The sequence below is a fragment of the Thalia democratica genome, chromosome 7 (genome assembly GCF_965202585.1).
Source record: "Thalia democratica chromosome 7, ktThaDemo2.hap1.1, whole genome shotgun sequence".
In the NCBI taxonomy this organism is placed as follows: Eukaryota; Metazoa; Chordata; class Thaliacea; order Salpida; family Salpidae; genus Thalia; species Thalia democratica.
The window spans coordinates 45,055,739-45,199,917 of NC_139171.1; the positions used below are offsets into that span (position 1 = coordinate 45,055,739).

General features: G+C 26.0%; 4 protein-coding genes across 7 annotated transcripts; 2 read left to right on the top strand and 2 right to left on the bottom strand.

Annotated features, from left to right (window-relative positions):
• Positions 1 to 3,355: 3,355 nt before the first annotated feature.
• Positions 3,356 to 17,434, top strand: LOC145840622 (uncharacterized protein F13E9.13, mitochondrial-like). Of its 2 annotated transcripts, XM_082947937.1 has the most exons (7): positions 3,356 to 3,466; positions 6,936 to 7,018; positions 8,799 to 8,985; positions 10,125 to 10,275; positions 10,895 to 11,022; positions 11,291 to 11,396; positions 17,226 to 17,279. In XM_082947937.1, exons 1-6 carry the CDS (start codon positions 3,388 to 3,390, stop codon positions 11,380 to 11,382), a joined length of 720 nt encoding a protein of 239 aa, XP_082804063.1. In that variant the 5' UTR covers positions 3,356 to 3,387; the 3' UTR covers positions 11,383 to 11,396; positions 17,226 to 17,279. The 2 variants fall into 2 exon arrangements, with proteins under 2 accessions (XP_082804063.1, XP_082804062.1); XM_082947936.1 differs by lacking the exon at positions 11,291 to 11,396 and having other exon boundaries at positions 17,226 to 17,434.
• A 16,007-nt stretch (positions 17,435 to 33,441) lies between these two features.
• On the top strand, positions 33,442 to 35,961 carry LOC145840845 (phosphatidylinositol-binding clathrin assembly protein LAP-like). The gene has a single exon (XM_082948187.1). The coding sequence runs from the start codon at positions 33,473 to 33,475 to the stop codon at positions 35,168 to 35,170; it is 1,698 nt and encodes a 565-aa protein (XP_082804313.1). The 5' UTR covers positions 33,442 to 33,472; the 3' UTR covers positions 35,171 to 35,961.
• A 6,855-nt stretch (positions 35,962 to 42,816) lies between these two features.
• Positions 42,817 to 89,906, bottom strand: LOC145841387 (uncharacterized). The gene is made up of 17 exons (XM_082948748.1): positions 89,774 to 89,906; positions 83,516 to 83,749; positions 83,174 to 83,328; positions 82,162 to 82,293; positions 80,016 to 80,141; positions 74,560 to 74,674; positions 74,040 to 74,120; positions 72,093 to 72,173; positions 64,732 to 64,819; positions 64,571 to 64,669; positions 63,802 to 63,991; positions 59,884 to 60,064; positions 59,213 to 59,309; positions 57,041 to 57,187; positions 56,869 to 56,938; positions 55,942 to 56,021; positions 42,817 to 42,959 (listed from the first exon to the last, which is right to left on the bottom strand). The coding sequence occupies exons 1-17, from the start codon at positions 89,783 to 89,785 to the stop codon at positions 42,817 to 42,819; spliced, it is 2,031 nt and encodes a 676-aa protein (XP_082804874.1). The 5' UTR covers positions 89,786 to 89,906.
• A 17,816-nt stretch (positions 89,907 to 107,722) lies between these two features.
• On the bottom strand, positions 107,723 to 133,342 carry LOC145840208 (SWI/SNF complex subunit SMARCC2-like). 3 transcript variants are annotated; one of them, XM_082947376.1, is made up of 18 exons: positions 133,278 to 133,342; positions 132,999 to 133,132; positions 128,098 to 128,191; positions 127,000 to 127,105; positions 123,952 to 124,116; positions 122,724 to 122,922; positions 122,304 to 122,492; positions 121,474 to 121,573; positions 118,373 to 118,584; positions 115,655 to 115,736; positions 114,283 to 114,392; positions 114,160 to 114,216; positions 113,847 to 114,037; positions 113,622 to 113,754; positions 113,054 to 113,188; positions 111,587 to 111,709; positions 111,378 to 111,447; positions 107,723 to 108,091 (listed from the first exon to the last, which is right to left on the bottom strand). In XM_082947376.1, exons 1-18 carry the CDS (start codon positions 133,297 to 133,299, stop codon positions 107,970 to 107,972), a joined length of 2,244 nt encoding a protein of 747 aa, XP_082803502.1. In that variant the 5' UTR covers positions 133,300 to 133,342; the 3' UTR covers positions 107,723 to 107,969. The 3 variants fall into 3 exon arrangements, with proteins under 3 accessions (XP_082803502.1, XP_082803503.1, XP_082803504.1); XM_082947377.1 differs by lacking the exon at positions 113,054 to 113,188; XM_082947378.1 differs by lacking the exon at positions 111,378 to 111,447 and having other exon boundaries at positions 107,927 to 108,091.
• Between the last annotated feature and the right edge of the window lie 10,837 nt (positions 133,343 to 144,179).

Sequence of the window (144,179 nt, forward strand, 5' to 3'; positions counted from 1 at the left end):
AAGAACCCTGCCCTTTAAACAACCAATGTCTAGTCTAAAACACAATATATAGAGCAACAATAACATCAAAAAAACAACAAAACAGTACTTGTATCCACAGGAAATACTTTCAAACAAAGATACAGAAACCCAAATCATCATTTAACAATATTAACAAAATACATTCAACACAACTGGCAAACTAAATTTGGAATTTAAAGATAGCAATACTGACTACAAAATTAAATATGAAATATTAAACAGGACAAAATCAAAATTAAATACTAAATTCGGCAGCAAACTTTGTAACTTAAAAAAAAAAGAAACTGATAAATCAGACAAGAATATAACACTAAACAAGAAAAGCGAAAGACAAAATTTATGCATTCATTATCAAAAATGATTTTTAGCAAAATTAAAACTAGCTAAATATTAAATCAAAGTAAAATTAAGCCGCAAACATGAACAGTTTAAAACATTTTCCGATGTAGTTAAAAACATTTTTCTAATACAGTTTAAAACGTTTTTCTAATACAACCTTTCCAAACTCATGCATAAGTTCTAAAATTAATAAGATCAGCGTATTTTTTCAAACTCATCTTACTGTATGATAAACTTTCTTATTGCTAGGTCATAATAATTATAAATTTTTCAAATTCTAAATTTCTATTTAACATTGTAAACAAACTTTAGCTTACTGATGAGTACATGAGGTTATATATCTCATATACGAAACGGTCGTATAAACTATTGTTTTTTATATTATCAAATAAACAAATATATATTAATAGTTTTTAAAAAAAGTTTTTGTCGATAGCGCTCGACAATTTGAATTGGAGCTAATTTTTTTTTGATTATATAAAAACAAAACTATTTATATATATTTATTTATTTGATTATATAAAAAACTATAGGTTTATACGACCTTTTGTATATGAGATATATTACCCCATGAACTTATTAGTAAAGCTAAAGTTTATTAAACAGTTTACTTTTGGTACTAGTTTAAAAAAAAATTAAACATAAGTCACTCATTTTGAAAAGGTTTATTAATTTAATTTAGCGCGTCATCAGAATAATCTTGTTAAAAACTGGTAATAATATAGTGTAAATTTTGTTTTATACAATGATCTTAAAATGTCTTGCTAAAAATAGTTACGTCACAAAGTATAAAAGTCTGTTTAAAGGGTTAAAATTACAGTTAAGTTATACTTTGTTATTTGAAGTTATTTATAATAAATAAATTGTTAAAACAAAAACATTTAAAATAGTAGAAATTTTACTTAAAACCTAATTAAATAAAAATTATATTACAAAATACGACAAAAAGCGACAAAAATAATACTATAAACAAACTATTTATTAAGTTTTAAGTTGTAAAAATCTCTTTATTTGCAAATTTTCGGTTCGCGAGTTCTTATAAACAAAGATTCTAGAACTTAGAGATGGTAAGAGTTTCTCGCTCTGGATAGACTTTTGGCTTACCGTCGTCATTAAAATTAAACTTTTTTAGCTTTTTTGTGACATGCTGCTCCCGCTTGACGTAGAAACGTTGAGATGTTTGACCTACGTAGTCATATCCGCAATGACATTGAAATATGTATACTACATTACTTAAATCATGGGTAGTTTTATTTCTAATGACGAAGTTAAGCCAAAAGGTGAACAATCATCTATCCATGAACACCTCCTCAAAGACCCTAGTTGTGCTGAGAACAACCTGGATAGTAGGTTCAAAATTCTATCCAGAGCGAGAAACTCTTACCATCTCTTAGTTCTACAATCTTTGTTTAATAGAACTCGCGAGTCGAGAATTTGCAAACAAATAGGTTTTTACAAATTAAAACTTTATAAATAGCTTGCTTTTAGTATTATTGTTGTAATTTTTTGTCGTATTTTGTAATGTACTTTTTATTTAATTTGGTTTCAAATAAAATTTCTACTACTTTAATGTTTTTGTTTTAACAATTTTGTCTTACAAATAACTTCAAGTCAGCAAAGTAAAACTTAACTCTAATTTAAACCGTTTTAAAAAACTTTTATACTTTATAACGTAACTATTTTTAGCTAGAAATTTCAAAATTATTGTATATAACTAACTTTACACTGTATTATTATCAGTTTTTAGCAAGATTATTCTGATGACGCGCTAAAATAAATTAATTAATAAACTTTTTTTAAATGAGCGACTTATGTTTAAATTTTTTAGTCAAAGTTTATTAACAATATTTAACAGAAATTTGGATTTTGAAAATTTTATAATTATTATGACGTAGTAATAATGAAGGTTTTTGTACAGTAAGTTAAGTTTTAAAAAACACGCTGATCTCTTTAGTTTAAGAATTTATTCATTTTGAAAAGTTTAGAAAGGCTGTTTTTAAAAAATATTTTAAAAGCGAAAGAACAAAAGACAAAATATATGCCTTCATTACCAAAATACTTTTCTAGCAAAATTAAAACTAACCAAATATTAAATCAAAGTAAAATAAGCCGCGAATATGAGCAGTTTAAAACACTTTTCTAATACAGTTTAAAACATTTTTCTAATACAACCTTTCCAAACCCCTTTTCAAAATGCATAAATTCTTACGAAACAGCGGAAATTAAAACTAACGAGAACAGCGTATTTTTTCAAACTCAGCTTACTGTACAAACACCTTCATTATTACAACGTCGTAATAATTATGAAATTTACAAATTTTAAATTTCTTTTAAACTTTGTTAATAAACTTTAGCTTTACTGATGAGTATATGAGGTAATATATAATCAAGTAAACAATTAAAGCTGCAGAAAAATAAACTTTGAACAACTGTGTCTGCGTTTAATACGCTTCCTCAGCCAATATTTTATTAGGTGAAAAGCAAACTTCTAAGTACAGTAACGAAATTTTAAAAATTGTATATTACTAAACAATAGAATAATTAATTAGTGTACTTTGAATAACATTAATAACACAGTTTTTATAAAAACTGTTTTTTGTAGTTTAAATACCAGTTTTCAATTCATTTCTTTTGTTTAGAGATTCTGATTTTTTAATTATCAAAATTTTATTTTTTCCACGTTGCATAATTTACATCCATTTTCTAAACTTTATTTGTTTTTCGTTCTATATATATATATATATTTATTTATTTATATAAACAACTTAAATAGATTAAAGTAAAAATTTTTATATTATATCCATATAAACTAATTTAAATTGAAATAATTGATCATAATTGATTATACGAAAATTAAACCTAAAATATAAAAAATTACTTCATCCATTATTTAAAGAACTTTGTTTGCAGTACTTTGCATTACAAGTACTCTTCATATCGTTAACTGAAAATGAAGTTTTTATTGCATGTAATAACAACTAGCCTTATTAATTTTTAGTTAAGCTGATTTTTCTTTTTACATATAAGATGAGTTCGAAATTCAAAGAAATATTTAAAACAAACAGAAATGTTGTTATTGCCATGTTGCATGTACCAGCATTACCAGGTAAAGCACCTTAGAACTTACTGACTTTTTTTTTACTAGACTTAAACTTTGTTTTAATGTTCTGAATTGACCGTACAATAAAAGTACTACCTAGTTATAACTTTTTTTCTAATGATTTGTTTTGTATTTTATAAATATAACTAATGAGCTTATATTTAATGTTTTGAACTGACCGTATAACAAAAGTACTACCTAAATATATATTTTTTCTGATAGTTTCTTTAGTTAGATATATTAAAAGTGCAACTAATAAGCTCAATTTAAGAAAGGCTACACTTGAGTTTTTAGCTAAAAATAATTTTACAGTCAGTACATAACACAAAAACACTCATTAATTTAAGATGATTTGAAGAAATTTTCATGGTAACAAATTTTGATATTTTAAAACAACACCAATGCAAAAAATGGAAACCAAAAATGATATCCTAAAGACTTCAGCTGGAAAGTTTTTTACATGTAGAAATTTCACAAAAAACACATTGTGCAGAATTTAAGGCGATTTAAAGAAAGTTTCACAGAAGAACTTACTGATTTTATTTAAGTTTATCAATTTTTTTTTAGAAAATAATATGTTGAGTACTAAGAAACAAACTATGCGTTTTCAGCTGTATCAGTATCAATATTATATATATTTGTTTGAACAAAACTCTCTTTTTTATACAACTGGTTCACAAATCTATTAAATTATACCTGCTATTCAAATCGCTTCAACAAATAAAATATAATTTAAAGTGAACGTATAATAAACTAAAGGTTTCAAACTATTAGATATCTTTCTGAGTTTTTTTTTTTTTTTAACTGCTATACAATTGAACCTGATTTACAATTCACAAACACAATACCATCATACTTTTAAGCAATTGTTCTGCTCAAATAAGTTTTTCTTCGTTTTTTATACAGTAAGACAGAGTTTCCACACATTCAGGGTATTTTAATAATTTGAAATTCAAAGGATAACTAAAGATAGCTCAAAAAAACTAAGAATACTTTAAATTTTGTTTTTAAACTCAGACTGACTCAGGATAACTTTTTTTAAATGAAAACTCAGGATTATTTTAGGTTTCTTAAATAACCTTAGGACAAATTTGTTCTAGGTTTTGAATTATATTTAGTCGATTTAGTTTCAATATTGTTATTATTTATTAAGCGACAACAAAGCAACCCAACTTGATCGCAAACTTCTGAATCATAAGAGTATATTTGCGATTAAAACTTATAAAACTCTAGTTTAAAATTGTGTTTGACTTTTTCGTCGATTTTAGAGTTTTGTTTACATTTTGTTGCTACTTGGTTTAAAAAAAGTTATATATAATTTTAGTTTTTATAACTTTTTTTAGATAATTTTTCATTAATTTTACAGTTTTGTTGATGTGTTGTTGATACTTGATTTAAATGATTTTGTTAATATGCAACATCATAGTTTTGTTTATACTTTTATGCATGATTAAATTTTAAGTTTTCTTACATAAAGAAAAATTGCTAAGTAAAACTTACTGTTTTATTATACTTGACAAGGTCGGAATTTTTACCCACTGAAACCGGGTAATAAAAAAAATTATTAGTTTGCACACTTTTTTTTATATTTAAGTATTCTCTTTACTTTACAGTATATTGAGCAAAAAAAAATTAGTTAACAGTAAGTTAAAATAAATAACTAAAATATTACAATATAAACTTTAAAACAATTTTTTTTATCTCAACAACAGAATATTAACCACTTCAACCCTTAAAATAACACGTTTTTTACATTAAATGACAACTAAAATAAGTGCTTTGCAAGCAACCTCACTTACAAAGCTTTAACTAAAACAGACAACACAACAAAAGTTTACGTATGCTCGACTAGTAAAAAAATTAAAAATAAGTACTGAAATCACAAAAAAAGATTTAACAACAAAAAAAAAGATACACCACAGAGTTACCAAACTATATTATAAGTTTAAAAGAAACTTAAAAAAACACTCTAGAACTAGATATAAGAACTAAAACTACATCAAAAATGTTTAGACTTGTAGATTATACAAGTTAAAGAATTTTAAGACAGTAAAAAATAGGAAGAGAAACATCAATAAAAATAATGAAAGAGAGAAAAAAATCGTACCTACACAACTAAAACATTTACTTTAAAAGAATTATTTTCAAATATATAACAAATATCATTACTTGTACATTTAGTTTTCGAAAAAAGTTAGTTTTGACTAATCAGTTTTTTTTTACTTTATCATTTTAAAGTGTTTATTTGTACAAAATGTTGTCAGAAACATAAAAAAGTAGTTGTATAAATATATAATTAGTACTGTTTTTTGTTTGATTATTGTCGCAGTGCTTCCATAACTGATGTTGCAGAAATAAATGTTTTATAATTAAAAGAATCCGATACTCCTAACAATTGTTTCAGTGCTTATTGCACTAATTGTCAAAGGAAAATAAAGTTCAGTTTATTTAGTGAAATGTTACAAAATTTACAAAAATTAACAGGTATTAGAAAAAATAATTTAGTTAGTAGATCTTTGAAAGAGCAAGTGTACAAATGTTTTATGCCAAAGACTTCTGTATTTCTTTTTTGAATTTTTACCTAAGTAAATTTTTTAGTTAAAAAACATTCAAAAACTGCTTTGCATCACGTTTATCATTGTTTCCAAAGTTGGTTTCTGTTAACAAACCATTAAATAAAGTGTTTCAATTCTTAAAACAAAACAGTTAGAAAAAGATCTTTTGTTTATTTAAAACACTTTCAACTCTGCTAAATTAAATAGAAATAATCATAATTAATTTAAAATTTTCTGACAACTGTTATGATGCTATTTGCACCATATATCAACAAAGCAAAGTAAAGTGAAGTTTATTAGGTGAAATCTTACAAATTTTACAAGTTATGACGTATTAAACAAAGTCAATGTAGCAAGTCAACTATTAAATTTTAATGTACAATCCTTGTACACTTTTTGCTTTGTTTGCTCAAATTTTAAATAATTGGTTTTGTATTTTCTGAAAAATGTAAGACTTCACCTAATACACTTCACTTAATTTACTTTTATAATTGGTGCTATTAGTACCGAAACAATAATCAGAAAATTCTAAAATAATTGTTTTTGTTTAAAATATGTTTAGCTCTGTAAAAGTAAATTGCATTGAAACACTCTGAAAATAGTCAACCTGAAAAAAACAAAATAGTATTTATAGATAAATAGACTTAAATTTAGCTGATCAAAGTTATTCCAAAATACTAAGTTTAAGTTTCAAAAATTGAATTTAAGATTTAAACTTACTTTTAGACTAATCAATACTTTATTAAGCAGACACTTTATAGTTATTTATAACAATTAATGTTCCTTTTTATACGGTCGTTTTGAAGTCAATCGACTTTTTTTTAAAAACAAATTCACGAAAATATATATTGCTGCAAGAATGACTATTTACTTTTTTTGGTTTACTTTTAATTTATTTTAATTTAGTTTTATGTTTTAAGGTTGTCCTAAAAACAAACTTCCATTCAATAAAATTAGGGATCATGTCCTGTATGAAGCTGATATACTTGCTAACTGTGGAGTCGTAAGTTTAAGTCTTGTTATACTTTGACAATATAACTTAGAGAACTGTATTTTTTAATTTTCTGTTAATAGTTAGAGTTTATAACTTGTAAAAAATGTCATTTGATTTTATTTAAAAATATTAAATTTTAAATTTGTTTTTTATTATTAATCATTACAGTATACTTTATGAATTCTTAATTGTTTCTGTTATCAATTAGTAATAATTTTTTTAATATATTCTGTTCTGATCATTAGTTGAAAAGTTTAAATCAAGTTTACTTGTAGGCTAAACTATTTTATCTTTTCTAATTCTGTTATTTCTTGCTACTATTCTCAAAACTTTTTTAGCAAACCATTAATGAACTTGTTAAACATGTGTTTATTTTTAATAACTTTAAGACTTCTTTTCTATAGATGCTGTTAATCGATGAAAATTTTCTAGCACAATCGTAAAATAAGTGATTTCTTTTTTAACAAAGTTTAAAACACGTCTGTATGTTTTTTTACATCTTTGTTAAACATTTTTGTTCCGTTTCTTGTTTTAATCTTCTTACTAACCTATTAACTTACAATTTATCTGTTTTATTTTAAAACATAACAAGACAACATGTTTAACTAGTATAATCTATTGTAAGTTTTTATGTAAAAGTATTGATGCATTACATAAAGAAACGTTTTAAAATAAACTGTTATAAAAACTAAACATATAAGAAGTTTCAAAAAGAAATTATTGAAGTTTTATGAAAGACCGACTTTTTTACTAATTTTAAAAACTCTATGCTTATCTTATAAACCTTCTAATTTCTATAAAACTAACTAACGAATTTCACTAAATATGTTTTTATTTAATAGTTTACAACAAGGGTGGTGGTATTAAATGTTTACATTAGCTTTAAAAAAAAATTACTTTTAGTTGCTGAAATTTTGGTAGATTAAACTAAAGTTTGCGCTAGTTATAATCATAGTTTTGAATTTATATGTTTTTCTGCAACAACTATTTCGAAAAGTTTTGTTGCGAATACACCGAGATCTAAACAAAATTAACAAAATTGATTATAAATACAGATCATAAAGAATATTTATACCAAGGATACTTGAAAACAAATCTAAGACGTTTAAATTAGAAGCGTGGGCAACTTTTTTAACGGTGGTCCTGATATAACACAAAAAAATATTTTGCGGGCTTTGTACTTTTAAGAAATTATTAAATGAAAATGTATAAGACTTTTTTTTTAATAAATTTATTGAAATATTCATTTATTAATTAATAATTAATTTTATAATTAAATAAAATTAAAATTCTTTTTTTTTTTAATCATCCCTATACTCACACATGATATATTAGTCAAACTAAGAACACATTTTAAAAGATTTGTTATTAAAAAGCTGAATTTTATTTCATTTGCACAAGATGTTTCAAGTTGAAAATATGTTGAGGGCAAAAGACTTCTAATCTTCTTTTTTAGATCGCTTTCTTTAGGCTGAGCGACTGCTACAATGCCCTCCACGCTTCATATTAAAATAAAGCTTTATAAAATTAATTAATTTTTAATTAAAAAATTAACATAGCTTTTTATGCTTTACATTTAATTATAAATTAAGAGTACATAACGTACTTCTTACTTATGTTAAAAACGTATTTTTATGCTTTGTTAATAATGTACCAAAAATCATTCTATTCAAAAAACGGTTTACAAAACAAATTTTGAAAACACTCAGTCTCCAAAACCCCAATTTAAACCGATTCACTAATCAGATAGCTTGATTTTATTGTTTTATCTACATTAAAGCCCTTTTAGAACTCAATGATGATTGAAAATATGCATGATATTCCATACATAAAAAGTCCAAACATCGGTCCAGAAATTGTTGCATCAATGGCATCGTTAGCTACAGCATTAAACAAAAACTATAGCGAAATACCGCTTGGGGTACAAATACTCACAGCTGGAAGTAAAGAAGCTATTGCAGTTGCAAAAGTTGCAGGTATACTTTATTTAAAATGTTCATTTTTTTATACATTTAAACTTTGTTACATACTTATGTATTTAAAAAAAATATTCCCTAAACTACTTACAAAGTGTTTTTTTTTTACTTTTATTTAGTTAGCTTTTAAAGATTAATTTACAGAACACATAAAAACTATCCAAAAATTCCTGAATAAGTTTACAAACTCAAAAAAAAGTTAATTTTAATTATTGCATTATATAAATGTAAAATCTTAGCAAATTGTATTTAATTTAAGAATATAATTACATTAGATATACTACTCTAAAAGTACTTTATTAAATTTAAACAAAATATTTAAGTATGAAACATAGTTTGAAAAATTTTAAAGGTCTTCAAATAAACAAAAAACTTATTTACCACTCTATAAAACACGATCAAACAAAAAGCTTTAGTTCTGTTTTGTACTTTTACTTCTGGATTGTAGTAATTTTAGTTTTTACTCTTTTACTTTTAAAAGCCAATAATTTCTATGCTTAAAATAGGTTTTCTGAATAAAGATAACATTACTTAAACTTTAGTAAAGTTTATTTGTATAATTTAATTTAAAAACACAATACACGACACAGTGTATAATTTTTCTTTAATAAAACTTTATTTAAAATAAAACATTCTTAAACTTGGTACTTTATTTTTTGTAATGCTATTCGCTAAAAAATACACTGAGTACTAAATAAAATATATTAAATATATAAAGTTATTAAGATATTAGAAAGAGTAGAAAAACGCTTATTAAAAACGGTGTTCTTAAAACACTTTTGAGTGCAAAATTCATAATGAAATGCTAATTTTTCATAAACCTACTCGCGGATTTACTTATAATAAGGTTACCTACAGAATCACAAGCTTAATCTCCTCTATTCTAAAATAAAAATTTTTGTGGTTACAATTCTTTATAGTATTTTGTGTTGTTTTTGTAACATACAAATTTAAAAATATTACATATAAAAACTGCTTGATGCCTAAGTTTAAACTAAAACTTAAAATAAGTGCATTTAAAACAAATTAAAATGTTAGTGTATTAATAATTAGTCTATCTATTCTAAAAGAAATTATTACACCACTAATGCGTTTTATATATTTTTTTTTTCAAAATGCTACCCTACACAAAAACACAGGATTACGCTATATAAGATGTGAAGGATATACATTTTCACATATTGGAGATGAAGGCTGGATTGACTCTTGTGCAGGAGAATTATTGAGATATAGAAAACAAATTGAGGCTGAAAATGTTTGTGTGTTTACAGACATTAAAAAAAAACATAGGTAGGTATCCAATATTGATATAATGTATATAGTACATTTTAGTTTAGTTAGTTTTAATTGAATGTATTGTATTTTATATATAGGAAAAAAATATTTTTACATTTATTATAGTTAGATTTGGTGGTTTTTTTTAAATATTTGTTTACATGGTTTATTAGTTATTTAAAAATTAACGTTGGACAATATAAGAATTAACACCTGATGAGCTGTTAATACTGTGAGATATTTGTAGTGAGTAATATTAGTAAACACAAGCTGTTTAACAATTTATTAAATTTTAATAATTTGTTTTTATTGAAAACTAGTGTACAACTTAACTTTTATTAGGATGAAAATGATCATAATAGATAAACTACTATAGCCGTCTTTTTCAAAGCACTTTTATATGTTACGTAAAACATTAGTCAAGTAACAAAAACTCGACATTTTTTTTTATGAAAACTTAATAATTTTAGTTGAATAGTATTTTAAAAAAAGTCTTACTTATTGTCTATTAGCGAACTTGTAAAAAAAAAGTATTCAAACTAATACTTGTTTACACTATTTTAACAAATTGCTGCACGATTAATAAAATCTTACCACTTAAGTCAAGGCTTATGTCCATGATTGTTTTTTACAGTTCTCATGCAATTACTTCTGATGTTAGTTTAGCTGAAACTGCGGAGTTAACATCATTTTTTATGTCCGATGGACTTATAATAACTGGAAACAAAACTGGAAGTCCTGCTAGTTTAAGAGATGTAAAAGGTAAGCATTTGACATATGCAGACAGGAGCGAATGTTGGTGTGGAATACTGACAAATCTCCTCCATGTACAAAAATAAAGACTTTTCAAGTTTAAATACGTATATTATATATTTAAAAATTTTTATACAAAACTAATGTTTGAAAACTTTTGTTTTACAATGAGGCACGAAGCAGATATTTTCTTCTCAAAAATTTATGTAAACTAGCATGTATGATATGTGTTACCTTTAGATAGTTATAAGCTATAATTAATTCACAAACATTTTAGTGAACCATAACAATGCTGAAAGTTTCCACAGTTCTTTAATTTTTTACATATCACATAAAAAACGTTTGGCTTCTAGTTTACGTACTGATTAGCATTGTTCATTTTGGTTAGTTTCTCTTAGTTTAAAAATCTATTTTAAACTTTTCTTTTACATTTAGCTAAGTTACTTATTATTTTATTTATCTCCAATCAAAAGCTAAATGTATCCTTTCTGACTTTAATCTAAAGTATTTTTTTAACCTAAAGGGATGTTTGTTTTCAAATGAGCAATTGCTCTTTTCTTTAAACATATTTACAGTACATGCAAGCAGTGAATAACTTTCATTTAGTATTTAACATTTTTAAACTAAACTTGTCATTATTATACTAAAGACTACATGAATAAAAAGAAATAGTACAGTTACCCAATAAAAAAGTACTAAAGATGTTTTACAATAAACACTAGTAAGTTCAAATAAACTTTAGACCTAAACAATTAATTGACGGCAAGCTCTACTATACCGTCTGAAAATGCACGTGCTTTTATTTTTCTTCAAATAGCGATCACCTGAAATATTTCGTAGTTTTAAAATCCTTTACACCACAAGATCTTTGTAGGCCTTAGTGAGATACTTTATCCGTTTCAACGAGCAAGCATTGGCAAGCAAATCGCTTTCTATGGTTACCTTCATAAATCTTTTCTGATTTATTCAAAAACCTTTTACCTGCAAGCGTCATTTTCTAGCCGATGGTGCTGAAGTTTAATACCCTGCTAAAATTCACAACATTCTTCATCAGAAAAAAAAATTAACCAAGTTTTTACCAGGCATTTTAGTTTACCAAGAGCAAAAATTAAAGTACTACTTTTTATGGAATTTATATAAACTCTTTGGGTTCATTAATAGTATTGTTTAATTTTTCAGTTCAATAAACTTAGTTTTTGGACTAAATAAAACGTGCAATAGTTTTAAGCAGATTAGCACAGTTTAGGACTTTTGATAACTTTTTACTTTAGAAATTACAATAAAAGTTCTCGACTTGATAATAGGGAGAAAATTACTTTAATTTTTTTTTATTTTGTTGTCAAAACAATGTTTCAATCGTTTGAAATAATTCAAACAAAATCCTCAGTTGAATAATAAAATCTGTATTATGTTATTTTTTTCAAATATAAACATGCAAAAAGACATTAGGCTAAACTTGAAATAAAACTGGCATTTATGTGTAATTACACGTAACTAAACCCTATAAAAAAGTAAATACTGAAATTAGGTACATTAACAACAATTCCAATCGTCCTAAAATTATCAAAAAAACCTACCAGCAATATTAGAAAATACACTGATTAAATCATCTAAAATCAAAAAAAAAATGACGACAATATATGCACATACCAAAACGCGTTAGACAAATCAAATTTTAAACACACTAACTTGTACGGAAGATTTTAACAAACAAAAAAAGAAAAGAAACAAATCAAGAAAAGTGTTTTTTTTTTAATCCGCAATTTTGCGAGTCAGTAAAGACAAATGTATGAAAAATATTTTATGAACTAATAAATAAGCATTTTAAAGATAACAGCAGTCTGAACAGTTAAATTAGTAAATACAATTGAAAATTGTCGTATAGTTGCATGAATAATATAAAGAATATAATACAGTATGGCACAATAAAAAAACTTTAAATAATATAGAAAAAACTGAAAATACTAATACAGAAACAAAAGAGATGATTTTGCAATTGCAGAAATTAAAACCAATGTCCACTTAAAAATAAATACCTCACCAAGAACGTAACTTATAAAGCTACGGTGACCACAAAAAAACATAAATAAAACAATACTTTGGAAGAACTGGGAAGCTTTTGAAACAAGAGGGTAGATATTTAAAAGTCCACAAGGAAAACGGCTCTGAACTGTCGAAACATATTTTGAAATTAAAAAAGAATAATACTAATTTAAACATTAACTGGAAAATTTTACATTGCATCAGAGAAATAAGGAATCCACAGAGAACCTGCATTAACTGTACCAATGAGAAGATAGAAATAGCGAACGCTGACGGGGGAACTTCATTAAATAAAAGGAACGTGTTGATATGTTTGTGTGTTCATTTAAAAAAGCTTTATTTTTAAACTGAAAAATTTGATAAATGCATTCCTATTTCAACTTGTATAAACAAATACTAAAAAAAAATATGATATTAACCAAAAACTTATAATACTATTACATTTTTTAAGCAAAACTTATAATTACGTCACCATATAATAATTGAATATTTTTAAGGCGTTAAAGTAGTGTAAATCATCCTAAAGTTTTAGTTACAAGAGTTTTGTTCTTTTTACCAATTTTACAAGCCTACTAATTGTAAGTATGTTATATAATTTAAACTTTTAACTTTATGATAATTTAGTGTAAATTTAGTTATATACAATGATTTTTAAATATCTAGTTTAAAATATTTACGTCATGAAGAGTTAATTGTAAAATTCTGTTTAAAAGTTTGTAATTAGAGTTAAGTTATACCTTGCTAATTTGAAGTTATTTTTAAGACAAAATTGTTAAAATGAAAACATTTAAAATAGTATAAATTTTACTTAAAACTATATTAAAAAGTACATTACAAAAAACGACAATAATAACACTAAAAACACGCTATTTATAAAGTTTTAAGTTGTAGAAATCTCGTTGTTTACAAATTTTCGGCTCGCGAGTTCTAATAAACAATGATTCTAGAACTGAGAGATGGTAAGAGTTTCTCGCTCTGGATAAAAGTTTCAATATTCTAACCAATTAGTTATGCTGAGAGCTTCTCAGCACAACTATTTTTATTCATGAGGTGTTCATGGAGGGATGATTGTTCACCTTTTGGCTTAACGTCGTCATTAAAAAAAAAACCTTCTTAGCTTTTTCCTGAATGCTGCTCACGCCTGACGTAGAAATGCTGAAATGTTCGACCTACGTAGTCATTTCCGCAATTACAGTTAAATATGTACAGTACAGCTCTTAATTCATGGGTAGGAGTGACTTTTTTTACAATTCCGTTGAACCGGTCAACCGAAATTATTACTTAAATATACGCGGACCTGGCAATTAACTGACTTAACGCGCTTATTATAACAATATCGATGACGGTTACTTAAGCTAAAGTCGATTTATCAAATGTATACTAAAGTTATACTACTATTTAAACTTAGCCTAGTTAAGTAGTAAGATTCTTAGAATGCTTAAACTACTAGTATAAAGAAATCGAGTCTCAAAACAAAAAGGTGAATTTACAATTGAATAAAAGTACGGCAAAAATACAACAACTGTACTAAAAACACAACACAAAATAAGCTACTTTGACTAAAAAGTCGAGATGAAAACAGTCGCATACATAACTCTATACATATCATAAATAAATCACGGCGGCTGTTAGCGCAACTAAAGCGTGAACGACTAAAATGCAAACAGCAACTAACCAGCTAAGGCTTATATCAGAATAGTCTTTCTAAAAACTGATAATAATATAGTGTATATTTAGTTATATACAATAGTTTTGAAATGTCTAGCTAAAAATAGTTACGTCATAAACTATAAAAGTCTGTTTAAATGGTATACTATCAAAATCGACCAACGATCAAAATCCACCCGATTTTTTTTCTTTATTTATTTATCTATTTTATGTATATTTTGCTTCTTTTTTCATTATCACTGTTACCCCTAACCTGACCCTCGATCGGTAAGCGGTTCTCTAATTTTACTGGGTGGATTTTGATCGGGTGGATTCTGAACGCAGGTGGATTTTAATCGCGTGTGGATTTTGAATGTGTCTCGTTTAAAAGGTTAAATTAGAGTTAAGTTATACTTTGCTGATTAGAAGTTATTTATAAGACAAAATTGTTAAAGCAAAAACATTTAAAATAGTAGAAATTTAACTTGAAATTATATTAAAAAGTACAGCACAAAAAACGACAACTAAAGTTGCTTGATGAACTCAAAAACTCTTGTCGAAAGATACAACACCAAACCATTCAAATGTTTTTATTTAAACAATTTTGTCTTAAAAATAACTTTAAACTAGCAAAGTATAGCGTAACTCTAATTTAAAACTTTTAAACAGATTTTTACCCTTAACTCTTTATGTCGCAACCTTATAATATTATAAAGTAGCTTATATTTTTCAAACCTTAGCATGAATTCACCTGTTAATAGTATGGTTTTGCTAAATTGAGTTTTAAACTATAAGTTTTATTGTGTTTGTTTTCAATCATACATGCCAGTTTTATTTCAAGTATAACCTAATGTCTTTTTGCATGTTTATATTTTAAAAAGTACAGACTGTGTTATTCAACTGAGGATTTCGTTTGAATTGTTTATAACAAGAAAAACATTGTTTTGACAATAAAATTTTTTAAAATAAAGCAATTTTAGACTTGATTTATCAGACCAAACCACATTAGTATATCCGTGGCAGGCTTTAGAGTTGAAAAACTGCAAATAAAGTTTAGGTATTTAGGCAGAGGCTTGTCAAAACTTCTAGATCCAGAAAAGTTAATTGACTTTTTATAAAACTTCGTTTTTTATGGTTTGAAATAATACTACCATTGTCAATTTATGTCAGAAAATGTATTGTTCGCCACAAGTGACTTTATATTTTGCAACTACTTTAGTTTTGGTACTTACACATTTCTTGTTTCTTTCAAAACTTTATAGAATAACAACAAAGCGACGATTTTAACTATCGCGAGATGGTACGGTACGTATAATTTATCAACTATTAGTTATATAACTTAATATATAAAATATCATTTTTTGATTTATTGTGAAATAATAAGTTATTTATTGTCTATAAAAAGCTAAGTTGTTTGTTTTTTATGCTTAGCTTATTCAAGTTTTAAATCAAGGAGTAGCATATAAAACTTGCTGTAAATTTCAGAAAGTTTAAGTTATACCATTTTTTTTCATTAAGTTAAAAAAAAAATAAGAATTGAGTTTAAGTATACATAGTAATTTTTTGTTACCACTTACCATTTTAAAGTTGTCATACTTTACTTGTAGTACATGATTCATATAAAGTAAAACATACTCAAAAGACATATTTAATACTAGTTTTTGCATTATTTTTTTTTCATTTTTCTTAAATTTGTTTTAGTACTTTCGTAGTAAGGCTCATCAGAAATTGTACATTACTATGTTAGAATGGATAGAAATTGAAATAAAATCGTACTGTAGTTTAAAGTTTTAGAATATAAAATGACGTAATAATCGAATATTAAAAATTAACTAAATCCTTATGTTGTATAGATTTGGTACACTAATAATTCTCGTTAGATTAAAAACATGCATACAGCATAAGCATTTAGTTAATTTTTAACATTCAATTATAACGTTATTTTATATTTTAAAACTTTAAACTACAGTATGATTTTATTTAAATTTCTATTCATTACAACATAGTAAGACACAAATTCTGTCAAGCCTTACTACGAAAGTACTAAAATAAATTTAAGAAAATTAAATGTCTTTTGTTATATTCTTTAAATAAGTTATGCACCGGAAAAAAGCTGTTCAAGCATTAATTTTTATAGTACACTATTTATGTATAAAAATTTTTGTATTGTTAGTTTAATTTTAACTTTTAAACTAATTCAATAAACTCATAACTAATAATGCTTTATATGTTTAATATAGAATTTTTAAGCTATACACGCTGATTTTTATATTTTAAAACTAACTATAAATACAAGTTTTTATGAGGTTTACTTCTTTCATACCATAAAACACATACTAAATAAACAAAGTTCATGATATCTTTTCTACAGAAAAAAATTATATATAATCATATAAACTGTATATCAAAGTTTTTCATTAAAAAAAAATAGTTTAGTTTTAATACAGACTAAATTATTTGGTCTTAAAATTACTTTTTTAGTTCTTTTTTTCATAGTTCTTCTTTTTAATAATATTTTTCAGAAGTATCAGAGTCTGTTGATTTACCAATTATAATAGGTAGTGGTGTAACTGATGACAACTTATCTGATTATAAAGACATGAAAACAGTTTCAGGATTTATCATCGGTTCTCACTTTAAAACAAATTCTGTTTGGTCAAACAATATAGAAAAAAAACAAGTTGATAAGTTTATGAAAAAAATAAGAGAACTTCAAAACTAAATTTTTCTAGAGAATCCAAAACTTAAATTAAAAAAGTTAAATTTATGATTTCTTTCAAATTATTAACTTCATTTAAACATAAAATTTTACTATTTAATTTAAAAATAATAACGATTCTAAAAAAATAATCACAGTTGACGTTTCAAATATTTTAATACAACTTTTTAAAACTTAGTTTGTTTAAAAAATGTAAACGTAGAAATAAATACTTTTATTAATAAATAAATAGTTCTTTTTTAATTTATTTATATTTTATTTGGTTTTTGCATCTCACGGCAAACAATAGTCCAGACTTTGATTCTGTCAAATATTAGCCGATATTTTCTTAGATACTATTTAGGTAATAAGGTTATATACGTCGAATTCTTAGTTAAATAGAAAAAATCTATTTTTAATGTTAGTAACATTCTTAAAGAAAATAATTGTAACTATTGTACAATGTAAACATTTAGTCGAATTAGGAGATTAATTGTTACTAAACATATGATTTTTTTAAATTTTTCATTTTTTCAGAAAAGGCATCAGCTTCTTTTATAAATCGACAGCCAATTTCTTCAGAAAAAGTTGCCTGCAGGCCGCGTTTTATGAAAGTATATTTTTTGGGCAGCTTTTCTTTTTAATTTTTGCAGTATTCAGTACAATTCTTTATAGTTTATTGAGACAAAAAGGACGCTCAAAATATTTGGTCCTAGACCTGGTGCACAAAGAACCTTTCGGTTATCGAGTCGCACACCACGAATACCTTTTTACGTCCTGCCCAGTACAATAGTACTATTTTAAAACAAAAAAGATATAAAAAAAACAATAACAAAGTATACTAATATTACTAGTTATCAAATTAAGAGCCTAATTTTAAGTTTTTACAGTAAAAACTTTTTTTTTGTTAAGTAAATAGTTGTAGCGTTATTGTAAATTTTACAGACCCCTATATCAAAATTAAAAAGAACCAATTTAGTTCACTTTACAATAGCGCTACATTTTCTTTTTGCATAGCTGGTCTCAATATTTAGGGTTAAAATGTTTTATTTGTTATATCAAATGCAAAATCTATAAACTTTAAGAAAGTAAAAAATAAACAACATGTAAAAAAAGTGTTTTTATTGAAAAAATATAACCGATAAGCAAATTTTTGAAACCTAGTAAAAAAAATAATTTTTATTTTTTGATTTAAAAATAGTTTTATTAACCATAGAAGAATAGACAAGTACATTTTATTAAAACATTTTAATGCTATTTTTACTTGGTGTTTTCAAAATAGTTCAAACACTAGCATTTTACAAACATCTACAAACTGTGTTCAGCCTTTTTAAAATCTTCTTATTACGGATAAAAACAGGTTGTGTAAAAGAAACATGAAGTTAGTTAAAAAACTGAACTACTCAAAAGAATAGTGAGATCGATTATAACTTTTACATAGATCTAATAACTTTAGATTTAATTAAAAATTAACATTATAAGTGCATAGTTTTATCAAGTCTGGATTAAACAAATCCGGTTTAAAATTAAATAAGAAATTAAAAACAAATAAGTAACTTCTACCCATTCAAGAGATGCTACTTTACGTACTAGAAATATTTAAAATCGAAAAGTTCTACAAAATATTTTTTTAGCTTTTAAATTTTTAAGATAAAACTTTAAATCACTAACGACATTAACTAGTGAAACTAATTTTAAAAACATACATAAATAAACACTTTAAATGGAAGGACTTTAAAAAAATGTTTTTAATAATACTCCTGGGCCCTAGTTTAAAATAACTTATTAAAAAGAACTATTTGCTAATTAAAAGATAACTTATTAAAAGAGTTCCAGTGGGTTTTTTATATACTTCTTTTCTATTGAAGTGTTTTTTTTTAGTTAAATATTAATGTATGCCCAAAACTCTTTTCTGAACGTTTTGCTTTTAAAACACTATTTTTTAATTTACTTAAAGCTCTTTTTTAGTATTTAAGCGCAAAAATTTATTAAAACTTTAAAAAAATTAGCAAATATTTATGTAAAACAATAAATTAAAAAGGTTCAAAGCTTGTTTTTGATCACAAATCATAAAAATCAATAAATTCTTTCAGGATATTTTAAGAAAAAATATTTTCTAAACTGTTTTAAAGACTGTAATAAGTTAACAAAGTTTTGTTTCTGTAGAAATTCATTGAAAATCTTAAGTATGATATAAAGGGACTGATTCTAAATTTCGATACAGCTTTTAGATTTATATTCATTGTTTTCTTTATAAGTAAATAGTAACTATTGTAATAGCCAATAAACTAAATGGAACCTATTTGTTTTGTTTGTTAACTAGTTTGCAATGTTTCAAACAAATCTATGATTTTGTGTTTTGATGTTATGATCGTAAACAATTTTATTTTCAATTTTTTGTTTTTACTCAATAACCTAAGACTTGGAAGTCTGTATACAATAATAAAAATCAAACATATGTTTTAATTTCGTTTAAAACTTTGTAAATAAGTTAAATAAGAAAAAAATTAGGTCTCATATAGTTTGTTTGGAAATGAAACAATAAACAAAAAAAAGAAAGTAGTTCAAAAGTTTTTAATTATTCCCTGATAAAAACTAAAATGAAGCTTATAATATGAAATGTAATGTTTTCATTAGGGAATATTTTTTAAATGAATTTCAAGTAAAGTTATTTAAATTGTTTCTTTAATTGTAATTTTCAAATTTTTAGAACATAACATGATGATGAATAAAGATGTTAATCCTTATTGATCCTAAACTAACACTTTTTTAAGAGTGGAGACTGCTTGGTAATTTGATCTTTTTCAACTATTTGTTTCGCATTATAAATCTTAAATGAACCATTAATAATTTGAAAGCTTTTTAATGACTGCTGTAGAACAGTATAAATCTTAATTTATACCTTGTAAATTTAAAAGTTTTTTAATATTTTAAAGTCTGAGGGAATACTTCGTACAATCGCAATATAATTAACATTTTATAGTAATATTTTTTAATAATGCTGTATTTAGCTGTTTTAATATGTTTTCTTTAATAGGTTAGCAGTGTTTAAAATCTAAGTAAATATAAAATCAAAATATATTTTCAATCAACAAAAACTAGCGACAGCAGATTTCGCAAAGATAAAAAGATATTTCTAATAAATTACAATCATAAAAATAATTAATAAGGAATAATTTTCAATTTGTTTCTTAATTTATAAAATCATACAAGCATTTTATCACAATGTAACTTTTTTATTTTAATTTATAAACGAATAGAACAAGTAAACACAACTAGAAAAGCAGACACGAACTTTTATACTTACCTTAAATTAAAAAATAAATCTGTATATTTACTTTATCTTATTTTTATCTGGTAATTTTGACTTGGAGCTTCTATTGTTGTCTTTTAACTCATAATAAATCAAAATTCTTGCACCAACGTGCAATGCGAAGAACGCTACAACAAGAAACAATAAACCCCAGAGTAGAAGAACTGTTTAATGAAAATAGTTTATTACCAATTGCAGTATTAATAAAATAATACATATATCAATCATGAAAGTAAAACAAAATTACAACTATTTTTAGATAACTAAAATTTTGATAAGATCTCGACGAAAACGTTTTAGTTTGAGGTTTTAATATATCTGAGCAGTTATTGAAAGTAGTAACAACCTAATTACAACATTTTTATATACTTAAATTAAACTTACTTCCTTCGTTAATCCCACCTTCCTGATACTCCTCGCAAACGTGAGGCTGGTCGTATCCGAGTTGAGCGCAGTAAGGAGCACTCAAGCACCCGTGATGGTCGTTATCCATGCACTTTGACCTACACGTGGCCCTGCCCTTGAAAGAAGAGCAACTGCTGTAGTTTGTACAGTCGAAGTAAACACATTTGCTTCCTTCGCCGTCAAAATCGTTTAAAACTATTTCTTCGACGTTTTCTATTGAGTATTCTTCATAATTTTCAGAACTTGCACTTTTGATAACGGACTTTATTTCCTCAACAAACGTAAGGTCATATCTTTGCAACAGTTCCTTTTCTAATCTTGAGTTCAATTGAATTCTTGACCTATTAAACTTTGTCGTGAGCACATTTAAATCAAATACGGAATTTATTTTCTTCATTGGATAACCTGTTTTTTCATTAAGCACATATGAAGTGTTTCTGAAAGATATATAGATGTTGAAATAAACTCCTGAATTCAGTTTTTGTACTCCCTTCAATTTGTTATTTCTTATTAACTGTTCGTTACTTTCATTATCATGTAGAAGCCTATCGATGTTCATATAATAATCACCAGAAACTTTTCTAAGCAAAACTGGTAGTACACCTTCACGGTAAATATCAAACAATCCAACTGTACGTTTACTTTTACTAAATCCAAAACTATCAGCATTAGTTTTTTGTGATTTAATGTTGTCAGTAAACTTTTTTTCAACTCTTAATTTCACAATCCAACGGCTTGGTAAATAGCAAAATCCATACTGTCTTGAAAATTCATCCGGTGTGAAATGTCCTTTGTAACAAGGAAGTTTGTTTGTAAAATTCACATTTAAGTTTGTGACGTTTTTTAAGTTATCATTAAAAGATAGTGCTACAGTTATCAAGTAGAGATTAGTGGTTGTAAAATATATAAAAAGTTTAAAAGGTATCATTTTGGTGTTTGACTAAATAACAGCTTACTTGTACTGTTTACTTCTAGAGTATTTTTTAAAACTTGCGATGACATCATAATACAAAACTTTAAAGAGAACTAAAAATTTTATTTCGACAAACTCTATTTCGTTCTATGTGAAAGGATTTTATCAAATATAAGTAATTGTTTTTCCATCAATAAAATCTTTGTTTAAACTTATTTGTATTTCGCTAAAATTCACATCATCTGTATAATTACATTCAAGAAGAAATAGTATTTGATAGAACTACAAAGTGAGACAAGCATTATAAGATGCTGAAATGCTTATATAAATATTCAAAATTACTAACTAATAGTTTAATAATACAGATCCTAACGACACAAGTTCGTTGGAATATACAACAATAATAACAATTTACACAGTACTATTTCTAATTTAACTGACTTTGTTTCTCTATGTTAAATAAACTAACACAGTTCTACGGAATTCTGTAAAAAAGTGTGCAAAAAACTAGAATAGAAAGCAAAAAAGATGAATATGTTATATTTAGTAAATTAACATATTCATCTTCTGTTCTTGTTTGTAGCACTTTTTACTGTGGACTCCGTAGAACTATGTAAATTTGTTTGACACAGAAAAACATACATCAGTTAAATAAAGAAAAGTACTTTGAAAGTTTTTTGATGTTGTTGCAATATGCTTATATAGTAATTTTTTATTTAATCGTTTTATATTTTTAGCAAAAACTTTTTTTTTGTGTTAGTTTAAACTTTTTGTGTTTTGTTGATTAGTTTTAATGTGTTTAAAGGTGTAATTAAAACAATTTGTTTATACAGTTTTTAAAGTATGTGTTCTTTTTTTATATACCGATTTTCCTAAAAATAGTTTAAAGAAGTAAACCGAAATAGTTACATATTAGTTATTTTGTTTTTTATTTAGTATAAAGTAAATAGAAAGATTTTAAAATTGTAAAGTGTTGTATCAAATGTTTTATTACAACTCGAATTTTATAATTATTTATAAATTGTAAAAAATGTATATGTCTAATAAACGTTGTTTTGATATTGATCATTTCGACACAATATATTGCAATCAACTCAGCTTTGATTACTTATAATGTAGAAAAACATCAGCTTTACTTTTCCCTATACCAGTGGTCTTCAACCTAATCGAAATATGTGTTCACCAAACCAAACTGCAAAGTATGAAATTGGTGCACCCGAAGATCTGATTTTAGTGAGCGGTACTAGTGGTCGGAATACGTAAACACTTTTACTAATTCATTTCTGCGATTAAAAATAACTAATTTATTAGTATACTCATTCATGTAAACCTTATATCAACTAAAGCTTTCATCGTGAAATTCATAAGTATTTATATTAGTAATTATAATTTTTGATTAATTATTCAGTTGAGTTTACCTTATTTCCACAATTATTTTTTATTACTGGTTTGTAGTATATGTTTATTAACCTTGCTTGTCTCCGCAATCGCTACAAAATCCCGAGAACTAGATACTTAAATTGACTCTATGATTTTTTATTTGTGATTACTATCTGTATTTTAAAAAGATGTTGAACAAAAAAAAACGAAATAAAAGCATCTAAGTTCAAAATAATATTTATCTTGTTGCTCTCTGTACAATATTTCTGGGTCCAAGAATTTTCGTATCTAATGCTGATATTGTTATACTCTGAATTTAATATTTTTTTTTTTTTTTTTTACCACCACTGTTACCCCAAACCTTACCACTCGGTCGTTAGCTTTTTTTTTAATTTATTTTTATTTATTCTTTTTTTTTTTAATTTTTAGTAGTTATTATTTTTTATCACACTGTTATCCCTACAAGCCCTTACCCTCGGTCAGTATTATTTTTTTCTTTTTTTTTATTATTGTTTTATCTTTCAGTTTTTTTGTTTCTTTTTATATATATTTTTTTACTCTCTTGCAAAAATGACCCTCCGTGCAAAATATAACCTTGGTGCAAACTTGTCGTTGTGTAATTCTTTCCCCTCGTGCAAATGTGTCTTCGTGCAATTTTGTGCACTCAAGCAAATTTGTCATCGTTCAATTTAGTCCCCTCGTGCATTTTAGTAACCTCGTACAATTTTGTCTTAGTGCAATTTTGACCCGTTCCCAATTTTTTTTATAACCTTTTTTGTTTGTAAAGTTGTAGTTGATGTTATAATTATTGTTCAGCTGTTAGCACAACTTTTACGGTTGAGTGATCAACTCTTTGAAAAAAGCTATCTTTCGTGCTTAGTATAGCGAAGGATCTGTTAGCTAAACGCCAAGCCACCCATTTTCATGTACCTGAGAACTTTTAAACATTTATGTAGTAGTTGAATATGTAATTTTTAAAAGTGTATTTTTAAATGCTACTATATAAAATACTCTACTGTTAAACAAAAAATTTGTACAACTCCGCTTAAAAAGTCTAAAAACGATCCTGATATAAACTTTTATTATATTGGTAGGCTATACTACTTCGTTTAAGCTTCAAAGTACAAAAAATCATGAATTTTTTTATCTGTTCGTCTCACCTTGAAACTAATTTGTGTTTAAATTTAAGTCTTCGAGTATAATTGTATTTATATCAATTATAGTGGTATAATTGTAGTTTCTTATTCAAAAATGCTCAAAACATGTTTACTTTTGTCTATAACCTTTATTTTATTTATTGAACGATAAAAAAAGTGCTCAAAAAGTTTGGTCTAGGAAACTGTTACCTGATCCTTTCGGTTATCGAATTATACGCCACGTATAAAATGTAATGTTTTGTACAATACTTTTATTTAGTAACTAAATATTTATTATAGATTATAATATAGTTATAAAGATACTATACTATAGTTTATTGAACGACAAAAAAAGGCGCTCAAAATGTTTCTAGGACCTAGTCTAGTGCTAGAACCTTTCGGTTATCGAGTCGCACACCACGGATACCTTTTAAAGTCTTGTCCAGGATAAAAGTTATATATACATATATATATATATATATTTAAAAGTGTAAACCCGTAACTGCTTTTTAATTTAGAGTGTGTTACCTGAGTTGAAATTTCATTTAAAAACCTAGTCTGTCACAAATAAAAATACCACACAATTGTCTAGTCTGGAATAAAGTATATTTTGTAATGGCTATAAAATCAATATGTTTGTTTTTAAGTTTGACATACTGTATACTCGCCTACTACTCAATGCTTCAGATGATTGATTTAATGATTATGAATGGTTTTTAAAAGTTATTTAAGACCTAAATATTTTTTTTCTAGTTGTAGTCAAATCAAAAATTATCTGAATAAAAACTAACGTTTTCTAATTACAGAGTTTTACTTATTACATAATTTTTATTTTTGTTATAACCTTTGATTGTTGCATACTTTTGAAGTTTAACAAAAATTTTGAGTTATCAACTTGGTAACAGAAATTGGTGATAAAAACAACTTATATCAATCATAAATTGATTACTGTAAAACGTTTCTCACAATTGGGGTCGTCATTTATAACAGTTCTTATATAAATATAATAATACTACTATTTATACATGAATGAGAAGTAGTATAACTGACAATCCCGCGGCGAGTAAGAAATAAATGATAAACTTGTGACTAGATCAATTTTTAATTATTTACATAATGAAAAACGCAAAGTGTTTTAATATAAACATTTTTTTTGAAAGTTAATATTATCTTTTATTTAGCTTAATAGACTAAGAACTTTTTAGTAATTAGCAAATACATAATACTTCCATTGAACTTCGAAGTAGCTATTTATAAGTGGTAGATATGGTTTCAAGGTAAAATATCTCTTATTATGGTAAAACTTGAAAGTTACGTTTCTAAAAAACAAAAATGGTATTTATTTGCCGAGCAACTCGTTTTCTTTGTTTTGTCTAAAATTTTAGCAGGATTGTCTACTAGAATTATATTATTAAAGATATTAGTATTTATAGTAAATACTTATTAAGAATAGTTTTACTTAAAACTTTTTATGACTTTGACCATAGTAAATTGAAATTTGTACAATTTAAATATCTGGACTTGTTTCAAAATTTATTATATTTCATTTGCCCTCAAAACCTTAAAACCCTAGCTTAACATTTATTAATACCTTGTATTTCGTTTATACACATATATAAAAGTCATTTTTAAAAGTCTCATCTTTAAAATGAGTTTTACTTTGTAATAATTTAAGTATTGTTATACCTTATAAGTTTTTTTAAAATATTAGTGACAAAAGTTTATTACACATCTATAGTTTAAAATAAATTTTTATTTTAAATAAAGTAGAGTAAACTGAATGATAAAATTTGTCTAATAACAAATACGCTGACAAACATATTCATAGTTTTTATTTTAATACAAATACAGCTGTGACTCTATTTTTAAAAAATATGTTATTTTATTACCATTCAAATGTTTCAAAATATGTAGATAGAGTTTATTGATTATTTAGATAGCTAAAATTGCAAACTGTAGTAAAGCGTAGTTGCTATTTATCTGAAACTTCACTTTTACAGCTAAATTTAAACTTAGATTTTAAGCAGAGACGTGGTTTTACAAAACTTCCCTAAATCTAGCTACTCTGAATTTTTTTTTTTATTATTTAATTCTTGAAAAAAGACACATACTGATTTTAGTAAGAGAAAATATAACAATTACAACCTACAGATTTACAAAAGCTATTACATTCTCAACTTTTCTGTAAAGATTAAAGTTATTGAAGCTTGTTATAAGAATAACAAATAAGAAGGCAAATATAAAAATAACTAAACGATGTTATCAAACTTTTAACTTATCAAATTACTCAGCGACTTGTTAAGTTTAGTTTTATTTGAACAAAATATCACTTTTACAAATATTTTTTAGATTTACATTATGCATGTCTAAAAAGTACCACATCTTTTTTTTAGATTGGTACTGTTTATATTAACAGTAAAATCTAAAAACAGCTTGAACTCTATCTACCTTGAAATAGTAAAATTTTCTTTAATTACTAGTTTTTCATTTATTCAAAAAAGACTATTTGACGGCGTAGAAATGAGGCTATCAATATAGACAACAGTTAAATTTTTTTAACATCTTTAGATATTTGTTATTAGTTCAGTAATTCTCAAACGCATTTTGTGTAGAAGTTTATAAAAATAAAGGTATTAAAAGGAAATACTTAAATATGCTATTCAGTTATTACTAGTTGTACATAAAATAATAAAACAACGTGTATCTATGATTTTATAACCGTGTTATAACTCATAATGCCACCCTCTATAAAATCAGATATGATTCTAAGAATTAAGTTTAAATTAAATTAACAAGTAAAATTTTCGAAAGCAGTTTAAGCAAAACCTTTCAAGTTCAAACTTACTAAGTTACTTAACATAAAGTACCCGTCTATAAAACATACTTAGCTGTCAATATAGATTAAGATTTATAAAAGCTCATAATGTTAACTAACTAATTGTTTACAATACTGCCCACAAACTCTAGTGTTTTTTTCATAACTTTAATTAAAACAAACATTCATGTGAACATATTCATAATCTGAGCACATGTGAATTTTATTTTCACAATGCATAGAAAATTCAAGTATAATAAAAGAATTTTCAATGAGGTAAATATTTTACTTTTTTTTGAAATTTTTATTGGTTAATTGTTGCAAGGGGTAGAGTTTGAGACTTAAGTTCTATTTTTTTTTTTTTTTTTACTATTAAAAAGAGCTAGCTTTGATAAATATTAAAATTTTAATATTTTCTCCAATACTATTTAGAAAGTTTAACTCATGTTATCAGCAGTACTAATATAAAAAATAAGTACTTAATAATCTAGTGTGCACAGCTTTTGAAAATTTTAGAAGTTACTAGTCCACAACATTATTTGTAGGTATATTGTAGTAAAATCTAAAATTTTTATTATTATATATCAGCGTGGCTTTTTCACCTTTATCCTTGAAAAATGTGGAGTTTTAAAATTTGATAAATTAACCTCAAAAACCTAAAGTTTGATATTAAAAAAACTTGAACATAAATAAAATGAAAGTATTAAATTAAGGATAAGATAAGAAAAACACAATTTTCTTACAATATTATTAATTAAAAAATCATATATAAATTAGCATTAAAGTATTTTTTTAGTAACTTTAATACCTTTTTTAATCTTGAGTTTAACTTAATACTAAAATGAAACTAAAAAAACTTATACTTTTTAAAAGTTAGAAGAAAATCAAATAATCTGTAAGAAGCTTCCAAAAAACTATTGGTTATCATATTAAAATTTAATTTTATACTAAAAACAGGGTTGTGAAAAACCTGTAATCCTGGAAAAACGGAATTTGACAATTTAGGCAAAAAAATCATAGGATTTGAGAAATTTTGAAAAATCCCAGAACTTCAAACAAAAATGATAAAATTGTGGAATTTTTAAACCACTTATTTTATAACAAAATTTTGATTACATATAAAAATCTATCCAAAACATAAAATTTTTTTGTATCATTAAAAAAAAAAAACACTTTTCAAGTAGCTCTACAGTAGGATGCATCTGTTGCCATGATATTGGAATTTCACTTAGTCCATTTTTTTGAAAATGGAAAAATTGTGTAAATAAACAGCACAAAAAATTAGCTTCCTACCTTTTATCACAGTCAAGCTTTTTTACATTTTTCTGAAAACAACCCCTTACGTAAATTGTATGGGACCTTAAAATTTCAACCTTTGAGTCTTTGGCTGAAATTTTTTTTACATTTAGCAATCATCACAAAAACACATTCTACGAGTTTTCAGACCAATTGAAGAAAGGTATTCATTGAAGTATTTTTAGATTTTCTGTATTTTTTAGTCATTTTTCTAAGAAATTTTCTTCAAACTGCCTGTAAACACACAGAATGTGTTTTTGTGATGATTGCTACATGTAAAAAAAACTCTCAGCCAGAAGCTCAATGGTTAAAATTTTAAGGTCCCATACAATTTACATAGGGCTTGTTTCAGAAAAATGTGAGTGGTAGGAAGCTACTTTTTTTTGCTGTCTGTTTATGTGTTTTGCTACGCACAAAAACTTAAGCTTTGCTCTACTACCAAACTTTCATTTTTGAGGGGCAACAGATGCACCCTATTCTACTTAAGTATCTTTTCAATGTTTTTATACTCTTTAAAACACATTTTTTAACTTAAGTTTAATTTTATAATAAAATTAGACCAAAAAACTTGTTTTACAAAACCTACAAGAACTTCAGAAAACCCAAAAGTAAATTACAGAAAACTTTTAGCAACCCTGTAAAAAGTAGCAATTACTTTTATTTAAGAGAATCTGCAAGAAAATAAATGTTTTAGTTATAAAGAAAAAGTTAAAATATCACTACAGATATGTTCTGTTTGTTAAAACTTGAATAGTTTAATTTACATAATAAGTTTTTAGTGAATTGTAAGAATTTTAAATTGAAATTATGAAGCTGTAAAGGTATTGCAATGTGAATTAGTATAACTTAAGATTTTTATCATTAAATGAGAAAGTTTTAGTTTGAAATTTTTTAAATCTAAAATCATATACTTATTGAAAGTGGTTTTATAGATTTTTTGTTTATAAGATGTTAGGATCCTATAAAAAATTATTTCTAGTTGAACTATCTGAACTAAAGCGTTTTACTATTTTATTAAAATATCTTTCAGTAAATTAAGTACATAAAATTAGTTTTAAAAAGAAGTTATTGTATTTCTAAGATCAACTAAGAGTGTTTGTTAACAATGTATTAAGCTAATGTTTTATACAGTTACTACTACTATATAAACTTCAGTAAAACTTGGAAAAACTCAAATAAGTAATGCAGAGAAAAATAAAAACAATCATAAAATGTTTACTGGTAATCATAAGAAACTTCATATTTATAACTACAATTTAGATCAGGATTTACCAAGCGTTTTTTAAAAGGCCCCCTTTAAGAAAATTGAAAAAAAAAATTATGGCCCTTCCAACAAGATTTCTCAAAAAACTACCAATAAAACAACTGTCTACGACCTTAAAAAGGTTTGCCACAAGGTCAGGAAAAGTCTGGAAAAAATGTTTTTTTTTAAATGTCAGAAATTTTGAGAAAGTTTGAAAAAACTTCAGATTTTGTCAGTTTTAATTAACAAAATTCCTTATTTTCTAAAGCCAGATGGTAAAAAATAATTAAAAATTTTTCAAATGTAAATCACATTTTTAACAACTTAGTCTTATTTTATTAAGTTTTAACTAAGCAACAAGATTCTTTTTACAGATTTCAAAAATTCAAAATAACTTTTGTGATCTATCACGTCAAAGTAGTAGGCAACAATAGGTTCCTTATGAGAGGCTCAAACTGCAACGGCAAAAAAAAAGACTATTTCACTAAAAGTCTATCTTCTCCTATGGTTTTTTGAGATAAATACCTCAAACATGCTTGGAATATTTAGAAAATTCTATTGGAAGAAATTAAAAAAAAATTTAAATAAAAAAAAAACAAAAAAAAAAACAGTTTTTTTGTCATAAATTTTTTTTTTAATTTTGTTCCAATAGAATTTTTTAAATAGTTCACGGAACATTTCCTGAAAGTTTGAGGTAATTATCTCTAAAAAAGTAGGTGGAGATAGATTTTATTGATTTCTAGTTTGCTGTTTTAGTTTGTCTCCTATAAAAAACCTATTGTAATCTCTGACTTTGACCGGCTATATCTCAAAAATTGTTTTGAGTTTTAAAAATGTCTTAAAAGCAACTTGTAGCTTAGTTAAAACTTAATAAAAGAAGATTAAATTGTCAAAAAGGTTATTTACAAAGGCAGGATGTGATAGAGGATGAGGAGGAATTAGAGGCAGCAAAACTGGAAGTAAAAATAAGCAGGTGCTAAACAAAAAGAAATGAAGCCCACAAACTGTGGCTAGATTTAGAGAAAATATTCTTTTTGACAACTGGAAGTAGAAGAAACAGATGAGAACGATTTAAATAAAATGAGGCAAATGATTTAGAGCCAAGAAAATTAAGCGGGATGCAGATCAGATAAAAAAAACCATATCATCATAGATGAAGAGGTTGAAGTGCTAATAAAGAAATGGAGAATATAAATTTTAGTACATATAGTAAAAAAAAAAATGTTTGATTAATTTCTCTATAGTATTAAGGTTTCAACTGTAAACATTTGTTATTGTTTTAAGGTTTTACAAAGTAATATTGTTTTAGGGTTTTAAATGTAAAAGTTCCTTATATGTTGTTTTGTTTAATTAGATTTATGTTAGGAAATGCTAAAATATTGTTGCTTTTTTCAGACAAGTTGTATTTATAAGTTGGAAAATACAAGTTTTGTAATGATAGAGCTGTTTATTGCAAATACATCAATCATACACAGATGGTTCAACTGATGTAATGAAAGTTAGATGATTGAATTCAGCACAAAAAAAACGGTTATTTTAGCCAGTACAAAAATAAAATTGAAGTTTTTATGTAATTTTAAATGTATTTTAGAATAAGTTTAAATTAAGAGTTAGATTTATAAAAGTCAGGAAATTTTTCTCAGCTTGATCTGTATCAACCCTGCTTTTTTTTTTTGCTTTCTTCATAAAATGCAGAATACCTAGTGTAAGTTTCAAATTGTGACCTCATGGCCACCCTGTGGCCCCTTTACTGCTAAAAAATTCTAAGGGGGCCAGCTACTTGACCCAGTTTGTGAAACCCTGGTTTAGAATGATATGAAAACATGTTAATGCCATTGAGGAGGTAGTTAGACACTTTTAGAAATTCTTATTTAAAAGATGTTTAACTTAGATAGCACTTCTTACTGTTTCTAAAGTTTTAAATAATTTTTTGATGTATTAAGATACAACTATGGAGAGTTTTATGTTCCTTGTAGAAGGGTAAAATAATATATTTTTTTTTGTATATGTGTCAACCATGGGTTTTGATCTAGCAACATTCAATTTAGAGAGTTTTCTAAGCTACTGGGTTGCAACGGGTCAGGTTTAGTCTTTCTTTTTTTTGGAAAAATTGAAATAATTCAGGCTAAGTCAGTTAATTTGGGACATGTTCAAAATCCACTAAGTCAAATTCAAGAACCGCTTACCAATCAAGGGTAAGGGTTAGTGAAAAATTAATAATGAAAAAAAAAAAGAAATGCAAAAAAAAAAGAAATTATTAGTAAAAAAAAAAAAAAAAATTGGGTAGATATTGATAGTATCCCATTTATTTAGTTGAGTTAGTTTTTAAGTCAAAATGTCAGAAATTTCAGTAATAATTTACAAATATCCTTAATTTTCAAAGCCTTGAGTGGTAAAAAATTAATTGAAAATTTTATAAAGTCAGACTAAATTTGCAAAATTTTCCAAAAATTTACTTACAAAATCTTTAAATTTTAAAGCCTTGAAATAGTAAAATTAAAAAAAAAAAAAGGTCATATAAGAACTTTATAAAGTCAGTCTAAAATTGATAATTTTTTTTAAAGTTATAAAAAAAATTAAATATAAATGTTTAAATTTATATACCATTTTTGTTTTGTAGAATTAATTATGATTTAGTTAGTGTTTTAATTAAAAATTTGCCAGTTCACATTTGTGACACTTGGAGTTTATATGCAAAAAGGTAAGCAGCAAGAAAAAAGTATACCTAGTTCAGTGTAAAATTTTTATAATAAAGTTTTAAATATTTATTTTTACATTTCAATAACTTGTTATTACAGTTATCTTTTGCTGAGCAAAATCAGTACACATTCTGAACAGAGCAGCTACTCAATAGAAAGTTTGTAGGTAAGAATTACTAGTCTAAATATAAAAGAAACCTGACCAAAAGTTTTTCTTTGGTTCAAAAATGTGTACTGAATAAGAAGTGCGTATTAAAATGAAATATCTGTACTCAGAAAGCGTATATGATTGGAAGTGCGTACTTAAAACATGTATCTAAGAGTGGGTAAAAGTTAGACTAATATGGTCAAAATTTTAAAAAGTTGTGCTAAATTTACAAAATTTTGTTCAGACAGAATTTTCTAAATACTGCAAGGAACATTTCCTGAAAATTTGAGGTAGTTATCTCAAAAAACATAGGAGGAGATAGATTTTTAGTGATTTCTAGTTATTTGCCGTTTTCGTTTGCGCCTCCCATAAGGATCCTATTGTTGCCTCTCACTTTGACCGGCTATATCTCAAAAATTATTTTTAATTTTTTAAATCTGTAAAAAGCATCTTGTAGCTTAGTAAAATTATATAAAATAAGATCAAAAACCAAAAAAGGGTGTTTTACCCCCCTATGCCTTTAATATGTGTAAAAAGATGTAAATTCATAAGTTACAACACCTACCTAAATATTTTGTGCTTAAAAATGTGTTTTAATATTTTTTACTAGTTAATTAAAAATCTAATTAATTAATGATTTAAAAGCAATAGAGTTATAACTTTTGCTTTGAACTAATTTAAATTCGAAGGTTTTAGTATATTTATCATATAAAATATTACAAAATGACAACTGGAGGACAAAGTATAAGTGACAGACTATCAGCTGCACAACATACAATTGTTGGATCAGATTTGTCTAAAAGTGTACTTAAAGCAAGTACAACTGAATTAATGGGTCCAAAAAAAAAGCATTTGGATTATTTGACATCCCTTGCAGCAAATCAAAACATTAACATTGTTGAATTAGCTGATGAAATTGTTGACAGAACTAAAAATAATAAATGGGTTGTGGTTTTCAAGGCTTTGATCACAGCACATCATTTAACTTGTTTTGGCCATGAAAGATTTTTGCAACACCTTGCTTCCCGTAATATTGTATTTAATCTTAGTAATTTTGCTGATAAATCTGGTGTTCAAGGTTATGATATGTCGACTTACATACGAAAGTATGCAAAATATTTAAATGAGAAAGCTATTTCATACAGAGTTGTAGCATATGACTTTACAAGAATTAAGCGTGGAAAAGAGAGTGGCCAGTTGAAAATGTTAACCTCTGAAAAATTACTTAAAACTTTACCTGTAATTCAGCAGCAGTTAGACTCCTTATTAGAATTTGATGCTAATGTTAATGAGCTTACAAATGCAGTTATTAATGCTGCTTTTCTAATGATCTTTAAAGACCTTATAAGGTTGTTTGCTTGTTATAATGATGGAATAATAAACTTACTAGAAAAGTTTTTTGAAATGAAAAAAACAGAATGTAAAGTAGGCCTTGATTTGTACAAAAAGTTTTTGAGTAGAACTACAAAAGTTTCTTCTCTTCTTAAAGTAGCTGAGCAAGTTGGAATTGATAAAGGAGAAATTCCTGACCTTACTAAAGCACCTAGTAGTTTATTAGATGCGCTTGAACAGCACATTGCAAGTTTGGAGAAGAAAAAGTCTAGTAAAACATCAACTCCAGTTCATCTTCCAGCTGCTAAATCTCCTGTATCAAATATAACTACAATTTCAAAAGATGCTGTGCAATCTGCAGTGGCTGATGAGGAAGCTGTTTTTAGCAAATTAAAGCCTTTAGAGTCAGCACCAGCTGCACCTCAAACTGTCTCTGCTTCTTCTGACCTCCAAAACTTAGATTTACTTACTAACTCTCCTGCTAAACAGCCTCAGTCAAGAGCAAATGATTTAGACTTATTTGCGCTAGGTGGCTTTGGTGAAAGTGCAGTAAATCCCCAACAACCAAGTTGGAGTGACACAGCTGATATTTTTGATTCTAATAACCTTTTGACTCCAGTAAACCTAAATACTCGACAACAAAGTCAAAATCAGTTAGGCAACCAGCAGCAGTCTAGCAGTGGAAATAGTCTATCAATTGAAAATTTGATTGCAAACTTGAACGTTGGACAAAACCAACAAGCCAATCTTCAGTTTAATCCAGTTTCACAACCAAAACTGACAGGTGGTTTTAACTTTCAGAACAATGTCACTCAGCCAACTACAATGATGCAAATGCAACAACCAAGAATGACTAATACACAAACTATGTTCAATCAGCAGCCTTTTATTGGAATGCAACAACCTATGATGTATAATGGTGGAAATATGGCACCTTTTGGTGGAGTGATGCAACAGCAGCAATTTTTTCCGCAAAACCAAACAGCCCAGTCGCAAATGATGATGAGAGGAAATATGATTGGAAACAACCAGTTTCAAAACCAATCTCAGCAGCAGTTCAATCCAAACAGTAACAACCCATTTATGTGAACTGGAACTGGTTAGTGGTTTTTTTATTTTTGATGTATGCTAAACGTTTTGCTACCTTTGTAATTAATTTTATCATAAAAAATAAGACTTTCAATTCTTAAATTCATAATTTAAAGTTGTTTTTTATCTTTATAAATGTTTTGCTTGCTGGTCTTCTATAAAATATCAAACATTAAGTCAGTTTTAAGTGTTTAAGTAAAATTATATGTTTTTCCTCATTATTTTAATATTTGTTACTATTCTCATTTACTAAGATTACACTTTTTAATTACATACATAATTTTTGTTTTATATCAGATCAAAGTAAATGTACCAGGATTATGTTGCAATAAGTTAATATTTTTTTTAAATAATAGATAAAAGTGTAAAACTTCAGAGATTTAAATAAATTGAGGCAATTGAATATATGCTTACTTTAGAAGTATTTTTCGTTGTTTTGCTAATAACATTCTTGAATTTTAAATTATTACTTTATACTTTCATATACTTTTACACATAAATTACGGTTATGTTTTTTCTGTTTATAAATTAATTAATTCTACTATAAAAACTTGTTTAATAAGAAGTTTTTTGAACTAATTTTTAATAAAAACCTATTATTGATCAGTTGTGTATGTGCAATTTTAAGGATATTGATAACTTAATGTTACCAGTTTTGGTGTTTTTTATTCAACTTCCGAAATTTAAAGGTTTTTTCTTAAATAAGTACATTTTTAAATGTATCCGCTTACTTATTTTTTGTATCTCATCTAAATACAAATTCATTTTATAATCTATTTCTTTATAACATAATAAACTATGATCAATTCACACTGATTATATAACTCGTTTCTGTATTAAATCAGTACAAGTTGGTCTTAATTTATATTGTAAGTTAAAATAATTGAAATTATTTGTACTTAACTTAGTTACATATACTTTGTGTTTAATTTAGATTATAAAGTTATTGTAAAATACTGTATTTAAAAAAATAATTTAAATCTATTGCATTCTTTTCTAATTACAAAAATGTTCTAAAAAATTTTAATTCTTAAGTTTAAAAAAAAGTTACTAATCAAAATCACATAGTTTATGTTGTAAAACTTCAAGCAACAAATTTTAAAAAGTCTGTGTATTCTTATCAAAAATAGAGTTTTTTAAATGCTGCATTAATTATAGTAGTAGAAAAGTGGTTCTTATTAAAGATTATTTTTATTTAATTAAAACAGTATTTTAGGCAAAATACAATGTATTGCTACGTAAAATAATTGTGAAGAACTTAACTCTTATTTTCTGGTTAGTTTTTTTGAGCAAGGATTTCCCATAATGAGAAGTATACTTAAATACAAAAGAAAATTAACATAACATAATTCTTTCTTAGAATAGTATTAGTATTTCAAATAGTATTAAATTTATCCTTAAGTTTTTAAGGTTTGTGCATAAATTTATATGAAATGCACAATATATATTTCTATTTTCATAGATTTTTTGTAATAAATAAGTCTTATAATTTAGTTTACTAAAGAACTTTATATATATATATAAAGCTTAGAACTACAAAAAAAAAACCTGAAATCAACATCTGTCCTTGACAAGACATTAAACTGTATCCGTGGTGTATAACTCGATAACCGAAAGGTTTTTCATACACTAGGTTCTTAAACTAAACTTTTTCAGGGCTTTTTTTCGTTTAATAAACAGTATTATGTTGACTCATTTTAATCCTGAAATTATTTTTAATTCACCATTCTACAGGCCAATTTTTGAAAATGGTTTTATCCAATTTTTTGCTATTTTTTTAGAAACTTATGTGTGAGGTAATTCTTTCATTAATTTTAATATCTTTAAATTTGTTTAACAAATAGTTCAATTTGCATATGCATATAAACTAAAATAAAACTGTTTGATAATATAATTAAAAACTGCTCATATTTTCAACCAATTTCTAAACAAAGTATTAACCTTTATTGCTGTTATAATTAGGGAAAATCAGCAAACCTTGCTAACACGTTTAATTTCTTGATTATTCCTATTAAATTTGAAATTAAATAATGAGTCTTTTAAATAGACAATCACTTTTTTGCAATAGGACACTGTCTAGTATACTAATCATTCAAATCATCAGTAATTGACGTATATAAAACATTTGGTACAAAAAATTAATTTAAATTTAGAATGTTTTAATAATGTTACTTCTAAAAACTATAACATTAAAAAAAGTAATGTGTCTTAAAGAAAAACTGAAACGTTTTATAACTATACTGATAAAATTTAAGAGTATATATTTTTAAGTTGTACGACAGTTTTAGTAAAAAAACTAAGTGGTGAGATTCAAATTTTGCGTGTGAAAGCAGATAAAACAAAGTTCTCAATCGTTTGCAAGGAGATAAAGTTTACACTAATGTTTTTATTTTGCTATTTGTGTAACGTCATTTTGCTGAAAAAGAGCTCATCAGACACAAAAAAGCTAAAAAACAAATCAGAGCAATAAAATTAGATTTATTTTTAATTATAGTTTTGTTTCATCTCTTTGTATTTGTTTGTTATGAGCTGTTTTTCAGCGAAGCAACGTCAAACAAAGTAAAACAAAAACACTAGTGTGATTTTCGTTTTTCAAACGTATTTTTACAGTATAGTTAATTTATAATGTCAATTTATAAAAACTGTTCAACAAATGATGTAAACTAAAACTTAGTTGAGTAAACAGAAAAATGTTATTAAGTTTCATTAATTATGTGAACTACTGCATAAAGTAGTTAATAAAATACTAACAAATGTTTAAAATATGACTTGTTATATAATTTAGTCAATAATTCCGTTTTTAATAGTTAATAAGTCGAAAACAAAGAACTGAATTTTAGACTAAATAATTATAAAACATAAATCTTGAACATACTGATGCGAAAATACTCCTCAGTGTTTTCATCACCTTCCCGTTTTTGATCGGCCAAGTTTTACTCCTCTTTATTTCAAGTCTTAAGTAATAAATTTTTTCTTTAACTAGTTGATATATGTTTGGGTAAGTGTTCGTATAAAAATATCTAAAATAGATTTAGATTTTATTAATGTACAAAAGGATTGTTACTTTACCTCTTTTGCATATTTTTATGTATGAAAAAGTTCTAAAACCTTACTACTGCAGCCGACCCATTTATTACTTACTATAAAAGTTACTTTTGCAATACTAACATTGTATGAACAAATTATTTTACTTTATGATTAGTTATCATTTATGTATTAACACCTGGAGTATTTAAGTTCTATACATTCATATTAAATTCACAATCAAATTTAAATACGCTAATAAGTAATCAAACAAAAAAAAAACAATATTTCCTCGTTTAATGATTTATTTATTTTTAATTATTTAGATAGACTAGTGAATTAAAACGGCAAGAAGAGTTGTTTAGAGATAAAAGGGTTATCTCATACGTAAGTCAAAAAGACTTGTTTTACTAACTGTTAATTTTTTTTTAATGACTAATCAAACACTAAACTAGACAGGAAAACCAACTTGAAAAACATGTAATTTTATAAGTCAATAAACTTGTTTGTTACACTAACTTATTTAAAATTTAATGCAACACATTTGAAAGTAGTGCTGACATGGCTAAAAAATTATTTTGATAAGGAAAATTAATAGTTATATTTTTATTTATAAATAAAATAGGGATTAAATAGAGTAAGTAGATAAACTCAATTGAGAAAATAAAAATGTTTTGTTATATACTTTACTACTTAACCAGTAATAAAAGTTATGAAGAGGCTTTGTAAGTTTTAAAATCCGCTTTGAGCTGTAACTAATAAAGGTAAAATTAGAATATTTGTTTTTATGTTGCAGCTGTAATATTAATTTATAATATGGTGGTAGGCAACCAGCTTTTCATATTTGTCAGCTCGAAATTCTTTGTAGCTTTTGTAAAAAATATCTAAAATAGTTATTTTTAGCTAATCTCTTTACTATTTTCATAGTTATGGTACAGCGTGTATATCGTAAAATAAAATCAGTTTAGAAGTATTCAAATATTAATTTTTTCAAACTCCTAATTTGATAAAAGTAAACGTAAATAGGGTTCAAAAAGTTGTTTACAAACTCATAAGAAAAGTCTTTTTTTGTTAATTTAGCTTGGTCCTCATGCGTATTAAAGCCTTTAGAAAAAAAAGTATGTCTTATTCAGTGCTTTTTGGATAAACAACCGCGTATAAAAACTCAGAGTATTAAATTTTAAGTTGTAAAAAAAACTTTCAAAATAATTGTATAATTTTTAGATTTTGAACAAGTAACTTTTTTTTAGTAAATGTTATAATAAATCACAAAAAAGGTAAAATAATAGCTTTGCGGTTGTGTTTAGACTGGATTCCTCGTGCCTGTTCTACTACTGAAAATTTATTTTCTAATTATTCAATAAAAAGATTCTTATTATGCTAATATATCAGAGAAATTTGTTATACTGCGTTGAAGAAGGTTAACACCTTTTATTAAAATAAAGAATGTTTTTAAAAGGCTAAGAATATTTACTATGGTATACTATCTAAATCCACCCGCGTTCAAAATCCACCCGCAATCAAAGTCCACCCAGTCAAATTCGAGAACCGCTTACCGACCGAGGGTTAGGGGTAACAGTGATAGTGAAAAATAAATAAAAAATAAAATAAAAAAATTCAAAAAAAATATAAAATTAATAAATAAAGAAAATGTAAAAAAAAAGCGGGTGGATTTTAATCGGGTGGGTTTTGAACGCGGGTGGATTTAGATAGTATACCATAGTAAATATTCTTAGCCTTTTAAAAACATTCTTTATTTTGTCCCATTTACTATACAACTTCAAAATCGCTTGTTTTCGGAATACAAAAAAAAACATGTATTTATAGGGAAAGGGGTCAAATATGCACGAAGAGACACTTTTGCACGAAGACTTTTAGGGTAAGGGTTAGGGGTAACAGTGGTAATAAAAATAAATAAGAAAAAATAACAGATAAAATTAAAAAAATATATAGAAATTAGATAAATAAAAGTAGACTAAAAAAAAGTTACCGACCATGGGTAAGGGTCAGGGGTAACTTTAATAAAAAAAAATTACTAAAAAATGTTAATCAAAAAAAAAAAAACGGAATAAAAAAAAATAGTAAAAAATAATTAATAGATTACAAAAAAAATACCGACCGAGGGTAAGGGTTAGAGGTAATAGTGAAAGTTTAAAAAAAATTTAAGTCAAAAAAAAAAATTCTCAACTTGTGCAAATTTGTCCTTGTGCAAAAGTGACCGATCGTGCATATTTGACCTTTCATGCATATTAGACTCCTACACATTTAATGGTAATCTACCGAATCTAAAAGCCAGTCGGATCCTAATTCTAATATAAGATCCGGATCCGGCCAAATCAAAATAAAAAAAAGTACCTAAATCTAATAGACCGCTGAATTTGCTTTAGCCATTTAAATCTCCTTCCAGTTTTTTTGCCTAAGTCTTTTTTTTCTTTGAAAAGTTTTTAATACAGTAGTGATATAAAGGACCAACCAAATGGGAATCGGCTAGAAAAAGATCTAGGTCTATCTTTGAAATTAAGATCCGGCTGCAAGCGGATCCATTTTTTAAGTTAGGATCCGGCCGGATCGAATATCAGTGAAAAAGAAACGGATCTGGATCTTACTTCTGAATGAAAATGTAAATTAACTATACGTTATGAATAAATAAATGATCATGATTAAGTTTATGTTTTATTTTATTATCTTTTAAGTTGAAATATTTTGTTTATTGTGTTTTGTAAAGATATTCAAAAAAATTTGCCAAATTAAAAAAAAAGTGTGCGTTATAATAAACTCCAAGTGTTAAGTTTAACTTTGTTATCTTTTGGGTCCTAAAAATAGATCAAGTTCACCTTTTATTTTGATATCAAACATTTTTGTTTGATAGCAATGAGAAAGTACAAACCAAAATGATAAATCTACAATATACATATATATAAATTTTTTTTTGTAAATATTGATACTATGAATTTGTTTAAGGTCGAAAGTTTACTTGTGTCTTTTTAGAGAATGTTTTGTTATAAATTTAGTATGGCTGCTTTTTTATACAAAGATATTTTCTTCCAAAAAAAGTAGCTCGTTTTAATTGATTGGATTCCAGATTTTTTGTGATAACAAGCGCAAAAACTATTTAATAATAGGTAATAAATCATATAATTTTTTATTTTCAAAATGTTTCCGCACCACAGCATTCTGTTTATTCTAAAAGATTACTCTCTGAAACTGATAACTTGCATAAGGAAAAGCGTAATCGATTGCGAAAGACCGGCGAAAAGCGTTTATTTTTCAACAGCTTAAAAAAACTAGAATAGAAATTTTGTAGTTTATGAGCGTGGATACGTCTTTTGCAATTTTGGTTTGTTTTATATTTTTTTAAAATTGCTGAAGTTATTATATTTGTGTTTCGACTTTTTTCATATTAAAAGTTTAATCTTAGGTGAAACGTAAAAAATAACTTTATTTGTATTTTGTTTTATAGTTTAAACAGTTACTAAAGTCGATTTTTTTTTTCATTTACTGTATGCGAATAACTAAAATAGAAGTTATCGTAAATTTAGCTTGTAATCATAACACAAAAGCTAAACTGAGATCTTATCTGTGTAACTTAAACTTTTTTCTTCGTAGAAAGACTTTTACTTTTTGTTCGTTTTTTAAACAAAGTATTTTAGCTATACTAATGAATTTATTTGTTGAAACGTAAAAAAAAATCTAAATTTCTGTTTATTAAATTAATAGTAATATAGTACTTATAATATTATGTGTAAGCTTGTATTCTTTTACAATACTAACATTTAAAAAATTAAGTATCCGATTGAAAAATAACTTGAGTAAGATCCGAATTCTAATTGAAGTATAAGATGCAGATCTGACTGGATTTTATGGATTCGGTAGATCACTAGTATTTAGCGATCTATCAATAGTAGAGGTATTTAAGGCCAGTTAGCCCTCAAATCGAGATGATATTTCACATTATAAAACTAAAAGTACCTTAATATAATTTTAGACAAATCATAACTCATTTTATGTTATCTTTTCACTGTATTGTTTATAATACTAGTAATACAACAATAAAACATATAAAGCGAGATGACGTTTGAAGTTTTTGAGCTTAAACAAATACTACTTTCTTTCTTTATTTTTAATTTAAAGAAGCATGTAACTGTTATCTTTTATGTGTCGCTGATTTCAAACTAACAAATATTAAAGTATAAAGTTGATATTTCAAACAAGTAAAAATATTGCCAATCGATATTATTTTTTTTTGCATTATTTATGATAAATATTTTACTCTTAAGTTAGACTGTATATACAGTAAATCAGATTTTTCAAAGATCAAAAATGTTTGTGTTGTCAAGTTCCAATTTTGAAAAAAAGAACTAAAAACTAAACATGTTTATAAAAAATTCGTATTTTCAAGAGTAAAACCTTGAATGTAATTTTATGTTTTATTTAAGATGCTTTAAAAAGTAATTATAAACTATTTCAAATACGCTATAAAAAGTCTAGTTATGTATAGTGTTTATCTACGGTTAGAATAAAATTTGTAAGATATAAAATACAAAACTAAAAATAAAATTTGAAATATACATAATAAAGTACACTATTTCAATAAAAAATAAAATAATAAGAATAAAAGCATTTCATTTAAAGTAATTTTGAAAAAATTTGTCATCTTTTTCGTTATAATTCCTGACTTTCTTTTTTTTTGTTTTTTTCATTGGAGGTTTTGAATTTATGACTTTTTCTTTTGCTGTTTTTTCCTTACTGGGATATTTATGAACATCTAAAAAATTTATTATTAGTTATAATCTATGTACTATTTCCAGATAATAGTTTTATTTTGAAAAACTATAGTTTCAGTTAAATAATAATTATATAAAAATAAAAGACATACGGGATTAAACAATGTTTATTAAAGATATATAAAAACTAAATTATTGAAAATAAAGTAAGAAATCCTCAAAATTAAGACAAGCAAAGCTCGTCCGAAAATGAAAACAAACTGCTTTTCTATGCAAATACTTTGTTATAGTAACGGAGTTTTATTGTCTATAAAATATGAACAGCTCTACAAGGCCTATAAGTATTAAGTTATTTAGATAAGTCATGCAAAAGTTAAGTACAATAAATGTATAGGACTGTGTATCTATCTACAAACACATATTTTTAAAATTTATAACAAGATAAAACTATTTATTTACCATAAATTATCACAAATAACAAGTTTATTACACTTTTTTTATACCGGCCGTGTTATTGTTACAAGCAAGAGTTGAAGTAAAATACTGGCAAAAAAAAAAAAAACAACAAAAGGAAAAAAAATTATACTTAACACCACCATATTATTTATCGGTCGAGATGATAATCGTTAGACGTTTCCAATAAATTTTCTGCTGAAACTTTGATCTAACCCACTCGTACCACAATATTTTTATTAGGAAAGTGTTGAAAATTTTGTACTCGTGTATTTCAAAAACATAAATATTGTCTTACAGCTAGAAAGCCTTGGATTTTAAGATCAAAAAGTCATAGCAATGCAACTGCAAAGATAAATGCATAGTGGATGGCAATTGTTTACTAACAAATGTCAAGTACAGAAGTAGCAACAGCAGAGAACATTAAGCAATGCATTGGGTTACCAGTTTAACTTTAAAAGTTGATACACATAACATACATGTTCGTCCAATAACAGTAAATAAATAATATGAAAACTTTATAAATAACATCATTAAATTAAAAACATACAAATAAACAATTAAAAAAATCTAAACATAAACTATTATTTAAATTATACTTAACATTTTTTTAAACATATTAGTAGACAATTACTTCATTTTAATATGTAAATTTAATAAAAACTGCTTAAGTTTATATTATTATACCGTACTATAGACGGTGTAACAGTGTAAAGAAAGAGTTTTCACCTAACAGGATTACTACTCTTTGAAACCGAAAAAGAAACCTGAGTGAACTACAATAGTCTGAGTTACATTAAACTAGCCTGAGTCAGTCTGAGTTTATTTCTAATGTTAAAAAACAACTAAAAAATTATACTGTTAATCAAGTTTAAATACTTAAAAAAATTGATAATAATAAATGGCTTCTTAATTTCTATTAAAAAAAATCTTACATAATAAAAAAATATTCTGTGAAGTAGAAACAAAAAAAAACTAGCTTGAGTTTTTAAGGTTGCAATTCAAATTTTCATAAGATAATTTCAGAGGTCATACTTAAAAAAAAAAGAACTTAAAATTCAAAATCAGAAAAATATATCAGAAAGTCCAATTAATAAAGATTGTTATGGTAAAAAAAGTAAAAGAAACACTTATTTGATATAGTCATACTGTAAGCATATCTGCTTTCTCGTTATGAAAAGAGTTTTTAAAACGCGCAAAAAACGCGGAAACAATATAAAAAGTCAAACACCACGAGATAATTGTGTTTTCGTATGGTTTCTCAAGCTCAAGCGTAGGTGTAGGCGTATCTCTTTCTATTCTCCGACATTTCATATATTCACTTTACCCTCCGACTATTTCTTCACATCTTTATGTGTTAAGTTCCAAGTTTAATTGGAAGCCTGTATTCAAATCACAGATAAACCGTGCTTTTTTACCTACTACGCCCAATAGAGCTAGAGGTTTTTTACTGCAGGTTTATACTTAGCATATGACCACCTTGTTGTTTTATATTTTATATTCTAACTTTCATTTATAACACAGTTTAATTATTAAATATTTAAAATATCTGTATGGGATCTTTAATCTAAACCCCCGACTGCTACTTTAAAAAACATCAGTCAATTATTTTAATAATTATTATATACAATATATATGTAATTTAAGTCATTGTGATTTTATGTATGTCGCTGTAACTTAATTATCTGTCAGTGCTTTGTAAGCTTAATAACAAGTTTGCTTTTTTTGTGCTTTGTTTCCATAAATTTTAAGATTTTTAATTTTTACATTCAAACTAAATCTGCTTCCTAATTGTATCTAACTTTGGTTTTGTTTTAATTGCAGATTTAATCAGTACAAACATTTAATATATAAAACACACGTTATAACAAGTTCCTGTAACTTTTATTGTCTTTACCGTTGTTAAATTTTATTTATTTGCTAACTAATGGTTGTTGTTTCATTTTTATCCAATATAGATTACATACTACTTTTCATATTTAAGCGTTTTACTGCTTTCCCAGACATAAAGACTAAATTAACTAACTTTACAATACAAATTAAATAGCTGTCTTAATCTTCATATACATTGTGACGTAATTATTGGATGTATTTTGTTTAATCATTGACAACGGTAAAATAAATTTGAATCAGTTATTATTTCCATCAAAGTAAGTGGTTTGATTATATTATGATTTGTTGTTTTGTTGTGTATTCTAGTTTACTTTACTTTATTTAGACTTAATAATTATAAATATTTTATAGTTTTGTAACATTCGGATTTAACATAAAGTATTTTACCTATTATTAACTATTAACCTGTAAAAATCTGTAGAAATTATTTAATTTTAATTTTAATGAAAACATGTATACACCTACTTTATTCTATGCTTCTATTCTTACATTACAGTAACTATTTTTTTACAGAACCCAGTTGAAGTGTGTTGATTCGTTAACACACAGAAAAATATGTTGGTACAATAAAAGAAGATTACTGTATTATTTGTTTTTATTGATTTTCATTTAGCGAGTCAATTAGTTTCTTTTCTAAGATCGTATATTGTTACATTGTAAAATAAATATTGAGTGTTAATTTGCATTTGTTTACTATTAGAATTTGACCTAGTTAAGCTTAAGGTATATTTCTAGCATTTATTAATAGGCTATATTATATTAGGTCTCTAATAGACTAGATTAATTGTAACATACTTTCATTAACACGATTAGTGGCACTAATCACTGATATATGAGTATAAGTGCTAGCAGCAAGAAATCCATACCTTTGTCAGCCTATGACCGCTCGAGGTTAGTTACTGAGCACGCAACACGTGCTCAAGCCGCTGAAAAGGTTTTGGATGCTAGTAACCAAACACCAACAAGTAACCCTGAGCCGATTAACATATCAGACCGACACAAATTGATGTCAGACGATACAGGCAAAATATTGTTATCAAGAGCTGAGGGTTATAATGGCACCTTCAACGCTACATTCCACTACCTTTCGATAACAGTAACGAAAACGAAGACCATTAATGAACAAAAAATGCGCATAAACTATGTCGCACTGAACAGCTTTTTACATTTACCGGTGTACAGTCATGAAACGGCGTCTAAAAATGTTAATGAAATTAACGAAACATTAGAACGAGAAAACAAAGAGCTAAAAGCTTTTCTGTTAAGAAACCGAGAGGCTTTAGCAAAACTCACTCAAGAAGTTGATTCGAGATTAATGCCATCAGTGCAGTGTAGGAAACATCGAAATGCAGACTATTTGTCAGCTTTGCACTTTTAAAACCAGAGATGGTCGATTCTTACAACAATCTACATCTTACGTCCGTCGTGACCCGATTTACGTCAACGACGGCATTGCTTTTATAAAGAAACTAGCGCAGATAACCTTGAAAGTAGGTTTCACCGTTTTACTAAAATTACCAAACCACGCCAAACCCTGAATTACTTCATTAGGGAATTTCAGCGAATCAATGTGACAGATGATCACACCAAATATAACATTTTAACCATAAAATGGGTTCCCGAAGAGGTGTCACAATACTATAGAATAGTTAGTTCTGAAAAGAGACATTTTTTGAAAGACGTGACTGTCTCTTAACGCCAATTCTCGGCAAACCTCCAATACATACGAGCTCTACTTCGTTTAGTGCGTATTTTGCCGAGACTACCGAATGGGCAACGGCTCATGAAGATGACCGTATTAATACCATTTATCGTGTTCTTTTTATATTATTATGATCTTAGTTCGTTGAAGAACAGGATTGAAAAGAATTTTGTAGAAAATGTTTTACAATTTAAACGCCGCGTACAGGCTATCTGGTCGCACCAAAGTGTGTAACCGTTTCAATTATGTTGTTAGGTTGGATAGGTTAAGCTGCTCTTAAATAAGATAACAAGAAACGGTTATTTAAAGTATTACAGACGTTCAGATGGAACGCAGGCTTAATTTGATATACTAGTACTTCTATAGAAACAATGCTAAAAAACTATTTATAAGTGCACGTTATATATATTTACAAGATTAATAAAAACTAGTGATGTACCGGACTCACTATCCGGGTCCGGATCCGGCCGGATATTGTCATTTTTGTCTGATATCCGGATCCGGCCGGATCTTGATATGAAAAAAAAGTCCGGATCCGGCTGGATTCTAATTTGAAAAAAAAGTCCGGATCCGGTTCCGGCCGGATCCTAAAAGAGATCCGGCCGATTCGGATCTAGTTAGTAAAAAAGAGCATACAGAAAAGTTTCAAAAACAAACCCTTTGTAAATTAAAAAGAGTCATTTTCGTCAATTAAAATTAAACACCTACCGTGGTTGGTTCAATTTGAACATGTGACTAATTTACATTTGTTTACATTTAAACTATAAAATAAACATTTCAGAAATGCAACTCTTTACCTATGTTGTAAAATTAAAAACTTTACTACCAAATTGTTAGGCTAGTTTTAAGATTTTTTGAAAAACTCAGGCTATTTTTCTTTTAGATTTTGAATGAGTTTAAGCTGATCCAGTTTTCAATATTTTGTGATTTTCTAGTTAATTTTGTTCAAGAACTTGATTTTAATTGATTTTAGATTGGTAAGGCTATAGGGGGGGGGGGGGGTCCTCCTTGATTTTTACAAGTTGATTTTATTTAATAGACTTTAATCTAGCTACCAGATATTGTTTCTGTGATGTACTTTATCTTTCTATCAATTTTCCTTATACTAAATTTAAAGTTATTCATAGTTTTTTTTATCACAAAAGCTTTTATAGAAATGAAGTTTTGAAACTACAAATGTAAGTTCCACTTTTTATGTGAAAACTAGTGATGTACCGGACTCACTATCCGGGTCCGGATCCGGCCGGATATTGTCATTTTTGTCTGATATCCGGATCCGGTTCCGGCCGGATTCTAATTTGAAAAAAATGTCCGGATCCGGCCGGATTCTAATTTGAAAAAAGAGTCCGGAACCGGGTCAGGCCGGATTCTAATTTGAAAAAGCAGTCCGGATCCGGGTCCGGCCAGATCTAAAATTGTGGGTCCGGTACATCACTAATAAAAACATTGTGAAATAAGTGAAGCAGATGTAAGAAAACAAAGTGCTATAAAAATTCTACCAACAACTTCTTTAAGAGTCGCGTAAGCACGCTAACTAAATGATAAACATTCTCTTGAATATGTTTAACATTGAAAATAGACTCGACAATAAAGTTTTCTATCCTCGTTCAATTAACACAAGTCCCAAATAAGCTTCATTCGCCTTGCCGGCTCACTCGCCTCTCCGTCGCTGTGCTGTTTACACGTCGTTGTGTGCGTTCTCTTCCCCGGTGATAATCCACCCGACTCGCGTCTCTCCCGTCCTAATCCGCGACTCGCGTCTGCAAGCTAAGTTTTAAACTTTTTCTCTCAAATTTACTTCACGCTTCTTTTTCTCATTTTCTATTCTCAATACCAATTGTGACGTCACTTAATACAGTGAAATTCTTTAACTTTAACTCTTCTGAAATAAAACGAAACATAAAATGTAATGAGTGGTTCGTTATAAGTGATGACCCTTCCATATCCGATCCACCAGTCAAGAAACAGGTCAAGAAAAAACCAAGGCCATGAACGATGTAATAGGCGTTGCAATAACGGCCATGATATGCATGTTAAACAAAGTTAAGGCAATAGCGGTAACTTTGGACAAAACTTTAACAAGCTTTATCAAAACTACAGAATCGGTAATAATTACGGGCGTAACTTCAACAAACAAATTCAAAATTACATTAACAATTCTAGGAACTTTGTGCGTTATTTTAATAACCAAAACCAAAATTATTGCAACGGTGGTAATTATAGGCACGAATTTAATATCCATTACCAAAAACTATGGTAACGGTGGTAACTATTAGCGTCACCGAAACAAAAACTACGTTAGTAGACCTTATAACTTAGTAACTAGTGTAACAAGGAATATAATTGCCGTAATGTTTCGAATTTTAATAGAGTTCCAACTAGAAGAATAAAAATGATAGCAATTATTCACGACAGTTAGGGGCCAGCAAGTCTAGTATTAGATTTGTCAAGAGTAGATAAAAAACCTGTAACACAGTTGTAGACGATTTAACCTACCGAAAACTGTACACATTTCTAAAAACAAAAATAATCCAAATCTAAATATAAATAACAATCCTGTGAGTTTATTACGTGTAAAAGCTTACAGAAGACACGTAAATCTTACAAAGAAAACAAAACCGTTCGTCCTAAAACCAATAAAATCTAGCAGTTTACCTCTGCTGACAGTAACCATTTTATTTCTGATCCTAACAAAAATAGAGATGATGCAGATGATTACATTGGAAAAACTATTATTACAGAGGCAAAAACGTCTAATTTGAGAACACAAATAAACCTTATTCCTTATAAATTTCTTGTTATAATTTTCATTTAAAAACAATGTTTATTATACTGATACTTTTGGGACGCAATCATCTTATTCGTCTACAAAAGTTTCTTTGGACAAAATAAAAACACCTCGTTGTTTTTATGATATACTACGATATTCTAAAATCGTTGACACTGAGCAGTTTAATACTGCTAATAGAAATAATAATATTCCTAAATATTTTAAATGAGAATAGATATAAAAACGGTATTACAAAGAAAACGACTCAACAAACTATGAATGCTGAGGATGAGAATCTGTCTACTGTAGCAGATTCCTCAGACAAAAATAATTTTGAAATTGGCAAGGAAAATTATCATAAACAAAAGAAAAAAACAGACTTTACAGACACAACTACAACCGATACTCCAGATGACAATATTACATCTTAAACAACGATAATCAGACTCTGGATATTCAGACACAAAATTAGAAACCAGTGAGTCTAGCTACAATTCAACGTACGACAGGAAAACTCTGAAACGGCCTTATACATCAGTTCCGAGCGACTTTACATTCAACAGAGAACAACTTTTGCAAGATGGACAATCGGGCTCTTACAAAGATTTAGTTCTTAATTAAATAAGTTATTTCAAATGCATATGACTAAGAAAAATGTTAAAAAAAAATATTCCCATTACAGTTGTTTGACTTGCAAATGTATTTTTATGTAAGATTGATGCATGTTTCTAAACTTTTTCGAGATTTGAGATATTATTTCGAGTAGAAACATTGTTCTCGATTGTCTAACACTTTTTAATCTAATAAATTAAAATTCAATCTGATTAATTTAAAGTTTTGCATTTAAGCTAGTTCGTTTAGCAAAATGTTTTGCTATAAAATTAACTAAATATAATATTTAAACTTGCGCAAAGTTAAGTCGCACTTGAGAAGCGTCTTTATAATACTAGCAACACTAATTGTAAAACTTTAAGTTTGCTTTAGTTGCAGATTTTCATTATTAAATTATCACTAATAGCAAAAAATGGATTTTTACCGCACACGACTCGTATATACAGCTCAAGCGGAAATAAAATATCTTAAAACATAAAATAATCGAGTTATAGTGTTAATAAAGCAAAATTAATTTGCTTTTATAGAATAGCAAAATTATTTCGACAAAGTTAATCTCGAACGCATCCAATAAAAAATTAAAATTACCTACGTTAAATTATTTAACATAATTTCACTTACTATTATTCATTTCATGTTTATACTTCAGTCGACAGTGAAAAAAAATTTTTGAATTGATCAAATTATAAAACTTAAAACAGCGTAAAGTCTTTTGTTCGCGCTTGTAAGATGATTTATTGTTTTAACAACACCAAACATAAACACAAAACAAATTTTAATTGTAAGATTTTTATTTTTGCAATTAAAAAAGTACCTACCGAACATAATTCATATAAACATCTTATAACAAAAATTACCGAGTTATAGTGATACATTTAAAAATTACATTGAGTTTAATGAAAGCTATTACTATTGCAACAACACATTAAGTAGAAGACAAAAAGATTAAAGTATAATTAAAACAATTTTCACTATATTTACAAAGACTCTACCACGCTTTAAAAATTGTTTTTGCTCAAAATATAGCTTTAAACTTTAATTAAACTTTTGTGAAGCAAACACAAACTATACGATGCAAAACTTTGACGCATTTTCACATGCTGACGAATAACAGCAGAAAAATTTCAAATTTAAGTTAAATTAGAAATTGCATTAAAACTGTAAAGAAAGCTTCATTGCACACTTAAATTGTTTTAGTTTTCAAATAAAATAGCTATTACATATTTTAAATTTGGAGTTGATAAAAACAGTAGATGAAATTCTTTGAATAAGAAAAGTTTGTGAAAAACAACTTTTTCAACACAAAGACGATAGATTTTAAAAATGCAGCTGCAAATTTTTAAACTGTTAAATGCTGTATTTTATTAATTTTCTTTCAAAATTTGTTGCAAAGAAAACATCAATTCACCTTTAAATTTGTGTTTGGTTTAAAAAAAAAATCTTAAGATTGGGAGTCTGAACAAAATACATGAAATTCTTTGAAGAAGAAAAAACTAGTAAAAACTAATTTTTCATCACCATTAGATAAAGCTAAAATATTCAGCTGAAAATTTTTAGACTGTGTAAAACTATCTTATATTCATTTTGTTTCAAAATTTTTAGTAAAGGAAACATCAGTTCATAGTTAAGTTTGTGTTTGGTATTTTAAATAAAATATCTTAACATTGGGAGTCTGAACAAAATACATGATACTCTTTGAATAATAAAAATCTAGTAAAAAACTTTTTTAACACCAGAAGATAAAGTTATTAAATGCAGCTAAGAATTTTTAGACTGTTAAAATTTTACTTAAGTTTAATTTTTGCTCAAATTTAATAACTGAATTAAACTGCTTTCATGGGAATACTTCTTGAAAAAATAACTAAAGAGTTGAACTTTTTATCGAAAATCTTAAGTCGCAGATCTTCATTAAATATTTTCTCAGAAAAATATTTTTTTATGACATTGCGAACAAAACTTTCTAACAATTTTCATCGAAGAGTTATATTAAAATATTCAACAAAGTTAAACAATGTAAATTATTCTCTTATGACAGCACATTTTTTCGCAAAATTGATCAATGAAGTCATGAAAGTTTAATCTAATACATATTTAACAAATAATACGTTAGACTTGTGAGTAACAAATACAAAATAAACAGAACCCTAAAAAGTAACACGAAAAAAAAAAAAAAACTTAATTATAAAAGCTACAATGAAGAGACACATGTTATCTATACATGTTAAAATAACAAAACAACTTTAATAATTTGCTCTAATGTAGGGATGTCGCGAATTTGCTTATCAAACACCTAAGCAAAGCTTTCATTAAAAACAATTACATCAAAATGAAACTTTATATTAATATTAAAAGCGAATAAATATATTTAAGAACTAATTAGTAACGATCAATTTGGTTCGTTTTACCTTACAAAATAACATTAAGCTAATAATATATATCAAGAGTCGAAAATAAAACATATTTTGTTATGACAATCATTAAGCTAGTCGACTAACAATCGCTTTTACATAGAACAGTACACGCTGAAATGCAAAAACATATTTTAGTCGTTCAAATAATTGAACATATTCGTTCGAAAAGTATTTATAACTGTTGCAATAATGAAAGTTATTATTTATTCTTAAAACTTTCTGACTAATAAAATAGTTTTTATAAATTGAAAAATCGTTTCTTAACGATCAAGAAAATTATTTAAATTAACTAAACAAACAAAAATCTAACAAGTTTTACCCTTAAATACAAAATACGAAAAAAATAATACTTACTGTTTGACCAACATCAACAAAAACAACATCACTTACCAATGTTGTTTCTCAATGAGTTGTTAGACTTTGTGCTCGAGGGTCTAAAAATTAGAAGGCATACTGACCGTATTCAATTTCTCATATAATTATCTATTCTGTAAAATAGATAATTTATCTATAACACAGTGCGTTTTTACTTTCAAGTTCAAACAGCCTAAAAACATACTTTTGCTGCGGGTTTTCTTTGCAATGAAGCTTAATAAAAATAATTACATTTTATTCAAAACAAAATGAATGACAATATACATGATTGTTCAATAATTTACATTCAGAGCAGTAGTGAACTATTACGTTAAACAACGTTTAAAATACTAGTGCTTGCGAGCCTACTTCAATTCTGCACTTGTATGAAGAGGTAATAAGCCCTTACGAGTTGGAGATACCTGGCAAATGGTTCATTGAACGAAGCAAAAAAAAGGCATCAAGCTTTATAAGCCGCTGTAACTGATTCATCACTCTGTTGTGTACAGGATTCAAAAGGAAAATACAAGCACATAGCCGCATTTTCTTCTTCTTCACCTCCAAAAGGTGCAAGATTGTTTGTACCATTTATTTGCCTACATATAAAAGGAGGTGTATGTTGGTATGTTTACACCATTATACAACAATTGGAAGTTCCGGTACAGCGGATCTTATTACGGCATTAATCAACAAGAGCTTAGCGACTAGCCATGCTTGAAACCTAGACAGGGAAAAAAAGCTTTCATGTACGTGGTCATGCCCGGAAATTTTAAGAGATGTTACAATAACAAAATATATTGTAATAATATTTTTTTTCAAACGTTAGCACTTGTGTTGTAGTTTTTATGCTATCAATGGTTTACTTTTTACAAAAAGAGTTCTAACTAAGTGCTATGTACATTGTTTATACTTAACATTAAACAACTTCTTAAATAATTTCGTATAGACAGATGCGTTATTCATCTCTTTTTACAATATTTTTCTTACACTTAAGAGAATTATTAAATAACTTTTATATAACGGCCCTGTGTTTAAACAACCTGTATAATACTTATTAATGTAATTTTACTTTATATTTGCATACTTTAGATTTGTGTCTTTTGCACTCTTTTATGTTAGAATTCTAATCAATGCTCTAAACAGAAACGCTAAAAAAGGGGGATAAAAAGGCGAACAAAAGGTGGTGTAAGCATATCTGCTGTCTCGTTGTGCTTAGTTTTCGAGCACTACTTTTGATTATGTTTAAGATTAATTTTTTGAGTCGCTTACTAAGCATTACTTCTTGTTGGGATTTGATTTATATTCTGACAACATCACTTATTATTATTTAGCGAGTCACTTAGTTTTTTTTCTAAGATCGTAGATTGTTACATTGTAAAATAAATATTGAGTGTTAGTTTGCATTTGTTTACTATTAGAATTTGACCTAGTTAAGCTTAAGGTATATTTCTAGCATTTATTATAGGCTATATTATATTAGGCCTCTAATAGACTAGATTAATTGTAACATACTTTCATTAACACGATTAGTGGCAGTAATCACTGATATATAAGTGCTAGCAGCAAGAAATTCATACCTTTGTCAGCCCATGACCGCTCGTGGTTAGTTACTGAGCACGCAACACGTGCTCAAGCCGCTGAAAAGGTTTTGGATGCTAGTAACCAAATACCAACAAGTAACCCTGAGCCGAACAACATACCAGGCGGACACAAATCGTTGTCTGACAATACAGGTAAAATGTTAGTATCAAGAGCTGAGGTTTAAAATACTTTAGTAAGCTTAAAAATTAATTTTAGTAATCATTAAAACAAACTAAATTTCAAAAATAAAATACACCAGAAAGTGCAACTAATAAAGATTGTGCCGCTTACGCGGTAATTGTCTCTTTTTTACTTTCTTCTTTTTTCTCAAGCGAGTATAAATTCAACAATCGCGAGAAATTTTGACTTCTTTTAGTTTCTACTGCATTGCAGCGGACTGAACTCAGTGCAGCTTTTCGCTGCACTTAAGTTTTAATGGTTTCAATTTTGTTGTCGAGTTGATTTCGATTTTAGAATACTTTTTGAGTTTGGTTTAAACATTTAGTTTTAAGTTTCTTTTATTCGAGTATTGTCGTCTTTTAAAAGAATTGATAATTTGGTTTATTAGTGTAATGTTGTGCAGTATTTTATCATCTTTTCGTTTCGCAAATTCATTGTAAATATAATCATTATCACAGATTCGAACTCAGTTTAAATTAGTATAAGTAACTGATTTATTAAACCTTTAGTAAATAGTAAGTAAGTCATATTAGTTATTTAAGTCAACTATAATTTAAGCGTTATCTTGGGGGCATCTACTATACAAGTTAGAGCGCACGTTGCGTTATAAACCAGGCCAATAATAGTGTATAAGTAGAAACCCTGGATAGCGACAAGATCATGATAGTAACATAAAATTGCTAAAAAGGTTTTAAAAGAATGTTTACAAAATATAAGAACTAATATGATTTTAATCGTTGTGCATCTGTTTTGCAAAAAAGTAAACAAACCTGAGTTTTTAGAACAACCTAAAAAACTCAAACTATCCTCAGTAGCCAAAGTGTGGGGAAATCTTGGTTTAATTTCCACTTTTAACAATTTTGTTAAACATTTTGACCAAGTTGTAGCACTAATGCAAATTTCAGCACTTTTTTAACAATATGAGAACGAGATTGAAAAAACAATTAACGTTTTGTTGAAAAAAAGAAACAATTTTCAGGACCCTTTAAAATTTTTAGCTTTTGAATACTGAATTCCTCGCATATAATTAAGTAATTAAAGTAAATATAAATAAAGTAAATATTAACCATAGATAAGGTTTTGTTGAGGTTTTTCATGATTTGTACTTTCAAGTTCTGCTTTTCGTTTGGCAAATTCTAACTCATTTCTATAAAGATAATTAAAATCTAACAATATAAACTAAAATAATCTAAAAATATATTAATTATTATTTTATAAATTTAATTTTGTTAAACTTTTGCTTATGTTTATTTTTTATCTTAAATTGTTGAAAATAAGTTTATATTATTTTAATTTTTCTTCTGGTGTGTCCTATTTATGTGTCTCAGGTTGTGGTGCCTGAGTCCAACGTTGGATTGTTTCTAAGAATAAACAATATAACAATAATCACATTAAGAAAATTCTAAATAATTGATTTATTTGTTGTACTAAAAAGTTATACTATCAAAATCCACCCGCGTTCAAAATCCACCCGATTTTTTCTTCTTTATTCATTAATTTATTTATATATTTTTTGCAATTTATTTAATTATTTTTTATTTATTTTCACTTTCACTGTTACACCTAACCCTTACTCTCGATCGGTAAGCGGTTCTCAAATTTGACTTGGTGGATTTTGATCGGTTGGATTTTGAACGCGGGTGGATTTTGATCGTGGATGGATTTTGAACGTGTCCCACCAAAAAATTATAATATGAAAAATTAACAAGTTTATTTCTAATAGATTAAAAAGTTAAATGCTAACTCAAATGAGCTAAAACCCAATCATAGATTTTTTTAATGCTTAATACAAAAATCATTTATTAGTGAATATACGATTATAAAACAGTAAGCAAATCAAGCAATAATAATCTATACTATAAAAAAATAAGAGACTAAAACATATTTAAAAGATACCTTAAGTGTAAAGTATTCAGTGTAACTAAACCTTAAGTTTTTTACCTAAATTACTTTTGTAGAAAAATTCATCATAATAGTTTAATAAACTATCTTACTTGGTTAAATCATATTGTAACTGTTTTAGCTCTTCTATATTTACATTAGTTTCTAAATTCTTTAGACCATCTGTAAAATAAAAACAAAAAGTTTAAGACTTATAGTTCATGCAGAAAAACAAAATTTAACTTTGGGATGTTAAGCTTAGAAGAAGAAAACAAACCTACTTACCAGTTTTCTGCTGCTGTAGTTTAGACAATTGACTACGAAACCTATTGCTAGATTCTAACAAAACTTTATTTGTTTGCTGTAAGTCGTTAATCTGCTTAGTCGCAGCTTTTAGCTTATGTTTGAAATAACTAACAGTTTGAAGTTCACCTGTATTTTAATAAAATTATTAAAATTTACTTAATTAACTATAACTTAGCCTAATAACTATAAGTCATAAATAAGTATACCGACAACTATACAAGTGCTGCGTAAAATGTTTACACCAATATGTTGAGCGATTACGTAAAAGTCTTATAGAGTAACCCTTAAACTTAATTTTAAACAATTAAATAAATACATGGCTTTTAGAGGCAATACTTTTACGACATGCAAACTAATATGCATATCAGCCGAAAAAGGATGATTATTATGAGCGTAAAACATTAAGACCACAGGGGGGATTTAAATTTCTAAACTAAAACTAACATTGATCTTTTTATATAATCTAAAATTTCATACTATAAAATACTTTTCACATAAAAAAATTGAGATATAGCCAGTTGTGTACGAAGTTGTGTCCTGATACAAACGTATAGAGGAGAAACTTTTCATTGCCTTTCAAAAAATTAACTAAAAATATATTATATCATTTATAAAAAATCTTCTTAATTTATCATTCAATTACCCAAAAATTTTAACATATATTCCCTGCAAACATTGAAAAAATAATGATGTAACGATGGAAAAAAGCTATTTTATGACCAAAAAAAATTATTTGTTTTTCTTTAAAAAAAATCTTACAGCAGAATTGTTTATTATTGCTTGAGACTAAACTGCAAAGTTTCTAAAACGATTGCTTAAAGTCTGTAGGAGTAGAAAAATTTTTAATGAAACAGTCGTTTTTTGCCTTTTCATCTTGGTTCTTCAATAGAGAACCAAAAGAACTGTCTGACTTTGTATCCTCATACCTCATAAAATAGTTTGATTTTTATCAAACGGTAAAAAGCAAACGCTAAGTTAAAAGCTAAGTTAAATATCTTTAAAAAATATCATGATGTAAAATTCTACCTTACCTCACTATGGCCTTCAGAAATATTATATGATTTCATACAGCATGTGAAAACATAACAAGCTTATAAGACATAAAAAAAAAATTGATAAAAAATTAGCACGTTTCAACTGTAAAGCTTTTAGTGTAACTGGTTAAAATTAACAAAAATATTCCACTTAATAGTACTAACTAGCTAACTTACTAGTAATAACTAGCTCTTGTTTACACTTTTAATTCTGTAAATAAAAAAAGTTACAAAACTTGTAAAGAACCTAATAAAATATTAAGATTATATTAAACTTTTAGTTTATGAAGTTATATTATATTTTATTATTTTTTTATCATAACTATTACAAAAATTAAACTATGTTTTTTTATTATAAGCTAATTTTTCTTTTTAGTAGGACGATACTAGAGTTATAAGGCAGCGATAATGAAGCTAGTATTTTCTTTTTTAACCGGATTTTTTAATTTAAGCACTTATGTATACTTCTGAATGTACTTGATTTAAAGTAATATAAAGCTCTTTTTTTAAGTATAATTTTAGGCTGAATAAGCAAGTATTCACATAACGTATTGATTTGTAGTTAGAAAAGTAAGCAAGAGAAATTGGTCAGTATTAACAATACTTTTTATAACACACTATTTCATTACAGGTGTCGGCAGCTTTAAGTTTCAGGCTAATGTTCCTAAAAAAAAAATGGTAAGGCCACACTGTATAGAAAAAAGACTTCCGTGGGCCGCATTATTTTAAAACGAAAATGTTAGAAATAAGCAATTATCAAGCACTACTAATTAATTATTATATAATCTAAGAGTATAGTTGTAAGTTTCTACCACAAAACTTTTTTTTTCAGTATGTTTTTGCTTAAAACTACATAGAGAACCGCAAATTTTTCCTTTGCGGGGTGCAGTTCACGTATTGCTAAGTTATAACTTTATCTAACATTTAAGCACATAAAACTTTGCAATAAATATTGCTTTAATAAAATTTTGACAACTATAGTTTTTATCTGAGTATTATAAATCCAACAACTGAATTAGAGTTAAAACAATAACTATGACTAACCTAATGACGAAACAGTAATTTGGATATAAGTAAGAAAGAATTCAGTTTACCATTGTATTTAAAAAAGTCTGACCTGAATCATTTATAGAGCTAAATGATGGCTTTTGAACGTTGTTAAGTTTGTTCTGAAGATTGTTAATTTGATTACGAAGATCATGCACAACTTTAGCCTGAAACCAAGAAAAAAGGAAATCTATTATAGTTTTAGTAATAATTTTTTAAATACTAATTAAATTTTCAAACACGTATAACCGAATTGGATAGTTTAAGAACATAACTGAATGAAGTAAAATCTTATTTACATTTTAACTCCAAAAAACAGTTTTGAAATACAACGGTTTTATGTTAAGAAATAAAGTTCATAGAAAAGTTGTTTAACAATGAAAATAACAATGATAATTGTAGATTGCTTAAAAGCAGTATTACACAAACTTAATAAAACTGTTAAAAATAAAGTGTTTGTTTTTAAAAAGTATTAGTGCTTTTATTAGTATAACATTTACTATTGAAAACAAATATAATTGAATTTAACAAATCTAAGTAGAAGTACATTACTTTATTTTTAATAATTTTAATACTTATATTTTTTGTGCTTATATTTTTTAAAACATAACCCAAAATAATGTTATCCATCATTTTTGAAATGTTAGACAAAATATTAGTTTTTAAAGTTATTACAATTAAAATACAAAAATAAAAACTGTTTTAAAGCATTTACACTTAAATTGATATAGTTATACTAACTTGCTGATTATTTGAAATCCACTGCGATTGCTGAGGAGAAATAGCTTGGTTCACTTGCAACTCACTTATATTCTGCTTCAACTCAAGCTCACGTAGGCTCTGAACAACAGCACCTCTATAAAATTCATCTGCTTCCTTATGGGATTCCGTTAGTTTAATGTTTAGCTCGCTTATCTCCTTACTAAGAAAACAAAGATAAGTTAAAAAAAATCAAAACTATTTTTTTATCAACTAAAATAACCTACTATAAATGTCTCTATTGTATACTTATAATTTAAGTTTAAAGATCATAGTTACAGTTTTAAACTTATAAATAATTAAAGAAAACAATATAATTTTAGTTTTGTTATCAAAAAAAATTTCTTAAACAGTTTATTAATGTTTTAAGCATAAGCATACTACATTATAATTTTGTTTTCTATTTATTAGAGTTTTATTGTTTACAAACCAGTTACTTGTAAATATGTTTGATTAATTTATATTAACTCAATGTAATAGTATCTTTAAACGGCTTATATTTTTCTTAAAACTGTTTTCTAACCTTAACATGAATTTATTTTAACAAACCGCCTAAAAACTTTAAAACGTTTGCTAAATTATTTGTTTTATTCTGTTTTTCTTATACCTTATTTCGAGTTTGAATTTACTTTAAGCCTGTAATGTATTCTTACATGTTTATCTAATTTTTCCAAATTTTATTAATAACTTAAGATTTCGTTTGAATGAAGAAATTTTTGGTAATAAAATTAAAAAAATTGAATTAATAAATATTTTTATTGTAAACTTTTAATGAATTTATTTTTTCAAAAATTTATTTAACAAACTAAGTTTCGGTCAAAGACCTCGTCACTGCTTAAATAAATCTTATTCAAATAGAATAGTAACTTTTAATTTGATATCAATTGAAATTCATTAAACTAGTTGTTTTAAAAGTCTTAGAAAGCTGTGCACAGTAAATAACTTAGAAAAATATTTTTTAGCATCGGGGTGGGCAACGTACGGCCCACGGACCGCATCCGGCCCCCAAAGCTTTTTTTAATTTAAATAGAATCCGGCCCGCGAACAAAAATGACCGGCTCTAGAGTGAAAGTGACCGGCCCGTTAAGCATCTTCAAAATTTATATTATAATCCGGCCAGCCAATGTAGGCCAATTATTATTACAAAATTAGTAGAAAACCTTTTTTTCATAATTTTTATAAAACAAAACTGTAAGACTTTGACCCTAAAAACGTTTTAAAAAATAGCTTTTTATTTTTGAGTAGTGATAAAAACACCATTTTGTTCTAGTATTTGTTTGTTTCAAGTCAGTTAGAATATTCTTACGTTATTTTAAAAGTACAGAATTAAGTTAAATTTCATAAGTTGTTCACAAGTGTTTGATATTTTCAAATTAAAAGTATCAACATTTTAATCCAAAGTAATTTGTTATCTAGGGTTAACTGTTATTAAATAAGTTTATATAAGACTTTAAATCAAACATATAATTTTCGTTGCTTTTAGTACATCTTTTGATAGACTAAGTATTAATGAACGAGCCAAAGCTTGTCAACTTCAAAAAGATGACCATGAAGCTAGTTGTTCTGTTCGAGACTTCATACATTTGCAGACAAACATTTTCGACCACAAACATCAACAAGGATAAGCTAATTTTAAACCTAATCGCTATTTCAGTGTACTTGCAAATTTTCCCAAACCGTCATGCAACTAGATTTGAACAACTCTATTATCTGATCAACCACAAATGTTTCATCAACTTTTTTAATTTTTCGCTTTATGGTAAAACTGTTTATTATATTAGAATTATTTGTTGCTTTGTTTCTTTTATATGTGCAAAAATATGTAACGAATCGCTTGTGGTGTTATAGACCTTTTTCTCTAGTAGATCCTAGTATGACAAAATCGCAGCTCATTCAATGGTAAACAATCTTTTTCATCATAAGTCACAAAACTAAACAAGCCATCACTTTTTCTGCTTTTGACTAGCAAGGATACATTTTATCAATAAAATGTTGTTACCCTCCATTGTTGTCATTCCTAAGCTGATCTGGAGGTAAACTCGGATTTATGTGATGTTTCTGCTTAGGTCTCTCTTTGGTCAGTCTCTTAGATCTTCTTAATTTTTAATTGGTTTTCTCTCATAATTAGGGAAATTCAACCCATGTAATAACAAGATCACCACTTTTTCTCATAGGAGACTCTCTTGTGTAACATTTATTCTTAATATTTGTGGTTCTGACAGCTTCTTTACAAGATCATTTTTAAACCAATCAGATGTATTATTTTAGTAGAACTTTTGAATCTTCTTAATCAACCACCTTGACTCATCTTTCTTCTCTTAGTCTGGGGTTTACGGGAACGGGTCAGAAAAGCACAAGCGTCACTTTAGCACAGAGTGACACTTTAGCACGGAATAACACTTTAGCACGGAGTGAAACTCTTTTTTTATGCTTACATAATATTTCTACTGTTATGTTTAAAAATCTAAAAACAAACTATGTAACATGTAGAATAAAACATGTAGACTGTTTACTACTTACTTAACTATAATTTAAAAAAAAATAAGTTTGGTAGATATACTTCCACTTAAATTCACTCTTTGAAATGCCTAAAGTGCGTAATCAACAGGATGCTGACTATATAAAGTTAATTTTTTTACATGTTATTTAATACATTCTTAATAGTAATTAATCTAATTACTTGAACTTAAAAGTATCGATCGTGCAAAAATGACACTCCGTGCTAAAGTGACGCCGTGCTTAAATATCGTTCCGTGCTAAAGTGTCACTCTGTGCTTAAGTATTATTCCGTGCTAAAGTGACGCTGTGTTTTTCTGACACCTACCCCCTTGGCCGTCGGATTTAAATTAGTTATGAAAAAATACTGTTAACTAAAGAGTATAATTCGAGCGCGCTCAAGCTTAACAATTTTTTTCTTTGTTTCTTTGATTTTTCTAATTCTCTCTCTAATAACTATAGCGCTAAAATGGTGTGTATAAACATAACAGCTGTAAAACGTAATTCTTTAAACTAAGTCTGGCTAGAATTTAAAACTCGAGTTTTGATGCAAAGTCACCCAAAAACTATTTGCGATACTGTATGTCTCTGTCAAATACCCGAAACATAGTTACTTATAACGTGTAAGTTTCTTGTTTTGGTTAGAAATTAAATTCTTTATATTAACTTTTAGAGCTTTGATTTTAATTAAATAAAATTTGCATTTATGTGATGTTATTCGGTTGAATAGCCATGACCTTTAGCCTCAGCAAGCTCAAGCTTCGTCATGTTCTAAGTATGGGTGAGAAGCGAATCATTAAGTATTTTTTGTATTGCGAGTTGACCGTTGGCAACGAAACTGCGGTCAGCCAATAATACGTTTAAGGCCGTCTGCAAGAGCGACCTTTAGAGCTCGAATGTCGGCACTGATGATTAGGAGGTTGCTTACTATCCGAAGATTTGTCGTCTTCAATCTAAAAATGACTTAAAGAGAGATAAAAGCCACACTTTAGGAAACCAACGCAGTCGAGGAAATGAGAATGAAAATAAATTCTAATATATTTAATCACTTTTTATTTATTTCTATTTTCTATTTATTTATTTTATCTAACAAACTGTTGCACAACTGTGTTTGTCTTTGTTTTTAGTGTTGTGTATTCTGTACATAATTAGTATTTAAGTACAACATTACAACGATTTCTGCTGATGTGGACCTATCATAATTATTGGCAATTCTTAACAGGAATCTTCAATAAATCTCTCCTAAGATATTAGTCTTAAATACTTTTCTTTATAACATTATATTTTGTTAACACAAAAAAAAATTAACATTATATACACAAAAAATTGTCCAGTACTTATAGAAAACTTTAAGATGAACTAAGTAAGCAAAAGTAACAATTTTTGTTAATATTTACAACTTACTCCTTTCTTTGAATAACTTGCTGATGTCTATGCTTCATGTTTGTAGCTTCCAGTTCAACTTTTTGAAACTGGCATTGTAGTCTAGTAATTTCTTGTTCGTTCTTTAAATTTATTACTTTTTGTTGGTCGAAGTTTGATTGTAGCTTATGCAACTTTGAACTCAATTCAATTTTTTCAGTTTCCATTTTTACTAATGATAACAAAAATAATAAAAAATTGATTAATAGTTTTTTTTTATTTAAAACCACCAATAATTGTTGGTTTGGAACAGTTTTAAGTTATTGGCTTTATGTGTAATATACGACATTTGTTCCTAAATTAGTATTATTTTTATAGATAACTAGTTCCTTTTTAACTTAGTTAGTCTTAACTTTGAATGCATAATACACTATTTAATGTATTTCAAAAAAATTTACTAAAGAGTAAATTTAAAAAAAATTTAATAGCGTACTAAGATTTAATTTATTTTAGTACTAGATAAATTTACCAAAGATTGTAAAAAAAGCTTTCATTTGTGTTTATTATGATAAAAGTATGCTTTTTGGGGATAAAAAAAAACTTTTAAACGAAGTATGTTTTTTGGGGATTAAAAAATATATTTAATAATGAAGTAAATACTAAAGATTAAATATTAGTAGTATAAGAAAATATTTAGTATTCTCGATTCTATGAGTCTGAAAAAAGTTAAAAATTAACTGTGACTTGAACAAAAACAAACAGTTTATTAAATGCATAGTAATCAAATTTTCTGAATTTTTTTGTTGTTTACTTGTTTTTTTATTTAGAGTGTCGATATAGTTTTTCAAACTAGGATGATTCTTTGAAATGAGAACTTCATGTGGGTTATTCGGAACAACTAACCGATTTTCTGAAAAATTTAAATAAAAAAAATAACGCCTATCAATTTATAAACAAACGTGATATACGAACCTTTTTCTAATTCAAGAGCTTTTATATTTTTCTTTAGATCTTCCACTTCATTTTTTAAACTATTTACAAAGGAAGAATTTTCAGAAACCTGGTAGTTATTTTGAAAACTTAAAGTCATTTAAAACATTAATTCAAAATAAATAAAAATCAGTACAAAAATAATAAGTTAGTTATGCATAAAACAAATCAATTTTTTTCAATTATTGACTAATAAGTTACAACCATGTCATTAAACATAAACTCATAGGACTTAAAAACAACATAATTCTATATGAGGACAAACAATATACAGTTCGTTTCTAAAATTAAGGGATGTTTCTATGTTGGCTTAGGTAACTTCAATGCGTTATAAAATACACATAGAGTAGCATTCGGGCTTTTGTAAGAACCTTTTTGAATTAAGTATATTAATAACGAGGCTGTTTGGTTACCATCGTAATTAAATTATATCCTGTACTTTGATAGTGTAGTTTGCGTGCTTATACTAGATTTTAAATTAAGTTAATGTCTGTTTAACCTCAGTTGAACCTATACATTTTTCAGTTATTTTTCATGGTGGATGGTCATACGCATTAAAAAAGACATCCTTAATTGAATGGTCAGATAAAACCGTTGCTGCTATTACAAAGTTTAGTTGCCGTGTTGTGTTGTTCTTACTTAGCTGTAAGTGGTTGTGTGATATAATTATGCTTTTTATGTTTGTCATGTAGTGGTAGTTTGACATTTTGATGATATTTTTATTGAAAAACTTGCTTGGTCAAAAGTTTAAAGAAAACAAAGCTTCAGTAACTAAAAGAGATCAATACCTAATTTTTTTTTTAGAGAATGTCAAAAATGGCTAGAAAAAAAGTAACATAGTTTTTTTATTCTTTTTATTGCTGCAAAGTTAAGGGTCGGTAGTACGTGATCATTTTGAACTAATACATCATTCTACGGATTTTTGCTGATGTCAGTGATGATTTTATTACGAGATACGCTGGAAAAAAGTTTATCTATTTCAATTACTTTTTAGGGTGATTAGATTGGTTGTTTACGTAAACAATTTTACTGCTACTTTTATTGTAGAGTAGTTTATGTTTTTTCTTTAGTTCAATAAAGTATTTAAAAAGTCAGTTTTAAAACATCCTCTATATAAAAACTTTCAAATTGGTTTTTGAAATATTTCTTTAACATTTTAAAATTTTCTACACTTATCACTTATGGTAAACATTTCTAAGATTGGTATGCGTCATCACAATAAATGTCGTAGGATTTATAATAAAGTACTATTTTCAGATCTAGAGATAGACTCAATCCAATCAAATCAAAAATTTTAGCTCCCCTATATATGTTGGTCAAATACTTTGTATTTTGATATAACCCAGTTACAGCCTTCAGCGTCATATTAAATGCTTATGAAAAAATGTATTTCATAAACTGGCAAAGAGTGAAAAAACTGATACAGAAAAATTAGTAGAAAATTACGTAAATACTAATAAACTTTTTTTTTATACGTATTACTCACCGAATGAACATTTTCATAGTTTATGATGTTTTGTTACATTTAGAACTTTTTATAGTTATTTTAGACTGGAAATTGTTTTTTATGAATTGGGCAATTATCTACAATTATGTTTATTATAAACAAAGCTGTACTTATAAATGAAGAAACTATAAAAAAAAGTGTATTTATGCATTTCATTTTAAAGGAGTAATTTTATGTTTTAAGAATAATATTCTAAAAATAATGGCTTTGTGAGTTACAAGTTTACTTTGTAGTAATTGATCTTATATTACTTTTGATCATTTCATTTTAAAATAAAGAAATACATAAATCTATTTTAAAAAAGTATAATTGTAATACGGTTTGTTTTAGTAAAAGAGAAAAACTAAGTCACAGTATAAAAAGTTTAGCTAAAGTTTCTCAAAGATAAGGGCTTAGAGGGGATATAGGCGTTTTTTTACAAATATTAATATATGGTTTTATATGAAACCTATATGTCAGTTTTATAGAAAATTTTATTCAAGTTACTCTGAGATACATTTATAGTTAAAAAACTTTTCCGATACAAACGTATAGACTGCAAGTTTTTATTGTCAAATTGCTTGAAAATTTAAAACAGGGTTCGTGCGCGAAATTTTTTTCATTTAGCCTGACTGAGACCAATTTAGCCTGACATTTTTTCAAAGTAAGGAAAATCCCCTTTAAAAGTAATTTTAGGTATAAGGGGTTTTGATTAGTAGTATTGTAGTCTCCGACTTCAACCAGCTTTATCTTAAAAATATTTTGAGCTTTAAAAATCTGCAAAAAGCAACTCATAGCTTACAATTACAAATCAATAGAATAAGACTAAATTGTGAAAAAGGTGAATGATTTAAAAATAACGAATTCAGTGATAAGTTTTAAAATAAAAGTTATATCTAATCTATTACTAATGTAAAAATTTAAATTAATTACTATTAAATAATTATTTAAAAATATATTACTAAACACAACAGTTCAATTTAATTAAGCACTAAGTAAAACATTATAACCAGAATATTTATAATAAAACAACGCGCATTGTTGTGTTTCATTGAAATTTGAAATGAAACGCTTCACGAGTATTAAAACTCCAAGTAAAAAATGTTCATTATAGTATTTTGACTAATACTTAAAATTGATACATAATGATAAATCCTATGTTCTAAATAAATACAGTGATTGTTGATGTCATATCAGATTTAAATAGCTTACACTTCAATTCAAAAAAAGCTTTAATACTTGTTCTTGTAAAGAAAAGTGAATTGTACCTAAAACGTGTACTCCCACAAAACTTAGTACTAATATCTTAAAGCTAAGTTTTAGTGTTGTGAATATCTCTAATAACTTAAAACAAACCGTAAAATGTATGAATAAACTGCGAAGAGTTTTAATCTAAAAAGTATTTATTTGGTATTAAGCTCTTAAATTGGAAATTGAAACAGTTCAACCAACTAAGCTCTTAAAACATAGCTGATGTAAACAAATTCAAACAAACAGTTAAGTATATAATCTACTAAAACAAAATGATTTAAATTCTTAATATTTTTTTAGAGGTTCAACAAAAGGTTAAAAGCATTTAATTTTATATAAACACTGACTGATTTTGTCTTTAAGGCCAGGGGGGGGGGGGGTAAGCCATGTTTTTTACAAGTTGATCTTATTTTATAGAGTTTTTACTAAGCTTCAAGTTGCTTTTTACCGTTTTTAAAAATTCGAATTAGTTTTTGAGATATGACCGGCCAAAGTCGGGCCGCATAACAGGTTCCTTATGGGGAAGGAAAAACTAAAACGGCGAAAAAAGACTAATGCATTCAAAATCTATCTCCTCCTTCATTTTTTAAGCAATCTTCTTTAAACTTTTACAGTCTATTCTTTATACAATAACAAAAAAACGTTATTTGTGACTTTAAAAAATTTCAAGCAAAAACACCTTTTTTTTGAAAAAAAAAAAAAATTTGATAAAAAATCACTTTTTTTTTTTTTACATAAAATTTTTATTTTTTAAAATTATTAAAATTCACAAATAACGTTTTTTTCTCATAATGTAAGGAACATTTCCTGAAAATTTGAAGAAGATTGCTTGAAAAATGAAGGAGAAGATAGATTTTAAAGCCCGTTTTTTAAAAGTCGAGAAAAACGGCTTTAAAGTTACCCTTTATATACCCTTTATAAAGACAACCCTTTATATAACCGGTCATAAAAAAAAATTACTTAATATTTTTTAAATCTAAAAAAAAGCATCTGAAAGATTATTAAATTTACTATAATATAAGTCTATATGTTATTTTTGGTCAAAAAATGGCTTCTACCCCCCTATGGCCTTAATAAGTAAATTTATATTTAGAAATCAATTCACATCTCAACTTGATCTTAAAAAGATTTCTCAATTTTTTTTACCAAAAATCTTCAAGCATTTGAACTGAGAAAAACTGAGATTCAAATTTTGATCTCAAATTTTTAAATAAAAAAACTGATTTAGCCTGACATTTTTCAACTTTTTTCAAAAAACTGATTTAGACTGACTTAGCCTGATTTAGCCTGACGCGCACGAACCCTGTTAAAAACTGACAAAAAGCTTTCTATCTTCTTTTTATTTTTAAGCTGGAGACCTCACATTTTCAGCAAATATTACTTAAGTAGTTTATAATATTTCTATTATAAGTCATTAAACTATAATGTAAATAAATTAGTAAAATAAAAAAATTGTTTTGATTTTTTTTAATACATCATTATAACTATATCACTATAAAATTTAAATACTATTAATCGACTTGTAACAGCATCGCTGTTCTTTCTTCCTTTTCTCTCAAAAAATGCTTAAGTTGAGTAAAACGCGAGTTTCTAGTCAGTCTAGTTTTACCTTTGTACTGATAGTATAGCGTTTGAAAAGATTGTGGTCGCCTCGTACTTCTTGTACGAAGGCGACTGTTTTTTATATTAACTTGTAAATTGGAATAGCTTATTTGTATATTTTGTTATCATGTATCGCAGTTTATATTCATTTTAATATAATTTGTGTTTCTAGACTCGATTTCTTATATACAATTAGTTAAGCATTCTATCAATCTAACTATTTAATTAAACTAAGCTTAAAAGATAGTCTAAGTTTAGTTCGCAATTCATTAAGTCGACTTAGCTAAATAACTTAGCTAAGTCATATCTAAACATTTAAATAACATCACCGATAAATACTTATAACGCGCACGGAGTCAGATAATTACCAGCATCGCGCGTATAAGTAACATTATAAGTAATTCGGGATTGTTAAATGGTGACCCCCAATTGTTTAACACGCACCTTATTTAAGTCCGTAACTTCTTTTTATTTTCTACGTTTCGTAGTGGGGACCAAATAATAGTTTAAAATAAACACTATACCTACTTTCAGTAAATAGTAGTATCAGTTCAATAAACACTATACCTACTTTCAGCAACAGTAGTATCAGTTCAATAAACACTATACCTACTTTCAGCAACAGTAGTATCAGTTCAATAAACACTATACCTACTTTCAGCAAACAGTAGTATCAGTTCAATAAACACTATACCTACTTTCAGCAACAGTAGTATCAGTTTAATAAACACTATACCTACTTTCAGCAACAGTAGTATAAGTTCAATAAACACTATACCTACTTTCAGCAACAGTAGTATCAGTTCAATAAACACTATACCTACTTTCAGCAACAGTAGTATCAGTTCAATAAACACTATACCTACTTTCAGCAAACAGTAGTATAAGTTCAATAAACACTATACCTACTTTCAGCAAACAGTAGTATCAGTTCAATAAACACTATACCTACTTTCAGCAAACAGTAGTATCAGTTCAATAAACACTATACCTACTTTCAGCAACCAGTAGTATCACTTCAATAAACACTATACCTACTTTCAGTAAACAGTATTATATTTAATTAAGACCACCAAAAGGGTGATTTATTTTATTTAATTATGGCAGACAACTAGTCTAAGAAGCTTTCTGAACAAAGCTTAGGACGAAATCGAGTCATTAGAAATTAAAGGAGTTTATTTAAAGTTTATTCTTTAACTTAAAATTGTATTTTGAGCTCTTACTAATATAAAAAATTGCCTTAATTTGTTAAGCTTTATTTCAATTAGTTTTTTAACAACAACTTATGTTCAAACTTGAACTATAAATCTACAGTTGAACTATAGTAACCTTAGTGATTGATGTTAAGAAGGTTTATTGCCTTGTTTTTTGTTGTTATACACTTCAGCTTACTTATGAAAACACAATTTTAATAAGGTCATTTGAGCTATTAAATATCTTATTCAACATTTAAACGCTAACAACAACTTTGTTTTTAACTTTCTTAGAATATTAAAGTTTTATAAATTAGTATAAAGTTCAAGGTTATATATTTTTACGAAAACAAGTTTAAGCTTTTGAAATGAATATAATTGTTTGTTTTGTCATCTAACTCATGTTGAATGTGAAATGTTTTTAATATACAAAAGTTTATATAACGAATAATTTGTTTAAACTGAAGCTATAATTTTTTTTAAAGTTTCTTATAAACATACTTAAAAGTACTTGAAAATACTTGAAATAGTATTTTCTTTATATTTTTGCTTAAATTTTTTTTGAACTTCGCACGAAAACGGCTCGAGAAATCGAAAGTCGTCAAAAAGTCGGCGAAGGTGACAAAGAGATCTGATCCACCATCAGCAAAGCGACCGAGTGGAGTACAGATGAGGAGACCGAGAATGCACGAATAGCGTCTACGGGAAACAATGACTCGCGAGCACTACTAGCGAATAAAATTCTAAAAATTCTTTCAGTTTTTTTCATTTTTGTAAATTGTTAATTTTTTTGAATTCTACGCGTCATTTACGAAACTTAAAGCATATACAAAGAAAAATAATAATTTTTTACAAATAACAAGAGAAGTCGACGATAGTCGACGGTCATATTTCATTTATGCTTCTATATTAGAAGGTTTTTTAATGTTTTTTACAAATTCAAAAATAATTAAAGACCATATTTTCTTAGAGATAAGTGTGAACTCCGAAATAGCGGGTTTAAGTCGAGAGAATGTAACAGCATCGCTGTTCTTTCTTCCTTTTCTCTCAAAAAATGCTTAAGTTGAGTAAAACGCGAGTTTCTAGTCAGTCTAGTTTTACCTTTGTACTGATAGTATAGCGTTTGAAAAGATTGTGGTCGCCTCGTACTTCTTGTACGAAGGCGACTGTTTTTTATATTAACTTGTAAATTGGAATAGCTTATTTGTATATTTTGTTATCATGTATCGCAGTTTATATTCATTTTAATATAATTTGTGTTTCTAGACTCGATTTCTTATATACAATTAGTTAAGCATTCTATCAATCTAACTATTTAATTAAACTAAGCTTAAAAGATAGTCTAAGTTTAGTTCGCAATTCATTAAGTCGACTTAGCTAAATAACTTAGCTAAGTCATATCTAAACATTTAAATAACATCACCGATAAATACTTATAACGCGCACGGAGTCAGATAATTACCAGCATCGCGCGTATAAGTAACATTATAAGTAATTCGGGATTGTTAAAGACTAACTCATACAATAAAAAAAAAGACAATAGAAAAGAAGATAGTATTAAGTGAAATAGTCATTTTCGTCTTATATATTTTCGACCCCTATTTATCAAAAGTTTTGTTAACTTTGTTTAACGTTTAAAAATATCTTATATCTAAGATAATACTTTACAAAACAAGATGTACCCGTATATGCCAATAAATGTTTTATATATCTTACATGCAGCCTACTTCACTAAATAACTGTTATTTTTTAAGTTGTATGTTCTGAATATTCTTAAAAATTTAACTTAAATATTAAAATACAACTTATACCTGCTGTGGTACTAAATTGTTCATTTGTGAAGTCATTTGCTTGATGACTTTTTTTAGTTGATTATTTTGTTCCCGCATGTTCTATGGTATTAAAAATGTATAAGTAAACGAAAACATGAATTTGTTGATCGACTTACTATTAACATGAAAAGGCAATAAATAAATAATTCACAAGATATCTACCTTATTTCCTAATTTAAACTCAAAAACTATTTTAAATGTTAACATTAAAAATTTTCAAAAAACTAGATGTTAAATGTACATAATTAAAATTTTTAGCTATCATATAAATTTCTAAAAATAAGGTTCGTAGTATTTAAGTACTTTAATACAATGAACTTTTAGTTTTAGAACTGTATTTATAATACAAATACATATCAAAAAATTATGATGTAACTTTCTGTATTTCAAAAGTTTTTTGAACTTTTTATATCTTGTGAAAGCTAATTTATTGTATAATCTTACGTTTTTATACAACTAACAAATTTAGTCATTTCTTTACCATCACAATTAACATGTTTTTTACAAGTTGATCTTATTTTATAGAGTTTTTACTAAGCTTCAAGTTGCTTTTTACCGTTTTTAAAAATTCGAATTAGTTTTTGAGATATGACCGGCCAAAGTCGGGCCGCATAACAGGTTCCTTATGGGGAAGGAAAAACTAAAACGGCGAAAAAAGACTAATGCATTCAAAATCTATCTCCTCCTTCATTTTTTAAGCAATCTTCTTTAAACTTTTACAGTCTATTCTTTATACAATAACAAAAAAACGTTATTTGTGACTTTAAAAAATTTCAAGGAAAAACACCTTTTTTTTGAAAAAAAAAAAATTTGATAAAAAATCACTTTTTTTTTTTTTACATAAAATTTTTATTTTTTAAAATTATTAAAATTCACAAATAACGTTTTTTTCTCATAATGTAAGGAACATTTCCTGAAAATTTGAAGAAGATTGCTTGAAAAATGAAGGAGAAGATAGATTTTAAAGCCCGTTTTTTAAAAGTCGAGAAAAACGGCTTTAAAGTTACCCTTTATATACCCTTTATAAAGACAACCCTTTATATAACCGGTCATAAAAAAAAATTACTTAATATTTTTTAAATCTAAAAAAAAGCATCTGAAAGATTATTAAATTTACTATAATATAAGTCTATATGTTATTTTTGGTCAAAAAATGGCTTCTACCCCCCCTATGGCCTTAATAAGTAAATTTATATTTAGAAATCAATTCACATCTCAACTTGATCTTAAAAAGATTTCTCAATTTTTTTTACCAAAAATCTTCAAGCATTTGAACTGAGAAAAACTGAGATTCAAATTTTGATCTCAAATTTTTAAATAAAAAAACTGATTTAGCCTGACATTTTTCAACTTTTTTCAAAAAAACTGATTTAGACTGACTTAGCCTGATTTAGCCTGACGCGCACGAACCCTGTTAAAAACTGACAAAAAGCTTTCTATCTTCTTTTTATTTTTAAGCTGGAGACCTCACATTTTCAGCAAATATTACTTAAGTAGTTTATAATATTTCTATTATAAGTCATTAAACTATAATGTAAATAAATTAGTAAAATAAAAAAATTGTTTTGGTTTTTTTTAATACATCATTATAACTATATCACTATAAAATTTAAATACTATTAATCGACTAACTCATACAATAAAAAAAAAGACAATAGAAAAGAAGATAGTATTAAGTGAAATAGTCATTTTCGCCTTATATATTTTCGACCCCTATTTATCAAAAGTTTTGTTAACTTTGTTTAACGTTTAAAAATATCTTATATCTAAGATAATACTTTACAAAACAAGATGTACCCGTATATGCCAATAAATGTTTTATATATCTTACATGCAGCCTACTTCACTAAATAACTGTTATTTTTTAAGTTGTATGTTCTGAATATTCTTAAAAATTTAACTTAAATATTAAAATACAACTTATACCTGCTGTGGTACTAAATTGTTCATTTGTGAAGTCATTTGCTTGATGACTTTTTTTAGTTGATTATTTTGTTCCCGCATGTTCTATGGTATTAAAAATGTATAAGTAAACGAAACCATGAATTTGTTGATCGACTTACTATTAACATGAAAAGGCAATAAATAAATAATTCACAAGATATCTACCTTATTTCCTAATTTAAACTCAAAAACTATTTTAAATGTTAACATTAAAAATTTTCAAAAAACTAGATGTTAAATGTACATAATTAAAATTTTTAGCTATCATAGAAATTTCTAAAAATAAGGTTCGTAGTATTAAAGTACTTTAATACAATGAACTTTTAGTTTTAGAACTGTATTTATAATACAAATACATATCAAAAAATTATGATGTAACTTTCTGTATTTCAAAAGTTTTTTGAACTTTTTATATCTTGTGAAAGCTAATTTATTGTATAATCTTACGTTTTTATACAACTAACAAATTTAGTCATTTCTTTACCATCACAATTAAACATACTTTTTGAGATTCATCAGTATACTTGTCAATTTCATTAGCACTTAAAACATTCGTTTCTGAAGATAACTTTTGTTTATCAAGGTTTAATCTGCAATCTATCAGCTCATTCTTTATTCTGTAAAAACTTTATATGCTAATAAAAATTATATACATACCGTTGTAGTTTAAATAAGAAGTTTGAACAACTTTTTCTGGTGCATAAATTATTTAAAAAATGGGAACGGGTCTAAATTGCGCGAAGACAAAATTGCACGAGGTCACTAAACTGCACGTGGGGACTAAATAGCACGAGAACAAAATTGCACGAGTGTACAAAATTGCACGAAGATACTTTTGCACAAAGACTAGTTTGCACGGAAGGTCACTTTTGCACGAGTTACAATTTTGCACGGAAGGTCAATTTTGCACGACAGACAGTTTTGCACGGAGGGTCAATTTTGTACAAAAAAATACTAACTTTATTTAACTAAAAATAAAATATTTCAAAAATTTTATATTTAAAAAAAAAAATAATAAGCATGTATTAGCGTTATTCATTTTTATTGGTTTAAATTAATTTTATTTTTTTGTTTTTCATTTATTTGGCCTTTTTTAATTGAAATTAAATTATTGCATTTAAAAACTAATATAAATTAAAAAAGTTTTTAATAAAAATACAACTAGAATTTTATTTTAATGAAAATAACCATTATTAAAGAATAAAAATGTATTGATGTAAACTTAAATTATTAAAATATACTAAACTTCAATATGAAAAAATACAAGATTAAAAAAAATAATAATAATATTTACATGGGTAGGTGTTAAAATTGCACGAGCGTACAAAATTGCACGAAGATGCTCTTGCACAGAAAAAACGAACATGCAAAACAGTGAGATAATCAGATAAATTTAGAAAAGAAGAAAATCCGTCTGATGAAATTTTTAATGTGCATTGTACAGAAAGTTCTGTTATGGCTGTGTACTTCCATAAACTATACTTAAAATATTCTTTTTTGTTTTATATAATTTTTTTCAATTATATATACTAAATACAAAATCTTAAAGTAAAAAATTCTTTCCACTACAAATATTTATTGTAAATTTGAGATTTAGGCTCTATAGGGTGAAAACTATTGTAATTTTGAGATCTTTTGATTAAAGTTCTGGCAAGGTCTGCCAATTTTCTGTGATTTGTTTTTATATTTACAAAATCTAAGGATTCGAAAAATATAAACATAGTTTAAATATCAATATTTTCTAATTGTCTAAACTTTATCTTAGTAGCATCATTATTTGCACGCGTTTTACTCTAAATAGCTCTGAAGTTTCTCCTGCTCTGTTTTTTCTTTTTACCTAACCCAGACTTGAGAAAAAGCACTGTGAGAAGCTAAATTGTTCTTACTTTTTTAGAAAAAAAAGAAGATACAAGCTTTTGACTAAAATGAAACCAACGAAATAATACAACAGCTACAATTAGTTAATTTCTATTATTAACAAAAAAAAAAATTTATTAATATAAACAAAACTTAATTTGGTAATTATATTTTAATAACGGTTAGAATATAATTTTATAATCTAGTTTTTATTTGTATTTACATTATTTTTATTGATTTTTGTTCAATTGTTTAATTTATTCATTTTGACTTTTTTTATTATTATCATTTCTTTTAAATTTATTTAATTATTTACTTCATATATTTTGACTTTCTTTATTAATTTTATCAACTTTTATTTTGGACTTTTATATAATATATTTATTATTTAGTTTATTAATTTTCAGTTTTTATAAATATAATTAATAATTTTTTTTTTATAATTTATTTATTATTTAGTTATTTGATTTTTTATGTTCTGATTTTTTTGTTTTAATCTATTTAACATTTAATTTATTATTTTTTACTTAATTTTTTTTTTTTTTTTAGTTTTTTTAAATTGTTTTATGAATTATTTGATTTGTTATTTTTTACTTAATATTTTTTTATTTTTTATTTTTTCTGTATTTTATTATTTAGTTATTATTATTTTTTAATATTATTTAAATTTTTTTCGTGCAAAATTGTCTTCTCGTGCAATTTTGTACCCTCGTGCAAAAATGTCTACGCGCAATTCTGACACATCCCTGGGCAGGAAACAAAACCCGTGCAAAATTGACCCCCTGCACAAAAATGAACCTTCGTGCAAAAGTGTCTGCGTGCAAAATTGTCTGCTCGTGCAAAAACATACCCTCGAGCAAAAATGTCTTCGTGCAAAAGTATCTTCGTGCATTTTTTTGTTTCCGTGCAATTTTGTCCGCTCCTGCAATTTTGTACGCTCGCGCAATTTAGACAGCTACCCTTAAAAAATATAACAGAACACATAACATTTTTTCTTAAATTTATTTGAGTACTTTTGATGTAAGTCTTGTCAAAAATTGTATCTTACTAGCTTAAGTGTAGTTTTATTTCAATTTCAATTCAGTTTAATTTAGTAAGATACAATTTTTAACAAAACTTATCTCGAAAGTACTCAAATAAATATAAGAAAATCTGAAATGTGTGTTGTTATATTGTTTAATTAAAAAGTTTAAACATAACTCACTCATTTTCGAAAAAAGTTTATTAATTAATTTCGTTTAGCTCTCTTCAGAATAATATTGCTAAAAGCTATTTATATTATAGAGTAATTTTAGTTATATAGAATGAATTTGAAAAGTCTAGCTAAAAATAGTTACGTCATAAAGTATAAAAGTCAGTTTAGAAAAGGTTTGAAAAATAGAATTAAGTTGTACTGTACTAAATTGAAGTAATTTATAAGATAAAATTGCTGAAACAAAAACATTTAAAATAGTACAAACTTTTACCTGAAACTAAATTAAATAAAAAGCACATTACAAAATACGACAACAATAATACTACTAAAAACAAGCTATTTATAAAGTTTTAAATTATAAAAATCTCTTTGTCTGCAAAAATTTAGAAATTAATTAATTAATAATTTTTTTTCGAAAATTAGTGAGTTATGTTTAAACTTTTTATATTGTTTAGATAAGAAGTTATATATGTTTTATTAAAAAAAAATTTCGGTAGTTGTAAATTTTTATACTTTTTTTTTTAAGATCTAAAGGGAGTTAATGAATGTTTTTATAGAAATATATACGTCACTTATATAAAAATTATTTCTAAAATTAGTTTTCAACATACATTTTATTCTTATTTTGAATTATTTATGACTTTAAAAAAGTATGTAAATTTTTCTGTCTTTGACTTAAAGTCGGTTTTGTATAGTAAGGACAACAATTGTGGTTTAAGTTTTGTATAAATTATCACTTGCTTTATGAAATATAAATTTAAATCATTTAGGAAATACTTGAGTAGAGTGTTGAATTTTAACAATTTGAAAATTATTCAATTAAAAGTAACAGTGTGAAAAAAGTGTTTTTTGTTTACTAAAACTGTTAAACTATGTAAGTAAGTAATAATAATCTATAAACAAGTTATTAAAATGAACTGTGAAAGTTTGAAGAAGATTAGTCGGATTGTTTTCTTACTTTTTAGTATACAACTATAATACAAATATATTAAACAAATAAAAGTTGGCTTCTAATATCTTAAAAGTGATTGGAATCCTAGAAAGCATTTCGAAATAAAATTTCTAAAAGTACACAAAATAACAAAGAACCCTCTATGTACTTAAATTTAACAACATATAACAAACTTTTTGATAAAAATTTCATAAATGGTACACTATTAGTTTACACCAAATTACTTCTCACCAGCCAATGTTCATCTAATACTACAAGTTTTTAAGGTCTTGGTTAATAAAGAACTTTTTGTACAATTCAATCTTATTTGCAGTTTGAGTAAAATTTGCTTTTAACCGACAAAAAAAAGTATTTGAAATATAAGGGTTCAAAGTTGGTACCTCAATATGCTTCGTTTTAAATCAAGTTTTATTTTATTTTCAAAGCAACCGTCCTGAAAATTTTCCAGCCTAAAACTCATAAAGTTATAAATAATCATTATGTTAAACATTTTTCAAATATCTTTTTTATTCAAGTATATTTTTAAGTCTATCCTAAAAGCAAATATATAGCTATGTTTTAATTTAGGTGTAAAGTTACACAATAAATATTTAAAAAAATTAATTTACTTTACGCAATTACTCTAATGAAATGATTGTTTCTCATAGTGGGTGATATTATATTTTTGGCAATAACTAACGAGGGGACAATAACTAACGAGGCGAAAAAGTTAATGGGTAATATAGGAGCAGTATGTAATAAAGGAGGGGTAACTTATTTATATATTTCTACTTAGTTGATAACTATGAAAATGAGTTCGGCAAACCCTTCTGTAAATCTATCTTTTAGTTGAAATGTAGTACATTTAAAAGTAAGGTTTGTATTTTAGTTTAAATTTATAGATGCTTTAAAAAATTTAAAAGTAAAAACATTATTTTGAAGCACGTGAACTTCAAATAAAAAAGCAGTAATAAACTATTAGCACTTGAAACTAATTCAAAACTGTTATTGTAATAAAAAGTGTAAGACTGCACCGCAACACCATCAGCATCAGTTCACGTGACAAACTGCGACCTAGTTTCATCCTCATTAGGACTCACCAGGCAGACATAGTTACGATGAACCGTTATATCAATCAAAATTCAAAACCAAACATGCTTAACCATTTCGCACTGAAGCGTTCGTTAATAGGTACAATCAAAATCTGTAAATAAAAATAGCTTTGCTGAAGCTAGCCAAAATAACTACTCGTAAAGTGATCAAACGAGCAAAGTAAATAATCTCACATTGAATTGATAATTATTTTGATCTCATTAGAAATCACCAGGCAAAGATTGTCACAAATAAATTAAGTACTTTTGAAGTAAAGCGTTCATTTTTGTGAAAGCTAAAAAAATAAACAACTAAATTGTTCACAAGTTAAGGTATAAAACATTGTATATTTCAATGTGAGATTATAAATTTCGCTTCTTTGATCAGCTAAAGAGTATCTATTTTGGCTATCTTCAGCAAATCTCTTTTTTTACAACTTTTTGGCTGAACCTACTAACGAACGCTTGAGTGCAAAGTAGTCAAGCATGTTTGGTTTTGAATTTTTATTGATACACGGTTTATTGTAACTATGTCTGCCTGGGGATTTCTAATGAGGACGAAATCAGGTCGCAGAGTTTCATATAGATTGTTCTTGACGGTCGTGCGGTGCAGTCTAATGCTTAATGAATGTTGGCGTAAAAAATCTTAGTTTTGCTGCAGGTAGCCGAAACAACTATCAGCTAATATCAAGTAATTTTTAATTTGAACTACATACTTTAATTACATTTATCGTAATAAGTAGTGTCTAAGGAATACTACATCAGCTTAACTTAAAGTAAGAAATATTAACTTATAGTTAATCTTTCTCTTTATATAGAATATTTATTTTGAAAAAGTTAGTTCATTATAAAAAAATTGAATTCGTTTAAAAGCTTTTGCTTACATTTGTATTTCATCTTTTTGTTTAGTTTTATCAATCTTTAAAATATTGTTTTGCTGCTTTAAACTTAATACTTCAGCTTCTTGTGTCAGTACTTTTCTTGACATAACCTTATTTTTTTCATTTAACCTGTAAAAAGTTAAAAATGTATTTTAAAAATTATAAATAAAAACAAACTAAGTTCTAGTACGTATAACAAACCTTTATACTTGTATATTTTAGTGATGTACCAGAACTAAAATTCGGATCCGGCCAAATCTCAGCTAGGATCCGGCCGGATCCTGTTTATTGGAAAGACTTAACTTTCCGCGATCAGCATCTTTGAGTTTTATACTTAGATTTTTGTGTTTTTGCTTCAAAAAATTTTTTTTATAGAAATCTTTACTGCTCTTTAGGGTATTTTAAATTTATAACTAATCAATAAAGATTGTTTTTTTCGTCAGTTTCAGAGTTAGTTATATATCAGCATTTATTTTAAAGAAGAATGCATATATGAAGTGAAATTATATTTCAAAGATTTGGTTTAATATAAAAAGAACGAATAGTGTAAAGAATATTATTAAAACTAAAAACTATAAAACTTTGTAAAGTTTTTTAATTACTGATTTTATTGAAAATAAAACAAAAGGTAAGATTTTTAAAATTCAGGGTATATTATCTTTAAATTTATTCAGCCTGAAAGTTTTGGCTTTGAAAAGACTAAAAAAATATTAAAAGAAGGTGATTAAATTTGATTCCAATTATATTGTTACATGTGAAGAATGGCAACTTCTTAGCAACATTATTAAATTGCTTGTTCATTGTTACATATTAAAGCAGCAGTGTAGTAGAAACAACAGATTGCTGTCAATTGTATTTCCGTATGCAGACATACTGGAAGATTTTTTAATAATTTTAAAGCGAATAGTCAAACAGGTCAAATTGGTTCTATAACCTTAGCAGAAAATTTAGAAGAAGCTTTCGAAAGTAGATTGTATAATACAAATGACAGCTCAATTTTAAACCTTTATGATAAAGTTTGTTGTAAGTCACAACAGTTGTTAACCCACGATACCGACTTTACTTTTTCCCTCCTAATCTTAAACAGGAGGTTGAAAGACTGTTGAAATTAAAACTGAAAAGGCATAGATGTCGTGAAACTGGTCAACTCAGTCACTTTCCTCTAGTACCACCTAATAATCCTAAAACTCAGCTATATACAGATGATGTTCCCAATGATTTTTCATTGTTATACTCCACGTTTGAAAGAGAAACGAGTACAGCCACTCACGAAAGCGAGCAACAAGATTCAGTTGAAGAAAAAATTAAGTTTTTTTTTTGCTGAAAAAAATTTACTTTAACTTAATAAAGAATCTGAAGTCTTAGCTTGGTGGAAGTAAAACAGAAAAGATGCCTACATTTCGCCAAGTTTGCAAAAAAGTATTTTTCGACAACTCAATATTATGTTTATTATATAAGGTAATTTTATGAAGCTGGTCCAAAAGCACCATTCATTGCTTCCAAAGAAGGGCAAAAAACTTTTATATCTTCATTACATCTTTAAAAAACTAGAATAGATTTCTTTGTACCTTAAAAGCGTGTATATGAGTAAATGTTATTTATTAAATTACTTATTTTTATACATCTAAAGAGTAGCCAAAATAGTTAATCCTCATTTTTAAATTCAAAATTTTGTATATAAAAGATTAATTTAAGCTTATCACAAAAAGTAGTTAAAGATCGTTATTTTTTAAGCCTTTTAACATTTAATTTATTTTTCTTTAATATCATACAAGGTACAAGAAATTCAAGTTAATTCGTATAAGTAGCTTAAAATCATATATAAAAAATTTAAACTGAGTTTTCGTATAGATAGAATTTTTTTGTCTCGTTTGCACAACGTTTAAAATTTTCAAAATAAAATAGTTTAACAGTAACACAGTGTTTCTTTTTAATCATATGATTAAACATTTGTTAATAAACTAGCGGTTTTACAATAACTATTTTTTCTAAGTTCGTTCTTTATTAACGCTACAGAAAGCTTAAAATATTTAGGATCTGGATCCGGCCGGAAACCTTAAATTAAAAAAAGATTCGGATCCGACAGATCATTAATATTTAAAATTGAATTATCGATCGAAAACTAATCTTAAAAACTAAATTTACTTACTCCAAAATAATTTTATTGGTTTTCGTTTTTAAAGTTTCAATACTTAGTTGTAGCACTTTTCTATCTTCATTATGTTTCCATATTGACTTTTTAGTTTCCAACTCACTAGTTTCTACCATTTTCTTCAATTTACTAAATAAAAAATTCAACTTAGTTAGTTTGTAAACATAAAGATCAGGGTTTCCCAAACTTTTTTCAAAAGACATGCTTTAAAGAAATTGAAAAAGCTATGGCCCCTTTCAACAAGATTTCTTAAAAAACTACTACTAAAACCGCTTATAACTTTTTTTCTTGCTCTTCATCATCAACTCCAGAATTTCTAGTGTAAGTTTCAACTTATGGCTATGTGACTTTCTCTTTTACGACTTGTGGCCCCCTAAACTTTTTCCATTATATTAAGTATAATTTTCAAAACTACCATTCAAACCGCCTAAAACCTTTTTTTTACTCTTCATCATTAACTACAGAATAACTAGTGTAACTTTAAAAACAAGAATGTGGCCCCTTTGATGCTTATGACCACCTAAATTTCTGTAATGGCCCCCAAGGGGGCCAATTGGCCCAGTTTGGGAAACGGTGATATATATTTTAAATAGTTTTAATTTTTTTTATAATATCGTATACCTATGTGGTATTTTTATTATCAATAGAATAATATTTTTATTGATTCATAAATGTTTATTTAGCTTAAAAGTAAAAAAATGCTTAAAGTAGATTTATTACTATGTAAAAAAAAGTAAACTTATTAGTTTAAAGTATAAATAGACTTTTTTTATATGAAAAAGATTTTATATTCAACTGAGGACTACGTTAGATTTATTTCATACAAGTGAAACATTTTTTGTTAATAAAATTTAAAACTTTGATTTACTATTATTATTTATTTTTATTTTATATACATATGTATAGTCGATTTCGCTGGTGGAGGACCTACTGTTATTATACCTCAAGTTTATATAAAGAAATTTTAATAACTCAAAGATGTTTAAAACCATATAAAATTACTATGAACTTGTTTTCAAGCTCCAAAACTTGATTTTTCTTTTTCAAAGCTTTTTCATTTGCCTCTAAATTTGCTTGCTTGCCTCGAAAATCACCATCAACTTGTTTTTTGTACTCAAACATTACAACATGATTATTTTTAAGTTTTTCTTTTGTTTCATCTAGCTAGGAATAAAAAGAATAATATTATAAAGAAGCATTTTATGTGAAAAGTTAAAAAATAACTAAGTGAGAGGTTAATATAAGTTTATTTTCAATTATTTAACTATACTATGGACAAACCATTGCCTATTTAAAAAATAAGGTGATTCAAAAGGATCTTAGTTTAAAAAATACTTTACAACTTAAATACTTCTTTTATAAGCTCGTCTATTCGTTGGCTGCTAATTATAGTAGTATCTTTTAAATCCCACTCTAATTGTTCGAACTCTTCTCTAAGTTGCCTGTGATTTTCCAAAACTTGGTTAACATGTTTTTGGTTTTTTAAAAGCTTGTCTTGAAGTTTTTTTTTTTCTGTTGACAGTTGTTTACAGTTTATTTCCACTTGAAGAACCTTCAGCTCACATTCTTCTTTGATTTCGCTAACCTATCAAATTTGTTTATTAAAAATAAACACTTATCTGTACAAGTATAATAAATTACCTTTTACATGTAATACACAACGATACGCAAAATAATAGTTTGTAAAAACTAACAAAAAATTAGATAATGTTTTGTAACAAGTCAAATTCTGATACTGTATACTTTTGGTTTATTTTTACTAGCAACAGCTAGAATTCAAAACTTGTGTTCAAAATGATAAACACAAATTTTATATACCAAAGAATTCTTTTAGAAACATTGTTTTATACTATTAAAGATCTATCTTCTCATTCGAATATTTTATTAAGATTCAAATTCTATTAAAAAGTTTTCATTTTAAGCCAGTGTTTCCCAAAGTGGGCCATAAGCAGTAAAGGGGTCACAAGTGGGCCATGGGGCCATAATTTGAAACTTACATTAGATATTTTGGAGTTGGCTATGAAGGGGAAAGAAAGGTATTAGGCGCATTTAATGGTAGTTTTTGTCGGAAGGGGCACAACTTTTTTTTTATTTCTTAAAGGGGGCTTTTTGAAAAAAAATTTGGAAACCCTGGTTTAAGGCCATAAGGGGTCAATCTAGTTTTTTACAAGTTGAACTTATTTTATTGAGTTATAGTTATGCAGCTCTTTGTATGTTTTTTTTTTTGTTACAAGTCATCTATACCTTATAAGTATATTATTTAAAAAAGAGTCATTTTTATGACAACTTTAAATGGATAGAGTAATTTATATTAAATTCAGCAAAACAGGAAAAAAAAGCATATTGATTTTTTTACTGAGCAAGGCAACATTGATGCGCTTCAGTCTTATTGCAACTCTTTTTCCTGAAGCTTGTGATCTCAAGCACAGACTTTTAGTAACCAACACACTGGGAAGGAAAGTTTTTTAACCAAAAAGTATGCAATCATTTAGGAAGAAATTTTGCATAAGACGATTAATGATAAGTTCTTTCAAGAACATCCAGATGCATAATAAAGCGTCAAAGCTTGAAACATGATGAGCAGGATTGACAAAGAATTTTTAATTTTTCTCCAGGTTAAAAAAAAAAGAAGTATTTAGGTCAATTTTTAGTATAAAATCAAGTTTAAGGTAAAAAACTGTCTTAAATAGTATGAAATATTGAAAAGATACTGTATATTTTGATATTTTGATAAAAAATAAATTTAATGATACAAAAAATGTTTATCTACATGATAGATTTTTCGTAATTAGTAGAAACTTATTTATATTATGTCAAAATATTGTTCAAAACTCCAGGTTTTTCAGGGATTTTTGTTTAAAGTTCCAAGTTTTTTTTTCAAATGTTCTAAAATTCCAAGTATTTTCAGGTTTTTTACCTAAATTGTCAAATTCCAGGATTTCAGGCAACTCTGGATGAGTTTTTGTCAGTGTACTTTAGACATGATAATCAGCTAATATTAAGTCACATAAATATACTTTACAAGGACAGAGTAGTGGTGCCCGTCAGTTTACAATCTTGTGTATTCAACAAGTTACATTTTTTCACTAACTAATGATACTTATGCACAATTGTGCCCAACAAATCGTCTTCTGGCTTGATATTACAAAAACAGGTATGCCACTCGTTTTTTCAAAATTTTTCCAGGTTTTCCTAATTTCTTCCAGGTTTTTAAAAGTACACATTTTTGGGTCTATTTTTAGTTTTAAGTTAATTTCTATTTAAGAAACTGTGTTAAATAGTATAAAAATATTGAAAAGATGCTGTAAAGTTACTTTAAATGTGTTTTTAAATAAAAAAAAATTTGATGATGACAAAAAATCTTAATTATATGATAGATTTTTAGTATCAAATCAAAATTTTACTACTGAAAATGTTAAAATTATCAAAAATTCTAGGTTTTTCCAGATTTTGTGATCGAAGTTCCAGGTTTTTCCAGGTTTTTTTCAAAATATCTCAAGTCCAGGTTTTTCCAGGTTATTTTAGCCTAAATTGTCAAATTCCAGGTATTTCCAGGTTTCCAGGTAAAGTGGCAACCCTGCAAAAAGTATAGAAATTATTCAGGCCAAGTGTCAAAACTTCAACCACAATTCACCTTCCCAAATAATACAAAAAGTATCTGATACTCCTATAAACCCATTTAAATATACATTTCCAGCTTGCTTGAAACAATTTTTAGTAGAAGGCTTGTTGCCAGGCTGGTCAGAAGTATTTTTTACACTCAATGAAACCTCTCACGCTGGTTTACTAGGATTGATAGTGTCCTTTAGATTTCTTCTCCAGTTTTGAAGTATTTAGGAAAATCTGGTAAACTATTTATGGACTGATAATGTTTGAGGACTCTAGTTCAAAAATAAAAGATAGAAAGAATTTTAGTGAATTTTTAAATTTCCAAGAAAGTTGAGAAAAAAAATTACGATTCAAATGTTTGTTTCTGAAATCTTTTACATTTTTAGTCTTTAGCAGTTTAATATTTTATTTTGCTTGAAAAAGTTGCAATTTTTTGCCACCGAAACCGGTCGTGAATAAAATATTTAATTTGCACACCTCTATTGAAATCTTTTACAAAAATTATCATATCTCTTAAAATTAAAACTTTAGTTGCAAATTACATTTTCTACTTAAATATTCAAATCTTATTGTCATAACAATGTTTCAGTCCGTTGAATTAGTTCAAACGAGATCCTCAGTTGAATAATAAAATCTGTAACTTTTTTATATATAAACAGGCAAGACGACATTAGGCTAAACTTAAAATAAAACTAGCATTTATGTGTAGAAAAACAAACAAAATAAAACTTATAGCTTAAAACTATCAATTAAACAAAATCATAATATTAACAGGTGAATTCATCATAAGGTTAGAAAAATATAAGCTACATAATAATATTATAAATTTAAAACGAATCAAAATACTTACATTTAGTAGGCTTATAAAATTTCTAAACAAACAAAACTCTTATAATCATCACAGTAGAAAAAATTACAATAACTCTTTAAAGAGTTAAAGAATAGTAATTTTTACAGTGTGATAATACTTTTAGAATTTTACGTCCATACTAACGACATTTCTATGTAAAATGGAATAGCACAGCTTCACCGAGTTTAGATAAAAAATTAATCTAAGAACATATGATAACAGGAGGTGTGAGTGTTTTTTTTTTATAACTATAATACAACCATATATAAGTAAACAAATTAGTGTTAGTAATAAGAACTTACTACATGTATTTATAAAACAGCTTACTTATCGTATAGAATATATTTATTTACAAAAAAAGCTGCAATGATAATAGTAAATACTATAAATTACAAAGATAATAAAATGTACCAAACAAAAGGCAAGAAAAAATGAATAGCTGTTGATACTTTAATTTTTCATATTAGGACTTTTTTTTTTGTAAAAAAGTTTATAACTGCAAACCCTATGTCCCTAATTAAGTATAATAAAAAGTATTTATAGTATATTACATTTCATCTTTTATCAGACAACTAGTAAACACTTGTAACATTTTCAAATTATAATATTAAGGAGTCCTGTACAATATATCTTAGGTTATTTAAACATTCATTTAGCTTTGAATTTAAAACTAATAACAAAATTTTGTAAAATAATCACGAAGTATCAACACATTACTATGTTCAAAATATGATAAATAAAATAAATAATGGTTAAGGCAAAAAAAAAATTAATAATTTATTTTTATTTTTAAAATTCAAAAAGTCTTCTGATAATTATCACTTATCACATAATACAACGACACAAGAAACTTGAAATATTACAAAAGTCAATTACTTAAGTGATTGTTAATAAACATTAACACAGGATTCCCAATAAAGTTTAAAAAAAATAAGTTATAAATAAATTAGAAAAAACATCTAGTGATTATTTTAGAAAAAAAAAACTCTAATGCACAAAATTTTATAGAACATATTTTGTCTGAAGAAATTTTCGTTGATTTTTAATTACAAACTATTTTTTTTAAATACTTGAGTTACTATTGTACATAATACTTTATTAAAATTCTAGTTCAAACAACTCAAGTTCTCAACTTAAGTAAAGGAGAATAAATATTTCTATAAGAATAAGATGAATGGGCATAAAGTGGGTCCACCTTGATTTTCAAAAGTTGATCTTATTCTGTAGAGTCTTATCTGAGCTATTAGACATTTTCAGCCGTTTAAAAAAATTCAAAGCAACTTTTGAGATATAAGCGATCAAAGTTGGTGTGCTCAAAAATTTTCTAATGGGAGGCGCAAACCTAAAACGCGAAAAAAGACTATTTTATTTAAATTATATATAATCGTTCATTTTTAAACTAATTCTCTTCAAATTTTCACAGAAAGTCCAGCACTAAAATTTAAATAGATTGAATGCAGAATTTTTGATTTTTATTAATAAAAATTTAATAAAAAAATCACCTTTTTTGTTTTTTTATTCAATTTTTTAACTAGTTTGCAACCATTAAAAAGAATCTTTTAAGCTATAAAAGGAACGCTCCCTGAAAGTTTGATGTCTCTAGCTCAAAAAAAAAGGATAATATAAATTTATAGTAAATTTTAAAACTTCCAAGAAATTGATCTTAAAAATTTGTTGTCCATACGTTTGTGTCGGAAACTTTTTACAAAAATTACAGTACCTCAAAAGCTAAAAAATATTTTTATCCATATGAACCCTTAATTTGTTTATACTGGTGATCAAATTTAGCAAAACATTGTTTATGAACACTTTTAAAAAAATAAAATTATCAATATTTACTGTTAACAAATGTTTTTACATAAAATCTGACGTGTAAAGAACTTTTTTACTTAGTTATATATTGTGCACTGATTTCAAAAAATTCAAGAACCACAAACTTTAAACATTTTCATTTTTTACTTTAATTAGACACGTTTTGAAGTACTCTGTTAAAAGAAGACTCTAAGACACTTTTCTACAGATATTTGATAGTATGCTTAGAAAATTAACCACTTATATATAAAAATTTTAAAGAGTAGTAAAAATATTTCCAAATACGAATACATTATGTGTTATTTTGTGCAGTGTAAAAGTTTTACAATAAAAACAACTTTACTTTAGTATAAGTAGTTATTTTTAAATATGTCTACTTAGTAAAGTAGTTAGTGTACGGACATTTTTTCTACAGCAAATTAATGTGCACAGATGTTGGAGGCTAGAAAACTACTTGTTGTAGATAGTATTATTATTACAATAAAATATATACATTAGAGAAAAAAAAACCTGTTTTACAAAAATATAAAACCTTTTATAATAAAATGTTTAGATACTTTATATAACACCAACGTACAAACTATAGTCTAAAAATTTACTAAGTAAGTTTTAGCAATGACAAATTTTTAAATGCTACCTGAAGATAAAGTTGTTAATAAAATCTAAGATTAAGTAAATCATTTTTATGACTTTACACAATTCAGGGCTGCCAAAAATTTTTGAGATGTTTCTACCAGGGTTTAAAAGTACACGTTTTTGGATCTATTTTTGGTTAGCCAAGTTTTAGGTTAAAATCTGTGTGAAGTACTATAACATTAAAAAGATGCTGTAATAATTCTTTTTCCAATAAATTAAACACACCTAGAAAAGTCTGTTTTAACAATTTATATGTGTGAAACATTGAAACTTTATAACCAAAAAGCAAAGTAATTTTTTTGTTTAGTTTTAAAAGTAATAAAATTTTAGTGAGAAATTTAAAACTTTTTCTAACAGATTTTTCTAAATATTGCAAGTAACATTTCCTGAAAACTTGAGTTATTTGTTCCAAAAAACGTAGGAGATAAAATCATAGTATTTTTATTTATTAAATGTTTTAGTCCCTACTCTGAAAGAACATTTTGAATTTTCTGACTTAAACAGGCTAAATCTCTAAAATATTTTGAATACCAAAGAGCTGTAAAAAGCTTAGTGAAAACTCTACAATAAATATCAAGTTGTAATTTTTTTTACCCATATGCCAAGAATTGCAAACTCTATACACTGTTTAGAATGAGAAGTAAGTAAACACAACAGTTATACAGAAAAAAAATTAAATGATAAAACTGAAAGATTATAAACCTTGTTTTCCATGCATTTAATTTCATCTTCGAAAGAATAAAGTAACTCTGTTCGTTGGTTAATTATTTCATTTTGCAAATTACAAACTTCTAATTTTTTTACTCTTTTTATTGATTCTAATTTGCTCTGTAGTTCATCTATATTTTTTTCCTATTTTTAAAGGAACAATTACATTAGTTTTAATTATATTATATATACTTTATAACTTAAATGCACAACATTTTTTTTTAAATAAACTTTAAAAAAATGGTTCTGCTTTTCTCAAGTTTTGATAGTACAAAAATTTTAAAATACATGAGGCTTATGAAAACTTAAGTACAAAAAAGAAACTGTTATTTATTGCTGAAATACTAAAGAGTTTTTATTTTCTAGTACACAATATTGTCTTTGAAACTTTTGTTGCTTTTTAATGTTAATAATAATGTAAATATTTAAATGCATAGGAGGCGGGGGAGGTTCAATAACTTTTTTCAAAATTTAATCTTATTTTATAAAGTTTTAATAAGCTACAAGATACTTTTTACAGACTTTAAAAGTTCATAATAATTTTTGAGATAAAGCAGGTCAAAGTTGGAAGTAACATTTGGTTCCTTATGGGAGGCACAAACAAAAATGGCAAAAAAAGACTATTTCACTAAAAATCTATCTTCTCCTACGTTTTTTGAGATAACTACCTCAAACTTTCAGGAAATGTTCCTTGCAATATTTAAAAAATTCTGCCGGAACAACATCTAAAAAATTTTAAAACTGAATTTTATAAAAAAAATTAAACAAAAATAAGTTTTTTGCAAGGAACATTTCCTGAATGTTTGAAGTAGTTATCTCAAAAAACGTAGGTGGAGATAGATTTTAGATATTTCTAGTTATTTGCCGTTTTAGTTTCCGCCCTCCATAAAAAACCTATTGTAGTCTCCGACTTTGACAGGCTGTATCTCAAAAAAAAAATTAGTTTTAAAAATCTGTAAAAAGCAACTTGTAGCCTAGTTAAAACTCAATAAAATAAGATCAAATTGTGAAAAAGGTAATTTTCCCCCTATGCCCTTAAAACTTACATAAGAAATTAGGAAAAATCTGTAAACTCGATAGCAAAGTGTTTATCAATCACTTTAATTAAATGGTATTTCAACTAAGTACCATGTATATTACAAGAATTGATTTTAAATTTCTTAGCTTCAAATTAAGTTTTTTGTTTTGAAAATATAAATTAAAAATCTAAGCGCTTTTTACAGGTTATAAAAATTTAAGCGCTTTTTACAGATTATAAAAATTCAAAAAAATTTTTAAGATATAGCCGGTCAAAGTCAAGGCAGCAATAGGATCCTTATGGGAGGCGCAAACTAAAGCAGCAAATAACTAGAAATCACTAAAAATCTATCTTCTCCTACGTTTTTTAAGATAACTTACTCAAATTTTCAGGAAATTTTCCTTGCAATATTCAAAAAATTCTATCTGAACAAAATTTTTTTTAATTACATAATAAAAAAATTATAACAAAAAAACAAAAAAAAAGACGGTTTTTTTTGTTTATTTTTTATATAAAATTTTTAATTTTTATTTTTCTTTTAATTCTTTCCGACAGAATTTTCTAAATATATCAAGAAACACTTCCTAAAATTTAGAGGTAGTTATCTCAAACAACGTAGGAGAAGATAGATTTGTAGTGAAATAGTCTATTTTTGCCGTTTTAGTTTGCCCACCCCATAAGGATCCTATTGCTGCCTCCAACTTTGACGGGCTATATCTTAAAAATTATTTTCAATTTTTTTAATCTGTAAAAATCATCTTGTAGCTTAGTAAAAACTATGTACAATAAGATCAAATTTCGAAAAAAAGTGTTTTACCTCTCCCCTATGCCCTTAATACAGGGTTTGTGCGCGAAATTTTTTTCATTTAGCCTGACTGAGACCAATTTAGCCTGACATTTTTTTAAAATGAGGAAAATTCCCTTAAAAAGTCATTTTAAGTATTGGGGGGTCTTGATTAGTAATATTGTAGTCTTTGACTTCAACCAGCTTTATCTTAAAAATATTTTGAGCTTTAAAAATCTGCAAAAAGCAACTCATAGCTTAGTTACAACTCATTAACATAAGACTAAATTGTGAAAAAGGTGATTGAACCCCCCTCCTATACCCTTAACATAACAAATTCAGTGATAAATTTTAAAATAAGTGTCATATCTAATAAAGTTCTAGTTTGAAAATTTAAAATATATCACTAAACACAATTGTTCATTTTAATTACACTAAGTAAAAATATTATAACCAGAAGATTTGTAAAAAAAGATGAGCACTGTGTGTTTTAATAAAATTAAAAATGAAACGCTAAAATAACACGAGTATTAAAATAAGTAAAAATTGTTTACTTAAAAAAATTATTGTATAGTACTATAATTTAAGTACTAGTTTAAAAATTATTGTATTTTGACTAGTATTTAAATTGATACATAATTATAAATCCTAAACTCTAAATAAATACAGTAGTTGTTGATGTTGTATCAGATTTAAAAAGCTGACACTTGAATTTAAAAAAACCCTTAATATTTTGTTTTTGTAAAGAAAAATGAATTGTACCTAAAATTTATACTCCCACAAAACTTAGAACTTATATCTTAAAACTAAGTTTTAGTGTTGAGAATATCTCTAATAACTTTAAACAATCAGTAAACTATATGAATAAACTGCTAACAGTTTTAATCTAAAAAGTATTTGGTATAAAGCCTTTAAATTAGAAATTAAAACAGTTCAACTAACTAAGCTCTGAAAAACATAGCTGATGTAAACAAATTCAAACAAACAGCCAAGTTTGAACTAAACTGTAATGTTTAAACTGTATTTTTTCATGATTTGTCATAACCATGACGTATATAATCTACTCAAAACATATTAATGAAGATTCTTAAAAAAAATTTAGAGATTCAACAAAAGATTTTAAGCATTTATTTTTACAAATACTGACTGATTTTGTCTTAAATAAGTAAATCTTTATTTAGAAATAAGTTGATATCTCAATTTGATCTTAAAAAGATTTCTCAATTTTTTTTAATCAAAAATATTGAAACAATTGAACTGATAAAAACTGAGATTCTCAAATTTTTAAATAAAAAACTGATTTACCCTGACATTTTTCAACTTTAAAAAAAAAAAAAAGATTTAGCCTGACTTAGCCTGACGCGCACAAACCCTGTTAATAGTTTTACTAAATTAATATAAAGTATTTGGTGAGTTTAAGACTAAATAAAGTTTATATTTAAAATGAAGTTTTAAATATGTTTTTCATAAAAAAAATTTCTTAAAATGTATAAAACACCTACTTTAATTTAAAATGAAAACTTGATCTAAATGAAAAAAAAAGTTATATCAAGTAATATTTTCTTCGCCTACAATAAATAATTTAAAATTTTTTAAATAAAGTCTAATTTTTGATTAGTTTGGTTTTGATACTGGTTTTAACTAAAAAATTTAAACATAACTCACTCATTTTCGAAAAAAGTTAATTAATTATTTTCGTTTAGGGCATCCTCATAATAATATTACTATAAACTATTAATACTGTAGTGTAATTTTAGTTATATACAATGAATTTGAAAAGTCTAGCTAAGAATAGTTACATCATAAAGTATAAAAGTCTGTTTAGAAAAAGTTTAAAATAGAACTGAGATATACTAAGCTAATTTGAATTAATTTATAAGACAAAATTGCTAAAACAAAACATTTAAAATAGTACAAACTTTTACTTGAAACTAAATTAAATAAAAAGCACAATACAAAATACAACAACAATAATACTACTAAAAACAAGCTATTTATAAAGTTTTAAATTGTAAAATTCTCTTTGATAAAAAATTTTTTGCTCGCGAGTTCTAATAAACAAAGATTCTAGAACTGATAGATGGTAGGTGTTACTAGCTTGGGATAGAATTTCGAACCTATTATCCAGGTAGTTCTCGCCACAATCTCTTTCATTAGATAACAGTAAGCCACTTGTGTATTATAGGTATGTTGGTGATGGTTTTGCTATTTTTACTTTAAAAAACATTGTCAATAACTTTTTTACTTTGCTAAATAAGATGCACAAATGCATAGTCTTTACCGTTGAAGAAGAAGTTTCCGGAAAAAATAACTTATTAGACATTAAGATTTTTAGAAACAGCAACAACACATTTTCTACTTCTGTGTTCAGAAATAAAAATTTTAGTCCACAATACATTTCCTGGAATTAGTTTTGTCCCACCAAACAAAAATTGAAGATCATACAATGTATAACCAAAAGAGATATTAAAATTTGCACGGCTGACTGTTTGGATCTAGAATTTGACAGCATTTATAATTTTTTTCTCTCACTAGGTTACCCCAAAACAGTCATCAAGAAGACAATTAAGGCAACTCAGTCCAAAATGAACCGCTTACCCTCTTTTGGCCCACATCCTTGCCCAGTCTTCCTCCGCCTTCCTTATATGGGTGAAAACTCAATAAGACTGGCTAAGCAAGCTTCATTAGCTATAAAATCCCCTTTAACAGCGTTTTGCTACTTGCTGTGTACAACACCAACCACCAGCCTAACGGAATTGTGAAGGTGCCACACCTACCCATGCTTTGAGTAATGTAGTATACATATCTAAATGTCATTGCAGAACTAAAATGACTACGTAGGTCAAACATCTAAACGTTTCCACGTCAGGCAAGAGCAGCATGTCACAAAAAAAGCTAAAAAAGTTTATTTTTGATGACAACGTGAAGTCTAAAGGTGAACAGTCATCTATTCATCAGCACCTCCTCAACAACCCTGTTTGTGCCAAGAACTACCTGAATAACAGGTTCGAAATTCTATCCCGAGCTAGAAACACCTACCATCTATCAGTTCTAGAATCTTTGTTTATTAGAACTCGCGAGCCAAAAATTTGCAAACAAAGAGATTTTTACAATTTAAAACTTTATAAATAGCTTGTTTTTAGTAGTATTATTGTTGCAGTATTTTGTGAATGTGCTTTTTATTTAATTTAGTTTCAGGTAAAAGTTTGTACAATTTTAAATGTTTTTGTTTTAGCAATTTTGTCTTATAAATTACTTCAAATTAGCTTAGTATAACTCAATTCTATTTTAAACGTTTTCTAAACAGACTTTTATATTTTATGATGTAACTATTTTTAGCTAGACTTTTCAAATTCATTGTATATAACTAAAATTACATACAGTATAGATAGATTTTAGCAATATTAGTCTGAGAATGCGCTAAACTAAATTAATTAATAAACTTTTTTCGAAAATGAGTTAGTTATGTTCAAATTTTTAGTTAAAGTATAATTTTTTAAAATGGAAATAAACATGATCGTATAACCTGTGTTCAATGACACATATCAGAATATTTTATCTCTATAAAATTATTAATTTACCTTTTCAGCCTTTTGTATAACAAAAGTTGCTTTAAGTTGGTTAAGTTGATTTGTTAAAATAACTTGAATTTCTTCCTTATCTGTTTTTTCATTCTCTAAATTTTGATTTATTTGATTTACTTTGGTTGTTAAACTATCAACTTCTTGCATCAATTTGTTTTCAACAGTCTATTTAAAAAATACTTTAATAAAACTTATGGTACTGAAGTATATCAGAGATTTGTAACCTACTATCTGTAACTAGCCAGATGTAATAAATAAAGCCTTTTACTAAATGTAAAATTTGTGCTAAAATTTAAAAATTTGTTCAACAAATAAATTTTTATTGTTTCATATATGTTTTTTATCTGTTTCTATTCTGTTTATGTAAAAAAGTATGACAAACTTTTAATTTTTTGTATGAAACTTCAACTGCCGCAAGCTCTTCATCTCTTTCTTGTAAAAGCTATAAAAACATTCTGAATTAAGTTATAGCAAGTTAAATATACATACTTATTGCAACTTTTTACAAAATTGGTTGTATTAATATTTTAACATAAATATAGGAAAAATAAATATTATAAGAAAGTTATATATACTTTAATACTTTTAACTTAAACAAAATGAAAAATAATGTCTTTTTTTTGAAGTTACAAAATGACTTCAATATTTTTTTAACTTGATTTTTTGTTTACCTTCAAGTTGTATTTAAAGTCTGCTTTTAACATTTTAAAATTAGAACTTAGTTCCAAGTTTTTCTTTTTCTCTTTTTCAAATTCAAGTTTAAAAGTTGCTATTTGAAGTTCAGTAGCAGCTTCAAACTCACTTTTTCGCTTGTGAACTAAGTTTTCAATACCTTCTAAGCTCATTACTATTATTCAATTGTATATAATTTTACAAAATATCTAAAAAATTAAAAGTTTTTACTATAAAACTTAGGTTTAGTAGCACAAAGTAGAGGAAGTTAATAATTATAGATTAAAATCTCTTCTATTCATTTTTGAAAACTTATGAGAAATTAGTGCGTGAAAGACTGATTAGTTATACTTTTTCAAATGATTTATTGCAATACAAACAAAATGGGTTTAAAAATGAAGTATAACTTAGTTAGCAGTAAATCAGATTGTTGAGAAATTAGTAGAGGCAGGTGTGAAAAAAAATAATAAACTACTCTTTGTTTTTTAGATTTTTCAAATTCCTTTAGTACATTTAATAATAAAATTTTAGTATCAAAACTTTAATGTTATAATATAAAATGCTTAATGATGAACTTTATTGAAAATTATTTAAAAGTTAGTCTACTGTTTCTGAGCTTGAAATTTTGAATGTTGGAATTCCCTAAGGGTATTTGTTTGTGTCCATTGTTGTTTCTTGTGTACAAATGTTAAATTGTTGCACATGATGCTTGCTTAAGATACCAACAATGACATTGCTGACAATGTTAATTTTGATATAAGTTATGTATGGAGTTGAGGAAAATTGATGACTAACTGTGTAAGAATAGATTGTTTATTAACTATTAAAAGGCAAAAGTTTTGCTGTTTAAAAAAATGCAAAACAGAGTGAAATAAATGTTAAGGTAAATGGTATTGTGATTGAGTAGAGTGAAAATACTTAAATCTAGGTGTGGTAAATTAATTAGGAAGGCACTTGAAATTTTCAAGAAATTGTTTTATGATGTCAAAATTGAGATACTTTTTGAATATAGTAACTTAGAAATGGTTTATTACAGTTTGTTTTATCTACATAATCAGTATTTATATCTGCTTGGGGTGGTGCTGCTAGTTGTCATTTGAGGCCACTCCCAAAAAAGCATCTATTGTTGCAAGGGGTAGAGTTTGAGACTGATGTTTAAATAAAACTTTTAGTATTTAAATAAGAATTGTAAGATATATTTGTCATTTGCCTGCACTGACTCCAAAAAATTCCTTGTTTGTGAAAACTGGTATTCTGAAGTTTAATGAGATGTTAAATTTGCAAGTTTGTTAGATGATACTGAATAGCATGAAAAAATTTGAGGTTGACCACAGTTGCTTTGCTCCAGTAGTATGGTCCAAAAGTTTGTTTTAATCATACAACTAGTGTGGATTAGTAGTGTAGGTATGCAAATACAGTAATTAATAAAACTAATAAGTAGTTGAAATTTTTGAGCAAATTATTTTTTCCTTTTTATTCAATAAACTATAACAACATTTTTGGCCATATCGAAAAAAAAAAAAGTTGAAGACCCAAAATATAATATTAACACAATAAACTATAAAACTGATTGTTTGCACAATTAAGCTTCTATATCAACAGATTTTGAAGTTTAAAATTATAACTTTCCCTTATATGGAAAAAAAAAGTAAATAACGATTAGAATAGGGGTGGGCAACGTACGGCCCGCGGGCCGGATCCGGCCCGCAGAGTGAAAATGACCGGTTCCCGATCGTTTTTTAGAATTTAATGGGATCTAGCCCACAAATGAAAATGACCGGCCCGCAAGCAAAGTGACAGGTCCGCAAAGGGTCAATAATACAATAAAACTTTTTTTAAACTTTTACAAACCAAAACTGTAAAAATTTGACTTTAAAAATTGCTAAAAAATGACTTAATAAATTAATTTGTACTTTTAAATACACAACAATTTTATCCTAATATTTTGTGTTGTTCTAACTTATTTGGAATATCTTAGTCAAATTACCCCAAGCAAAGTATTTTTTTAAGTATACGATATTTTGCATACGTACCTTTGTCAATTTCAATGTCAATTCTAGTTATAGACATTATTTAAACATCTGACACGTCTCAATCTACATCTTAAGTTGTCAGACTTGAGAAAGTTTTGTGAATTTTAAGGATTCAAAAAAGAGATTAACTGTATCCATAAAATTAGATTCCGGCCGGATCCAAAACTTTTATTTAAATTAGAATCCTACCGGATCTAGATCTCGACTTAAAATTAGTATCCAGTCAGATTCTGATTTAAAAAGTCATTTTTTGGCTAAATCCGGTAAATCACTAATTCGAAATGCTCCGGCCCGCAAAAGACTTAATATTTTCGAATCCGGCCCGTTGGTTAAAAAACGTTGCCCACCCCTAGATTAGAATAACCAATAAAATCTTTGGTACTTAAACAAAGTAGAAGGCAAGGCCTTTAGAGAGATTATTTAGTACATTAACTAGGGGCGCGTTTTGACTGGTTTCCTGTGCCATCACTAAAAAAAAAAACTTGATAAAAAAAATATTAAATATGATTTTGATTTAGAATAGTTGAAAAAATATTCATACTGATCTCTTAGATTTTTGGTATCAAGTTTTTGGATCTTTTAGATTTTCTTGAAAAATGACACAGTTATATAAGTGTTTTTGTAAGTAAAAAGTATACATAGTACATACTGCATAAGATTTTTTAAATACGAATGGATCACATTTGAAAAAGGAAGCTTTTCATTTGAAAATAGCCAATCAAAAATACTTAAAAAAAATATCTTTTAATCAATTTTACAATTCTAAGGGTTTCTTATTTTAGAAAACTTTAAAAAAATCACATATAGTTTTTAACTTTGCAACATTAAAAAGACTGCAATTTTACAACTTATTTTTTAGCAAATTGTAAAATAAATGTTTTTGTCTGCTATAAATTTGTTTTAAGAAATATATTTATTTTTGATTTGAATTTGATTCTTATCTAAACTACTTTAACTGAAACTGTTTGATTAAGTATCTATTTAAATATCATTGAATACTTTTTTTTCTATTATAAGGCAAGTTAATTACTAAATTTGATTACTCCTGGACAAAACGTTAATAGGTATCCGTATTTCGTTGTGTACGACTCGATAACTGAAAAATTCTTCGTGCACTGGGTTCTAAGACCAAATATTTTGAGCGTATTTTTTTCGTTCAATGAACTAATAACTACTATTTTGTTTTAAGTTACTAATGTATAAAAGACTTCTCTATACATGTTAGCCTCATAATACAAACAACTTTTTTTATTTTAATTAATTAAAGACTCAGGTTTATATTCAGATTGTTTTTCTAAATATTAAAGAATTTAACGACTTTTTTAATTTAACATTACTGTTAGTTTGAAACTGTTTTAAGTTTAAACATTTTTGTGTACCTCAGGAATTTTATGTAGTAGACAATTCTGAAACTTTCTAAAGTGTTTTATTTAAAGTTACAAAAAAAAACACTTTACTATTGTACAAAAATTAATCATCCTTTCAGAAAAAAAAAAGTCTAGACAGTGACACACCCCTGAAACTAACTACCTAATATTCAAAGACCATTTACCACCACATTTCTTTTATAGAATAAGCTACTCAAATTAAAAACATGAGCTTGTTCATATAAATTATAAATGTTAAAAAATTGTTTTTCCTACTTTAGCACAAAATTTTATCACAAAAGTAGACAAGAGTTCAAGTGAAATAATCTAAAAAGTATTATCAGGTAACATTTTCAACTATATTTTATTATTAGAGCATAAAGTTATATATGTTTTTTTAAAAGGCTTGTATTTATATCATCGGTATCTGTTTTTTTGTAGAAACAAAACTTAAAGAAGCTTTTTTAAATTACCTTTAATCAAAAAATTTTTACACTTAGAATCACTTTTTATAACAAAATAAAGCCTTTCTAGATCTATTTTATTTCAAAGATACACATAAATCAAATTTTCTTAACAAAATATATTTCGTGCCTAACTCTTTACTTTTTTACTAAGCAATTAATATAAAGTTTCAAATCCAGCTTATACAATCAAAAGATAATCAATGTAAAAGTAGTAATATCAATTAAGGTTATAACAATACATAAGTAGTTTTAATTACAATGAAACTAAATATATATAAAATATACGTAAAATATATAAAACTTTTTATTAAAATATTGAAACAGAATTAAAAACTTTACATTTACACAACTTAGGAATTCTTATTAAATACGTATCAGCTTAAGCTTAATTAAATCAAAAATTCTATAACAGGTTGTTATTAATCTAAAATATTTTCAAACTATAATTAGTTGCATAATCAAGGTTATTAACTAGGTGTTCTGCAATAGCAGATTTTTTGAAGCATTTACTACTCTTTAAGATTTATTTTTTGTATATTTCCTGTCCTGGACAAGACATTAGAAAGTATCCATAGAGTACGACTTGATAACCGTAAGGTTCTTCGTGCACCAAGTCCTAGGACCAGGGGCGTCAAGTGGAGTGTTGCACTGCCGCAATTACACCACCTTAAAATTAAAAAAAGTTTAAATTTGTACCTAATATTTCTTTGTTTGATGACTTTTTGATTGACTTTCAAAGTTTCATTAGGCTTTTATTTTTGTTAAGCTATGCATTAATAAAAAGATCATTTTTAGTTTGGTGTTTAATCCTTTATTTTTTAAGTAACTATGAAACTAAAAGAAATACTGTTATAGTACCTGTATTTTTTGATATAATCTTTTTTTTAAGAACGGGTCTAAATTGCACGAAGACAAAAATGCACGAGGTTACTAAGTTGCACGAGGGGACTAAATTGTACAAAGCCAAATTTGCACAAAGCAAAAATTGCACGAGGGAACAAAATTGCACGAAGATGATTTTGCACTAAGGGTCAATTTTGCACGAGTTACACTTTGAACGTGAGTTAAAAATTAAGTAAAAAAATTAATAGAAAATAAACAGTAAAAAAAACTGAAATATAATTCAATAAAAAAAAAGAAAAAAAAAAAATACTGACCGAGGGTTAGGGGTAACAAATCAATGATAGTAAAAAAAAAGTAACTAATAAAAATAAAAATATAAAAATTATAATGATAATGAAAAAAAAACGCCCGAACATAGGTAAGATGTTACAGGTTACAGTGATAGAAAAAATATATAAAAACAAAAAACTAAAAAAAATATAATAAAAAAAAAAATTGAAAAAAAAAACTTACCGACCGAGGGTAAGGGTTCGGAGTTACAGTAATAGTAAAAAAGATTAAAAATTAAACTAATAAAAATAAATAACCCGTGCAAAATCTTCTGCTTGTGCAAAAGTGTCTTGGCGTAAAAGTGACCCTTCGTGCAAAAGTATGTTCGTGCAATTTTATTCCCTCGTCCAAAAGTATTTTCGTGCAATTTCGTGAACTCATGCAATTTTGTCCCCTCGTGCAATTTTTTACGCTCGTGCAATTTAGACAGCTACCCATTTGTTTTAATTTAAATTGTAAGCTATTTTTAGTTTTAACGTTAGAGACTTTGTAAAATTTTATATTCATTAGTTTGCTTATTTGCTTTTCATTATTATATTCATTAGTTTGCTTTTGTGTTTTTAACTTTATCAAATTCAACATCATAATTTAACTCTATTTTTAAGTTTAGACTCATTCTTTTTTTTAATATTCATTAGTAAAAAAGATATACTTTCTTTACTGAGTTAAGTAAATTTTTCATTTAAAAGTTTTAATTTGTAAACAAAACTCCTTTGTTTGTAGACTTTTTAATTTACTTGCCAAGTCTCATTAACATTTCTTTTTTTTTTTGTTTAGTTAAATATTAGTTTCAATATTGTTTTAATTTTGGTGTTTAATCTTTTTTTATCTAAATAACGTTGAAGCTAATAGAAATATTATTATAGTAGCTGTATTTTTTGATATTATACATTTTTATGTTGTCTAAATTGTAAGCTGCTTTTAGTTTTAACTTTAGAGCCTTCTTAAAAATTAATATGCATAAGTAAGCTAGCACACTTTTTTAAGTCTTTTAACTTAGTCAAAAAAAAAAAAATTAAGCACTTATATTTAATTTAATTTTCAGTTTTAACTCATTCGTTAAAATAATATTTTCTTCAATAATTTTTTTTTTGAATTTAATTTTTGAAAAGTTTTTTTTTTTTAATATTTCCTAGGATGCATTAGCTATTTAATGTAATTGTATTAGAAAAAGTTCTCATCTAACAAATTAAATTAATAGGGTTTTTTTTCTGCACCACCTAAGAAAATTACCACGCATCCCCACTCCCTAGAACCAAATTTTTTGAGTGTTTTTTTATCATTAAAAAACTATACTCATTTTATAAAATTCATCAACATTTTTTAGGATTTGTTCTTTTATCCTTTTACCAAATTGCCTTAAAGTCATACCGACATAACTATCTTTACAGAAGCACTTAAACTGTTAAACTACCGTACTTTTTTATATTCTGATATCTGATTTTTGCCACCAGGTCTAATCAATGGTCTATATACAAAAATAACTGTCAGTTTTGATGATAAATAAGATACTCTTTCAATGTTTTCAAAAATAGTTTTATAAATTGTTACGTATAACTTACTTATTTTTAGTTTCATTGTAATTAAAACTACTTATGTATTGTTAATTACTAGTGATGTACCGGACCCGGATCCGGACTTTTTTTTCAAATTAGAATCCGGCCGGAACCGGATCCGGAGTTTTTTTTCAAATTAGAGTCCGGCCGGAACCGGATCCGGACTTTTTTTTCAAATTAGAATCCGGCCGGAACCGGATTCGGACTTTTTTTTCAAATTAGAATCCGGCCGGATCCGGATATCAGACAAAAATGGCAATATCCGTCCGGACCCGGACCCGGATAGTGAGTCCGGTACATTACTAGTATAAACTAACCTGAGTCAAAATGAGGTTTTTAAAAACTAAAAAAAAAGAACTTTAATCTAAGAATAAGTAAAACAGCTAGCCACAAGGTTTACAAATTTAGGTGTTATTTACAATTAAAAATCTGAAATCAAGTTCTTGAAGAAAATACACTAGAAAGTTACAAAATATTGAAAACTCGATCAGCTCAAATTCATTCAAAATTTAAAAGAAAACTAGCCTGAGTTTTTATAAAAAACTAAACTAGCCTGAGGCAGTCCAAAATTTTCTAAAATTTCAAACTAGCAGGGTTGCCACTGTTTAAGTCAATAAAAATAGCTAGAGTGAGTATAAACAAGCCTGAGTCAGAATGAGGTTTTTAAAAACTGAAAAAATTACTTTAATCTAATAATCAGTAGAACAGCTAGCAAAGGTTGACAATTTAATAGTAAAGTTGTGGACTGATTGTGGTACACTTAACTTATTAGCACTAACCATCATAATTAAATCCTACCTTATTTAATTAATACCTAACAAATACTAAATTTTAACTGAGACTACTTTCTATAATCATACACGACAGTTTTGAGTGATGAATCTTTTATATAAAACACAACAAGAAATACTAGCATATACAAAATGATTAATTACTTTAGTAACACTTTAAAAACTGGAAGCTATTTAAATCTATATCAAAAGACTTAAAACAATAAACTAAAAATTAAATAAAACTTTTAGTAAACAAGAAACTGTAAAGTTTTTAATAAACTATTAAACTATAAACCTGGCTTAAATATTTAAACAATTAAACACCAGTTGAAATATTCACTTTTAAAACAAAACACTACTTACAATAGGCATTCACTAAAAAGTTCAAGATATTTTGTTGCTTCAAGCTGCACACCAAACTAACTAACTGCTTACATACAAACTGTCTGTCATGTTCTGATGTTTTGTTGCATCAGTATTTAGTTTGAAACATTTTGTCATATGATTCTCATTGGCTCGTACATTCAATCGTATTAACTCTAAATATTCTCTGAGCTCAACTTTAAACAAGAAATAATGCAAGTATTCATTCCAAAGTTTTCAATTTTACAACATATGTAAAGAGTTGCATTTCTGAAATGTTTATTTCATAGTTTAAATGTAAAAAATGTAAATTAGTCACGTGTACAAAATGAGCCAATCACGGTAGGTGTTTAATTTTAACTGACAAAAATGACTCTTATTAATTTACACAGGGTTTATTTTGAAAAAATACTTTTCAGTATTCTCTTTTTTACTAACTGGATCCGGGTCCGGCCGGATCTCTGTTAGGATCCGGACTTTTTTTTCAAATTAGAATCCGGCCGGAAAAGAATCCGGGCTTTTTTTACAAATTAGAATCCGGCCGGACCCGGATAGTGAGTCCGGTACATCACTATTAATTACCCTCTGCTCATTATGATCACTTTTACATTGATAACCTTTTAATTATATAAGCTGCATTTAAAACTTTTCATTTCTTAGTAAACAACTGAAAAGTTAAGCAAAGTAATATTTTGTTATATAAATTTGATTTATGTGTATCTTCTAAATAAAATATTGTCAAAAAACATGTTTAAACTTACATTTATTTATTGAAATTTTATTCTTAATTTTTCTCATTTTTAGAAAAAAAAATTATTTGTTTGTTTTTACAAATTATTTAATTCAACAGTGTTTAAACTTTATAAACCAAGTTTTTGTATGAATTTGTTTTTTAAATAAATATTTGCTATAATTTTTTTTTAAATGTTATAAATTTATCAAAGCTAGTAAATCTTTCAAAGTTAAAATTTTTTGGTTTTGGATGTTTTTTTTTATTTAAGTACAACTTGTTACTATAGTTTTAAAAAAACATTAATTAGTGTTTATTTTTATATATAATCTTTTCAAAAACAGAAAATAAAATCTAAATCAGCATTGATTATTGGTACAGTATTTTAAACTCTGCTTTAGCTCTCTATATCTAATAGCATGAAAAACTTTAAAGACTATTTTTCTAAGTGTATAATAAAATCTTCTAATATTTTATTGTCTAAAATCGATATGCTTTTTCTAATAACAAACTAGGTTTTTTTAAATGTGATTTTTTAAAACCTATGTTCTATATCATTATAATCAAGATTATATTTAATATATTTGTTACATATTTATAAACTTGAAATTCATACTATTCTTCAATTTAATTCGAGAGTTTTCTATAAAGCTTTTTTTAAAATAAAAAATTTCTTTCAGAAAAGTTATAAACTAAATATTCTACGTAAAACTTTAGATTTCAAAAAGTTCTATCATCAAAATTTAAAGCTAACCTACATTTAAATAGTATTAGAACTTAAACGTTAGATTAGAAACAAAAATATTGTTGTTATATTTTTGATATTTAAGTTCCTCAAATCCTATGGTAAGCAAACCGGTTTTTCATTATTTTCTGACTTTATCATTTACCAAACTTATAACAGTTGTTAAAATCTATTAAGATTATTTAATTTTGCTTGAAGTTACACAATGTTTATAGTTTAACTATTTCAAAATTTTTTGTTTTATCAGCTATTATTTTACCGTTTCCTAAGGATGGTTAGATAGTTCTTCAAGAAAGATAAGGAGTTAATATTATAGAAATATTTTATTAACTTTATAGCATTTTTTGGAATGAAGTTATTTACCTTAAATATATCTAAAATTGTTTTGAATTTTAAATTTGTAAAAAGCAACTTGTAGTTTACTTAAAACTCAATAAAATAAGATCAACAGAGTTGCTAAATGTTTTAGGCAAGTTTTCTAAATTTCCTTCAAGTTTTTAAAAGTACACACTTTTGGTCTATTTTTGGTTAAATGTCAATTTTAAGGTAAGAAACTGTGTTAAATAGTATAAAACTGTTGAAAATATTCTGTAAAGCTACTTTACATGTACTATTATAGGAAGGTTTTTGAACGTATGTATATAAGAGCTTTTATATTTTTGAAATATGGATGTTATTCGTTTTTGGAATCTTATTGAACAACTACCTACGTAAATTGTTGTGAAAAAATAGTAGTTTTCGGTTTCTGTTTTCTTTTCTATTTTTGTGTTAATGTTTTAATTTTGTTTAAATGTTTAAACATTTCCAAAATTCAAAAAACGAATAGCATCCATGTTTCAAAAACACAAGATTAATATTAAACCGGCCTACTCCAGCAAAAAAATTTCTGACTACATCAGCAACAAAAGTAAATGCTCGGAAGTAATTGACGCAAATGTTATTTATAAATATACCTGCTCTGCAGATCGTAGCATCTCTTACATTGGAGAAACATCACGGCAAATATTCCGACGAATTTCAGACCACTGCGGAACAGATAAAAACAGCGCAATATTTGAACATCTTTTTAATTGCACACCCTGTCAAAACTCTGACATTGTACAAAACTTAAGAGTTTTAAAACGATGTAAGCAAAGCGAACTCTACAGCCTGGAATCAATATTGATTGAGGAAGAGCGACCTAATTTAAATACGCAAGTAGCATTAAATGGAAAAACAAAATTATTAACAAACTAAAGCATACCCTTAGTTTTTAATTGCTTAATCTCTAACTTTTGTAATTTTTGAATTTATTCATACGTCATAATTTAAAGTCAATTTTTGAGCTGTTCACTTAACAAAATTTTTTCAAATTTCATTTAAAATTTATCACTTGAGAATGAAACTCGTACGGTTTTGATAAGCTTTGTGTAATAAAAAACAAAATGAACAATCTAATGATATTAGGTTGCAAATGGTATATAAATACTTTAAATGTGCTTTTTAATATAAAAAAATTTGATGATGATAAAAATAATTATCTTAAGCATAGATTTTTTGTGTCAAATTCAAATTTTACTACTTAACATGCTAAAAATTCTAGGTTCAATTTTTTTAGTGGTTTTTAAAAATAACTTCAGATTTTTTTCATAAATTCTCAAATTCCAAGTTTTTGGCAACCCTGTATCAAGTTGTGAAAAAAAAGTGATTTACCTCTCATGTGCTATTAAATTAATACATTTTTTTTTGTTTAAATTATTATTAAGACTAGTTAATCAGGTTTTTTTTGTGAACACTAATGCTTTTAAGAATCTTTTCCTGAAACCTATAAGCGCTGTTGCTATTCTTTTTATTTTCCCTTATGTTTGTTCCAAGCCAAGTTATGATCATGGCCAATAAAACTTTAGTATAACGTTAATATAGCAACTGTAGTAATATAGCTGTCACAATAAATATGACCAACCGATTAGAAAAAATGCTTAACCATATTGAGCAACCGTAAAAAAGTAAACATATTCTAATTTGTTAAGGATTAAAAAGAGTTGTTTAGTTGTTTACTTTCAACACTGCAGAAAAAAATACTTAAAAAACTTGAGTGTCTTGAAACAAAGCAGAAAAGTACTGTGGATTTGATAAAACGTTATGATTTACTTATGACTTTTCATAAACATTTTGTTACAAATTAATTGTGGTTGGTCTACTTATAATTTTTTTAATTAATTTTGTCCAGATTTAATTTTGGAATTAGTATCCGGATCTCAGCAAAAAATGACGGATCCCGTAGAACATGAGTAGAAAGCAAAAATTTATTTAATTTATTATCCAAAAACTTATTAAAATCAAACCCTAAACTATTTTTTCAAGTATAATTATTTTAATACTTTAAATAACACAAGAAATCATCCTTTAAAAAAATGAGTTTATACAAAATTTTTAACAAGTTATTCTTTTTGGACCTTAAGTAAAAAAATAGAAGATACAAAACTTTGGTTACGATTTTGTAAATAAAACAATTTCTTTAGCTTAAACGGTTTTATTATAAAGTTTATTAAATTTAATCCATGACAAACCCAAAAAGGTTAGTTATAACAAGTACTTTATGAGTTTAAAAACACAATAGGTAAAAGCATATAAAATAGCTGTAACATTTTTTTTGCTAGTTCTTAAGAATAATATATAAAGTTTACAAAAAGTTCTTTCAAGCATTTATTATTACAAATTATGGACGAACACGACATCAAAATAAGAATTTCAAAAACACTCATTATTAATTATTAGAACATTATATTTAGTTATATTTACATTAGAATAATCCACACAAGTATTTTCGCTTAAAAATATAAAGGTAGTCTAATACTTCTATAAAAAAGCGACTCTTAACTTACAAAAAGTTATTAACAACCGCATAAAATCAGCTGACATTATATATCATTTTAGTTGTTGAGTTCACTGATGCATTGGCTGACCGACAATTTCTCCACCTAAAGGCGGTTGCTGGCTGTAGTTTTGACTAAGGGGTTGTCCCGGATTTGAAGCTATTGCTGTTGATCCGTTGGCTTGTTGAACTTCTACATATTTCAATTTACTTGATATAAAAAAGTGTAGCACAGTTAAACAAAGTAATTCTATTTCTCTATTTCACTTATATGTATAACAAATATAACAGATAAAATCTTGATTAAATAACTACTTTTTTGATGACATATCACTTTTTTTAAAGTTTTAGTAAAAATTAACACTTCATATGTTTTTTTATCAAAAATTTTCAAGTATTTGAACTGAGAAAAACTGAGATTTTCTAATTTCTAAATTTAAAAACTGATTTAGCCTGACGTTTTTCTACTTTTTTCAAAAAAAACTGATTTAGCCCGACGCGCAAGAACCCTGTTAAATATTGACCAAACCTTTTGAGTATTTTTTTTGAGGGGGTTACAGAACCAAAGAAACTCTTATAGTAAAAACTAGGGTACAAGACACTAATTAGTAATTATGAAATTTTGTTAAATTGTAGAAAGTATCTGATAATGCAGTCAACACTCTACATAATAAGTTCAATTTGTAAAAATATTAATACTTCAATTACGACCTTAAACTTTATACCTTGTAATGCATTGGTAATGCATCCCTGATATTAAGTCTCGAATATCAAAATGAAACTGTACGGCCAATCATAATCGACAAATTGCTAAATGCAAATTACTCATAATTATGTATAAAACTGCATTATCATGATGCAACTTCAATTAAGAAAAATAACAAAATCATTGTTTTTATAACTTGCTTGCAGTCACTTCAGTCGACAAATCCTGTATTTGGATTTGAGTGTTGGAATAAGTCCACTTATAGCTTATTTGATTTAAACTTGTTGCTTGTTTGGACACAAGCTCTGTATTTGTATTTGATAAGTTAAATTGGAACTCAGCATTTAGTTTCCAGTTCTAAATAAAATAACATTTTTACTGCAGATTTCTACAATTCTATTAGGTCTGATACAAATTTAAACTAATCACTGCTAAGTTTTTATATTTGTCAAATTTTCTGATTTATACAATTCAATTAGGGCTGATACTAATCTAAACTACTCACTACTAAGTTTTTATATTCGATTAACTTGCCATTTTTCTAATTTTGTATTTGTTTGGATTTTAAATAAGCACTGAAGAGGTCTTTGAAAGAAACTGAGTCTGCTTTAAAATATCTTAAAAGAATTTAACAAATACAAAATAATAACTTCAACAGTAATCTTTTAAAAACAATTACAAACTGAATTATTAATGTTACTATAAATAGGAATTTTAACCAATAACTTTATATTAAAATAAATGTTAATTTCAATAACCTTTTCTATTTATAATTTAAAAAAATAATTTTACACTTTTCACTACTAAATCATTTTTGAAAACACCAAATTTAAAAACTTAGATAGTACAAAAATCTAATCAATTAGCTTAACCTTATATTGCTTAGAGAACAACTTAAGTGCGAACAGGACATGGATTAGGTACGAACAGTGGGGCAGCAATGTTATATAAGAAAAATATTTCAATTGGTAGCCAAAAGGCCAAAAATTTTAGCGCTTTATGCAAGCAAAATATCAAATTTGGTTTACAACGGAAGTTATGCCTGTTGACGCAAGGCAATTTGAAGGGATTCTGCATAAATAAAATTTTGATATTTTTAAAATTAGAAAATAGTTAGCCAAAGAAAATAACTTTTATAAAACTGATATTACATAAAAGTTGTACGCTTCTTTTTTCATAGTTCAAATGATATAACTTCAGATACAGGGTTGCCACAGATCAAGCTAAGTAAAATTTCCTGACTTTTTACTAAAATTTTCCGACTTTTCTAAATCCAACTCTTAATTTAAATTTATTCTCAAGTACATAATCTGACACTTAAAACTATATAAAGCTTTCAATCCAGTTTTAATACAGGTTGAAATAACAGTTTTTTTGCTAAATTCAATCATCAAACTTCCATTACATCACTTGAACCATATGTGTATGGTTGATGTATTTGCAACAAACAGCTCTTTCAGCAAAATACTTGTAACATTACCTTAAAAACATAGTTTGCCTGAAAAAAGACACAACTTTTTAGCATTTCCTAACATAAATGTATCTAAATAAACGAAACGACATATAAGGAACTATACAATAACAAGTAAACTTAAACATTGTATATACCTGCCTCATAACTTATTTTACAAATTTTAACAACTTTGAAAAAATTATGAAGAGGTAAAGTACACACATCAACTTATTACATAAAATACTAAACTGACTGCTTAATTATAAAGAATCTATTATTTACTTAAAAAAAAACACTTTGATTCTAAAATTAAGCTAGATAATTTTTTTTTATATATATCACAGTTTCACTATGGAAGTGCCCTTGCTACAGATCATTAATACTAATAAGCTTTCAAAAACTGCTTGTTCAAGTAGGGTACTTGTTCAACATGAAAGTAGAAACATTTTTGCAGTTTTATAAATATATTTTATTAATTTATATCAGATGAAGCATTGGAAATTAAACAACTTTGTAAATTTATAGAAAAATTTTGCAACTTTTATCTGACTTTAAAATTTTTTTAATTAATTTTTTACCATTTAATGGCTTTGGAAGATAAGGAATTTTTAAATTTAAACTGATTATCTCTGATTTTTTAATTTTGTCAAACTTCCTGACTTATCCTGACTGTTGTCTTTTTTTTTTTAGTTTTTCCTGACTTCCTGACCTTGTGGCAACCCTGCATATAGCAAAAACGTTTAAAGGAGCTACTACTCAAGTGTGTTATATTCGTTTTTAAAAGATTCAAAAAAAGTTGTTTGAAAAATTCAATTGCTATAATATTCAGGGTTGCCAAATGTTTCTCGTAAATTTTCTCCAGGTTTTCAAAACTAGACATTTTTGGGACTATTTTTCGTTGAAAGTTAAGTTTAAGGTAAAAAACCGTGTTATATAGTATAAAATCATTGAAAATATTTTGTAAAGCTACTTTAAATGTGTTTTGTAATAAAAAAATTTTGATGATGAAAAAAAAAATTATCTATATGATAGATTTTTTGTATCAAATCGAAATTTTACTACTGAATATGTTAAAATTGTTAAAAACTCCAGGTTTTTTTTTTTAATTTCTCATATTCCAGATTTATCGGCAACCCTGAATATTGAGCTACTTTAAAATATATTTTTTAAGATATATAGTCAATGATTTTATACAAAATTTATTCCCTATGTCAAGTTTAGCTCGATTCTTGCCCACCATGATGACTTTAAGAGTTATGCATCAAAATTAAGAACAGACTTATAATTGAATAAACTTTTTTTTCAAATAATTAAAAAAACCTTGTGGCTGTTGTGAATGATTAGCCTGTGGCTGATACATTTGTTGCTGGTTTTCAGGCTGCATAGTTGGCTGTTAAAAGAGTTTCTGAATTGTAAGAAAAAACAAACTTGAGTAATTAAAAAAAAATGTTACAAAATTTTACACAAATTTATCAATATTCAATTAAGTATTAGTTTCATATAATTTCTTTAATATGCCAACTTGGTACCTTGACTTGTTGCTGCTCTGGTGCTTGGGAATGTTGTGGTTGCTGGGCAACAAATTGACCACCAGATGGTGCTGAAGGCCCGTTGTTGGTTGTTGAAACTGGAGTCACTACTTTCGGCTGACTCTGTAAAAAATTAAGTTAAACTTATTCTATCTTCAACAATAAAAACTTATTAGTTTCTCACAAAAAATAGAATTAACAACTTAAAACATATAAATTCAGTACAGTAAATTTATCAAAAAGCCTAACGATTTAAGAAATAATACTTTAGAAAAATGAACTTAAAAACAATTTATAAACTAAACTACGCTTAATTTCAAATTATTTTTTTAATGTTGTACTTTGGCACAAAGACAAACTAAATGTTTCAACAGCAACTAATTGTAAAAAGAATTACTTAAGGTAAAAAAATCTTAAACCAGTTTATATAAGTGGTTACACTAAAGAGCAATTTAAAATTGGATCGAATTGGAAATACTTACTAGTTAAATAAACACTTGCTTCAGTCGTTAAAATAAACTTAATTTTAAGATTTTAATTGTAATGTAATTTTGCATCTGGTTTTAGTTATTTGTTTTACTTTAATGACTTAATAAAAATATTTTATTTTTTATATTCAGGGATGGAATGGTGCATTATTAAGTTTGTTATTGTTGTTTACTATCCACCTATGGACACAGGCATAAAAATTGGACCACTTAAATAAATGACAAAAAACTACAAACATAGAGAAATGCTTAGCATTTTTTAATTTCGACAAGTTTTAAAAGTTGGTTTTATAAGATCGCTACCTTCGTAGGTATGTGTAACTACATAACATTCTAGCCTTTTTAGAAAAAAAAAGCCTTAGTTAGTTCAGAGAGATAGAGCAAAGAATACATTATTAACTCGTCCAACAATTTAAATTTGAATATCTATTTTAAAATACTTAATGAAAACAATAAATGTTTAAAACTAACGATTAATAATAGAACTATGCTAGAAAAATCATAAATAAAACTTAAATTATTCAAGTATAACTATTTAACAACTTAACTTCACTAAGTTTTATGCTGAACTACTTTTTACTTAAACAACTGAATGATAATGCAAACAACAAAAGTAAGTGTACACATATACAAATGGTTACTAACTATTTCGATTATTAATAATAATTTATGGTACATTCAAAACAGCTGAAATTAAAATAATAATAAAAAAATTTAAAAAAATAATTAAAAGAGTTGCAATATTTATTTTCTAACTAAAGTATGCTTTACAGTTTATATAATTACATATAAATGTTTTACGGAATGCTGCAACATATGTTAATTTTATATAAACAAGCTTATGTTATTATGATAAAGCTGTAGAAACATATAAGAACAACAACAACAATTCATACAAAAGCATACACAAAAGTAAGACACGATAAAACACAATATATCTGACTGCACATCAAATACATACTCCCATTCAATTACTAACAGATGAATAATACTGATCTTCATTGTAGAAATAACTATTAGCCGGATTAATTTCATCAAGTACAATTGCACTAGATGCATTTGAAGGTTTTTCATCTTGCTCTGATTCAAAGTAATTCATACTTAAAATCTCCTGCTGCAGTATTTAATTAAGAATGCTATAAAAAACTTGGTTAAGATCCTACGTAAACATAAATTACTCAACGTATTTGACTTTAAAATACTTATCTGCACGAATGTTTAATAAAAAGTCAAGGGAAAAAAAATATTTATAAATTAGACTTGATTTCAAATGAATAATGAAATGAAGTTTTGTATATGATTGGTTAAAAACTTTCCTAAATGAGTTAAAGAACCAAACTAAATTCTTGAAATACCTATTGTTGTAATGATTTAGATCAAACTCAACAATTTAATGGCGTAATAGTTTTACAACACAGTATCCGAAAAATAATTTAATTAATGGCTATGCATATTTTATCAAATATTTTTTTGAAAATAAGTTAAAGTGGTAAATAGCGTGAAAGTTTCAAGTTCAAAAAAGTAGAAAAATCTTTAAAAATACTAACACTTTTCATCCTAAGTCCTTGCAATTGTATTTGTTCATGCATAAACTTTTGCCTATCAGAAACAAGTTGTTGTCTTTGAATTTCAAGTTGATCCCTTTCTCTTTCCATAATTGTCTCCAATTCTTCAAAATGTCTAACAGAAATTGCATTTTTAAATACTTAAAAAAAACTATTATAGCAAACAACAAGGAAACATTATTAACATTTTTAAACAAAAAAACTAACCTCAGCTTAATTTCCAACTTTTTCATTTGTGTTTCAACGAGCTGAGCAACAAGACTTTTGATTCTTCTTTCTTCAATGTATGCCATGTATTTAGCTTTCACCGCTGCTGCACCTAAAGCCGATGCAGCTGCAGTTTTCAAAGTTCCTTTCGGAATATCCCGTTCAAGTTCTTTTTCTGCATCTTTCTTTTCCTTTATTATAAATCAAAATCAAACTAAATTCATCATATCAACAATGCTATAAAAAATTCAATTGCTACAACATTTTATAATCTTTAGATAATTAAATTTACAAAACAATCAATTTAATTTACATGATTTTTTTCTTCATCCTTTGAATTTTCTTCGTCTTTTACTTTTTTGTTACAGTCCTAAAATTTAAATAATCAGAACTTATAATGAACCGTTTTGGATTTATGTAAAATAATTTAAATAACTTTTTCATCTTCATTTGTATTAGTTGCACTGTCAACTTCCATCTTTTCACCTTCCTGAGTTTCAGAAGTTTTATTTTCATTTTTGCTTCGTGTCTCACTTTCTTTTTCAACTGAAAATAACTTGTTAAGAAAAAAAATATTATGATAAATTTTAGTAAGGTATAATGATGTTTATATAATAGTATAATACAATATTATATTTTTATTTATAACAAAAAAAAAAAACTTCTGAACTAAAGTATTTGTAAAATGCATTTTTCGACAATACATAGTGTAATACTTAGGAAAAAAATAATTGAATATCTTTACATTTGAAGAACAACGAAAATAATAGAATGAACTTCCATTCAAAACGTAAATACAAATATTTGAAGTCGAAATTGATACTAAACAATTTACAAAAGAAACTCAGTGCAACAATCCAGATTTATTCAATGCTATTTTCATCAGTGAATACATAGCAATAGATAAAAAATAAACTTAACTTGTATAGTAACAAAAGTAATCATCAAAAACAAATATTAATTACATACAAAGTTAATTACACAAAACTAATCAAAATACAATAATTAGAGCTGATTAAATACAAACATATAAATACCAAAAAGAGCACTAAGCAAATTAAGCAACACTGTAGTCAAATTATTTTTGCCAACAAAGGGTAGGTTTTCTATTTAAAATACATATAGCTTCCATTTTGAATAAGTCCAACACATTACAGCAACTTTTAATTATGTTAGTTAAATATCTTCAAATTTAAAATTTTAGCACAACTTTGCTTATTCACCAAATGCTCCGCAATAGCAGATCTTTTTATAGCATTCATAATTTTATTAGACTTCTTTTATTTTTCCACTAATTTCAAAAAACTTATCAATGCAAGCAGGTACATGTTCATTGACCCTTTTCTTATAAGATAATATTAAGTAATAAATAACAATTATTTAAATTTTAAATAGAAAACCTACCCTTTGTAGGCAAAAAGAATTTGACTAGAGTGTTGCTTAATTTTCTTAATGCTCTTTTTGGTATTTATATGTTTGTATTTAATTAGCTCTAATAACTGTATTTTAATTAGTTTTGTGTAATTAACTTTGTGTGTAATTAATAATAGTTTATGATGATTACTTTTCTTACTGTATAAGTTAAGCTTATTTTTTATTTATTGCTATGTATCCACTGATGAAAATAACGTGAAATATATCTGGATTTTTGCAATGATGTCTTTTTTATATTGTTTAAGACTTAAATAATTAATAATGCTTTTATCTTTCAAAACTAAATAGGTATTTTTAATATACTTGTTTGTGGGAACACTTTATAAACACTATTTATATACACATTTGTAGACCCATAAAGAAAGTATACTAACCTTTTTTATCACAACCGGCAATATTACTTTTATCAATTCCGTAGCTTGGGTCTATATTTCCAAGTTTCGCTTGCTCCTCAACCTAACAACACACATTAGAAATATATACAAAAAGAAATAGCGCTTAAATTTCTAAAATTAACTGGAACAATATAGATTTATAGAAAAAAATAAGTTATGTAAAACCTTTATCGTTAAATTTATAAATTTCCTACCATAAACAGATGAAAATGCTTATATAAAAACATACTAATTCAAAATTGTTTACAATTGTTTCAGTAATATTTGAATTTTTTTAAATAAAATGTTTAGCTATGCAATAAAAGAAGCACTGCGAAAATAGTCAATCAGAAAATAACTATTCAAAAATATAAATTTAAGCGTTTGGTAACAAAAGATCCTAGCGAAACAAGTTCACTGGAATATATAATAATAAAAAATTATACAGTATCCTTTATTTATTACACTAACACATGCTTCTGTGTTTTAACGGAATAACACACTTCAACAACACTCTGTAAAAAATAAATACTGTAAGGAAAGAATAGAAGCTAAAGTAGGTTATATACATGTGTCCATTAAAAATAAAATAATCATATGTACATATATAACTTCTGTATGCGGCTGTAATTTAATTATTGGTCAGGGCTTTGAAAGTTAAATAACAAGTTTGATTTTTGTGCTTTGTTTTTTAAATTTCTTAAATTTAAATTTAATTTGCTTTTCTAATTGTTAACTTTAATTTTGTTATAACTTAGATTTAACCATTATAAACATTCAATAAAATTATATATTATACTAAGTTTATGTAGCTTTTATTACCTATACTATAGTTTAATTTATTTATTCAATAACTAATGTTTGTTGTTTTACTTTTTTTTTTCAAATTAAAGCGCTCTACTACTTTTTCCAAAGATAAAGAATAATATATCTAACTTTGTAGTAAAAGTTAAATTACTTGTCCTAATGTTTATGTATAACAGCTCAATATTATGACGTAATTATTTATTGTTTTTTTTTTGAATCATTATAAACCACTTTATATCACAGATGTTCTTGTGCTAAAACTTTATTCCGACTAACGGCGTTTCACTGCTCTCAAATAAATTTAAGAACAGATCTACGGAGTCTATAAAATGTTAACACACATTAGAAAAAAAGCAGAAAAAAGCATGTATAATTATGTATAGTGTTTATCTAGGTAGTAACTATAAATGGACTTTATGGTTTAAAAACAAAGTTTGGGATAAAAGCGTAAAATTATAAAATTGTCTACAAAAAAAACAAATTTAATAAAAGTAGGCACCAACCTCAAAAAGCTCTAAGAATAGGCAAATTTTAAAAATGAAAATTAAATTGAGTTGTGCAGAAATGTTACGTCATAATAATTTTAACAAATTATTCAATAATTTATACAGCTTGAAAACATGAAGTATTAAACTTGCAAGAATATATAAGTTTTGTGAAATAAATTAGTACATAAATAGACAGAGTTATTTAAAGTAGAATCGTCGGTTATGGGGACAGATATTCGATAAATCTTGCCGCTTATTCAGAAGTAGGTCTTTATCTTCTGCTGCAATTACTGCTCTTTCTGTATTGCAAGTTGGGCAAATTCTACTTACTCCGTTGGATGTATGTATTATCTTTGAAACAATACTCCACTCCATGTTTGGCCTTTTACCGTACCTGTGAAAAAACCCAAACTCTGTCTATTTATGTACTAATTTATTTCACAAAACTTATATATTCTTGCAAGTTTAATACTTCATGTTTTCAAGCTGTATAAATTATTGAATAATTTGTTAAAATTATTATGACGTAACATTTCTGCACAACTCAATTTAATTTTCATTTTTAAAATTTGCCTATTCTTAGAGCTTTTTGAGGTTGGTGCCTACTTTTATTAAATTTGTTTTTTTTGTAGACAATTTTATAATTTTACGCTTTTATCCCAAACTTTGTTTTTAAACCATAAAGTCCATTTATAGTTACTACCTAGATAAACACTATACATAATTATACATGCTTTTTTCTGCTTTTTTTCTAATGTGTGTTAACATTTTATAGACTCCGTAGATCTGTTCTTAAATTTATTTGAGAGCAGTGAAACGCCGTTAGTCGGAATAAAGTTTTAGCACAAGAACATCTGTGATATACATTCCGATAAGCTTAGCTTATCAGGATCTCCAGGATTTAACGCCTTATAACGTTACATCTTATAAACCACTTTATATTTAGAATTAGTACTTCCTTGATTTAATTTAAGTAGTTTATATTATGATTTATTATTTTATTTTGTATTTTTACTTTAATCTATTTAATTTAGACTTGCTTTTGACTAAATAGTTACAAATATTATATAGTTTTATAACATTCGGACTTAACATTACGTATTTTATCTATTATTAACCATTAACCTATTAAAATCTATAGCTATTATTTTTATTTTTAATGGACACATGTATATACCTAGTTTAGCTTGTACTCTTTCTTACAGTATTTTTTTTACAGAGCTCCGCTGAAGTGTGTTAATCCGTTAACAATCTAAAAATATAAATATTAAAAACATACTATTTATTTCTTTTGTTAAAAAAACATAATTTTTAAAATCACATTTTACTAACATCAAAAAAATTAAATTTATGAATTTTATAACAAACAAAAGTTATAAAAACATTTTTAAACTGTTAAACAAAAAAGTTTTAATAAACTAACAGCCTTTATGTGAGCATCAACTACATGTTGTGGTGGTTTTTCATTGAGTTTAGTGAATTCATCAATGGCAGCCTTTGCTGCTGCACTTGCAACTTGAGGGCTGACAACTGATGCAAGAAAGGCAACTGTGCTCATAACTGGGTTACCTTGTTTTGAAAATGGAAGCTGTTGTGAATCACCTACACCAATTCCATTCTTTTCAATGGCTGAGCCTTGGAACAAAAAAAAAACTTGAAAACAAATTAATCATACAGAAAAATAAAAGCAGATAACACTTAAAACATCTCAGGGTCATATTTTTCAGTTTTCTGAAAATCATCTGATATATAGTAAGTGCGGTTGCCACTGATCAAGCTGAGAAAAATTTCCTGACTTTTCCTGACTTTTTTAAATCAAACTCTTAAATTAAACTTATTCTAAAATACATAATCTAACACTTAAAACTATATAAAGCTTTCAATCTAATTTTAATACAGGTTAAAAACAACAGTTTTTTGCTGAATTCTATCATCAAACTTCCAGCACATCACTTAAACCATCTGTGTATGATTGGTGTATGTAATAAACAGCTATATCAGCAAAATACTTGTATTATTACCTTATAAACAAAGCTTATTTGAAAAAAGACACAATTTTTTAGCATTTCCTAGCTTAAATGTATCTAGATAGACAAACGACATATAACAAACTTTCACAACTAAAATCTTAAAACAATAACAAATTTTTACAGTTGAAACCTTAAAACAATAAAGAACACAATTTTTTAGGATTTCCTAGCATAAATGTATCTTAATAAACGAAACGAATTATAGGAACTTTTACAACTAAAACCTTAAATCAATAAGGAACTTTCACAACTCAAAACAATAACGAATTTTTACAGTTAAAACTTTAAAACAATAAAGAACTTAATCAAATACTGTTTTTTTAAATGTATGTACTAAAATTTATTTTCTCCGCTTTTTTATTAGCACTTCAACCTCTTCATCTAATGAAGATACGGTTTCTTTCATCTGAACTGCATTCCGCTTCATTTACTTGGCAGTTTAAATCATTTGCCTCATTTTATTTAAATCGCTCTCATCTGCTGCCCCTACACTTGTTAAAGAGAATCTTTTCTCTAAATCAAGCCACAACTTGTGGGCTTCATTTCATTTCTTTTGGCACTCATTTATTTTTACTTTCATTTATAAAATATTTCTTCTTATCATTTAGTATAAAATTTGTAACAAATAAATATACTCTTATTTACTTTAAAAACTTGAGTTACTCTACAAAATATACAAATAATAAGTAAACTTAATCTTGGCATATACCTCTCTTACAACTTATTTTATAAATTCAAACAACTTTGAAAAAATTATAAAGAGGTAAAGTATACACATTAACTTGTTACTTAAATACTAAACTAACTGCTTAGTTATAAAGAACTCAATTATTTACTTAAACAAAATACACTTTGATTCTAAATTTATGCTGGATAAACTTTTGTGTATATATCACAGTTTCACTATGGAAGTGTCCTTGCTACAGATCATCAATACCAAAAAGCTTACAAAATCTGCTTGTTCAAGTAGGGTACTTGTTCAATATGTTAATAGAAAATTTTTGCAGATTTGTAAAAGATATTTTACTAATTTATACCAGATGAAGGCATTGGAAATATAATGAAATATTTTTGTAAATTTCTAGGAAAATTTAGGAATTTTTTTCCGACTTCTTTAAAGGACTTTTAATAAATTTATACCATTTGAAGGCTTTGGAAAACAAGGAATTTTGTAAATTTAAACTGACAAAATCTGACTTTTTTTTAAATTTTATAAAATTTCCTGACTTTTTTTCAAAACCCCCCATTTTTTCCTGACTTTTGTCATTTTTTAAATTTTTCCTGACTTTTCCTAATTTCCTGACCAAGTGGCAACCCTGAGTAAGTTATTACAGTTTTAGTATATTTGTAATAAAATAATGAATATATTTTTTAACAAATAAAGAGTTTTCAGACAAAGTCACTATACATAAAATAGATCAGAAACATATATAACTTATAATCTCCGCTTAAATATGACTTTGGAATTTTAGGCAAGTACAAGAGCTTAATCATAAAAAAGGATACAATGTAGTGAAATTAAATATTAATGTACTACAGTGACAAAAAGATAACCATAACTATATAATTTTTCTTAGGTTGAAAAATCTAATCTTTTAGCTTATGTTATAGCGCAACAATTAAAGTTATCTAGTTAAATCCAAGGAGATAAGATAAGCATAAGTAATGTATAATTAACGAATTCTTTCATAAATAAAATGTTTCTTTTAACTAATTAATGAAACTAATGCGAAACCTCATATACAATTAACTCTAAAATTAAAACAAATATTTATTAAGACATTACCAGGGTTGCCACAGATCGAGCTGAAAAAAAATTCCTGGTATTTCTAAATCAAATTATTAATTAAAACCTATTCAAAAATACAGGACCAAAGACTTGAAATATAATATTTATTCCATAAAACTCAATTAGACCCAGATTAAAGATGAATTATAAAACCTTTTTTTTTTAGAAAATAACATTGGCAAAACTTTTAGTGATGATAAACTTTCTTGTTAAGAGCATGTTTATATCAAATTTACTGAACATACATTACTTTTTTATTTCAAAAACCACCATTTTTCCTGATTTTGTACTCTTTTTTTGTTTTTCCTGACTTTGTGGCAAGCCTGCATTACGGCTTGGATTTGGTTTACAAAATATATATAAACACGTAACAAAAACTAATAAAAACTAGTAAAAATCTGATAGGAATAAAACTATTAAAAATAGTTTGTTAATAAATTTTATTTAAGGTTGTTACAGATTGGTAATAAATACTAACGAAATATTACTGAATGAAATGGACTTAAAGTGATTAATTTAAGTTTGTCCTGCTAGACATCAGAAAATCAAGTGTAAAGCTAAAGACTTAAAAGTTATTAAAACAAATTTTAGATTTAAAGTACTGATCAAAGATATGTATACTGTATATAAAAACATATAACAATTACATGATTTGTGCAAAAAAAGGTTTTAAATATTTATCATTTCTACATCTATAAGGCTAACCATCAATATATGAATCTAATATAGGAAGCCTGAGAAACTGTAAAATACATTCACTCTGACTTCTACTACCAACATGTTCCGAAACTTTGTTCCAGTCTTCCTAGATAAAATTAACTATGTAAAAAAAAATTGTATCTAAAACATAAAACAGGGTTGCAAAATAATTTTGGCAAATTTCTCCAGGTTTTTAAAAGTACATATTTTTGGGTCTATTTTTAGTTTTAAGATAATTTTAAGGTAAGAAACTGTGTCATATAGTATAAAAACATTGAAAAGATACTGTAGAGCTATTAAATTGTTTTGTAATATAATAAAATTTTTCATTATGATAAAAAAATATCTGTAAATTAATTGATTCAAATCGAAATTTTACTACTTGACATGTTAAAATTGTTAAAAATTCCTGGTTTTTCCAGGTTTAAGGTTTTTTGGCAACCATGATAAAACATATAACAAATAAGAATACATGTACTTCTAAACTACCTAGTAGTTAAAGAATTTTTAGATAAGTAAAATACAGAAGAGACTAAAAGTATTTGATGAATCATAAAATGTTTGTAATATAAATTAACAAACTAAACTAGCAACAAGTAGCCAGTATTTATTTCGGCCATCATCAACAAAGTTGAGATGTTTTATGCCATCGATAATAAACAATGAACTTCACCGCATGATCAAGAACAACAGCATCCGAGACAATCCTACGACCGGTTGATCGTGCGGTGAAGTTCATTGTTTATTATGTACTAGCAACAAGTAGAAAGAAATAAAACATCGAATAAACTAGAATATGAAACTTTTACGGTTTTTACTTTATAAAAAAATCTTACTTTATACATTTCCAAAGATTCTAACAGTAGCAAAATTTCTTTATTAGTCCAAGGTTTAGCTACAGCAGCAGCTGCAGCAGTTTTTCCTTTTGGCTGTTGAGCCTTCAAGTGAGCAGTATATACATCGGAGTTCAATCCAAAGTTGGTTAAAGGTGCATTTGTAACTGGAGTTTTCAACCCTGTTTTTTCCTATAAACAATAGGCAAATATTTATACTAACTTTAATTACTGATAATAAAATAAACTTATAAAACTGGGTACGCTTTTAAAAAACAGTATAGTAAAAAACTTAAATATAGTTTAAATCCAAAAACTTCTTTGAAGTACAATTATTACCAAACTTGTATTTATTTTTTTAGTAAACCTACAAATTAAAAAGTATTTATCAAATTTTTTTAGTTAGACAAAGAATAAACAGACCTTGTCAAAATCAACAAGGTTATTAGCAGCAGAAGAATTAACATTAGCAGGCTTTGCAGCAGCAATAGGCTGGAGTCCCGTCGGAGTGTCAGCAAGAACGTGAAAATGAGAAGTTGGTGGTGGTCCCATTTGTCGTGGCTTGGCATCTGGATCCACTTGGTAATTAATCAAACCCCATTGTTCCAAAAAAGCGTGTACTCTATTTTTTTATTAGCTTTTTATATAAACGTTTTATACAATTATTACTGAAAACTTTAGGAACTTGTTGATTTAAAAGTTTAAAAACTCCAGGTACAATGTACATATGTTAGTTGAAAGTTTTGTTCATAATCTACCAGAAAGATATTTTTGTAACATGGCAAACTATTTACAAAATGCTAATAATAGTAACAGTTGGTATTTGTTACTTATTACTGAAATTTATAACATTTCTTGGTAAAAAGTTTTAAAATATTTAAAGGTTCCTTTTTTTTATTTGAAACATTAGTATAATGAAAAGTTAAAAAAATATAAACAGATAATATAACCTTCAATGACTTAAAGCTAGATCAAATATTATAAACTATAAGTCAACCTAACTTCCCAGTAACTTATGTATATATTAAAGAAGGTTGTAACTCCTCTTTAAAACAAAAAGTTAACCTTTGTGACCAGAAATTAACCTGATTTAGATTAAACTAGCCTGAGTTGGCCCAAATTTACAAAAAAAAAAGTATGAACCAAAAACTTAAAATAAAGTTAAATTAAGCTTAATTAACTAAATTTACCACAACAATAACAAATAACGCAGTTTAAGGACAAAGAAGGTAAATCACTTTTTTCACATGTTGATCTTATTTTGTTAAATTTTAAATAAGCTACAAGTTGCTTTTTTAAAAATTCAAAATATTTTTTGAGATAATGCCGGTCAAAGTTGGAGAGTACAATAGTTTCTCTTTATAAAAAGAGAAAACTAAAACAGCAAGTAACTATAAATTACTAAAAATCAATCTCCTCTTACACTTTTAGAGATAATTACCACAAACCTTCAGGAAATTTTTCTTGCTTTGTTTAGAAAATCTATAGAAAATGTAAGAAACATATAAACAAATAAAATACAGTTATAAATCTACTATACTTTAGTATACTTAACAATTCAATGTTTACAAATGTAAAGAGTAAAAAAAATAAGTAGACTGACTTAAAAACAAAATATTACAACAAGTTTTCTTTAAAAATTCTAAAAAACCTCATTATTGCACAAACATCTCCAGCTAAATTTCTTCGAGCACCAGTTGCTGTCATGTACTCCATTGGATTTAAACGGTAAGTATCTATCATGAAATTTCTGTATGTAAAATAAATCTCTTCTGTCTTAGATGCATTTTTTCCATTGAAAAACTCTGGTAGACCTCTGAAAAATTATATCATTTTATATATACACCAATTAAAAAAAGTTCACAACGTTTAAATTTAGATTTTTAAAGAATTTTTTATATTTCTACCAGTTAGAAGTAAAAATTTATCAAATATCAATGAAAATCAAATTTAATAAAGTCTTAAAGGGACTTTATAAAATAATTTTACAAATATGAATTTTAGTAATTATTTGAGAGTTTGGAAAATAATAAATAACTTTTTAATAATATAAAATTAACTAATTTATTAGTTATAGTATACTATGTAAAAACTAGAAATTTTTAAATACAAACGTATGAAAAGCAAAATTTAATTGAAAATTTTATTAGAAATTAAAAAAAAATACTATTATTCTACCTTAGCAAGGTTTTTTATGCTATGGACGCCAAATTTCTAGGAAATTTTGTAAAATTATTTCAATTTCTTCTTAAAATATTGTATAAATAAAACATGAAAAGCAAAAAGTTCTTTTTTTTTTGTTTTGATAATAAAAGAAGTATAAGACAAGGTCATTCGTAATTTTTTTTTGAAAATGATCGCTTAAAAACTGTAAAAGAAGATAGATATTTATTGACTTTTTTTTAAATTAAGTTGGGGTCATCCAAAAGAAGCTTTTTTATATCTGATAATGTACTTTAACCCTTACACTTAAAAACTAATTTTGAACAAATGAACAATTCAAAAAAATAACTTTTAGCCTGGTTAAATGTCTAGTTAGTAAGACTAACTTATAAAAACTTTTTACTCCTACGGTCATAAATAATTCACTTGAAATCTAGAAAACAAATATGTGAGTTAAAGGATAAAGAGGAATGATAAGACCAAAAATTTGTTAGTGTGCCTTGTAGTTTTAATTTTTTATGTTAACCTTTAGATGCTTATTAAAGAAATGAAAAACTACTTTTAAACAAAGTTTTAAAACTTTTGATGTTTGAGATACAAATTAACAATGTTATGAGCTCCTATAATTTTCTTATTGGTGGTATATAAATTAATGAGAATGCATTTTGACCAACAAACTTTCAAGCTACTAGTAGGTATAAATATCAAATATAAAACTAAGAAAACATTTTTCTTGAAAATGATCTACATTTATGGTTATTTCTAGAATTTCAACAAAAAATTCTACTTACATGAAATAATTCTATTCAAAAACATCATTGTATTATTTAGGTAGTTCAACCATAACATTATTTAGGGGGAGTTCAATATTTTTTCTACAAAAACTAACATAAGTTCATATATGAAAGCTATAATTATATACTATAAGATATTTTTGAAACAGTAAAAAAAAAATTTTTGAGATATAGTGAGTTGTGTAAAGAGTATCCGATAGACATGTATGAAAAAAAAACTATAGTCTACTTACTGGAAATTTGAAAAAATTTACAAAAAAATAATCTTCCTTTCATTTATGGCCAATTAACCTAAAATTTTTAGAAAATGTTCATTATACTAATAAAAAATTTATTTTAAAACAATCAAATAAATGTTAAAATTTAAGAATTTGGCAATTTTTTTTCAATTATGTCTACTAAAAAAAATCCTACAACAGAACTGTTTGCTATTAAGTTAAAACTTTGAGAAAGTTTCAGATCAAATGTTTAAAAGCTTTAAGAGAAGATAGATTTATAATAATCTACTTTTTTGTCCTTTACTTTGGTCCTACCAAGAGGGACCTATTGAGCTTTCTAAATTTGAACCTATCATCTCAATACTAGTTTCAATTTTACAAAACATTTAGTAGCGAAGTCAAGATCTTTAATATAAAATGAACATGTAAAAAAGGTTCTTTATCCACCCCTCCCCTATGGCCTTAAAATACTGGTTAAAAGTCATTAAATTTAGTAAGATTTTTTAAATGTGAAAGAATTGTCTTACTTAATCAAACTTTGTCCTAGGTTCAAGGTAATTTTTTCAAACTTAATAAATTTAAAGTACTTTTTGGTATAAGAAGCTTTAAAGTTTAGACCTTGATATATAAATTACTTACAATTTAATTTATAATTAGAAAACAACATTTTAAGGGCATAGGGGGTCCACCCTGATCTTCTTTATAGAGTTTTATCTGAGCTATCAGAAATTTTTAACCGCTTGTATAAACTTTTTTAAGATATGAGCGATCAAAGTTGGTGACCTCAATAAGTTCCTAATGGAACTGGCAAACTAAAAACGCGAAAAAAATCATTTCACTAAAAATATACCTCCTCCTTCATTTTTTAAGCAATCTTTTTCAACTTTTCACAGAAAGTTTATAATCAAATTTGAAAAAGATTGAAACCAGGGTTTTTTTTTATAAAATTTTATTAAAAAATACACCTATCTTTTTATTAAACTATTTTTTTTTAATTACAACATCCAAAGTCTATTAAATTATAAAAGGACAGTTCCCTGAAAGCTTGAGGTCTCTAGCTCAAAAATTGAAGGAGTAGATAGATTTTTAGTGATTTTTTAAATTTCCAATAATACTGACCCCAAAAATTTTGCGGTCCATACGTTTGTATTGGAAACTTTTTATAAAAATTACAATATCTCAAAACTTAATTAAGATATTTTTATTCTATAAAAACTGGCTTGTAGTTTGTACTTTAAGCTTTTTTACAAAATCCAATGTTATTTTTAGTAAAAATAATGTTAGACCCCACTATGCCCTTAAGTTAAAAAAAATCCTCATAAACTTTTAAATCGTGGTTTCAAAACTTTTAGTGTAAAAATAAAATACTATTTTATTTGAACAAAAATGAAAACGCTGAACTAATTTTTTTTTATTATTTAGAAGAACTATTTATAATTATGTTATAGTTTTATTTTATACAAATATAAAAATATTATTTTGATATAAATTAAAATAGATTAATATGAAGCTCTTTTCAATTACCTCTTTTCTATACCATGAATTTCATTATAATCAAACCAAGAAGCATAAGATGGTACTATAATATGATGAGTCTGCTCTGTCAATGACTCCTCAGCAGTTGTTTCTTCTGTAAAATTTTATATTCTACTGTAACAGTAAAAATAGTTTTGAGTCATTAGGTCTGTTAGTGTATTTAGCAGTTTTTCACTTGGTGTACTGTTTATAACTTTTATAAATTTCACTTTATAATTAAAATCAACACTTTAAAATTAACAATAAATAAATGTTAGATAAAAAGCTAAGTAAAAAACAAATATAAAAATTAGAAAGACCTCATTAAAGTTTAAACTAAAAACTAGTCTATGTTTCTCAAAAAAAAAAAAATAACTTATTAAAAAGTAATTATTTCAGCAACGAAGACAAGACATCTCACGAATTGAAATCTAACGTAGTTTACGAATATAAGTGCTCTAAGGATAAGAGCATCTAATATATTGGATTTACTTCGAGACCACTAATAAAAAGAGGCAAAGAACATTTAAGAGGAAAAACAGCTGTAACTGACCATATTAGTAATTGTAATAACTGTAAAAATGAAATAATAACTATTTACAATTTTAGTATTTTAAAAGAATGTAGGAGCAAATTTGAGACTCTGATCAGTGAAGCTATTTTAATTAAATGTTATAATCCAATTTTAAACAAACAATATAATAAACCGGGTATTACCCACACTTTAAGAATTTTTGATTAGTTTTATAGATTTTGTCATGTATAAATGTTTATGTGCATAAATTTTATTGTTAACCTTGTAATTTTACTGTAGTTTGTAAACTTTAATATACAACTGTTTATATATATATCTTATTACTTAATATGTCTTGTATATTCAGTTTTTTAACACTTAATTTATATTTATTTTGCACCGCTTGGTTTTTGATAATGACTGATGAAAAGTCGAAACGGCGTCAACACCAAATAAACCATGAATTTGTAATGTATTATTCTTTGAAATGAATGTTTACTTGAATCCACTTGAGTATTTAACAAAAATAAACTAGTTTGAGTGTTAAATTACGTTAGAAAAATGCTAATTTAGAAAAAAATACAATAAAAAACTTTGAATAGTAACAATGTTCTCATCTTTTTCCCCTATTTCTTGTAAAATTCCTCCTTTTATTGGTTGAGTTTCAATATCTTTCTTTGAGTACATCTAAATATTTATAACTTGATAAACAAAACACTAAAAAACAACTTTATTATTGTTTAAATCCAGTTATTTCAAAATTACATAAATAAAACTAGTTTAATTTTAAATTTACATTATCACCTAAAAAACTACTTTGGGTGTAGAAAAAATATATAATAGAAAAAACAAATATAAAATAGTGTTTATTAAAAGTCGCTAATTAACTAATGAGTGTGTATATATAATACATTTTTTCATACAGCCAAACATATTACACAACTCCATTAAAAAAAAATTCTAATAACATTCTAGTAGAGGAACATTTTTCAAAATTGATCTTTATTTCATCAAGTATTGTATACAACACTCATAACTTATAAAACTCAAAATTATAATGCTTATATGACTGATTTCTTAATTTATTTAGGTTTATTTTTTATTGAGTTATTATGGTATAAAATTTACTTCTTTTTAATTTGAATTTAATTTGAAAATACTGTATATAAAGACTCCAACAAACTTTTATAAAAAATAGAGTTTTGCTTTAATGCTATTTTTATTATAATTTCTTTTAATTTTAGTTTACAGTTTTCTTTTTTAATTTATCGATTTAAAAAAAACTTTAGATTGACTAAATCTAGTTGATTTGTATTGAAACTCATTAGCTACATAATCAAAAACAAATTCACTTTTTAAACAACAGAGTGACCCATTGTTATTGAAAAATTTTATCCAGGTTTTATAAATTTCTTCCAGGTTTTTGAAAGTACACGTTCTTAAGAGTATTTTAAGTTTAAAATAAAAAACAGTGTTTAGTGGCATAGCTACATTGATAAGAAAATGTAGAAGCTACTTATGTGTTTCTTAATAAAAAATGTTTTGATGATGACAAAAGTTCTTATTAATATAATAGATTTTGTGTCAAATTGAAATTTTATTACTATAATGTAAAAAATGTTTCAAATTCCAGGTTTTTTATTTATTTTTGTTCAGAATTATAGGATTTTTTAGCCTAAATTGTCAAACTCAAGGTTTTTCAAGAATTCCAGGTTTATTGGCCACTATTAAACAAGTATTCATGAAGAAAAAAAATATTTAATTTATCATCTAATGTTAAGCTTTTTCTTTTGCAAGGTCATAGGGAGATCTAACATTGTACTTTTACAAAAAAAGTAGTTGGATTTTGAAATTATATGCTATAAAACCCTTTTTATGCAACATAAATTTTGACAAACTTTTGAGATATAGTTAGTCAAGTATAAAGTTTCTTATGGAAAAATAAACATTTATTGCTGATTTTCTCTGAAAATTTACATACTTACTAAAAGTACAGGGTTTGTGCACAATTTTATTTTTAATTTAGCCTGATTTTGACCGATTTAGTCTGATATTCCATTGATGGAAAGCTTGATCATTTTGCCTAGATCCAATTCTTTCAATGCCTTGTTTAAACAGATTTTTTTTTGCTATTTCTGCAACTAAAGAATATCTAGTGTAAGTTTCAAAATTACTAATAAATACACCTAAGACCTTTTTTTTGCTCTCTATCTGCAACTCAAGAATATCTAGTGTAAGTTTCAAAATTTCAAAATTGCTCAAAATTTATAATTTGCTCCCCTTTCGCCCCTATACTAATTATTGCCCCTCCCCCCAATTTATTAAAATTGTCCCCAGGGGGCGGTACCGCCCACTTAAAGAATCCCTGTCTTATATACTTATACCTGTAATTTCTGTATAATTTATACCTCAATAACTTATATTTTATACCTTAAATGAAAGCTTATAATTGTAGGCATACATTTAAAGACATTTTAAGTGCTTTTGATAAACTATGTTGTTAGAATTACACAAAATATGCAAATTTTGTCTTTAAAATTGTCCTTTTTTTCTAATAAAAAAAGCAAACTTTTCTGCTGTTTTACATTAAGTTTCTTTGATTTTGAACTTAAAATGTGTTGAGCTAGTTAGTTGAAACGATATTAATAACCTTATTCCATTTCAAATGCATGTTGATATAGATATAAAATAAGTTTTGTTTTACTTTGATTTTTGGTAGTGCATATTGTTCACCAAATGCTTTGGTCCACTTTGCTATTAATATCTTTAGCATTGTTGTAGGCCTAAATTGAAAAAGAAGCAATGCAGTATTTCTGCATATTCAGAAGCCCTAAATTTACTTTAGACCAATGCATTTGGTGAAGGATAACCAAAGTTAAACAAAACTTGTTAATATTAGTAAATAATTACTTTAATAAAGTGTACGTAATGCAATTCCAAAAGAAATTTAAAATAAAGGGTGTCCTAGGAAACAATACATTAATACTTTAATAAAAAAAGTAACAGCAACTATCACTATATTCTGGAAGCCTTATGTATTCAATCTTTAAGGCCCAGTTTATGTAAGCAGAAAAAGTTTGTATACCAAACTAGACTTTTTAAATCCTTATATTAAGTAATTTTAAAGTAATTAGATTCTTGTTAAATTTTAATTTAAAGTGTAGTTTTAATTTTAATTCTTATTGCTTGTTTATTTTAGATTGTTTTAATTCTAAGGAGTTTTATTAGTATACCAAATGTATACAGCATAAGCACTTAGTTAATTCTAACATTTGATTATTACGTCATTTTATATTTTAAAACTTTAAACTTCAGTATGATTTTATTTCAATTTGTATTCATTCCTATTTAATAAGAAATAATTTTTGATGAGCCTACTTTAAAAAAAGTACTAAAATAAATTTAAAGAAAATGAGATGTATTCTGTTATATTTTTTAAATAAGTTATGAACCGGAAAAAAGCTGTTCAAATATTTAGCTTTTATATATTATATAGCTAAAAGTTTATACTTGCTAAGTGCTAAGTCTTGTAAATAGCATTTATAGAAAGTAAATACAATAATAAAATTCTATGCGTTTAAAATTAAAAAGGATTTGATACAGAGCTTTTAAATTAGAGAATCTACACATTTAAACTAACTAAAAAATTAAGAATTAACTAATTCAAATTTGAAATACTTTAAAAACCTAAACTAATAGTAATGTGAAAACAAAAACAACATACTTTAGCTAGCTTCAATAAAAATTAACACAAATAAATAACTATTGCTTAATTAAATAAAAAAATCTTTATATTCAAACAACAAAATTACACTAATTTTAATAAATTTACATGCAGTTTTTATGGTATATAGGTCTAACAATATTACTCTTAGTCGGTTGCTCTCAATAATCATATATCTAATAACTAAAAGTGATTTAAAAGGTATTTTATATCTATATCAACATGCAATCGAAATGATATTACATTAGTTATATCTTTCTGGTTAACTGGCTCCACACATTTTAAATTCAAAATCAAGGAAACTAAAGGTAAAAACAGCAGAAGAACATGCTTATTAGAAAATAAGTACAATTTTACAAAAAAATTCGCTTACCTTGTGTAATTATGACGTCATATTATATCAAAAGCAGCGCATGATCTTTGGGGGTGGAAATTAGTTTTTTGGGCAGTAATTTTTTTTTTCAATTTTTTTTTAAGATTCATCTTAATGAAGCCAAAACACATCTTAATCATATTTCTTAAAAAGTCCAGCAAACATAACCCAAGTACTCCCTACTCATAGCTATAGGGAGTTAAGCACTTTTTATAGTTAATCTTGTGTTAAACAATTGTAAGTTAAGGTAGCAGGAGCTTTTTAAAGTTCTTTAGAATATTTAATAATTTTTTGAGATATAAGTGTACACAGATTGGAGAGCTTAATAAATTCTTTAAAAATGACAAAATAAAAATGAAAAAAAAAGATTTAACTTAAAAAATGCATCTTCTCCAGTTTTTAATAAAATATTCCTAAACTTTCTCAGTCTAATTTTATCTTGATAATAAAGAATCTTTTTGAGATTTTTTTTTTACTTCTATTAAAAAATAAAAAACATATACATATATATATATTTATTTACTATTTTCATTTTAATCATAAAATGCTAAGTTTAACTTTAATAACATTACTATAGAAATTTTTACAATAATGAAAGAAACATTTCGCTGAAAAATTAAAACTAAATGCTTAATTTATGAAAACAAAAACAGATTTTAGTAAATTTTTATACGTTCTGAAAAAACTGAAACTGCAAAAACTTTTTACTGAATATATCTCAAAAGTTAAATAAATTTCTTATTTTCTATAAATACTATTTTACTATATATAATTTGTTATTCCTACTAGGAGATAAGGTTATTTTTGTAAAAAAAATTTGGACTCGTCTCCTATTGTCTTAAGTCGAACTAGCTTGATATTCAGGAAAAAAATTAATTTAGACAAAGTGTGTGACAACTCTGTCAAAAACATTTGCACAAAATTTGAAAATAACAAGCTTTTTCAGGTATGGTTAGTGTTAAACTACAATAAAACTTTCTTTATCTGAAAGAATTTGTGGTTTGATAAGAACTTAATTTAGAATTATCTCATTACATAGTAACTTGAAAAAATAAACTGGCTTTGATTAGTTAAAGTCAATAAACTAAATGTACTGTTTTTAGAGATTATAGACAAGTCAAACTATATTTAAACATCTTTAAATGTTTTTATTTTGCTTTTGTCAAACAACTTAAATGCAGTGAGCATTACATTTCTGTAAAGTTAATAACTATAAACTGTAAAGAATTTAAACATTAAATAATATAAATAACTACTAAGTGGCAGTAAATCATATTTTCTACAATTTTTCACATAGCAAAAATCCAAACATTTTATGTTTAGACTTTGAGTTAATTAAAAAATTTAGTTAAACTAAAAATAAAAATTAAGTGCTGCAAACAAATCAATTTTCTTACAAGTTTTGGAACATCAACTTCTTCAACATTAGGTACTGAAGGAGGATCTGCCATATCTCTTGTAGCATCCCCATCATCAGAATCACTTCTGACTTTTTTTTTCAATGACTGTGATTGGCTTAGAGCTTTGCTAGCTTTAGAAAAAAATCTTACTAATTAGTAAATTAAAGACTGTTTGTTGTTCATAAAAAAAATATTATCTGACTGTTTGTTTATTCATATGATTAAATAAAGAGGCAAAAAGATTATTTGAGTCTAGTTATTAATTTTAACTCTTACCTTTGCGTTTTTTCTCATTCATTTTTGACAAAACTGTTGAACTTTTATACTGTTACAAAACAACTAAAAGAAATAATGTCAGTTATTTAATTCTGCTTGAGTCACAGAAAAAATTTTATTTTCAGTTTTATATAATATCACATAATATGATATATAATAACTATATGATTTCTTGGTTAATTACGCTTTTATTATCAATTTTTCTTTTTAAGACTAATCAATGGCTGTGTGTCCGAGAAGTTGATTTAGTCTTGGTTATAGTTTTTAAACATGCAGTTTTCATTTAATAAATATTTCATTTATTTTTTTAATGTGAGTTTTTTAATCAAGTATGATAACAATTTTTATTTAATTCTTATTTTTATAAATATTTGTTAAGTTTATTTTATAAGTAAGAAAAGTTTTTGAACATGTGGGTAGTTGAAATTTATTTTGTTTGGTTTTACTTTTAAGTGAGATATATTAACTAGTTTATATATTATTTACCTAAGTAGTTGTTAAGTTATTTTTAACATTTAGTTGTACATTTATAAGTGTGATTTATTTATTTTTATTTTCTTACACCTATCTGGTATTTATTAGTGTGAAAACTAGTTATTGTAACTAAGTTATTTACATATTAAAAAAGTATAAGAAAACTCTGAATATTTTTTCTTTTTTGTACTTATAGTACATTGATCTGTAGATCTTGCTAGAATAGGTTAAGCTCTACTGTTAATGCTTATACTCAAGTTTGTTTTTACATATATAAAAGGAAAATATGTTAACTATAGCAATTTTACCACTTCTCCTTTTTTGTTTTATTATTGACCACTTTATTGAACTTTTCAGGGCTGTACTTGTAGAGAGGGCAACAAGAAAAATGTGAATGCACAAGATTATAAAAATCGAAATCTTTAGGAGATGGTGTGGTGCACATGGTAGACTATGGTTTTATACTTAATATAGGTAGTAATGGGTTTTAAAAAGAGTGCATACATTTTTTTTATAATTAGTTTCTTTATTTAAATTAAGTAAAAAAAAACAAAATTCATTCATATTGAACTTAAGTTAAATTGGTTATTGAGTACAAAAGGTCCACACGCATTTTGATATTCATTATTTGATGTATTGATATTTATCATTTTATTATTTGCTTAATAAACTTTATTACTAACTATAAAGATTAGTGTCTTTATTGCAAAATAAGATGATGTCATTTCAAATTTTAAAAATATTTTTACTGGGAGCATTATGATAATTACAGGGTTGCCACTCATTTTTGCAAAAACTTTTAAAGGTTTTCCAAATTTCTTCCAGGTTTTTAAAAGTACACATTTTTTGGACAACTTTTAGTTTAAAGTTAATTTTAAGGTAAAAAACTGTGTTAAATAATATTAAAAAAATAAAAAAAATACTGTAAAGCTGCTTTAAATATGCTTTTTACTAAAAAAATTCTGATGATGACAAAATTTTTTTATTTATATGATAGATTTTCTAAGTAAAATCAAAATCTTACAACTGAACATGTGAAAATTATTAAAATTTCAGGTTTTTTTAGTGATTATTGTTCAAAATTCATTCTATTGAAATAAGGTGTTATATATAAGTAAATTAGAATTATTAAATGAATATGGGTGAAAGAGTTACTAGTGCTATGTTGAAAAGATTAATTGAGAATTTGACTTTAGTGCATAGAGAGTCAACTGATAAGCTTAGTACTCAAATGAAGGAAGTTACTGATAAATTAGCTGATCATAAAAAAGTGATCGACTCTTTGCAGCATTCACTTTTGTATTAAATTTGATGATATGCGGATAGAGAATAAAAAAATCAAGGAGGATGTAAAAACAGTTAACTTGGAAAATGAGAGGTTGACTAAAAAGATGTTTGACATAGAGGAAAATGACAAGCTATCTTAATCTTAAGCTGAATCAAATTGAAAACTGGATGAAAGGCAACAATGTTGAAATACAGGATGTACCAGCTTGTGAAAATGAAAAAGTTGAGATTGTCAATGAAGGTTTTGAAGAAAGTAGATCCAAGAATAGAGAGACATCAGTTAGGAAAAATTAGGCACTTGAGGACCATAGATGCTGGAACCAACCTAGAGAAGAAGGATAGAGAATGTTTAATCCTATATTAGTTACATTCAAATCTAGAGACCAAAAAGTTAAAGTAATGAAAAAAAAGAAATTATTTAATGCTGATTTGAATGACATATAGGCAGAAAGGGTTTATCTTAATGAAAATTTGTCAAAAACTACCAGAAACCTTTTTTATCTTGCTAGAAGGTTTCAAAAAGAAAAGTTTTGGAATTATGCATGGTCCTCAAGTGGCACAATTTTGTTGAGAAAGGATGAAAAGTCTTAAGTAATTGTTATCAACTCAGTTGAAGATATTGAAAACCTGCAGAACCAACAATAAGTTATTTGTTTATCTTTTAATTACATTAAAAGAATATTATATGTTTAGATGACTTCTTTAAAACTTAAAATAGATAGTTTAGTTAATTCAGAATGTATTTGCAGGGTGTGTCAAAATGACTTTGACCCCCAATGTGGATTTTATTTGTTGTGACAATTGTGAGAGATGGTTACATGTCCAATGTTCTGATTTAAATAATTATGAGTATAATTATTATAGATCTACTAAAGATAATTAATATTGTAAAGACTGTGTGAGTGAGTATGAATTAGTTAACGTGGAAAATGATGAATATTGTAAAATTTGTTGAAGAAAATTTTCTTCTATAGATGAGTGCTTGTATTGTGATGGTTGCTTTATGTGGATGTGTCATTAATGTTCCACTGCATGTAACAAGAGTTTAGTTAAAATGAATAAAAATGGTTTACTTTTTGTTTGTAAAAATTGTGAAATAGAAAAAACTGTATGTTATAAATGTAAATTACCTTGTAAATATTTTAAAAATAACTTAACTTGCTTTTTATGTTCTAAAACAGGGGTTGGCAAACTGCGGCCCTTGGGCCACATTAAAATTTTTACTAAACTAGTTTAATATACTAATATTTTCAGAAACACAAAAATAAAATTTTAGTGTTATATTTAAAGAATGTTATATCGCCTAAATTTTTTTGTTCAAAAAAATTGTCTTTAAATATGTTTTTTAAAACACATAAAAAACGTTACTTTTTGACCTGCAACCCCTGTTCTAAAAGATGCCATGTTGTATGTGCTACTGAAAAAAATACAAAACTTTGTAAAATATAAAAAAGGTATTTGTAAATTTTATTGTTATGACTGTGAAAATTATGTCTTTCCTTTTCAGAGTATGAATAATTTAGATTATGATTGTTTTTCTAAGATTAATAAATCTGCTTCTTCTAAAAGAAAAGATGAGTGTTACTTGGACCTAAATGATGTTAAATTTGGTAATAAAAAAAGCATTAGTATTGTTTACATGAATATAAGAAGTTTGAATGCAAATTTGTATAAAATTGAAGAATTTTTGAATTCAGTTGAGGGTTTGCCTGATGTAAATTGTGTATGTGAAACTTGGCTGACTAGTATGAGACCTTTTATTGGTAAATTGGAGGGTTATGAATTTATGAACAGAACTTCTAACAGTAATCAATCTAGAGGTTTTGCTTTCTTTGTGAAAAATCTTGTTGACTACAAGGTTGTGGAAGATATGTCTTTAAACCAATGTGATGTGGATGATGTGTGGATTAATGTGAAACTTGGAAACATTAAATGTGTTATAGTTGGTAATTTGTATAGACATCCAATTTCTGTATTTGCTCTTTAAAAAAAAAATCTTCGTGCTTTAGATTATTTGTGTGAGAGAATGATGACCAAAAGGTCTTTCTCCACACCAATCCATTGACCATAGTTGTGAGCATTCACATTTTTCTTTTTTTTGACTAATTCTTATCTGATTAAGAATAAATTTTATTAGAAATAAGTTTACTGCAACTAAATAATAATGCATCAAGACTTTAACATATTGTATAAGTTTTTTATATGGGTCATAACTAATTAAAGGAAAAAAGGGTTATGATTAACTTTAGGTGGGCACCAATATCAAAGTGAAATTTAAATAATTTATTTTCAGTTTTATTTTGAAAATAAGTACATAAGCAGGGCTTTGCCCTGCTTATGTACTTAAACTACTTAATGTAATTTTAGGTGACTCTTCAACTGTATATAAAAGTGTCATTTCAACAATGCGACTTTTAAACTATTTTATTTATTTTAATGTTATGGTTTATGTAGGTGACATATCGCTGTGAATTAATAATAAAAATTAAGTCGGTTTTTAGGCCTTATTTAAATCTAACAATAATGTCATTTCAACTAAGTGTCATTTCAAATTATTTTTTACTTTAATAATACTAAAGGAATAAAAAATCATTAAAAGTCGCATTGTTGAAATGACACTGTTATATACAGTTGAAGAGTCACCTAAAATTACATTCAGTAGTATAAGCAAAGCCCTGCTTATGTACTTATTTTCAAAATAAAACTGAAAGTTATTTAAAAAAAGCTTAAAAATTCCTGTACATTGAATTTCACTTTGATATTGGTGCCCACCTAAAGTTAATCATAACCGAAAAAAGTTATGAAGTTTATATATTAACAAAAAAATATTGATAAATGAGTATTACTATTATTTTCAGGATATAAAATGGAATGGTTCTATTTTATATTACATAATTACAACATTTATTTTCATGTCCTGTACATGACTTTAAACTTTATCCTGGTGTATGACTCAATAACAAGGTTTTTCGTACACCAGGTCCTTGGACCAAATGTTTGAGCGCTTTTTTTTTTATTCAATAAACAATAGTTACTACCAAGTTTCAGGTGTAAATTTTCACAATAAAATTTTAAAAATAACCAATATTGTACAAAAAGCCTTAACTAAAACTAAAGTTCACCATTCTCAATTTTTTCATTCATGTTAAGAAGAGCCTACTTTTACAAACTGGTTTGTCAACTTCTTATCATACTTTCCATTCAGGATACCAGCTTTACGATAAATATTAATACAAATGAAAAACTATATCTTAGTAAAAAAAAAATCACGAACGTTTTTCTTAAATACATTAAAATCTTAAAACACTTTTACTCTTCTCGAAACTTAATATGCGACGTGCAATGTTTTTAGCTAAATCAAAATTAAATAAGAAAAACAAAAAAAAAACGTTTTATAGAATATAACAATTATAAAAAAACTTTTAACATGACAACTATAAAGAAAGATTGCTCTGTTTTTTAAGTCGAAAATCAAAACAATATTCCCTAAAAATACCCTATTATTGCACATGTTATCACTTTTTGGTTTAAGATATAATTTATTAATTACTACAGTTGTTTTAAAAATTGCAGCCCGTAAAAATCTTTTATATATACAATACATCAGTGAGGAACTGATTCTTGGGAATTCGACCCTTTACTTATAATAGACGGGTAGATTGAAAACTCGTTTTTTTTAAGCTTATCCGAAAAAAGCTGCTTTTATCTTAACCAACTAACATATTTTTGTTCTTGTTTCAATATTTGAAGTTTGTTTACCATCAATTAAGTATTAAAGCAACCAAGACAATTTATGTTATAAGGGTAAAATAAGGTGTCTAACAGCATTATTTTGTTTAACTTGAAAGAAAAGTGTTTTTTTTTTTAAAGTTTGTGGGAAAAAATAAAAAATTTTGTAATTATCATTGACTTTGATACACAAGATTTTTTTTTACTTAGCAAATAATGAAAGTATGTTTTTCTTTGCATTACAGTTGGAACTCATACTTATTATAATCTTTTACATAGTAAAAAAAAAAAGTCAATTTTTAATTAAATTTTGTGTAAAATGTGGCCTTATGAAAGCTTTGAAAACTCTCCGAGTCGAACTAATAAATAAGTAAAAAAAACAATTAAAGAATAAAAAAAAAATCCAAAAATTATAAATTTTTGTATATAAGTATTGTATGTAAATATATAATTTTATTGTTCAAAAGTGTGTTAACATTATAAAAAATATATATTCGTAATAATTTTAATTATAAACATATATGAGACTATTGAACTACAAAAAACGCTCAAAGTGTTTGGTCTTAAGACGTGGTGCACCATCAACTTTTCGGTTACCAATAATATCAACTAATGCTTATTTGTTATAGTACGCATGTAGTACAACACAATTAAAGTTCTTTAAAAAGTATTTAATAGACCATATTTAAAAAAAAGACTTACTTAAATAAAAATCAGTATATAATAAAACTTATTTTAACTATATCTCTTTTTTTTTTAATTTTGCAAAAAAACATGGCATATAGATTTCAATAAGAACAACATACGCATTGTTATTTTTATTTAAATATACAGTACATTTTGAGTTGTGGCACTTTAAAAAAAAGTTGAATTGTCTTAATTTAATTGTCTTAATTTAATTTAAATAGACGTGCATCCTATATTTATAGATGTTCTAACCGGATATTAGAATTTAAATAAATATTAGATTCAACAACGTTAGTTTAAAGTTAGTTTGAAATGATAACAACAAAAAAAAACCGAGTTTTCAATCTACCCTAAAAACTGCCGAGTGCCTACCCCCTACTTTAATTGCAAATTGTTGTAATTTTTTTTCCTAAAAAGTGATACTTACATAATATATTTTTGATTTTTATTAAGCTTCCAGCAACGTAGCCTGGTACTTTACTGCTAAGCTATAATATAGAACAATTTCAATTAATAAAAGTTTTAAACCATTTGATTTTGTTTTAATTTTTTTTTTGAAGAAATAAATTATAATTTTACTAGAAAAGTACTTAAAATTACAACTATTAAGATAGGATATTAATTAATACATTTTAGTGCAAAATGTTAGTTTTATATAAAAGTTATCTTATTTTTAGCTTTATAAACTGCATGTATAACAACACGCTTTATTTACAAAATATATAAAAATATAAAACTTCAAAAGAAGCTATATATTTAATCCTTTGCTAACACATTTAGTTGCTTTAATAACACACTGTGTTGGTCAGATACTGTTTTTGATTCAGTATTACTTTTTCGATTAGGACAGCTAGTACCTAAATTCTTTCCAGTTCTTTACGTACGCGTGAAGTGCTTGGTAACTATCTTTTAGAAGTTACTCGATAACCGAAAAGTTTTAACGTGCAACAGGTCCTAGGACCAATTACATTTATGTTTTTTTTTGTCGTTCAACAAACTCACTGATAAAAGTTTAGGTTACTTGTTACTAGAACTTATAGTTTATAATAAGAATTAACCTTTTGGTAGCGCTGTTATTAGATAATAGCTATTTATATATTTATTTTATAAATATTCACAATTTTTAAGTTAATCATTTTCTAATAGAGATCCTAGCAAAGCAAGTTCACTAGAATATATAGTAACAAATTTTCACAGTTCTCTTTCTTTATTAAACTAATATATTTTTATGTGTCTTTACAAGTTAACACACTTCAACGGAGCTATGAAAGTTATCTCTTAACGGAGTATCTCTTGAACTTTCATAGCTCCGTAGAAGTGTGTTAATTTTCAAACCCTTAGAAACATACATTAGTTTAATAAAGAAAGAGTAAGTTGAAGATTTGTTACATCTAGTTTATAGTAACTTTAAATTAGATTAGTGTTTGCAATGTAATAGTAATAATATAACTATTAATTAAGTTGTACTAAAATGGTCTAAAAAACCGGATAAATTTATTTTACAACTAAAATGTGTCATAAAAATTTACAACTAAAAAATATACTTATTTACAATTTAAAGATTGTAGGTTACCTTTAGGAGTCTTATTAAACTAAGTTTTGAAAAGTTACGCTATTATCTTATTAACTCGATTGAAAGTCAGAATTTAGTTTTGAGAAGTAGTCAATCAATGTTTGAAACGACTTAAGACCAATTTAGTGAATAAAAGTAGTTGTCTAATACCTGAGAAACATATTATTTTAATACTTAAAACTAGCAGAGATATCTCAGCAGCTAGTTCTGAAGTAAGCGTTTACTTTCGAGGAACGGTCACTTCATATATAAAACAACTTAAGACCGCCTTAGATGAACAACAAGCTCGCAAACTCCAGCACCTTACTTGTGAAAACGCAACAAAAACTAACAAAAGTTTTCACGCTTAAGTTGTAAATTGGCATGACAACCATTAATATTTTAACAACTCTGCTCGGCACCTTAGTAGCTTCCTAAAATTTGTCGAACAGGTCGTTTAAAGAATTATTCTTGATTTAGTATTCGTTGTTGTAGAATAACATGGTTTTACATTAATGGAGAATAATGTCGACGTTGTTATTACTGATAGTATATGAAAATTATTATTTTTTTCAAACTCATTTGATTATATTAAAAGTGCTGTGAATACAATTCTACGACATCGAACTCATGAAAGTAAATAGCAATCTAATATTATGCTAAGCACTAACTTAAAGTATGAATCAGTATTGATGTTAAGTAAATATAAAAGTTAATTTGTAAAACTTATTCAAAATAAACAAAATGTTAAAAACTTCTGGTCCTGTCAATTTTTTTACTTACTTTAGTTAAAATTCTAGTCTTTTTTCAGTTTTTATGTTTCCAAAAGTTTTAAATTCCAGGTTTTTTTAATTTACATGGCTTCGTTGTGAATGTCATTTTTTGTCAGTTCTAATGCTTGAAAACTTCTAATAGAATTGGGAACCTGTTTTTCTGAGTAAATTTATAACTTTTCTATAATGAAAAGTTTGGTTTTTAAAGCCTTAATTTTACTTAATAACGGAAATCGTCAGTTTTTGTCAGTTCAAGTGCTTTTTGGTTTATAAAAAAAAATTAAAATCTGTTTATTTTATTGAGTAGACTGTAAAGTTGTAGTTTTTATACTTAATAAGCATCTGGTTTTTGTTGGCAATGTTTCAAGTATGCTTATAAATATCTAACATCTAAATGAATTTTTAGAAACTTTTTGTTTAGAGAAGATACTATTAACTTCCTTAACAGTTTTTTTTTTGTCCATTGATGCGATCATCGATCATTTGCAATAAAATTAGTATATTTATTAGTAAAAGTGGAAATCATAAATTGAGTTTATTAGTGTTGACGAAATTAAAAGTATTAAAAATATTAAGAACAAGTGAGCTAGCACACTGAAAATAAAATTTTAAATATGTCTGTAGCAGTTGGTTACATAACAATTCAAGTTCCGAAAAATATTTTTTATAATATTTTTTAAGAACTGCATCTAATTAAGTATATACTAAAAAAAAGAAAAGTAATAAAAAGCTCTACTTTTAATCAACTATTCTAGTAAGTTAAGTCTTCTGGTTATAAGCTCAATTGAGTGCTGACCAACAAAGAAAGAGAAAAAGTCAGTCTAAAATAGCAAAGTTTGTGTACGAGCTCTGAACAAATATTTTAAAATAAAAACTAATACACACTTATTTGAAATGTATTTTTACTACTCATTTAAGTTTCTGTGCATGAACACTCTTAAAATCTGATATATAACATTTTAATTCTGTTTAAGAATAATATTTAAAAAGTGATGTTTGAAAACAATTTTTATTTTAATTATTATTCTTTCATATCATTTATAAGTCTATCAGTACAAATTTAACAAATAAGAATACTACTAAACCAATAGTTTGTACATTTTACATCTCTTCAACGCCATATCAAGAATGTTTGATGACAATTTAATCTCGCGCAGTATATGATTTGCAGTATTTATCACGAGTATATCAAATTTGGAACATTTATTTGTCTAGCTAAATTATATTGATTGCATCAAATATACAACTAAACAAATTTTTAGACAATTTACAAAAAATAAGACGATAGAGAATGTTGACTTTTTCAAGTAATTACTCTAAAATAAACAAAAAGACTGGTACTATTTTTCTAATAAAAAGAGTTTAAATTATATTTCAGAAAAAAGTTAAACTGTATTATGTAAAAATAGCATCTATTCTTTATATTAATATTTTTATTATACTAAAACATCTTAAACATAGTTCATATTGGTATATCTTTAAGCTAAGTGTTTTACTTTAAAGTTTTAAAAATAATCGAATAAATAACTTTTTATTTAGTTGATAGCATTTTTTTTTTTCGTTTCATGGTTTAAAAATTATAAACTAAATTATGTGGTGAATTAGTTTCTCAGTTGGCTTGAAAATTTTAATAACTTTGATAAAAATCATTGTTTTATACAGAAAAAATTGTTAAAAGTTTACATTAAGTAACAAAACCGCAAAAACAACTTAGTAAAGTGTAATTGTAAACTTTAGAAAAAAAAAATTTTTGTAAAGTGAATTAGAAAACACTATTATTGATCTAATTTGAAAAATAAGTTTGTTTTTTTATAAAGTTATAAAATTAGAGTAGTATCTCTAAGGCAGTGGATCAAACTAAACTCAGCAATAAGTAGTTTGAAAATATTTTTGAAAAAAGTAAATAGTTTTTGTTCATCAAAGCTTTTTAACATCGAAGAAAAAAATACAAGTATTTAAAATAAAATAAGTTAAGCACTAGAAAAGATTGACGATAAAAAACAAAAATAAGTAATAAATAAAACGTTTTTACTATAATTTTTTTTACAAATTTACAATCACAGATTAAAAAACAATTTTTTTGATTTTGATACTTTCAAAAATTTTAACTAAATTGCATATTTTTTATCTTTATTTGTATATAGTGAAAATAATATATCTTTTAACTTATATATATTAGTTATTTTGCTAAAGAAAATCTTGCTTTTTTACAACTGTGACTTTTAAAGTATAGCTTTACAAATTATTGACTTTAAAAAACTGTTAATAAAACATTATATGGTTTTTAACATTATCGCTACTTCATATTACCTTTTAACTTTAAATATATTTTTTACTATAATACTTTAAATTTATAAAACTTCATAGTCCAAAAAAAAAACACTATGCTTAAAAAGAATA

Coding starts and splice junctions, on each gene's coding strand:
- LOC145841387 (XM_082948748.1), bottom strand. Junction 72,174..74,039: donor ACAATTTAGTACCACAGCAG/GTATAAGTTGTA, acceptor TTAATACCATAG/AACATGCGGGAACAAAATAA. Junction 64,820..72,092: donor ACAATTTAGTACCACAGCAG/GTATAAGTTGTA, acceptor AATAACTACCAG/GTTTCTGAAAATTCTTCCTT.
- LOC145840622 (XM_082947936.1), top strand. CDS start 3,388: ATGAGTTCGAAATTCAAAGAAATATTTAAAACAAACAGAAATGTTGTT. Junction 3,467..6,935: donor GCATGTACCAGCATTACCAG/GTAAAGCACCTT, acceptor TTATGTTTTAAG/GTTGTCCTAAAAACAAACTT. Junction 11,023..17,225: donor TAGTTTAAGAGATGTAAAAG/GTAAGCATTTGA, acceptor AATATTTTTCAG/AAGTATCAGAGTCTGTTGAT.
- LOC145840845 (XM_082948187.1), top strand. CDS start 33,473: ATGACAACTGGAGGACAAAGTATAAGTGACAGACTATCAGCTGCACAA.
- LOC145840208 (XM_082947376.1), bottom strand. CDS start 133,299: ATGAATGAGAAAAAACGCAAAG. Junction 128,192..132,998: donor AAGTTGATGTTCCAAAACTT/GTAAGAAAATTG, acceptor ATAAATATTTAG/ATGTACTCAAAGAAAGATAT. Junction 108,092..111,377: donor TCATTCACAACAGCCACAAG/GTTTTTTTAATT, acceptor TGAAATATGTAG/AAGTTCAACAAGCCAACGGA.